Genomic DNA, 114,951 nt, shown 5'->3' with positions numbered 1-114,951 from the left:
AATGTACATAATTTTACAGCAACACTTTCTTCACACTACTACTGAGAACCGTAAGTTAAGAAATAACAAATTAACATTCGCACTAAATACCATTAAAATTTATATTTTATAATAAAATTCGGTGCTATTTACTTATACCATAAATAACTAATTATTTTTAATGTCGTGTTTAGATCATCTCAAAACTCTGTCATTTTATATAATCTTTCTTCAAAAATAGAGTTGCAATCCCTAAAACTTTATTATATGTATTTACCTTACCTACACGCCGATTTTAAAATTGGTAATTTTCAGGATCTAATTTTAAAGACAAAATCCAAAATTTAAAAAATAATAGAAATAAGCACATATACATACATACTACAAGAGCATAAATATTCAAACAAAAATTAGAAACTACAATGCATAAGGAATGAATATCATTATCACGGATCTTTTAGCTGATTCAGCTCGAAATAAGATTCTAAATCATGGCAAAAATTTTCCAGACTCCAAAAAATTTCCATTATTTGTACAATATAGTAATAATTTCCATTTGTTTTATCTTTACAGCTATTTATTGATAAGTCGTTGTAAAAATACAAAACATTTTTTTTTTATTTCGAATACCTAAATTCAACGATTTTACGAGGATACTTTAGAAATCTAACGATAGTGCATACATAAGTTAAAAAAAATGCACTGGTAGTAAATAGAGTAATTAGTAGGTACGGAGCGATTATTCCATTAAAAAGAAGACTGTTTTATCGTATCACCGTGGTCAGTAATAAATTGTTCTGTTGTTAGAATTATGGTTTTCTTAAGTTATAATCTGTCGTTTTACGTATTTATTGATCTTCTAATAAGTCAATAAACTTTTGACATAAACTGAAGCGACTACCTAAGTATTTAGTTGTAAAAGAAAAAAATAACTGTAAAAAGTAAAAACAATGTCCGGAATATGGAAAAGATGTTGAAAGATTCTAACTGAGCATTTCTCTAAGGGCTCAAGTCTAATTCAGTGCTGCAAATCGGTTACGCAGCGGCAAAGTTGCCGCACTTTCAAATGCAAAATAAAATGGAGCATAGAGCGCTAAAGCTCTGTTGAGCGTTGATATTTTTTAAAACATGAGGTAGACAAGTAGTTGATGAAACGACTTGCATTATCTCATTCTTATAGTGCTAACCAAATAAGTAAGATTCAACTCTAAAATTTGGGTAAAATAAAGCCGAATGACAGATGCCGCAGGATCCATGGTAACCATGGTTTGCGTTAACACAAAATCGAATTAGAATTAGGCCCTTAGGGCTACCCTTAGGATAACCATGGATCCTGCGGCATCTGTCACTCGGCCTTATTTTACCCAAATTTTGGAGTTGAATCTTGCTTATTTGATTAGCACTATAAGAATGAGATGATGCAAGTCGTTTCGTCAACTACTTGTCTACCCCATGTGTCAAAAAATAGCGGCGCTTGACAATACTTCATTTTATTTTGCATTTGACAGTCCGCCACCTTTGCCCCTAAGATGATAAAAAAATTGCACTTTCTGTTTTCAGTTAGTCCTGACGCGTCGACGGCGACCAATGGTGAGAAATAAAATCAGACCAAAAGTCTTTGGTCGTCATTTCTGTCAGTTTAAAAAAATTGTAGCTCTAAATCAAGCATTAGTGTCAATGTCAAAAATGACAGTTTGACATTAGATTTTTTACGACCCCATATGAAAGTGGCATTTTCCATACGGTTAAATGACTCCGAAAGTTGATGATTTCGTACATCCATTAACGAAAGTAAAAGTCACTAGTGTGATATGAATATATCCGCACAGACCTGTCAAAATTGACAGTTATTTTGAAATACAAATGTATCTCTTGAATGGGCCCGTTTAGCATATTTCAAATTAATAGAAAAAACTGTATGTTTCGATAGCAAAAGGTGATCTAAAGACCTCCTGAAATTTTGAAAATCATTCATCAATTAGATCCGGAGTTATACGGCTGGGAATTTTGAAAGTTCTGAATATGTCGTGTGACGTCACACCACGGTTAATTCAGCGCGGGCAGTGGGCAATTCGCATGGTTCTGGGTGAATGAAAATCATAGCACATAAACGGCTTAAGATAATTGGTTGAAATTTTTAGAGATAATGTTTTATAACTTGCTTTATTTAATTATGCAAAAAAAATAATTTTATCTTAAAGTATAAGAACAAAAATAAATAAAAATACAAATACAATTTTTGAAGTTTCTCAATTTATTATCAAAAATTTTAAAAAAACATTAAAAAATTGTTAATTTGTATACGGAATGGTTCAACGTGATTTTTTCAAAAACAACAAATGATCGAAATTTGAAATTTTGGGTATAAAAATAAGCCTACAAAACTAATCGAGTGAGAGTATGCATATTTTAGGGATACACGCACAGTAAGGCGGCGGCGGAGCGGAAAAATCTCTTTTTCCGAAAGTGACATTTTTGATAGGATGTTCTATGTATTTAACACTTTATGAGTTATAAAACTGCGGTATAATAAATAATAATTTTTAGATTTTCTATGTCTAAAATTGAGAAACTGTAAATCTGTCACTCAATTTTGTCACTCAAGAATTTGTTTTTAAGATTATTCACCAAAATCTATTTTTGGTATATGCCATTTAGTATCCAATACATGTATACTTTGATTTATAAAATATTTTTACTTATTTCACCATAAACCCTCATTCTTTCATGATCGTCGTACTTTTTTTGACCTACAAAGAAGCTCCGGTTTTCTTCGTTTTTGCACTAATCAATTCCTGTTCTAAATAATACTGTGTACAAATCGTCGAATTTAGAATGAAGATTATGGGAAAAACAGTATCAAAGGAGCAAAGTTTGGAGCCTGCAAGTCCATTTCCTCAACTTTCATAAATTCGGCTGCGTGCTGATAATGACATTATCAGTTATGACTTTTTATACAAGCTCGTCTGATCAAATACCGGTATGAAGCCATCCGAAACGGTGCTAAAAATATTGGATGCCCGATATTTCCGAGCTACAAGAAAATTATATTGCCGAAAAAAAAGTGCTATTTTTGTAATGCACTATCACAGATACTTGGGCAAGTTTGAAACAAAAATGATAGGAGTATTATGTAATGTATGTATTTATTTACGACTTCACCTGTGCCGTTAAGAATGACTAAAGTTTTTTCAATTGTGTTGTATATCTGCATTTTTGACAGTCAAATATTATGTGGTAAAACGCCGGGTTTCATTATGATTTTACCACTTTTCGTTTTTAAGAACATATAATTTTCAATATCTTCTTCTGACTGTATTAAAAAAATGTGACAATAGTCTACTGCCTTTATTTAAAACAAAATCACTTTGCCGCATAACTCGTTAACAAGTTATTCTTGTTTTTTCATTTTGAAGAAGACTGATAAATTGTGTAGCAGGTGCTATTACCGATGTGTTTCTAGTTTCATTGGGAAACTACATATCTTTTGTATGGCATTTTTTAAATTCACATTATAATGCAAAATACGCTAGGCTCTCGAATATTTAAAAAACAACAGTAATTTGAATCAGTATTGCTGAAATGTCTCAAATCTGACATCAGTATGGAGTGCGCCGAGTACCGTGGTGTGACGTCACGGCTAGCCACGCCCCGTTTCCCAAATCTACACTTTTGGGATTTTTTTTAAGGGTGAAAGAATTGCTGAAAAAATTTTATTTTTTGGGAATCGGTTATTTACGCAAAGTACTTTCAAATTATGAAATAAAAAAAAAACGCTGAACGGGCCCATTCTTGTCTCAAATATCTAGACGATTTACTGCAAAACAACATACATAATGGAAAAAATAAATTGGTTATGTTGTTTCTGACAAGACAATTTCGACAGGTCTGTGCAGATATATTCATATCACACTAGTGGCTTTTATTTTCGTAAATGGATATATGAGGTCGTAAAAAATTACATTTAGAATAGATAAGAAATAAACTATTCTCAAGACTTATGTTTTCTTCCTGATGATGGAAGATCGTAGAAAAAATAGTGTACATAACTCGTCGAAAAGTGTCTTTCTTGCACTCGGCTAGCGCATCGTGCATCCACATTTACACTCGTGCGAAATTGGTTACTTTTCGCACTTGTTATGTATTATGTAATAGTACTAGGTGGCCCTCGGAATTCTGTAGATCTCTTTTTTCGTGAACCTCGCTTTTCCGTGGCGTTGGATTTTAATTTGAGATTGTTTATTTGATATACTATGAAACAAAGATGGCCTCGGAAAAATTAGGTTTACAAAAAAAACGAGTTCTAAAGAATTCCGATGGCCACCTAGTTAATTGCATTTTGTCATTTAACATTTAACAAAGAAAGTGTTAAGATAATTTCATATTTTGTGGTTTTCGTTTTTTGAAACTCTGTTAGAAATAATTACGCATGGCAAAATGTAGATTTTCCTGAAAATTTTAGAATCAAAAAAAGAATAAAAGGTTTTAAGGTTCTAAAACCAACGCGCTTCGCTATTAAAAATTTAACAGTACTACGCAGAAAATTCATAAATCAGACAGGCTTCGTCTTTCGTGGTTTCTGAGTCTATTGCAAATTCTATTACTCATACAATAAAAGAAGAAAAAATATAAGACACACGGTGTAGTCTCCCATTTGGGCACCACGTCATAGCAAGAAAAAAATATACAACAGAATCTCGCAAATTTATATAAATTGGTGAGTTTCTATGAATACAGGCGATTTCTGAGTTGGTGTCCTCTAAGCCATAAAATGAGGCTGTTGTAAATCAGTAATAATCATTTCCTAATTACCCAATTTACGATTTTCTTTTGTGAATGTGATGCGGTACGACTCTCGATCTTTGTTCAAAACATCTGATGACAGGGGTGGAAAAGGAAAACAACAAACCATCGACAATAGAGCAGCAGTTACAAAACTGGTCCAAAAAAGATTATACCTAAAGAATAACAGAGTTCGCTCTCTTACTAAATTTCTATTTAATCAAAGAAATAAAAAAAATTATAAATAAATAGAATATTGACGTAGCCATGATGTTAACGGAGATGATTGAAGTTGTTGACAAAGTTGACAAAATTTGTCCAATCTTTTACGGTCGCTCTTGCGTTTGAGAAGCTTTGGTACCTGTCATGGGTCCCAACCATTTTATGACTTAACAGAAATCGCCTGTAAATTCGTTAAATCGCAAATAAACATCGCATTTCAATATTCTCAATAATAAAAATTATTATACACTTTCGAGATTTTCGCTGTCATATTTAAAATGGACATACAGAAAAATGGTCGACTCAAAAAACTTTAGAACATTTTGAGATGTGAGCAATAATTATAAATGGGTTACAGTAATTTATATTTTGGGATCCATTGTTTGGAAACGACCTGTTTGTTTAAGTTTATTCATTTATAAATTGGTATTGACCAGGGGCTGAGTTCACCTGATTTTGTCGCTGATTGTCTTGTGATTTTGTCTAACTTCCCCTGATTTCCGTGTGATTTCGTCTAACTTTCCCTGATTTTTTTTTGATGTCGCGTCTAACTCCTCAGATCCTTTTCTGAATCGGTGAGAGATCTTTATGACACTCTCGACGTAATGGTTATGGTTTTGTCCCCGCGACAACCGGCGTACGGCGATATTTAAAAATCGATTTTGCGAAAATCAAACGGCCGAAGAGGACGAAAACCCGCCACTTTGTTAGTTTGGAAACTCGTCGGCAAAAGGGCAAAAGGAGCGAAAATAGTACGGTTCCGTCGTGAAAACTGGCAAATTTTTGACTTTTGAAAAAAATAGTAGATTTTATCAGACGGCAAAAAAGTGGTACTTTTTGTCGAGCAATTAAAATGTAGTAGCAAGGCGAAGCGTAGCGTATGCAAAATTGCGAACAGCAAAGCCACTTTTCGGAGAAATAACAAATACTACTTTTTGGCCTGTTATTTGATATTGAAAGTGAATCAATGCAATTAAAAAAATAAGCCATTAACTTATTTATTCAATTCTCATATACCTCCTTCTTATCTCCGCTTGAACAGTTGTCGGCATGACTAAAACTCACTACACAATAGTACCAATTTACCGAATAGCAGATTTTGTTATTGATGAAAAACATCGGTAAAATGTGCCACCCGAGTATCCCTGTCTGATGGTCGTTTTTTTTTCTGGTAACAAAGGGTGTGGAGTGGATGTCGGTACTTATAAATACTCATAAATAACAAAACTAACTCAGATGGTGTACTCCTTTTGTGTAAAAAGTATCTTGTTAAGTCATACACGCTTGCACTTTTAGTCTCGTCTAATATCTATTTACTGCTTTAGAACGATTATAAGTTGGCCGAGTCGTAAATGGTACTTGAGTTTTTGGGGTATTTATGATGAACGGTTCCCTTTTCTTTTTTTGTCAAACTACAATAAAACGACTATCAGGACTTCTTAATCCCTTGTTAATTTATTGTTTTCGTCCAGTTTATATTTGTTGATCGCGACTATCGCTGTGTGATGGTCGTTGTTTTAGTTGTGTGAAGAGGAATGCAGTGATGTCGATTTAGAATTAAGAATTAAATTATAAAGAATATTTTATTTATATCGTCAGAACAGAATAAGTTAGGACTAATAAAATTTCCATGGGTAACTGTTTCGAGAAATATCCCAATATGCGAAAAATTAATGAAAAATGATACGCTACGGTTTCGAGAGATAATAAAGTACGACTTTGTTGTAGTAGGTCGGGAATGGATTAAAATTTAAAAAAAACGAAATTGATTACACGTTCGTTTCTTTGATTATGCTTGAAGTAATTAAGTCTTCGTCACCCGAAAGCGGCGGTCCAGTTTGTTTACCACTTCAGATCCCAAGAGAGGAGGTAAAAAATACAGTAGTATTTGAAGCTTCGCTGTCAAGTTACAGCAGGTACCAAATAGTGATTTTATGGCTTAATTGCAGTACTCACTATACAAAAGTATTAAACCAGTAAATTAGCAGATTCTGAAATTTTCTTATTTTTTACTCCTTTTGTGTAAAGATTTCCCGCATTTTTAATAATAATAGTCGTAATAAAATTCGATAATCGTCACGTTCATTTCATTTATCTGTTGTACTTTCGCATAAGTATCCTTAAAAATAGCCTGTTAGATACTTGGTATTTATGCAAATTTTTTATACAGAGTATCAAGAAATGTTTGTCCATCAAATGATAATAATCTGTGATTAAACAATGAATTCGCGCTTGTAAATTGAAGTTTTGAAATATGCTTAAAGATTTTGAAGTGTAAGTTACGCATACATACCCAAAACACACCTTGATGGTCAAAGAGATCCTGTATTAAAAATAAGTCGAATTCGATTAATAAATCAATCTCCGCTAATGTTTCCTTCGTTGCTCGAACCGATTTAAATAAGTGCCGAGAAAAAAAGCCGCTACCGTACATGTTGTGTGTACAAAAAATCAGACCCTTTTCTGAAATGTTTACTGCATCTTTATGACTTCTCACGACTCAATGGTTATGGTTTTGTCCCCACGAACATTATAGCATTTTGAAACATCTACCACGTCAGCAAAGGCGGACGAACGAAAACGACTTTCAAAAGTCTCTCACGCGAAAAGCAAAAATCGGAAAAGGACCAAACCACAACCACCGGAATCTCGGGAAAGTGTACGTTTGGGAAAGCTCGGCGGAAGTGTCGAGAAAAAATCGGTGAAAGAAGGTACTCGCGCAAAACTACGTAACTCGTTCGCCGGTATTCTCGTTTTATTAGAGGCGCTCCGCCTGTACACGTTTTATATATATAGTAATATTGTATAACAAGTGTCATCGCCGACTCCATCTTATACCAAGCCTGTTCAATTTTGATTTCTCCCCTTTGCAAAAAGTTCCCTCAAGGTCATCGCCGTACATACGCCAGCGACCCCAACGACGAGAAAACGTATCAAATTCTGGTGATAATTCTTTCATTTTGGTGACATTTCCGTCACTTTGAAGGTTGAAGTGATGATAGGTTAGGTATGTCGGGTAAATTCATCAAAAATTACGGCGTCTGGAATGCAAGGAAAGCGATTTCTCTGAACTTCCATAAAGAAAACAGATAATTCTCTTCGCGGAAACGGCTACTAATCAGAAATATATAATTAAAAATCAAAAAATGCGAGAACTGTGTTTCAAGAAATTGTCGAGAGTGGCGCTAGTGTACGCACGCCTCACGTACTCATGGCCTACTTCGCGGGAACAGATCTCGGAAGCTATTGAACAGGCTTGGTATAAGATGGAGTCGGCGATGCAAGTGTTGAGAATGAAAGATTTCACACGAGTTTTGCAGAATTAAGCAATCGAGTGTGAAATCGAATTTTCAACACGTGTTGCACACGATATTTTTCCGACGATCACAAAAATCGCAAGGTTAATATTTATTTTTTTAATTAAAGTTTATGGTTTACGCTCTTCCACTTGCTTATAATGGTGCAAAAACACGTCAAGTTATCTCTGGTCAAGTTAAAACTTAAAATGTCATACGGCAGAGCACCTAGCCGCGGACAAAATAATTATGCAGTTGCGCCGAAAGTTAGATACCGATAATGCCAACCTGTGTCAACCTGTGTGCAATATAAAAACACACAGCTGTCGGTCAATCAGAGATCTCAAATTTTTCATTGCACACGGGTATGCGCTTTGTTCGTCTTGGCGCTGAAATTGTTGTTCCAATTTTACATTTTCTCTACGAGAAAACTGTATGAAATATGGCATATTTTATAGTGGTCGTCGAAAAATAAATATATTTACTCTTCAAAAAACAAAGGATTGGATTAGATGCAGTGTGTGCCAAAAATGGGCTCATGATCAATCTGCAAGAGTATACGAAGAGAAAAATATATTCATTTGCAATTTCTGTTTGGCGGAATTAAAAACTTTTAAAATCAGAAAAATTTTTCGTTTTTACAAAAAAAATATAATTCTTTTAATGTTTATTTATGTCTTCAATAAAAGATTCTGTTTTGTTGTTACTTCTTGTTATTTAAGTTTATTTTGCTTTAATGCTTTAATGCTTTTAATGCATAAAAATATTCACTGTTTCCACAAACTTTTGCTTAACTTATAAAACTTTTTGAACATAACACATCCTTACGATGGAAAGGAGGGATCATTTTACCTCTAGTCCATGGGTAAAATAATCCCTTCCGGAGTCTTGCACATAATTCTCATTTTAATGAAAATGGTGCAAAATTTCGGATACATTTTCAGTCGGACTTGTAGTACATTAGTTGTCAATGCTCCTACATAAGTGGTAGATTTATCAATATAAAAGTTTTGTATCTATGGGGCTAAAGACCTTAGGGGGGTCATTATACCCCGGTCTCCCCTACATAATAGTCATTATAATTATTCTTAATAAATCTTTTTTTTTTATTTGTTATATTATACATTGATTTTTTAATTTAAACATGTATTAAAATCACTATCTTGTGCTTTTAGTTTATGCTAAATATATAAAATAAACAATATATTTAGATATTAACATATTTAAAAAACTCATTTATCCTATCTCAAAATTTATCATTGTCAAACATTAATTTTATTTTTTATGTTTTTTTAAGTGCATAAATTTTAAATTTATATCTTTCCTGTGATTGATAGGTATGAAAAAAATTTTAGACGCTAAATAAATTGTAACAACTGCAGAGTATATTATACATAATTAATTATAATTATTATACATGATTAAATAATTATATTAGTCGTCATAATAAGGAGCAGATGAAGTAGTTTTGAGATAATAGTCTCCAGTTGCTTCAGTTTCGATATCCCCTAAATAAACAAAATTGTTCGGACACTGATTTGGCATAAATGAGTAGGTAAGCCATTGGGAACATTTTCTTGCCTTGAAGTGCTTTTTATTTTTTAAAGCAAAAGCCAACAACTCTGTGCTTCTCGTATGATGACAGGTCACTGTTAACAATTAGTAGTTGGCAACAATTTAAGAAAAAAATTACCTGCACTGGAAAGCTGAGTTATGTCTGTTAAGAATTTTGTAGCACATCCAGGCTGGATACTGCCACCATTAGGAAAGAAATCAATGCTACCACAAGAACCTAAATATCCAAACACGCCGCCGTTGGTATGAATTACTTCTACAATGTCAGCATCATCTTTATTTAGTTTTCCGCTCTTTGGTCTATCCTGATAGCTGGGACCAGCCGGATCTAAAGCTATGATTCGGTGTAATTTTTTTCCAATTTTTTCTTTAACTTCACGACTGATCAAACCACTTATTTGTCCACCCAAAGACAAACCCACCGGTAGTACGTTTTCGATAGGAATGGAGTACTTTTCGATTAGCGTTGCCACAAATTTTCCGACAATGACACCTAAAATATGTTATGGGTTTTATGTCATATTTTAGACTTACTTACCTATTTCTGAGGCGGCGAGAACTGATGCAGGATAAACAATCTTTGAATACGGCGAGTAGTCTATTTGAATTACGTTGGTTTGTGGATTTAGTTCAAAAAATGATTCTGTAACGCTGCGATACCAAGCAGTAGTTCTATCCTCGAGCCAGCCATGTAACAAAAGAACTGTAAGAGCATTTTTGTTCAGGGTAGTGGCATTGGAGGAATCAATTATAGTGAAATTTTCCGCGTTATTGTTTGAGAATAAATAGTATTTAATTTTTTTAGGATCTACTATCAGATTTAGATCTCTTTCTCGTAGAGGTTTTTTTGCGTAGATATTATATAAATCTTCCAAGACATCTTTACCAAGTTCAGCTAAATAGGTTCCTGAAACAATAATTATATTAAACACAAGCATAAATTTTGCTGTCCAATTTATCGTAATTATCACATACTTAAAAATATTACAAAAAATTACAATTGAAGACAACTTTTTTTGTAATTTTTAAAATCTTACCGCTGCCTGCACAAGTATGGATCAGTACCAGCAAAATTGCAAACTTCAACATTATTATAAAACCAGCAGCAACCGTCTTACAATTGAAGTAACTCCGATTTTGTGTTAAGGTATTTATAGAAACAATATTTGACACAAATTAAAAGCTTTTAAAAATAATTAGGTACCTTCTTACGAACAACAGATAAAAATTTGTAAACATTTTGCCCAAGTACTAATACTTACTCGTATTACCTACTTGTACAGATTAGATTTGCGATATTAACATATGTCCATTGGGCGTATTGTAAATAGGTTTTAACTATTTCAAAGTTACCATGTGCACACGTATGCTAGTTATACAAAATGTATCGAAAAATAACGCACCAGTAACGGTGCACACTAGATGAGAGATGACGCAAACTATGGAAAAATTATTTTAAAAATTCTAAAATTTGGTTTTCAGCTTAAGAAACTTTTAACGACAGTTGGTAAGTTTAATCAATAAAAAAATTCTTTAAAGCTAAAACAATGACGTACATAATTTGTACAATAAAGTACAGTTTTTGAATTAATCGACTTCTTAAATGCAATAAATCAAAAAATAAACACTACAGAATCTAAGTAAATACGTGTTTTTTAGATATTTGCGTTTGTTTGTACTTTGCGCCGCAAAATTAAAAAAAAAAATTCTCAAATAAATATCTAAGAATAAAATGTTTAAATTAAAATGTTTAAATTACTTGTGAAACCATGTAAATCTATGAAAAAAAGTTATACTTCAATTACTTTTTTTTAATATATTTTTATTATCATGTTCTCAGTATTAAATTAGAGCAGCGATAGCAGCCTTAACTAGTCGTCATAATATGGTACAGTTGAAGTAGTCTTTAGATAATAATTTCCAGTTTTCTTAGTTTTGATATCTCCCAAATTAACAAACTTGTGAGGACAAATATGTGGAGTAACCGAGTAAGTAAACCAGTTAAAACATTTTCTTGCCTTAAAATGATTTCGGTTGCGTACAGCTGAAGCGAACAAAGCTGTGCTTCTCCTATGATGACAGAAAACTACAAACAATTTATAGTATGCTCCAAAAAAAAGTTACCTGCATCATTAAGATGAGTAATATCAGTTATAAGTTTTGTTAAACATCCAGGCTGAATACTCCCACCATTAGGAAAAAAATCGATGGTACCACAAGAACCTAGATACCCAAATCCTCCACCATTAGTATGAAGTACCTCTACTATATGTGCATCATGTTTATTCAGTTTTTCACTCTGTGGTCTGTGCTGGAAAAGGAGACCGGACGGGTCTAATGCTACGATTCGGGGTAATTTTTTCCTTAGAATTTCTTGAACTTTGCGACCGACAAAACCAAGAATTTGTCCTCCCAAAGATAGAGCTACAGGTAGTATATTGTCGATGGGAATTGAGTAATTTTGGATTAACGCAGCAACAAATTCCCCGATAATATTACCTAAAGTTACTTTTAAGTGAGATACTATCATATTTTTCATTTTAAATCTTCCTTACCTACGTCTGCAGCAGCTAAAGATGCTGCAACATAATTAATCCTTGAGTAAGGAGAGTAATCTACTTGAATTATGTTGTATAATGGATTTAGTTCAAAAAAAGCTTCAGTGACGAGTTGATACCAAGCAGTACTTACATTTTGGGTCCATCCATGAATCAGAATGATTGTAGGGGCATTTTTATTTACCAGACTAGCATTAGAAGAATTAATTATAGTGAAATTTTTGGTGTTATTATTTGAGAATAAATAATATTTTATATTATCAGGCTCTACTGTCAGAGTTAGAGGTTCTCTTTTCCGTAGAGGTTTCTTTGCATAAATACTATAACAATCCTCCAAGACATCTTTACTAAGCCCGGACAATTCGTTACCTGAATTTTCGTTTATTAAAAAATTTTATTTTTACAATTTAACTCTTTAAATTTAATTCTCACCAGTGCATCCACAAACATAAGCCAGGATCAACAAAATTAAGAACTTCAACATTGAAAGCAGGCTTTGAAATTCATAAAAAATGTATGTAGTCGCTGTTGTGCTGAAGTTTTTATAGACTGCAGTTATACCTTTGCAGTACTTGTTATTGCCATTTTACTACTCGTATTTATATGCTTTTAATTTCTGATAAAAGATATCAGCGGTTAGCTACGTTTGTGGTATTGGTTACGATAAAATATGTAGTATATAATAATAACTAATGACATTGTTGACATACCAATCTTTAGATCTAATACAATGACTCAAATACAAAAAAATATCTTTTGCTTTTAAAGAATGTTGTTAAATCTATTTGCACCTGTGCCTTTTGGATCAAACAGACTTTTGCCCAAAACTTAAATTTTGAAATTTAAGATGGAGTTTGTAGCTCTGAAAATAAATAATTACACTCAAAAGATTCTGGAATATTAAACGTGAAAAATCTGTAGAAAAAAACAATCTGACATTAAAAAAAAATGAAAACTTGTTTTGACTTCGTCATTTTTTGTCATATAATAGCAATATCGGTATTATCACATAATTGATCTAGAAATGTACATGGGGGAGAGGGGGGCATAGTGGGGTACCGGGGCATAGCGGGGCAACACTCCTGCTGCTCAAATCAAACGCCGTGAAAAAAGTCGAATAGCGTGTTTTGATTGGTTGTCAGTTGACAGTTAACTATGTGTGTTTTATAAAACAAAGTGTGAAAACCTATATGTTTTATAAAACAAAATGTGACATTTAGTGTTTTTGTTAAAAAATTCGCGAAGTTAGGGAGCAAGTTTTTTTCAAATCTAATCATACAAATGTAGTGGCTAAATATGATGAACCTGCTCTTTATGTGTAATATGTATTGATGCCTAAGTAATTTTAAAATGCTACTTTTTCTAAGTAGGTGGGTACATAGTTATTCAAAAATTTGATTTCCTCATAGGATACCCCACTTTACCCCTATGTGCGGGGCAAAGCGGGGCAAATCCCATTTTTCAAAATAATGCTCACATGTCGTAAGTTTTTTATTGTAATCAAAAAAAGTACAACAAAAATCATCCGCAATACATTAGTCGATGATATTTAGTAAAAAAAAATTGTTAATTTCTATTATTTTAAGAAGTGTGGCTAATTGTTTGTTAAGTTCCCCACTATGCCCCCCTCTCCCCTACATTTATACTTACCCATTTTTATTAAAAGCTATTTTTACATACTATAAAAGCGATAAGAGCAACAAAAGTTGCTATTTGTATAAAGGAGCATCCACACCAAAGCAACGTAGAGAAACTTTTATGTATCTGTTGTATCTTTCTGAAAGTTCTAGTGAACTGCTAGAGTAAATAATACAAAATAGAAAATTATCAGCAATAAAATGCGCAAAAATCAATTCTTGTCAAGTAAGTTGCAATAAAAGCAATTTTCGTTTGATCTCGGCATTGGCGTAGAAGGGTATTCTGAGGTGATTCCCCAGGTGAGTCTTTCTTTAACCGCACGTGACTGGTGTAAACATTCGCGCAGCTGAAGCTTCTCTCCTGTCATCTTCCATTTTGCATTTGCTCTGCTTCTATTAGTAAAAGAATATACATACAGGGTGTCCCAGAACTCGCGCCCCAGAGAGAAAGGGCTTATGGAGGCAACAATTCTGAACCAAAATTTTGAAACCATAATTTTTTAACTCAAAAAATAACCGAGATAAGACAAGAAAACTGTAGCCAATCCCGAAGCTGAACAGAATTTGAAAATTGGTAACTATGGACACATACTATCATCCATTGGTCAGTTAAGCATTAGACTCTCGTTGCCTAGGAAATTGGGATGGCCATTTACTCCACTTCTCGAATAAGCTTTCGGGATTGGTTGTTAACTTTTTATCAGTTCTCGAATACTATTAAACTTAGTCAATTTTTGTTTTGAAATTTACCATCTGTATTGCTGTCGGCACCCTCCCTTGCTCTCTGGGGCGCGAGTTCTGGAACACCCTGTATAGAATATACAGTAAAAGAATTGTAATGCAGTAACCAACAAAATTGCTCTAGGTATGTTGCTTTGGTGTGGACGCTTCATTAAGTGCATGAAAGTTCAAACAATAATGTAAACAAAGTTATTAAGTAAAGTAATGATAATAGTAGCAGTAAATGTTAAGTTTAAATAATAAAATTTAAATGTACCTACTTATTTTCTTCATGAACAATAAATGGGGAGTTATTTTTTAAAACTCAGTAAATTCAATTTCGGCTGACAGTGGATTTGATGTAATTTTGAGATTATTTTGAGTAAATCTAACAATGTGTTTATTTTATTCAGTAAAAAACCTCTTGCTAAAACATTGTGTTACCTTCCTATCCCAAAATATGTAGTTGAAGTCAATGTAAAAAAAATTAACAAATTATCGTTTTTCCTAAACCCTTGTGAAAATTTATGAAATAGATTTATTTAGTTTTGAAAAATAACTCCTCATTGTTCATTGGATAATAGGTACTGACAATTTTCCCTGTAGCGAATTTACCGATTTACAAATTACAAAGGAGCAATTTCAGAAATCAGCAGAATTTGAAAAGGATAAGTTAAATGTAATGAACACATGTTAATTTTGATTAATAGATGGCTTCACGTGCAACTGACAAAGTTTTTAGCAATCGTAAAATATAATAATTAAAAACATAATATCTCCTTGCTAATCTGCATTGAAAATAACAATAAATTAAGAACGTATATTGCTAAAGCTTCTTCATACATACAAGTGTCTCAAAACTCGCGCCTAGTCGAAAAAAGGCGGATGCCGACATCAATAAGGACGCCAAAAATGCAATTTGTTTTGTCTTGATGTGCATTAAAATTGAGAAATTGCTTAACGAAAATGACCAATCCCAGAACCTCAAACACAAACAGTATTAATGTTGCTAGGTTTCATAATTAAATCCTAAAAATTTGACACATGAAAACCACACAATGGCGGTTATAAAAAGAACCCATTTATTATAACAAGAAACAGAACACGGCACATGGTGTAATATTTAAATCAAATGCTTGAACAAACCACCATTATTTTGGACACACAGATGACACTCTTTTAACCAAACTTTAACATGCATTTTCAATCATGTCATGCGTGACGTCATCCATAGCTCTCTGAATGCGTTGTCTGAGCTCTGCTTCAGTATTTAGCGGTACAAAGTAAATAACCTTTTTGACGTGACCCCAGAGAAAGAAGTCTAGCGGCTTTCGGTGATAAGCCAGTCGCAAAAATCTCTTCTGACCGGATAATCCTCAGGAAGTAAATGTTCAACCCTGGTATAGTGTGGTACGGGTGCCTGTGATCAGTCGCGAGGATTCTTTGTACAGAAGATCACCCGATGTCTAACTGGCGTACCACAATTCGGATACTTTGCGTGGGGTCTTCCCGGCTTCCAAAACGTTCTCGAAACGTTCCTGTTGCTAACGCCGAATTTCGATCGCACTCTCCAAAAATAAAACTCATTTTGAGGCATTCTGCCGCTGAGTACATTCTGAGCCGTATTAAAATATTTGTTAACACCAGACACCAAGTAGGAAACCAGCAAGCGAGGGAAATCAAAAGAAACGCCGTTGACACACTTGATTTTCCACTGTGTCAATTGTTTTTCCGCCGTGTCACTTGTCATTCAACTCTCGTCAACCAGCAATTTTGCAAGCAAAATTATAGGATTTGACGCCTTTCCTTCCTAGCTTCATGCTACAATCAAAACCTTTCTGCTTGATGAAATCAAAACAGAATTTTAAGTTTTAATGCTAGGTGTACAAAATGCTGGAAACTCGCGAACTTCTTGACGAGATTTTACAATAAATAGTTATTTGTTTCACTAGGCTAGAAAATGGTCATTTGGAAATGCAAGGAAAGTATTGAAATCCGAGCCCGGAGGGCGAGGATTTCAATTTCCGAGCATTTCCAAAACATTTTCTAGCCGTGTCAAACACGAAATTTTGTGCGCCGACAATTATTAATAGTTATTTATTTAGACTTTTGGTTTGAATTTGAAACGTCATTCCCTCATTTAGGGGAATTTCATCAGCTGGGAAATAGGTTGGTAGCACCCCATTCAAATCAAACGATTGCAGATTAATGTAAATTCAAATTGTTTCAGCAAATTTTTGTGGAATCTCTACTTAATTAATTTACCTTTATTATTTTCGAAGGTCATTGGCCTCCAAATCTGCACACAAATTGACACAATTGACATTTATGCAGCGATGCCAACTTGTAAAATAAAACCAATTATTCGAAATGTCACGTTTGATTGCCTAGACATTCAAAAGGTGGTTTTCTTGCCGCAAATGAGTATCACAAATGCCATGAAAAATGACGGAGGCACACAAAAGTAATTTATACATCATTTGCGGACACCACTTTAATTTTTCAGAAACAATTTTTGGAGTGCAGGGATTTGGAAGAAAGGATAAATTTAGGACTCAAACTTCTTTTTCCAGAGATCACAGAAAGCGTAGGTTTTGGTATTACATATATTATTATTATTTACACAATACAAGCGATTAACAGACATAATTAACTACAAATATAACAAGCAAAAAAATCAGATCTCTAGTTCATCTACTAATACCAAAAACTTCGATGATTCAAGAGAAAAATGAATTATCAACTCTCGAAAATTTTCGAAAGAGATGTTAAAGTGACAATCTTGGAAATAACTCACGTGATAATTTTAGCGCATCTTGAACTCACCAAAAGAATCCAAAAGATCTGATATCAGCTCCAACGTAATGTTAATTTATTCATACTTGTAATTTTCAACTAACGAGAGAAGACGACTTTGGCATCAAATTATGAATTAAAAAAAACATGCGTCATTACCTGACGCTGTTAACTAGAAAAAAAAAACATTAAAAAATGTATGTACCTACTTACTTATAAAAGTCATGAACCAAACCAGTTTGAAAGTCGCCTTCTCTCGTGATTTAGGGTTTATATTAGTACCTACCTAGTAATTATTTGTACACAGGTTTAATAATAAATAAATAATAATAATAATGATAATGATAATAATGAATAAATTTATAAAATAACTAATGAGGTGATTAATTATTGATAATGATTAAACTTAACCTGCAGGCAGTTGTATTCAAGTTCAATCGACAAAATACTCATGAATCACACATTCTTTCAAACAATTTGAATGTAACTTTGCAAAATAAAATTCCTTGAATAGTTTGTACAGTGTAAATTAATGAATTTATGCTAAGATACAGGAAATCTTTACAAATGAACTGAAATGATTGGACAAAATGACAAAGTTACTCACGAAACTTTAGTAAGTGTTATCCGAATTAATTACCAGGGCTTACTTAACTACAAACTAAATTGAAAAAATTATAATACCCGATGTAAATGCAAATAATATTCAACTTTTAAAGGACAACAGGTCATTTGATTTCGCAAAGTGCGATTAGGTTTGCACGTGTTTGACTTGTGAACTTCTTTTTAATAAATCGATTTGAATTTACATTTGATTATTCAATTCTTAACGTTGCTCCCTACATACAAATCACGGTAATACAAATCAAGCAACAACTGGACAATACAGCCCAGTTGGATTACTATTTATAGTTTACACAATAATTTCCTTGAAATTAAGTTAATTTCATAATTGGTCAATTGCTGACATTTGATTGGGAGAAAAACGGTCCCTGTCACTTTACCATGATGCTAAATTTTTAGATTTAATTTAGTCTCTGTAAACAAGTGATAATTTAACCAATATTCAACAACTTGGTTGGTATTGTATTTTAATAATGTCCCTTCTTTAACAATTGCTACATAATATGTACATACGCAACGAATCATTCGAACTTATAAATAAGCAACGAAACAATATGATTTACATCATTATCGATAAATCTGTGTCGAATTTAACCACAACAGTTAATCAAAATAGTTTAAATACATTGGTAAGACATACCTCTTTTTTAGATTAAAAAATAAATACATATTTTACAATTTTAGAAATTGTAGCAGCTTGCATTGAAATGATCAATAATGAAATGAATAAAAATAATAATCCTAATTATAAATATGGCCGTTGGTTATCTTCTCCTTCTCCTGGAAATGAAGTAGTAATCTCAGGAATGTCTGGGCATCTCCCCGACTCCGAAACCATTGACGACTTTCGCGAAAATCTCATGAACAAAGTAGACATGATTAACGGAGATGCTAGACGTTGGAATTTAGAACATCCTGAAATACCTCAAAGAACTGCCAAAATATACAACATTGATCGATTTGATCCTGGATATTTTTCTATTCATTACCGCGAAGCTAACAGTTTAGATCCATTGATACGGATATTCTTAGAAACGGCAGTTGAAGCTGTAATGGATGCTGGAGTCAACCCTTCAGAATTGAGGGGGACATACACTGGAGTGTTTGTAGGAACGTTCTGGTCAGATACCGAACATGTTAATGTAATGGAGGAGAAGAGTGTAGCCGTTACAAGGCAAGTTTGTAATTTTACAATGTTATGCCATTTTCATTAAATTTTGTTACTTTTTCATTTGTTTCTAGCTATTTAAGATCTTTTATTTCGCACCGAGTCAGTTATCATTTGAAACTTAATGGACCAACCTGTTTAGTGGATACAGCTTGCAGCAGCTCCTTCAACGCTCTTGACATGGCCCATAAGGCAATCAGAAGCGGACAATGCGACAGTGCTCTTGTTGGAGGTGCCAATCTTCTTTTGCATCCTGGTAACTGCTACCAGTTTTTTCGGTAAATTTTTTTATTAAAATGCGTTTTATAAAATTTGTTTTCCTGACCAGGTTGGGTGTCCTAAGTGCTGATGGCTTCTCCAAAGTTTTTGATCAAAATGCTAATGGTTATGTAAGGGGTGAAACCATTGCTTGTCTTTTTCTCCAAAAATCTAAAAATGCTCGCAGAATCTATGCAAACGTTATCAATACCAAAGCCAGTTTCGATGGATTTAAAGAACATGGAATTACATTTCCGTCATATCACGCCCAAATGCAACTTATGGAAGAAATTTATGAAGAAAGTAACCTCAAAGCAGATGATCTTAGTTTTCTCGAAGCCCATGGAACTGGAACTGCTGTTGGAGATCCGGAGGAAGCCGAGGCAATAGATCTAGCTTTGGGAAAAAAAAGAAAAAATCAACTTCTTGTCGGCTCAGTTAAATCTAGTATTGGGCATACCGAACCGTCATCTGGAATAGCATCAATCATCAAAGTTATTATTGCAATGGAAAGTGGAACTATATCTCCAAATATTAATTTAAATCAAATTAAAAATGGGATGAAAGGATTTGAACAAGGAAGGTTAAAGTTAGTGACCGAAAAAACAACACTTAATACAGATGATGCTATTATTGGAATTAACAATTTTGGATTTGGAGGAACAAACTGCCATGGTATCTTAAGGAGACATAAATACAAGAAAATAAGTCAATTAGAAGATGATCTTCCACGGCTCGTGTGTATTAGTGGACGTTCTAAAGAGGCTGTAATAACATTATTAGAAAGTACCTCAAAAAACTTTGATGCTGAGTATGTCGGTTTATTGCACCAAATCTATAAAACGAAGATTGAAAACCACTTATATCGTGGTTTCACTATTATCACCAAAGCAGGGCCAGACTTTGTATCATGTGAATTTGAGAAGTACTTTCCTCTTGTTGTTGTTTTTGGTACCTTTCATAAAAACTTTCGTACTTTGGGAACGTATTTATTTCAATTTCCCGTCTTTAAGGAAACGATGTTAAGGTAAGACATGTAAGTCGTTTGCTTTTGTATCTCTCTAATCATTTTACAGGGTTAACAATATTTTTGAAAAACATAACATACCAACACTTGGCCACATTCTGAAAAATTCCATTAGTGGATACGACATTTTGGGATCTCTTTGTGTGCAAATTGGTGTCATCGATATCCTAAAACAGTTAAAAATAACTCCAGCAGCTATTTATGACGAAACTTACCATCATGTATTGAAATCGTATTATTACGAGGATGTGAACTTCGAAACTCTTGTTGCAAACAGTCTTAACAACAGTAGCCTTAAAGATGACCAAATACATCGGAAAAATTCAAGAATTGATTATGCCAATTCTTGTACTTTAAATATTTGCGATATCCGTTTAGACGACAGCGAACTGGTTCTAGTGGACGATGGGAAAGTTACCTTTTTAAACACTTTAGGACAGTGAGGAAAATTATTTATAACTGCAATGCATTTTCACGATTTTCTAGATTATACGTCAATGGCCACAATCCTCAGATACACAAACTTTATCCTTCAATTAAATTTCCAGTCAGCCGTGGTACTCCCATGATTTCACCCATGGTTCGATGGGACCACAGGAAAACTTGGAACGTTTACAAATTTGCAACAAGCAATGAACATACAACTGAACAAAAGGACTTCGTCATTTCGTTAACAGATGATGACTTTAAATTTATTGGTGGACATGTTATTGATGGTAGTGACTTTAAAAACGTAAATTTTTTATTCTAGGCGATGTTAATTTTAGGTCGTGTTCTGTTACCAGCTACTGAATACTTAAATTTAGTGTGGGAGACTTTATTTCAAAAAGATCGATTTTTAAAGCAAATAGTGCCAGTCACATTTTTAAACTGTAGATTCGTTCGAGCTGTCAGCATACAACCAGACGATGTCATCAAGTTATCTGTGCAAATCGAAAAAAGTGGAAAATTTGAAATTTTTGAAAAGAGTTCTTTAGTCGCTAATGGAACAGTTCTGATTAGTGCATCTCAAGAATTGGAACTCGAACCATTACTTTTCAACGATAAAAATGCACTAGATATTCTAGAACACGACGACATTTATACAGAATTACGCTTGCGAGGATATCACTACAGGTAATGTTTTTCAATAATATTATTACCTTTCAACAATACCTCTTTTTAGTGGTTTGTTTAAAGGTGTTGAAAAATGTAACATAGCAGCATCTGCCGGTTTCATAAAATGGGAAGAGAATTGGAGCGCTTTTATGGACAAAATGCTTCAAATAAAAATACTTCAAACCGATTCTAGGCTACTCTTTATTCCTGTCGGTTTTAAACAACTTACAATTAGTCCAATGAAACATCAACAACTGGTTGCTAAACATGAAAAATCTCTTTTACCAGTCAGTTCTTACAAAGAATGCAACATTATTAAGTAACTATTTTAATTAAGAAATTTTATTTTGGTAAAGTGTTGTAATATAGATCTGGTGGAATCGAAATCCGTGGATTACAAACAAAGTCAATATCTCGAAAGAAAACACAGTCTGCACCTATCTTGGAAAAGTGCACATTTGTGCCAAATTGCTCGTCATTGTGTTTACCAGATGCCGTAAAATCAAACACACAGATTATTCTAGAAAACTCTTTAAAGACTCAGTTTAAAGCAGTTGAAATTATTGATGAATACACTAAGTCTAATGTACTTCTGTTGAATGAGATTGATCAAATTCTAAATGATATTCCAATGGTTATTTCTGATCTTATAATTTCTTCCAAAAAACCTCTAGATGAGTCACATTTCAAGGTTGCAGATGTTCCTTTATCAAACATTAGTGACATACTTTTGATTATTGGAACGAAAATTTTACAACGTTCGGATATTCTGGAGCAAGCTTTACAATGTGTTGGTCAAGAAGGCTACGTTTTAACCCGAGAAGAAGTCACTGTCACTGAAACAAGAAACGACATTCAGATCCTAACTCAGTTTACAACTCCTGAGGAACAGTTAATTCTATTTCGACGTACCACATTCAATATTAACGAATTAAAATGTTTAGAAATCTCGCGAAATCATTTCACATGGTTGCCTCAACTCCAGGACTGGATAAGCCACAATCAAACGATTGTTGTATATTCAAAGAATGACGATCTGGAGGGTGTTCTAGGATTGGTAAACTGTATCAGACGCGAGAACAACGGTCAAAACGTCAAATGCTTCTTTCTAATGGATAAGAATGTACAATTTGAGAAAGAAAGTGCATTTTTCAAAAAACAAATTCAAAAAGATCTTGCGTTCAATGTCTTCAAGAACAACACATGGGGAACTTATCGTCATTTACTTTTAGAAGAGTTAGTGGAACATCAAAGTGAACATTGTTATGTTAATATGATTGATAGAAGCGGATTTGGAAGTTTACGGTGGATGGAAGGACCATTAGATGCCAATTCACGAGAAAATTTTTATTCTGTATGTAAGATAATCTTTTGCAATAGTATAAAACAAATTTTTTTTAGATTTATTATGCACCGTTAAATTTCAAAGATGTGGTTATTGCTTCTGGGAGGGCAAATGTTGAAGCTTTTTCTCTTAATCGTCTACATTACGAAAAACTTTTAGGCTTTGAATTTTCAGGAAGAGATTCCAGGTGATTCATTAATTTTTTCTGACATTATCCAACATCAATTTTGTTAGTGGAACTCGAGTTTGCGGAATGGTTCTTCGACGTGGTCTTTCATCAAAGATCCTAGACGAAGAGGCTTTCGTGTGGAAAGTTCCAGACCAATGGACTCTTCAAGAAGCAGCCACCATACCAGTAGTCTACCTCACTGTTGCCTGCGCTTTTTTCATTGTACTACATTTTGTTATCACTTTAAAATGTTTTATTTAATTTATTTTTTTAAGGAAACTGATTTGAAACCGGGTACTTCTGTGCTTATCCACTCCGGTACAGGCGGCATCGGACTTGCAGCCTTAAATATCTGCACGTTCTTTAAATGCAACATTTACGTGACTGTGGGAACACAAGAAAAACGAGAGTTTCTTAAAAAACATTTTCCTCAAATCCCTGAAAGTCATATTGGAAATTCGCATGAGTTAAGTTTCGAACAGATGATTAAAACTGAGACTAAAGGTCGAGGAGTTGATGTCGTACTAAACTCTCTGAGCGAAGACAAACTTCAAGCTTCTGTGCGGTGTTTGGCTAAGGGAGGAAAATTTATGGAAATTGGAGTAGTAGATATAGCAAATGATACGTTTCTAAAACTTTCGCTTTTACAAAAAGAAGCAAGTTTTCATGCGATTATGTTAAATAAAGTTAAGTGTCCAGACACTAGAGCTAAACTTAAGAAGATTATTGCTGATGGAATGGCGATAGGTTTTGTGAAACCCATTCCTTTTGTTGTTTTTCAAAAAGAAGAACTAGAAAATTCGTTTAAGTATATGACTACTGGAAAACATATTGGGAAAGTGTTATTGGAGATTCGAGAAGAAGAGAATGAAAAAATTGCTGTTCCAAAGAAAATGTTATTTAATGTACGACCGAGGTATGTTGTCTATGCATTGTTCCAAGAATAAAGACCTTTAATTCCAATTTAGATTCAACTGTTACTCGCACTGTTCCTACGTCATCATCGGTGGACTTGGAGGAATTGGTCTTGAGCTGGCAGATTGGTTAGTTTTAAGAGAAGCTAAGAATTTAGTTTTAGTTTCCAGAACAGGTGTTCAAAAAGGATACCAAAAGCAGAGAATAAGGTAAATCTAACACGAGAAAAACTTTTTAAACAAAACTTTTAAGAATTTGGGAATCACATGGAGTAAATGTTCATATTTACACAAATGACGTTACAACCGAAAAAGGAAGCAAAAATTTACTACAAAGTGCAAACAAAATTGGTCCGATTGATGTAATCTTTAATTTAGCCGCAGTTCTAAAGGACGCTTTGTTCGAGAATCAATCTGAAGATAACTTTATGACATCATTGCAACCAAAAGCTAATGTTGCAATATTTTTGGATAAGCTTACTAGAGAGCTTTGTCCGACCTTACGGTATGTCTGCATTTGATTTGGAAATGTTTTTATTTTTTTCTTGTAGGCACTTTGTCATGTTCTCTTCAGTCTCTTGTGGTCGAGGCAACGCAGGTCAAACAAACTACGGTATGGCAAATTCTATCATGGAAAGAGTTTGTGAAAAAAGAGCTCTAGACGGATTTCCAGCACTAGCTATCCAGTGGGGAGCCATCGGCGAAGTGAGTTCCTCTCAATTTCAACACACTTTTAGTCTTTGATTTCAGGTTGGAATGATTGCAAAAATGCAAAAGCAGGGTAGAGAACTTGTTATTGGGGGAACTATTCCACAGACAATTTCGAGTTGCGTGGAAGTTCTGGACAGATTCCTGAAACAAAAAAACGTAATCGTTTCTAGTATGGTTATTGCAGAAAAACACGACAGGAACGTTAGCATCGATAGTCCTGTGGATGCAATTGCTAATGTTTTGGGAATAAAAAATGTGAAATCTGTAAGTCTGCACGCCACTATGGCTGAACTAGGAGCAGATTCCATGATGGGGACGGAAATTATTCAGCTATTAGAAAATAAATTTGATATTTATCTAACGTCGCAAGAAATACGAGATCTAACATTTGCAAAGTAAGTACACGTTTTTAAATTTTTTTATAAACGCTTCTCTTTAGGCTTTATGAGATTGAATCTGGTAAGAAAACGACCAGTGAAGAGAAAGTTATTAAGACAGAATATGAACTTGCAAATGCACTCATTCTACCTCTTTTCAATATCAAAGACCCACATTCATCGTTGGTGAAATTGTCCAGTGCCTCGAAAGACATAAATAAAACAGTGGTTCTGCTGCCTGGAACCGATGGTTCTTTAACACCATTTGACAAACTTACAAAAGAAATAAACGCAAATATTTTTGGATTCCAATATAACTTCAAAAATGCTGAGGATACTATTGAAGGCACTGCACGGAATGTCCTTATGGTATGTATGCATTTCTTATTAAGTAGCAAACCAACTAATTTTTGCAGCACATTAAAAAAGAGCTACCAATCAATTCCACATTTGTTTTGATCGGATATTCATTCGGAGGTATCGTCGCCTTGGAGCTTGCCGCCATGCTGAATTCAAATCTTTATCTAAGCAAAATTATAATTATTGACTCTTCTCCTTCCTATCTTCGTGCTGCAATCAAAAGCTCTCTGCCTGAAGAAACCGAAGCAGAGTTTCAAATATCATTAATGTACAAAGCGCTGGAAACACGCGGACTACATCGTATGATATCGCAATATAAAGTAATGTGTACGTCATTTGGTAACAGCATTTTAGTTTATTTTTCAGGAACAACTGTTGAAGTGCAAGAACTTCGAGGAAAAAATTAAACTAGGACAAAAAGTTCTTCCTCCGGAATTCATAGAAAGTGTAGGTTTTAATAAAGAAACTCTATTTACACAATATAAGCGATTAACGGCCATGATTAACTACAAATTTGAAAAACAAAAAATCAAAACTTCAGTTCATCTGCTAAGAGCAAAAACTTCGATGATTCAAGACGAAACTGATTATCAACTCTCGAAGATTTGCGAAAGTGATGTCACAGTTACAATTTTGGAAGGCACACATATGACAATTTTAGCTAACCCCCACCTTACTAAACAAATTAATAATCTTATATCAACTTCAGTACAGTAATGATGAGGTTCATGTTGTAATGATGATAACTTGTATTTTATTAAGTTATACTAATATACACTAACATAGAGTGTTTTTTTTAATCAAAACCAACAATGTTTTTTCAACCTTTTTTTATATTACTAAGATGATATATTGTAATTCTCTGATTTAACTTGATCAAAAGGTTTAAAAAACTTTCTAAGGTCTTTTATAAATATTATCATAAATTTGTTATCATAAAATCATTGTTATCATTGTTATCATAGACTTCAAGTATCAATTCCACTTAAATTTATATAAACTAACTTTTTGATTCCGCTCATCCATTTAGTTAAAAGATTTCATAAATTTATGACATACGTACTACAAAACGATGATTAAACTTATACTCCTCTGTGTTACTGCATTTTCTGTCCGCCAAGTCTTGACCGCTTCAGGTGTGTGCTTAACACTGTTATCTCAATAATTATTCACGATACTCTTCTTTTTAATTTAGACAAGGTAATTTGTTATTACGCAAGCTGGGGTGCCCAAAGACCTGGAAATGGAAAATTCGTTCCTGAAGACATCGATCCCACAATCTGTACCCACATAAACTATGCCTTCCTAGGTCTAAACAGTGACGGAACATTACAAATCCTAGACGAAGAAAACGACGTGACCCAAGGTAATCATTCTGTAACGTATAAAAACTGCGTTTAAAATTACTATTTCCAGGAGGTTTTAATAAAGTTAGCGCTTTAAAACAGCAAAATCCAAACTTAAAAGTGCTTTTTAGCGTCGGAGGTGCTTCTGCAGACACAGGCGCATTTAGCACTGTTTCTGGAGATGACGCCAAATTAGCAACATTGGCTAAAAGTGCACTTGAACTTTGCGAAACTTACAACTTTGATGGTTTGGACATTGACTGGGAGTATCCGTATGGTGGTTACGAAGACAAGTATGTTGGTCTCTTCACCACTCTAAAATCAGCTTTTGAATCTAAAGGCTACCTTGTAACAGCCGCTGTCAATTCAATTCCGAATGAAGTGGGAGGATATGATATCCCAAAAATGTCAGCGTAATAAGTATCAAATTACAAATATTTCTTGTTTTAACAAAACCAATTCAGTGCCTTAGACATTATCAATGTGATGACTTACGACTTCCATGGATACTTAGGTGGAGTAACAGCAGAAAACTCTCCTCTTTACGGTGGAGACAACGAGAGCGACTGGCAGAAAGAAAACAGAAATGTTGATGCGGCTATTCGTTACTGGATAGATGGTGGCGCCGACCCACAAAAAATCGCAGTCGGAATTGCTTTCTATGGGCACACATTTATACTAGCTGACCCTTCTAACCATGGGCTTGATGCTACTACGAGTGGGCCTGGGGATAAAGGACCATACACTGATAATCTTGGAAGTTTGGGTTACAACGAGGTAAATCCGCTTAATTACCCATAGATTTTTCCAAAAATTTGTTGTAGATTTGCGAGTTTCATTCTAATGGAAACGTAGTTTTTCTGGACGATATGAAAGTGCCGTATTTGTATGAAAATAACTTGTGGATTGGATATGACAATGAAGAATCTGTTGCTGCTAAAGTAAAAAAATCAAGTTTTTTTGGCTGTTTTACAAATCTGTGATGTTTTAGGTTGAATACGCCAAAAAAATGAACTTGGCTGGCGTGTTTATTTGGTCCGTTGAAACTGATGACTTGCATGAGTTTTGTGGCAAAAAAAATGGCTTGTTGAAGTCAATAGGTGAAGCCATGAAAACAGAAATTTAAGCTCTGTAAAAATTGTCTGTTTTGTACGGTTTACATCTGAATAAAAGCTTCTTACTTCTGCATTTCTTCTGTTTATATAATATTTTAAGCTTTTTTCTTCTATTTAAAAGTCTTTAAAGCTTTTTTATAGTAAGATCACTCTTGATATCGATAAAATAAATGGGTAAAAACAATCTTATCTAAAATTCATCTACTTCGAATTTTAAGTGAGATTCTGTTGAAAGGTACTCAAACCCAAAAATTTTGAACCTTAGATACTGCTAAAATAGTCAGTTTTTAGCCAGTGCCAAACCAACAGCAACAATGACAAAAAAGTTACTCTTCTTTTGTACTGTCGCTCTTTTTCTTAACTTAGCCTTAACAGCCTCTGGTGAGTACTTTCTAAAACCTAAGAACCACCTATTTATATTATCGCTTTCAGACAAAGTAATTTGTTACTACGCAAGCTGGGGCGCCCAAAGACCCGGAAATGGTAAATTTGTTCCTGAAGACATTGATCCTACCATTTGCACCCACATCAACTACGCTTTTCTTGGATTAAACAATGATGGAACATTGCAAATTCTAGATGAAGAAAATGACGTCAACCAAGGTGAAAATCAGTTGATAATTTTTTTTCTTAGTGGGACTGTTTTCTAGGTGGTTTCAGTCGAGTCAGCGCTCTCAAAGAAAAAAATTCGAATTTGAAAGTACTCTTCAGTGTTGGTGGAGCTGCGGCAGATACTGGAGTTTTTAGTACAGTCTCAAGTGATGCCTCTAAAAGCCAGGCGATGGCTCAAAGTGCTATTGAGTTATGCGAAAAGTATAACTTTGATGGTTTAGATGTGGACTGGGAGTATCCGAGAGGTGGTGATCAAGAGAAATATATTAGTCTTCTCAGTACTTTAAAGTCAGCTTTTGCTTCAAAGGGGTACTTAGTAACAGTAGCTGTAAACTCCATTCCTGATGAAGTTGGAGGTTACAACATCCCCAAAATGTCGGAGTGAGTATCACTTTTAACCAAAACTTGTGACGAAGCTGGTTGGTTCTTCCAGAGTCTTGGATATTATTAACGTGATGACTTACGATTTCCACGCCATTTGGGCAGGAGTTACGTCAGAAAACTCACCCTTATATGGTGGAGATAACGAAAGTCAGTGGCAGAAAGATAATCGTAACGCTGATGCTGCCATCCGCTACTGGTTAGACGGAGGCGCAGATCCTCAAAAAATAGCCATCGGAATTGCATTTTATGGACATTCGTTTATTCTGGCTGATCCTTTAAACAATGGGCTTGATGCCGCAACAAGTGGCCCTACTGAGCCAGGACCGTACACTGCTAATTTGGGAAGTTTGGGTTACAATGAAGTTTGTGAATTCCATCCAAACGGTAAAGTGGTCTTTCTCGAAGATATGAAAGTCCCGTATTTGTATGACGACAATTTTTGGATAGGATATGACAATGAACAGTCTGTAGCTGCAAAAGTAAATAGTGTTCAAAATTAGCACACGGAAGGTAAAATTGAATTGTTTTAGGTACAATATGCCAAAGAAAAAAATCTAGCTGGAGTGTTTATTTGGTCGATCGAAACTGATGATTTACATGAGTTTTGCGGTGAAAAGAATGGTTTGCTAAAAGCGATTGGAAAAGCTATGAAATATTGAAAGCTTCTTAGCTTGTAGAATTTACTACTTTTTAAAATACTTGGCAAAAATTTGAATAAATAAAAATGCAGAACAAACTCAAATTTTTATTTTCATATCCAAATAAAAAAGGGTACCCTTAGACGTACATTTCCATGATTATGCTGATATTTCTAGGCGTGCAAATTATTTATTCATTCAATCAACATAATTTCCTTGTTCTCAATCAGCATATTCTTATCTTTTACCTGTCATTAAGTGAATCTATTGTGCAGTTGGATAAGTACTTATTTTTTTAACAAACTTTTATGTTAAATTCTCTTTGTTATTAAATGTACTTGTACTTTGGCGTATTGTTTGTTAAACCTTACAAGTGTTTATAACTTTTTTCACTTTATCAAAACTCCAAACACTTCAATCCTAAAGTTAATCTTTGATATTAACTTATTGTTAGTTTTAATTCAACAATGACATCTCTTAAAACTACATTCGTTCTTATTTTTGCTGCAACAACTGTAAACTGCGTTGCCGGAGCTGCAGGTAAAGTTCTATTTTTTTTTTTTTTTGTTTAAGAACATTTTTTGAAGATAAAGTCTTGTGCTATTATGCCAGTTGGGGAGCTAACAGACCCGGAGATGGAAAGTTCACTCCTGAAGACATCAACGCCAACCTTTGCACCCATGTCAATTACGCTTTTCTTGGATTGAACGACGATGGAAGTTTGTTAATTTTGGATGAGGCTACTGATATTCAAAATGGTTCTTTTATTTATGTAAATAGTATCATCTTCTAACACTTTAACTTTTAGGGGGTTTAGAGAAAGTTGCAGCGTTGAAACAAATTAATCCAAATCTGAAAGCTTTGTTTAGTTTAGGAGGATACGCTGCAGGAACTCAGTTATTTACTTCTGTTTCTTCGGACCCAGCTAAGAGAGCTCGAATGGCAGAAAGTTCCATCGAGTTCTTTAAAAAGTACAATTTTGATGGATTGGACGTTGATTGGGAGTATCCTTTGGAAGGAGATAGAGTAAGAATCTTTCAGTTTTCATAACCACCACCTTAATTTATTTTTAAGGAAAACTACATTACCCTTTTAAGAGAACTTAAAGAAGCTTTCAAACCCGATGGTTATGTTTTAACAGTGGCAGTAGCTGCAATTCCCACTGATGCTGCTTACGATGTACCTGCAATGTCTGAGTAAGTAAAATTAATACAAATTAGAAACATTTGATAGGCGTGTTAGAATTCTAGATGTTATAAACGTAATGACGTACGATTTCCACGGATCTTGGTCCGGAGTTACAGCTCAAAACTCTCCTCTTTACGCCTCATCTCTCGACGGCGAATGGCAAAAAGACAATTTGAATTGTAACTCTTCAATAACTCACTGGATTTTGAGTGGTGCAGCTCCAGAAAAATTAGCTATTGGGGTGGCTTTCTACGGCCATGCTTTCACTCTTGCCGATCCAAGCAAACATGATCCTGGATCACCGGCAAACGGACCTGCTCCTGCTGGTGACTTTACTAACAATATGGGAACACTGGGATATAATGAAGTAAATTAAATTATTACTGTAGTTGATAAAAATACAAATAATAATTATTATTTCTGTAGCTTTGCGAATTTCATAAAGATGCAACTATTGAATGGGATGACGAACAAAAGGTGCCTTACTTGTACGATGGTTCCATATGGGTAGGATTTGATAACCCCGAGTCTGCTGGCCTGAAAGTAAAAATACTATTTTTTTATTACCTGTTTACAGTTCCTTGTTTTAGGCAAAGTATGCGAAAGATAACAATCTTGCTGGTGTGATGATTTGGTCTATTGAAACCGATGACTTGCATGGTTTGTGTGGAGAGAAATACGCATTATTGCAGGCGCTTAACGAAAACTTGAAATAAATAAATGTATTAGATTGTGCTATTAAAATAAAGTTATGACAAATTGAAAATGTTTTTATAACTATGTATGTAGCTTGAGAACACGTCATTTTGCCGTCTACTTCCAAACTGTAATATTAATTCTCTCCTGCAAGTAGATAAAGTCAAACGTATTTTTTATATAAAAAAGAAAATCGGCGTTCTATGTTTTATAGCTTTATTTCAAAAAATAAATACAGCAAAAAAAGTAAATGTAAGAAGTATAAAAAATGATGTCAAAAGTGCTACATTGAATCAAACAAACTAGTTTTTATTGCCTTCAACAATGCGTACTGAGTACCACAAGCCCCACGAAAATCATCTGAATCAATAGACCAAACCATGATACCAGCCAAACCTTGTCCTTTAGCATATTTTACCTAAAAACTTTCTTTTATACTTCGTAACTAAATTTTATACATACTTTTAAATCAGTAGAGTTTTCGTCCTCATAGCTTATCCAGTTACTACCATTATAACTATAAGAAACTTGAGTTTGTTTATTCCACACTTTAGTCCAACTGTTGAAAAACTGACAGATCTACGAGAATAAGGTCCAAAATTAGTACTAATAGTACTCTTCGTTTTTAGATCAATTACTTCATTAAATCCCAGTACACCTGAAGTATTCGTGTACGGACCTTTTATGCCGACAGTTGCTGCAGCCCCCAGTCCATTACGCGTTTCTTCTATTAAAGTGTAAGAGTTGGCATAAAATGAAATTCCTAATGTAAGCTTAGAAGGATCAGCCCCTGCATTCAACCAAGCAACGACGGAATTATTGACGCTCTTTGGGCCGTAAAGTGGTGAATTTAGACCAGTTACCCCTTGATAAGAATTGTAGAAGCCGTAGCTCATCACGTTGATTAAATCAGCAACCCTTTCAAAATTTCAATTAATTGTTTTAGCATGTTGCCATCTTCTCTTACCTTGAGATTTCTGGTACATCATATGAAGTTCGCGGAATATTCGCTAAAGTTACAGATAGAAGGTACCCTTTGTTGTCAAAAGCAGACTTCATTTCCTTGAGTAGATATACAAAATTATCCTATAAAAAAAGTCAACAATAACATTTTTACCGCGACAATTACCTTATCATCATCCACAGGATACTGCCAATGAATATCAATTCCATCGTACCCCCATTCATCAAAAAATGAGACACAACTAGAAACAAAATTTGCCGTAAGTGAAGGAGTCGCTGCAATATCAGTTAAAATAATGTTGCCAGCATCGTAACCACCGACACTTATTAATAGTTTTAAGTCTTGATTTTCGCTATTTTTTAATAATTTTGTTTTCGTTAAACTTCCCAAGTTGGTTATTTCCCAGTCATCTGATACTTTTAAAGTTCCATTGGAGTTTACTCCGAGAAAGGCATAATAAATGTGGGTACAGAGATTGATGTCCACATGTTCTGGTTTAAAACATCCATCATCAGACCTGTACACTGCCGAGCCCACGTAAAAACAAATTATTTTGTCTGAAACTCAAGAATCGTATTGAGTAAAATAAAATTGTAGAGAAGTTACCCGATGCGGCGTAGGACTGATTGAAAATTGAAAATAATGCAAAGAAGAGAAAGAAAATTGTTTGGAATACCATCTTGAATGGAGCTTAAAGAGATACTATTAATTTAAAAAAAATCCTTTGGTTTTTATACGAGAATAGAAAAATTTCATCACTAAATAAATCTTATTAGAATATGTTTATTTGGGTTATCTCTAAAATTTAAATTTCATAGAAATCAATTTTTATTAGTAACGAAAAGTATGTTTGTTATTGTACCGAAAAGATTTATGTTATCGTGGTTTTAGATATTTTTACCAATAGTTTTAATCTCATCAACAACAAATATTTGTCAATAATTTTTAATGATTCTTTGAAGCAGAATGATTTATAAACTGTCATCAAAAATATGTATCACTTTAAGTTTCGAAACTTGTTAGAGAATTTTGATAAAATGTTTTTAAGAGTCTCATCGTGGTTCTTATAACAAACAGTTCTGTTAAGTACAGGAAAATAGGTGTAGGTACATGATTTTAACAAGAGAAGAAACATTTGCAACAGAAAAAGATTAAAATTTATACCAACAATAATAATACATATAAAATAATACATAAATCCTATAATGAATTGTTCTTCTCTATTAAAATGGCAAAAAAAAGTTAAACCATAGATAAATATAAAAAATAAATTGGAAACAAATTTTGTTTTTTTTTTCTCAAAAACAAAAAACTGTTTTTCCTTCAATCACTAGGCATAATATGTATCATAAAGTTGAAATTTCGATTGACATTTTAATTTCGAAATGACGCTATCTAAGATCTTCGTGCGTAAATTGATTATACAAGTGCGTAAAAGTATTAAAAAAGTACAGGAATTGAAATTGAAAGTAACCAATAAATGATTTAACGGCTTTTGTTAGATTTCATGCATATTCGCGCCGTTTTCTAAAATTCCAACCTTTGAATATGCATAAAAACTAAGGATTTTTGTGATTCAATTCGCACCCCAAAACAGTTTCGCTGCTTGTTGCAAAAATAGCTATCAAAGCATTGAAAGTGAACAAACAGTATAAGATAAGAATAAAATTACAAAAATAAGCAATATGGAAATGTATTCGAAACATATTGTTATCGTTCTACCCGCCACCCATCACAATAAATTTTATCATCAGCAGTTGACAATTTGAAGCACATTATTTTTGAAGATAATTAATCTTTGTTGTAAACATATCTTTTAGAAACACATTTGAATCATTTTAATAAGGACCAGCACTCAAGCCTTATCGGCTTATCACAATGATCTCAAGATTATCATATACTTATCACTTTTATTAATCTGTGTATCATTATTCATTGTCTCAATACAGTAAGTGAATGCACTAAATACAGATATTTCAATCTAGTTATACAGGGTGGGCCAACGAAAACGAAACAGAGGCGTTTTGAGGCACTTACTGGTGGAATTTCAAAAAACGCTGAGACCGGTCAATTTTAGTTGTGAGGGGGACACACAACACACGTATTTTCAACTTTTTGTAGTCAGCTCCCTATGAGGGGTGAAATTAATCCCTTTCATTTTTAAAGATAGACATGGCACTTTTTTTGAAAGGTCCGTTGAAGACCTTTACATTGATATAATATTTTTTTTATTTCTAAGCCCTATAAAAAATTTTTTGAAAACGAAACTGAGGCGTTTTGAGGCACTTATTGGTGGAATTTCCAAAAACGCTGAGACAGGTCAATTTTAGTTGTAAAGGGGACATACAACACACGTAATTACAACTTTTTGCAGTCAACTCCCTATGAGAGGTGAAATTGACCCCTTTAATTTTTAAAGATAGATATTATTATTTACTGCTTATTATACTGCTTCATGGAATAACAATAATTATTTTGTATTAAAAAAAAAGTATAATGAAAAATTCTTGGTAGGTATTTTTTGTGTGTTTTAAAAACCTACAGTTCCAATTTTATTTCTGAATTTGCAAAACTGATTGTCAAAAAATTACTAGTAAGGAAAAACCATAGGTATGTAAAATCATAAAATCCACATCTATTAAATCCACGATTTAAAGCATCGTAGAAATCTTGTTTAGCTCCATAAATACAGGGTGTCCCAGAACTCATGCCTAGCCGAAAACCGGGGATATCGGGAAAAGGTGTGAATGTGTAAATTGCTGAAAAAAAAGTTCCAGCTCCAACAGAAACTGAGAAAAGACATGACAAAGTTGACCAATCACAAGGCCGCGTGGAGATGGTCTGGAGGATACACTGGCGTGTTGGTAAGAAACCAGTTTAAATTTTCTCCTTTGAATTTTGTATGAACAATCTGGTCCACTATAAATTTCACTGACGTTAGAATGACAGGCTTCAATAAATCTAACTCATATTGAACTTAGTGTGCAGAAACGGCTCAGCGGTCTTTAGAAATTGACTAGAGGGTTGAAGACTACTGGTTGACGAGCGTTGAATGACAAGAGACACACCGGGAAGACAACTGACACAGTAAAAATCCAAGTGGGGTGTGAAACGGCGTTTCTTTTGGTTTCCCTTGCTTGCTGGTTTCCTAGTTGGTGTTTGGTGGTAACAAATATCCTAAAACGGTTCAGGAGTACTCGGCGGCAGAATGTCTCGAAATGCGTCTTATTTTTGAAGAGTGCGATCGAAATTAGTATTAGCAGCAAGAACGTACCGAGGACGTTTTCCAGGTCGTGATTATTATCCGGACAACAAAACGATTCTTAGTGTTGTTTCTCGGGCTGGACACACTGATCAGTTATTAACAGAACGGCGCGAAGTTGGTGGAGCACCAAGACAGGCCAGAACTGTTGAAAATGAAGAAGCCGTTTTGGAGGCGGTTGATGAACACTCCACGCAAAGTATCTGAACTGTGGCAGGCCAGTAAGAAATCGGAAAATCTTCTGTACAAAAAATTCTCGCGATAGATCACCGGCACCCGTACCATGTCAAAGTTTGGTTAGAAGAGCTCATCTGTGTGTCCAAAATAATGGTGGTTTGTTCAAGCATTTGATTTAAGCATTACATCATGTGCCTTGTTCTGTTTCTTGTTGTAATAAAAGGGTTCTTTTTAGAACCGTCATTGTGTGGTTTTTATCTGTAAAATTGACATTAGATGTCAGTTATAAAAATGTAGTGGACCAAATCAATTTTCCTTTTTAGGATTTAATTATGAAACCTAGCAACGTTAATATTATTTGTGCTTGAGCGTCTGGGATTGGTCAGTTTTGTTAAGCAATTTCTCAATTTTAATGCACATCAGGACAAAACAAATTGCATTTTTGGCGTCCTGATTGCTGTCGGCATCCGCCCTTTTTCGGCTAGGCGTGAGTTCTGGGACACCCTGTATAAGATTTTTTGACTTTTCAGAGATTTTCCCGAATTGTATTGAAACACTGATTATAATTATCGATTTTTCAAAAACTGATCGCTAAAGCTAAAAATAAAATGCTGAGATACAATATATGTACAAGCGATAAGGTTGAGTTTTTTTTATGATTCATGACTAATGTTTCATCAAACAATTGTTTTTTTTAAGTGTATCTCATTGTTAACCAAAATCTTATATTGAGATTGAGATTACTTATCTAAATATATGAAATTCTAATCAAAATGCACTCCGAAATATTAATTAATTTTTTATTTTAAAGTTAAAATAAACATTTATTCCGCAAATATTATATTTAGGTATCTAGTTAGTTAAAAAACTGCCACGATATAAAAACATTTTCAAAATTCTATTTTCTTCTAATTCTATGTTTTTGTTAGCTTAAATATTTTCTTCTTTATTGAACGGAAACACTCAAGATAAAGTCTAATAATAGAATTACATACGATTTCCGATACTTTAGATACGAATATTGCTTCATTGCCGTTTTCCCTTTAAATTTAGCAAACCTTAATTATCATAATATTATTCTTCCTATCAATTTACTGGAGATAAGCCCACCCAAGCCCTATATAAAGCACAATTTCTGCTTGAGCAGTCAGAGTTCCCTTCCACACATCAATTTCAAGATGTCCCTCAAGCTCTTTCTACTATTTTCTGCGGTACTACTTGGAATACACTACGCCAGCGCCGCTACAGGTAATTAGCCAACACTACCCCCTTGATTCTATTTTTTCTTACAATTAGATAAAGTGGTCTGCTTCTATGCCAGTTGGGCGGTTTACCGGAATGGGGCTGGTGCCTTCAAACCTACAGATATCAATGCTAAACTCTGTACCCATGTTTTCTACGCTTTCTTGGGTGTAGAAGCTGATGGAACCTTAAAAATACTAGACCCATGGAATGAGGTCGATTTACATGGCCTAGAAAATGTAAACAGCCTAAAGAGTATCAACCCGGATCTTAAAGCACTGATCAGTATCGGTGGTTGGAACGCAGGGCATGAGCTCTTGGGTGGAATTATCGGGTCCAGCACTCTTAGGGCTGCTTTTGTCAAAAGTTGTATAGAATTTTTCAAAAAATGGAAGTATGATGGTATTGATATCGATTGGGAATACCCACTTGACGCCGACAAGGTAACAAGATCGTACCATTTAAATTCTTGTCATCTTTTATTTTTAGGCCAATTTCAACAAACTCTTGGACGAGCTACAGACTGCCTTTAAAGACGATGGATACATTCTGTCGGTTACTGTTTCTGGTGCTCCTCAATCGTTTTATGACGCAGCTGGAATCAACAAGTGAGAGATTTTCAAAAAAAATATAAAAGTTACTAATTTTATCAAATTTAGAGCTGCAGATATGGTAAATCTCATGTCTTATGATTACCACGTACCTGGAGATGGTGTTACTGGTTACAATGCTCCTTTATACGGTTCACCCAGCATAAATGAATCCGTGCACGCTTGGATAGCTGAAGGAATTGAACCATCCAAACTCACTCTTAGTGTACCTTTCTATGGACACACTTACAATGTGGTTAACCCAGACAAACATGACACGGGTGAACCAGCTACCACAGGAATTGGAGGTCCCCTTACACAGAGCCCTGGTACTTTGGGATACAACGAAGTACGTTCTCAGTTTACGTAAAATCAGAGTTAATCAGCGCTGTTTCAGGTCTGCGCTTTTTACAGTGATTGGACTTTTGATTGGGATGATGACTCCCAAGTACCATTCATGTACGATGATGGAACCGATTGGGTGAGCTTTGATGATGTAAAATCTATAGGACTGAAGGTATTTCATAAAATAATTCTTCGATGGTATTAATGACAGTCATAATTTAGGCAAAGTTCGCAAAAGATACTGGTCTTGGTGGTGTCGCTGTCTGGTCTGTTGATACTGATGACTTTACTGCTGCTTGCGGAACAAAAGATCCCCTTCTTCAAGCCATTAAAGACAACATTGATTAGAAAATTTTGTGCATATTATAAGATATTCAAAATAAATTTTTTTATATTAAATTGTGTTTTATATCGAATATACTATTTCTGCGCAAAAAATGCATGCTTTTCGCCCTAGTATCATATATTTACAATGTTAATTTTAGTTAACAAAAGATATTTATCGTATGCAGTTTTCTATCAAACGGTATAAAATCTCATTATCTAAATCTGATTTATTTTTAACATAAAAGGACGCGAAAAACAAAACATACTTCAGTTTTGACAAGTTAATCTTATTATTTATCACAATATACTCGTAGATTCTGTAAAATTAGGATATCTAGAGTATGAAGGACCAGTATTTAAGATTTGTACACTTATGTTCTGTCCAAAAGACAATATAATTGTTGCAATAAAAATGTAGTTAACATGTATCCATTTATGCTCAACGATTCTAACTTAAACAACTTAGAATAATACAAGGTTTCCCAAATTAGTTACAGTAACAGCGATAATAGCTTTGTTACCATAGCAACGTCGGAAAATTTAGTAAAAAAACAAATTGATTTAATAGGAAAATTAGGAATAATAGCATAAAATACTCGTTTTATAAAACTTTTTAGGATATTGCTGCAGTAACTAACGATTACGTAGGTATAAAACAAGCCCGATAGCTAAAATTTACCGTCCTAGGTTAGCAGTAGTTGACAACGGCCATTACCTTAGCAACAAACCAATTTACTACATAACGTGAGTTAAAAAAAATGGTCAACTTTGACGTTCAGTTCAAATATCAACGACAGCTATGAAAATGTATTTTGGGTTGCATTTTGAATTCGTTCAGGCTCATTATCACTTGCGAACCACGGTGTATAAAAAAACATCTGTCAGTCCAGAACAGATAATTATATTTGTTATGACATAACAATTTATTCATTTTAATGTTTATTTTACGAGAGGTAACCTTAAACGGTTTCTTGTTGAGTTAAAAGAACCAATTTTTAAATTTATATACCGATAAAACTATGCGGCTGTAGTAAAATTATTATTACAATTTTGTGTTCCACTTATGGCAGCTGAACAACATTTCGTTGGAAGCGTTCTGATTATTAGAACAACTAGAAATAGCAGAAATTTTTCAATGCACTGAATATTAATCCAGTCATGTTTTATAAAACTTGTTTTTTTTATTCTGTTTCGACTTTTGACACCAATTTTGTTTGTCCGAAACATAATCCATAATACAGCTGATACCTGTGTTTGATAAGTGTTTAACTAAATTTTATTTGTTAGTAGATAAGAGTTGGATGACACTTAATCTTCGACACCATTCAGTACATTAATTAATGCACCTTTAATCTCATCTTTATTAGTCAATACATTTGCCAAAAAAACATTTTGATTGGAGGAAAACAAATAAGAATAACAAAAGTACCAGAAAATAAATAATGTAACCTTAAAAATTAATCAACAAAAACGTTACCACTGAACTTGGCTGACCTAATTTTTCGCTAAAGAAATCTACTTAAAGTGTTTTTTTCTTTAGGTACTCTACTGAATGACATTATCACTGCGCTATCAATTTTCTTTTGAATTCTACACTACTTAATACACTTCCTACACATGTTCTACACAACCTTACTTGATCTCTATAAGTCTACATCGTTAAGCTTTTCGCAACATGTTAACCAATTTATTTTTTATTCTGTGCATTTTCTGCATTTATGTTCGAAGCAGCTTTGGTGCAACTAGTTAGTATTCTTCTCACTTTATTTAATTTTTTTAAAACTTTGTTTTGCAGATACTGTTGTTTGCTACTACGCCAGTTGGGCAATTTACCGTCCGGACAAAGGAGAGTACCATCCAACAAATATCGATCCTTCAATATGCACCCACATAAACTACGCCTTTTTGGGAATTTTTCCTAATGGAACTCTTCAGATGCTAGATGAATGGGGTGATATCGAAAAAGGTAAAACTTCCGCAAACTTAAACACCAACTGACCAGGGTAAATTGTTAAAGGTAACTTCGACCAAGTTGAAGCTTTAAAACAAGTTAATCCTGACTTAAAAACTATCATCAGCGTCGGAGGATGGAACGCAGGAAATGCGATTTTGGCACCAATTGCGGCTTCTGCTGAACTCCGAGCTAATTTAATTGCTAGTTCTTTGGAGTACTTTGATAAATATGGCTTCAATGGTTTAGACATCGACTGGGAGTACCCAACAGCCGTCGACCGGGTATGCCAAAACTTCAAAAATGCGAATTACTTATATTTTTTCTTAGGACAATTTTGTTACTCTTCTTAAAGAATTAAAAGAAGCGTTCGCACCAAAAGGGTACCTTCTAACCATCGCAGTCTCTGCCATTCCCATCGACGACGCTTACGACATTCCCGGAATGTCCGACAATGTAGATCTCATAAACTTGATGACCTATGACTTCCACATTGCAGGAACTGGGGTAACCGGTGAAAATTCTCCTCTTTACTGGGGCGGAGCCGATAGTCCATGGCAAAAAGAGTACGAGAATGTGAACTCTACCGTCGTCAATTGGGTAAACGAAGGTGCCGATCCAACAAAACTTACCATTGGCTTAGCCTTTTATGGACACACTTTCCAATTGGCCAATCCAGAAGATCATGGCCTTGGTGCTGCTGTTTTAGATGCTGGTATGTCAGGACCATACACTAAAGGTTACGGAATTTTAGGTTACAACGAGGTAAACATTTTTACCATTGTACGAACAAAATTGTTGATAAGTTGATTTTAGATTTGTGAACTAACTGGAGATTGGACGCGTGTCTTTGATGACCAACAGAAGGTACCCTACAAGTATAAAGACGATCAGTGGGTCGGTTACGATGATGAAGAATCTGTTGCGTTGAAGGTACAATACGCTAAAGATAATAATATGGCAGGACTCATGATATGGACTGTGGATATGGACGATTTTCTTGGACTATGTGGAACGAAAAATAGTTTACTTCAAACCATCAAAAACAATCTCTAAATTAAACTAATATAAATAAAAACAAAGATTGTTTCCAGTATTTCTATTTTTTATTCTTTAAAACTATGCAGATTTGCATTGAACATGAAATTTAAAAATAGATAATAATATAGGTAACCACCGCTACTCGTGTGCATTAATGGTTTTCACAATATTTTTTTTTTGTTATTTGTGAACTATCAGAAGTGTACAGCCTAGATAAAGAAGCAAAAGTGTACAGGGTGATAAATAAAAGGCGCCCATGAAAGGAAGTACTATGACCATTTATAGTAAACCATCGCAGAAATCAAAGAAAAAGTAATCTAAGTCATTTTTACAATACCGAATTTCTAATAAAATTTTACGTTCGGCAGTCTCCATAACCAAGCAACTCATACTAAGAGCTTTGCAATGTTGGAACATTGACATTTTCTACAAAGCCAAGAAGTAAAACTTGTTTAAGTTTAAGAAACTTGGTTAAAAACAGTTCTTTTCCTTTTTTGATACAGATTATTATTAACTGTAAAAAAAACGATCTTTAACAATGAAATTGTTATAAAATTTTAAAACAAATAGAGTTTGATCGATTAAAAAAGAAAGCTTTTATCTTAGTTAAAAAACACATATTTCATTTTGATTTTCAATGCAACATAGTAGAGAACTTTTTTAGACGATTACTCTTATAGTACAACTAATCAACCAATTTTTTTAACCGAGCTCCAGGAACCATGAGCGGAACAAGCTAACTCGGGTTAAACTTGTTGAAAATACAGGCTGTCCCAGAACTCGTGACCCAGAAAAAAAGGCTTATGAAGGCAACAATTCTGAACCAAAATTTCGAAACAAAAATTTTCTAGCTCAAAAAATAATTGAGTTAAGATAAAAAAAAACGGTAGCCAATCCGGAAGCTGAACAGAATTTGAAAATCGGTAACTATGGACACACACTCTTATTCATTGGTCAAGTGAACATTACACTCTCGTTGCCTAGGAAATTTTACTTCATCTCTAGAATAAGCTTCCGGGATTGGTTATTAATTTTTTATCTTTTCTTGAATACTATTTAACTTAAGTAATTTTTGTTTTGAAACTTATCATCTAGTATTGCTGTCGGCACCCTCCCTCTCTAGGTCATGAGTTCTGGGACACCTGTATACCTAATACTCCTAATAAATTATTATTAGAAAGCATAGCTACAGAGCAATTGAAATCATGTCACTATCAGAACATCAGACGACAAGATAAAAACATCTAATAATAAGTAGATACTGGAAATTTTATATCAAGTTTTTTTTACTACATTAGACAAACGTTGATTGTTAAAAAAAAATCATATTGTCTCATTTTTTATGACATTTTTAACTTCACAAAAAATGGTACAATGAAGAAATGCCGCCTTATGAAAAAAATTATCACAGATATTAAAACTTATTTCTTGGAAAATGACGACTTTTACATGATAATAACGCCCTACAAATACTACGGCCATACCCAAAGTTTGTCAGAAGTTTTTGACTACGAAACATGAATTTCCAAACGCTTCTAGTTCTGTATCTCTTAAATTTATCCCTTGAGGAAACCATCGCGGTAACCACAGGTAAGTACTGTTTTTTCAATATTTTTTTTCTATAATTTGTCTGTTAAGAAAAAGTCGTGTGTTACTACAAAAGCTGGACCAGGCAAGACGTTTTTTCAGTCGACGACATCGATGTCGATATCTGCACACACGTGAATTTTGCGTTCATGAGGCTAAATGATGATGGTAGTTTCCGTTTCGATGAAGCAGGCGGTGATGGTACAAAGAAACACGTCTTTGATAATTGTTACAGTATCATTTTTAGAAAGCGTTCTTCAAAAATTCGGAGCTTTGAAATCCAAAAATCCTGCCATAAAACTTTTAATAACTGTTGGGGGGTGGTTTGAAGACGCGGTAACGTTCTCACGTGTGGCGGCTGATGACCACAAAAAATCAACTTTGGCTACTAGTCTTCTGCGTTATATGAATACTTATAATATAGATGGTATTGATATTGATTGGTTGTACCCCACAAAAAATGGAGGAAGTTCTGATGATAAAGTAAGTCTACTGAATGAAGAAATTGAAATGAAGTTTGGTACATTTTAGAAAAATCTTATCGATCTTGTTACTGTTATACGTAGCGCTCTTAACGACACTGGTGGTGGTGTTATAACAGTAGCAATACCAGCATATCCGGATCCTGACGCCTACGATGTAAACACACTTTCTAAGTATTTTTATTTTTAATATGTTACGCACTGAAATGACTTGTTCTTCAACAGGCTTGTAGATGGTTTAAACGTTTTAACTTATGACTTTCACGGATTTGCTACTGATACGAAAACCGGTGAAAACTCTCCTCTTTATCCTGCTGCGAACGACACTGACGGTGACAAATCCAGATCAAATTGCGACGCTGCAATCAACAATTGGTTGAACGCTGGAGCAGATCCTACCAAACTTATTCTAGGTATGGCTTTCTATGGACACATTTTTAATTTAGTGGATCCTGAGCAACATGGAGTTGGTGCTCCAGCAGATGGTGGTGACGAAGACTATACGGCGTATCATAAGGTGAGAGATTATAAAAAACTAAAGCAAAAAACTTACTTATAACAAATTATAAAGTTGTGTTCATGGAGTGATGGTTGGATTGAAGATTGGGACGATGAAGGAAAAGTACCGTTTAAGTACTCAAAGACGGAAAAGCAATGGATTAGTTATGATAATGCGAAATCAATTGGATTAAAGGTAAAATAGACGATTTTTGTTTGGATTCCAGACAATTGTTTTAGGTGGAGTATGCAAAAAGTAGAAATCTGGGTGGAGTAATGATGTGGTCAGTCAATGACGATGACTACGCTGCAGAATGTGGAAACAAGAACGTTTTACTGAAAGCAATCAAAGACAACTTGTAAATTGCTTGTGTAATAATTATTGCAATGTGAATACTGAATAAAAGTGTCGCTTCTACAACGTTTTTTCTTTTTTTATATACTTTTTCAAAAATCTTGATCACCCTGAAAGATGGGATAGTCTAAACTCCTCCATCTGTCTTTTATTATCTTTTCTACTATTTTTCTACAACTAAACAAAAGAATAGCACATATGGAAATTTCTTTTTGTAAACAATTCCAACATTCGCTAAAAATAATGTATGTTTACCTTTATTTAGACCGGTCAATACCTTCAAAATTTAGTGGAGATTACCGTCACCCACGTCATCAGACATCCAACATTTAATGCCACCTTTCGTGCTTATCAAAACATGATAAGCAACTTTGTCTTTTTCATAGACCGATGTAAATACCTCTTATGCACAAGTACTGATTTTTTTTTCAATTTGAAGATAACAACCTGCATTATAACGCACAATATTAATCAGGACTTCGTTGAAGATGCTTAAACTAGTTGTTCTTCTTGTGCCTCTATGGCTTTCAGCCCACTACATTGCTGCTGCTACAAGTAAGATAAAATATTTTTTTCTTAACTTATCCAGTAATGTTGTATAAATAGACACAGTAGCCTGTTACTACGAAAGTTGGACTGAAGGTTCATTCGCTCCTGAAGACATCGATGTAAGTATTTGTACACATATTAACTACGCGTTCTTGGGAATTACTGAAGAAGGAACTTTTCGTCTTGATGGAAGTGATGGTAAAATAAGACTTTTGTCATTTATCTTGTTCTAATTTCTTGAATTTAGACATCCTGAAGAGACTGAGTGCCTTAAAAACCCAAAATCCCGACCTTAAACTGCTTGTAAGTGTTGGAGGATGGTCCGAAGGCTCCACAACTTTCTCTCACGTGGCTGCTAATGCTAATGCCAAAAACAGTATGGCACACAGCGTATTGTACTACATGCAAACGTATAACTTCGATGGGGTTGATATCGACTGGGAATATCCAGGACAACGTGGAGGATCTCCAGACGATAAAGAAAACTTCATTGATATGCTTTGGGTTATTAGAAACGTACTCAATGACAACGGTGGCGGTCTTATTACCATTGCAGTATCTTCAATTCCTGAAGAAGGAAGCTACAACGTCCAGGCTATTTCCAAGTAGAAACTATTCACACTTTACCCTATACCTCTTACACGTGTTTGCAGAGTTGTTGATGCTATTAATGTCATGACGTACGACTTCCACGGATCTTACGACGGTAAAACTGGTCAGAACTCCCCTCTTTATGCCTCATCGACGGATAGTGACTGGGAAAGAGAAAACTCAAACTGCGACGCTTCTATCAATAATTGGTTAAATCATGGTGCCGATCCCCAAAAACTAGTTCTAGGTCTTGGGTTTTATGGACACACCTTCCAGTTAGCTGATCCTTCACAACATGGGGTTGGAGCTCCATGCACTGGAGATGGAATGGAGAGTGGTTACATGGGATATAGTGAAGTAGAAATCTAATTTGTGGTAAAGTCAATCAACCATCTTGTATCTTTCTAGATTTGTAAACTTAGTGGATGGACGGAAGAATGGGATGATGAGCAACAAGTTCCATACAAATACTCAGGGGATCAATGGATCGGTTATGATAATCCTCAGTCGATTGGTCTTAAGGTTTGTTGAATTCAAGATAGGTCGATTTAAAGTAACTGTAAATTTAGGTCCAATACGCCAAGGATAGAAACTTGGGTGGAGTTATGATGTGGGCTATTGACAACGATGACAAAAATGGAGTCTGTGGATCAAAAAATCCTCTTTTACAAGCAATTAAAGACAACTTGTGACGATGTCGACAATAATCGGTACATTTCGAAAATGTAAACAAAATAAAAAATTCCACCTAAAAATGACTTGCTAATTAATTAACCTCTAACTACTCTAGCAATCATTAATATTACTCCAATTTTTAATAAAGTACTGACAAACAACTTATTGTATTTATTTATAGCATCCAAGTATTTATTGTGTTTGAAGATGTAGTGAAGTGGTCACTCAATTTGTAACTGATGAACTTCGGGTGTCCAAATAAAAGTTTCTAAATACCTATTCTGTTGTCATTGGTGATAATACGAATGTTCAAAGATAAAAATTGAAATAGGTATACGCTAGGCAGTGTAAGTTTCATTTGTAAACAGAACACACCAAAAGACCATAATGCATCTCAAACTCATTTGCTGTGCCCTTTTCTTTGTAATATCTCTGTTCATAAAACCCTCATCTGCTGCCACAGGTAATTATAAACAAATCGGCAGAAAATTTAACAAACTGTTTTTATAGACACAGTCCTGTGTTACTACGAATCGTTGGTCGAAGGATCCTTTCCAATAAACGAAATAGACACTGACATATGCACCCATGTCACTTATTCTTTCTTGGGAATCAACGAAGACGGAACTCTCAGACTGGATAGCAGTGCCGGTGCGCATCATCAAACTTACTGGAATTGCTTTAATATGATTTATTTCAGATCAATTTGGAAAATTCGTTGAGCTAAAAAACCAAAATCCTGAATTAAAGCTACTTTTCAGCGTTGGAGGTTGGGCTGAAGGCGGCACCGGTGTCGAAAAACATGAGAACATGAGAACATGTTGCTGAGAACAGCGGCAAAAAAGCTACAATGGCTGACAGCACATTGTGGTATTTGCAAACTTATAACTTTGATGGCATTGACATAGACTGGGAATATCCTGGAGTTCGAGGCGGAACTGAGGCTGACCAAGTAAGACTGGTTACTGACACATTATGTCTCATCGTACGATTTTGGGAGAATTTCATAGATATGCTCAAAGTTCTTCGAAGCAAACTAGACGAAAACGGTGATTATGTTTTGTCGGTAGCGGTTTGTTCAGACCCTGACTGTGGCACTTACAACGTCCCTGCAATTTCGAGGTACTTTTTTAAGAAATTTTGGTGTTAAATTGATCATAATTTTCAGTATTGTCGACTACATCAATGTAATGTCTTACGCTATGCATTCGGCTTCTGAATGCCAAACAGGACAACACTCTCCTTTGTACGCATCTTCAACAGACGATGACTGGCATAGAAATCATGCCAATTGCGATGCTGCCATAAATAATTGGTTAAACAGAGGAGCAGTCCCTAATAAAGTACTGCTAGGATTAGGATTCTATAGACGTGGTTACAAACTAGCTGATCCAAAAGATCATGGCGTTGGAGCACCGATTACAGAACCGGGACAAGAAGGCGCATTACCCTCGTGTAAATAAACATGATTTTTATATTATTTTGTCGACATTTCTTTGTAGATTTGTACATTAACCGATGGTTGGACTGAAAAGTGAGATGATGAGCAACAAAATCCCTATAAATACTCCAACGAGGAATGGATTGGGTATGACAATCCTCGTTCAATTGGTCTCAAGGTACAATACGCAAAAAGCCGCAATTTGGCAGGCGTGATGATGTGGGCGATCAACGACAACGATAGAGACGGTTCCTATGGTACCAAACATGGATTCATGCGTGCTATTAAGGATAATTTGTAACTGATAACACTTAAATAAAACACTACTAACAGAAAAATAAACACAATAATTTTTTACTAAAACTTTTCTAAACAAAAATTAATTGCTAAAGTCTGTTAATAAAAATTTAACAACTGAACACTTAAAATAATGTAAATTCTATTCAAAATACACAAATAACTAAATAAATCTTAGACTCAATAAATAAAATTGTGACTATTTAGTCACAACTTTAGTGTAAAACTCAACTACATAATAAAAATTTTAAATAAAACCCACTCTTTAGTTATAAATGCAATCGCGCGATCACAACACTTACAAGCATTTAACATTACCATATCTAAATTTAAGATAAAAATTGACAGATCATCAAAATTTCATGAGTTGCGATAAAAATAAAAAGATTTAAATAATTATTGTAATTCTGGTTCTTTTATTGCTACAGAAACAAAACTTGGCAAGATTACTACTTTTGACATGTTGCCCAATTGCCAACTTCTAAACCAAAAAAAAAAAAATGTTTAGGATTTTTTATTTAAAAAAAACTTTCTTCACAACAAAATAAAGAACGTCACTGAAATTGGAAAAAAATAATTGGCTCACATTGTCTTTATCTAAGCAAAAACACTCAAACAACCAACTCGTTCGTAACTGTTCATTGTCCAAATGTCATTAATGTCCAAACTTGCTGTTAATTAGATAAATTTCAATCCCCTAAAACGATTTTGTCCGATTTTGACCAATCACTAATACTGATAACGGTGCTAAGTTATTTGATTGTTACCAAATCTTGGTTGATTTTTCATCGTATAGTGACGACTTTTTGCATCTACAATTTTTTAATGTAACAAATAAGATATAGCAAAAGTGCAATTAAAAAAAGTACAAATTTCGCAATAATTTTCAAAAAGTAAATGTTGAAGGGCTAAATATTGATGTGCTATTGTTTTTTGAATTGCAGAATTGAATTTAATAGCACCCTTTGTTTGCAAAAACAAATCAAAAATTTGAAATTAAACTAATGTTTGTCATTTTTAATAAATACTGACAAACAACTAATTGTATTATAGCATCCAAGTATTTATTGTTTTTAAAGATGTACTGAAGTGACCACTCAATTTTGAACAAATACTTCGGGTGTCAGAAATAAGTTTTCTAAAAACTTTGATCCCATTGATGATAACAAGAAACTTCAAAGATAAAAGCAGAGGTAGATATGTACAGGTATAAGCTAGGCAGTGTTAATTTCGTACAGTATACACCAAAATGGACCTTAAACTCATTGGTATTTCCTTCTTCTTTCTATTTTCATTTTTTATAAAACCTTCATCTGCTGCCACAGGTAAATATACTAAAAAAATGTTTAAATAAAATTTAATAGTGTGCTTTCATAGACGCAGTCCTTTGTTATTATGAATCAGGGCTCGAAGAATTATTTCCCATAGACGAAATTGACATCGATGTCTGTACCCACATCAACTATGCTTTCTTAGGAATCAACGAAAATGGAACTCTTAGGCTTGACGGCAATGCCGGTACGCATCAACAAACTTACTAAAAATGCTTTAATATGATTTGTTTCAGATCAATTTGGAAGATTTGTTGATTTAAAAAAGAAAAATCCCGAATTAAAACTGATTTTCAGTGTTGGCGGTTGGGGTGAAGACCCCACTGGCTTTTCCAATGTTTCTGCAGACAGCGCCAAGTTAGATACGATGGCTGAGAGCGCATTGTGGTACTTGCAAACTTATGAGTTTGATGGTATTGATATCGACTGGGAATATCCCGGAGAACGAGGAGGAACTGAAGTTGACAGAGTAAGGCTTGTCTACGACGACATTGCGTCTCATGGTACGATTTTAGGAAAACTTCATTAATATGCTCAAAGTTCTTCGCAGCAAACTGGACGAAAACGGTGATTATGTCTTATCTGCAGCTGTTTGTAATGACCCTGATTGTGGCGCTTACAACGTCCCTGCCATTTCGAGGTACGACAACAATTTTCTTTTCTATAAAATCCACCGTAATTTTCAGTATTGTCGATTACATCAACGTAATGACATACGACATGCATTCGCCTTCCGATGGTAAGACAGGGCAACACTCTCCTTTATACGCATCTTCAGCTGACGACGACTGGGAAAGAGATCATGCCAATTGCGATGCTTCTGTCAATAACTGGTTAAATAGAGGAGCAGCTCCCAACAAAATGGTGCTTGGTCTAGGATTCTATGGACATGGTTACACACTGGCTGACCCTGAAAATCATAGCGTTGGAGCACCGATTTTAGGAGAAGCAGAAGCAGGCTCCTATCTTCGTGTATGCAGACATAAGTTTTATTTTCATTTCTTCATATTTCTTTGTAGGTTTGTTCGTTAAATGATGGTTGGACTGAAGAGTGGGACGATGAGCAAAAAAATCCGTATAAATACTCTAAAGAAGTTTGGATTGGCTATGACAATCCTCGTTCTATTGGACTTAAGGTACAATATGCAAAAAGTCGCAATTTAGCAGGTGTAATGATGTGGGCGGTCAATGAAGACGATAAAGATGGTGTCTGTGGCACCAAGCATGGATTAATGCGCGCTATTAAAGATAACTTGTAATTACAAAATAAATATTTTTTACCGTTTGACATGTTCATTTATCGTCCCCAACTTCTAGAGCACAAAAGACGAGTTTTAGAAAATTATATTTAAAATCTGCTCTTTCTTCGTAATCAAATGGAGAATGGGATTGAAATCGGATTAAGATACTATACAATCAATAATGGCTTGCATTGTCGTTACAAAGAGGTTTTTATAATAAAAAAAACTGAAGCAAACAAAAAAATCGATCGAAACTTTTCATTCCTTGGTTAATTAATTCATAAAATTATTCCTAGATAGATCCGATCTTTGTATTTACAATATATCACATTGACATATTTTCATGAAAGTTTTATCTTACGAGGTAAAAATCTTAATCATTTGTCATGTTGACTGTCATTCTCACACCAAACTTTCTCAAAGATGGTAATGCTTGTTTCGGAACAGATAAAGTACCATCATCAGGCCGAAACACACAAAAACAAAGAAAGAGCTTAGGATTATTTTGAGTTTGTTTACCGTTCGAGAACAATCCCCTAAGCTTTTTTAAATAAAAATTAAATCTTGGTAAAAGATTATCATGGTGATTACTAGTTACCAATTTTAGTATTCAAATTTTTAAATCTGAACAATGACATACAAGTAGATATAAAGAAAAATTTGAAGAACTAAATGTTACAGTCTTATTGCCATATCTTAAAATCTTGACGTGTAAATTTTTTTAGACTGCTGATCTGAATTCAGGAGCTCATAACTATTTAACTGTTAGTAAACTAATGTTGTTAGTTGAATTTTTTATGACGTTTGTTTCAAGAAATATTAAACAAACAAAGCGGTTAAAAAATTATACCTATTAGCCCTATTACCACTAATTTTTAATAAATATTGACAAACACCAAACAAACAACTTACTTATTGTATTTATAGGATCCAAGTATTTATTGTTTTTGAAGATGTACTGAAGTGGTCACTCAATTTTAAACTGACGTACTTCGGGTGTCTCAAATAAGTATTTTAAATACTCTGATCTCATTGCCGATAACATGAAAGTTCAAAGATAAAAGAAGAGGTAGGTACATGTACTCTCGGTAGTGTTAGTTTCGTCTGTAAACAGTACACACCAAAATGCACCTCAAACTCTTTGGTATTTCCTTCTTCTTGCTAATTTCTCTTTCTATAAAACCCTCATCTGGCGCCACAGGTAAATGAACAAAAAAAATAGAAATAAAATCTAACATACTGGTTATAGATGTAGTTCTATGTTACTACGAATCGTGGGTCGAAGAAGCATTTCCAATAGACGAAATCGACACTGATGTCTGTACCCACATCAACTATTCTTTCTTAGGAATCAACGAAGACGGAACTCTCAGGCTTGATGGCAGTGACGGTACCCACTATCAAATTTACTGGAAATGTTTTAATATGATTTGTCTTAGATCAATTTGGAAAACTAGCTGAACTGAAAAAGAAAAATCCCGAACTGAAACTAATTTTCAGTGTTGGTGGTTGGGGTGAAGACCCCACCGGCTTTTCCAATGTTGCTGCAGACAGCGACAAGTTAGATACGATGGCTGAAAGCGCATTGTGGTACTTGCAGACTTATAACTTTGATGGTATTGATATAGATTGGGAATATCCCGGAGAACGAGGAGGAACAGAAGCTGACAGAGTAAGACTTGTTACTGACGCATCACGTCTCATCGTACGATTTTAGGACAATTTCATAGATATGCTCCAAGTTCTGCGTAACAAACTCGACGAAAACGGTGATTATGTTCTTTCTACAGCTGTTTGTAATGATCCTGACTGTGGCGCATACAACGTCGCTGCCATTTCAAGGTACTTCAACGAGAGATTTTACTGTTAAATCGATCATAATTTTCAGTATCGTCGATTACATCAATGTAATGACTTACGATATGCATTCGGCTTCTGATGGTAAAACAGGACAACACTCTCCTTTGTACGCCTCTTCCACTGACGACGACTGGGAAAGAGACCATGCCAATTGCGATGCTGCCATAAATAACTGGTTAAACCGAGGAGCAGCTCCGAACAAAGTAGTGCTGGGACTAGGATTCTATGGACATGGTTACGCACTTGCTGATCCTGAAAATCATGGGGTTGGAGCACCGATTTTAGGAGAAGCAGAAGGAGGCTCATATCTTCGTGTAGACAAAAACATGTCATTTATTTATTTTTTTTAATATTTCTTTGTAGATTTGTTCGTTATCTGATGGTTGGACTGAAGAATGGGACGATGAGCAAAAAAATCCGTATAAGTACTCTGAAGAGGAATGGATTGGATATGACAATCCTCGTTCTATTGGTCTTAAGGTACAATACGCAAAGAGCCGCAATTTGGCAGGTGTGATGATGTGGGCGGTCAATGAAGACGATAGAGATGGTGTGTGTGGCACCAAGCATGGATTAATGCGTGCTATCAAAGATAATTTGTAATTGTTCTTCTATTAGAAGTTAAATAAAATTGCACCAATAGAAAAGAAACACAAAATAAAGTCTTTATTAAGAAAGAAAGAAACTGAATAAACAGTATAAAATGTATTACAAAACAAAAAAAACGTAACAGTCCTAGCTAACATCTCTTACTAACTACTGTTAAAACTTTGAATAAAAATTAAAGATATCGAACTTAAACGAAAAGGCAAAAAACTCCAAACAAAATACCGAAAAAAATCAGAGTTAAAAACAAACAAATAGATCTGCGGTTCAAGCAAACGCGTATTGGTTTATACTCAAAAAACATGTAGTCCTGCAAAATCCACATTTCAATCATGTTAATTACAAAATATCAATACGTACAAGTAAGAAGCAAACGCTCATCAACATAACTTTTGTTTTAACATCCAAATCTCTCGGAAACGTGACCCGAAAATTGTTCGCGTCACTTGTGTATTCCCGAAAGCAATTTGACCATTCCCTAGTAATTTTTCCAATGGGTACAGCAGAATGCGATGCCATAATTTGAAAGTTAACAGCACCAAACCAACTTCTACAACAGGGTCCTGCTATTATCAAAATTGTCTCACCATTCTGGTTCTTCACAGCAAAATTTGCTGAACAACAGTCCTCCTCTTCGATGACTCCAATCAAAGTTCTCGGAAGCATAAAAATTTCGATTTTCTAAAATTTTGTGTGTGATTTTAAAACAGTGGGAATAAATAAGTACCTGTGGGTAGAAGAAAAAGCAACAATATTTGCAAGCGATAGGGCGATGCACTTTGATGATTCCATTACCGAAAGTATCTACAATTGTAGTGGTAAAAGAGTGAAGCGGGCCGCAACAGACACGACAGGAGTAGTCGGAATCTTCAACAGCGTAAAAGAGGATGTCGCCCATGTTGTTCTTTATTTGGTACTGCCTCTTTATTTGCAACTTTGTACAATCTTAAAAACAATTTAATTTTGTTTTACAATACTTGGATGGATGTTATTTCAAGTGGTGTAAAAATTAATCTTGAGAAACAAAAATGTTTTTTGAAAATTACCTTCTTCCTCAAACTGACGAATCCGCACTTGGTCAAGCCCACTTAGGTAATCAAGTGCTGCAGGAAAATCACCATTAGAAGAGGGTAAGAGAATGTTTGTCCATCCTCATAAAAAAATAAATAAATATTACTTTTGCTACAAAACAAAAGGTGGAATAAATATAACTTAAATAGAGGTCAAATACAGGAGCGGTTTGAAAAGAAGAAATAAGAAGATCCGACAAATGTCGAATCATTTAAAGAACTTGGGGCCCAAAAACCTAATAAAACAAAATTTGTACACGAACACAAAAACTGGGAACTGCTATAATTTTGGTAACTACAAAATCAACAATTTTCAGAGGAAATAGAAATTTCTAAGAAATAAGAAGCTAAAAATTATAAATAAATTATCACGCTTGGTGACTTATAGAATATAACGTAGTAGCTTGGATCTTGGATGATAATTGTCTAGAAAATTTACAATAATCTCACCTTGTGAAGGTGGTGGAACAAGAACTTCAGTTGAGGGTTGTCTAGTTATTACGGGGTCAGGTGGAGCACTGGGATAGCCTTGAGATGGTAACTTGGCCACTTTTTGATGTTCTTTTTTAAAATCACCTAAAAGGACATTTGAAAAATATGTAATAACTTGCAAGAATTTAACAGTACCGGCGGTAATATCACTGTTGGAACTTGTTGAATCCCGAATAATTGGCATTGTCACAAGAACAAAATACAAACTTGGATGCAGGATGAAATGAAAACAGTCTGCAGAGGAATTTCGGAACAAAGAGAACCAAACATTTACTTTTTCTGAAGATGAACTACCAACCGAATTTTTAGTCTCGATATCAATGTTGCCAACCTCTGGCCAACCTTCGTTTTGCATATTTCCCTAGGCCGGACACAATTTTTCCAAAGTCCGAATCCTAGATATATCTATTTCGTCTCGCGAGGTAAAAGTTTGAGTAAAATGAACAAATTTCATGCTTTCCACGATGCAATTTAGTCGTTTCACTGAGATTTTTCTCCGTAAGGACCAAAATTGCATGAAAATGTAGTTAAACTGGTTGCATATATGTATACCATATTTTTTTATGAAATATTTTCACTTCAAATATTTGAATAAAAAAAAACTTCAAATTGGATTTTGGTTTGCTTAAAATTGTACATAACAATTTTGATACAAAATACAAATTACATAAAATTATGGCCTTCCTTATTAAATTTATCGATTTAATATCAGCTGCCTTGTACTTAAAATATAAATATTTTAGCGTATCAACATCATTTCGCAGACACAATATTTTCAACTGATACTAAATTTTGAATTCATAATAACTTCAATAAAACAATATCCGCCAAACAATATGTGCATGTTTTCAATTAAATTCGTTTTTGTAAATCCTAAATTTATTATAAAACACAATTTTTAGTAAACATAAGTTGAAATTAAATAATATATTTATAAATAGTCACAAATATCTGGTTCAACATTGTTAATATTACCTGAATTTCCGCAACCTCTTTAAAAACACAAATAGCATTCACCTATGCATCATAATACTTGTATAAGGATTATTAGACATTAATTTTTATATTGACGCAAGATTATTATTTTTTCATTATTTAGTTACCTACTTTTCCTTGCTAATACCCCAATAAAAATATGTGGACACATGCATGTACAGGGGCAATTAAAACTACTAACAAAATCGCACTCCTGTGAAATTCTATGGGTTTGGGTTTTTCTCTGTACCATTTCCCATTTTAGCACGAGATTTACTCAGAACGGAAGACAGAAGACTCATTTTAGCGGAAAATCATTATGGGGAATAACTACAAAACCTTGATCAGAAACACGAATTATATTTTAAAACAATAATAAAAAGAAATGCCTGGAAAGTCCGAACTAATTTTAGCACGTTAGTCCAATTTATTTAATTCAAATGACGTTTATTTATAATAGTAGCGATATATCATGCGTAAATGTTATTTCCGTTATAAATAACTGTTAGACAAAGTAGATGAAGATCGCCGTAACAAAGACGACTTCTTCGGAGAACAAAACTTTAATTCTTCTCTTCTGTTTTGTTATATTTCATTATTTAAACTTTTTAATGAAAAATATAAGTATAAATTTATATACAATTGGACGTGCGTTCTGCATACATTTCTGCTTATTTTCACTGTAATTTGGCATAATATTCTGATCCTTCATAGTAGACAGCCTTTTTGTCTTATTTTTAGTAGTATTTTTAGCATCGTTATTATAATTACAGTAATCATCGTTATCCCGTGTGACGGTATCTGGTGGTGTTTACCCATTATTGCGAGAATTGGCTCATGATGACGATAAAAATTGCGATAAATAGCCGCAGTCGGCAGAAAGAACTCATTTCTAATTGAGCATCAACTTAACTGGTGCAATGTTGAAATTACTAGTGGCAAGTGTTCTTGTGAGCTTGAGCAATGTTCACTACACTTTAGCAGCAACCGGTATGAAAAAATGATTATAATTGATTGTAATTGTAATTAAATTTCGAAAATTATAGACAAAGTTATTTGTTACTACCAAAGCTGGTCTTCATCCACGTTCTCACCCAAAGACATCGATATCAAAATTTGCACACACATCAATTATGCTTTCTTAGGAATAAACTCCGATGGTAGCTTAAAGCTCGACGGTGGAGACAGTAAGTAAAATTTAATTTTTTTCGTTTGTAAAAAAAGTAACCTTTTTCCTAGCCATCATCAAAGAACTGAGAGATCTTAAAAAGAGCAACAGCAAACTTAAATTATTGTTTAGTGTGGGTGGGTGGTCAGAAGGATCCAAGACGTTTTCTTCGGTCGCTGCAAGCTCAAGCAAGCTTTCTAAAATGGCCTCAAGTGCCCTCAAATTCTTAAACACGTACAATTTCGACGGAATTGATATCGACTGGGAATATCCCGCCCAAAGAGGAGGAAAATCGGCTGATAAAGTAAGTCACAATGCCAATAAAAACTGCTTGTATTTATTTGTGTTCTTCTGCAGCAAAATTTCATTAAGATGTTAAAAACGCTTCGCAAGAAGCTTAAAGACAGCGGTAATTACTTGTTAACAGTTGCTGTGGCATCATCTCCTTATGCCGATTCTTACGATGTTTCAAAAATCTCAGAGTAAGTAGTAGTAGATTACCTTTTGGTTGGTTTTACTGATTTTCGTATACAGTCAAGTTGACTTCATCAACGTGATGACTTACGACTTCCACGGAGCTTCCGACGGAAAAACCGGCGAAAACGCTCCACTCTACGCGTCGTCGAAGGACAGTAAATGGGAAAAAGAGAATGCCAATTGTGATGCGGCGATTAAAAACTGGAAAGAGAAGGGTGCAACTACCCGGAAGCTCATTCTGGGGTTGGCTTTTTATGGGCACTCTTATAAATTGAAAAATTCGAAAGTCCATGGAATGGGGGCCCCCATCAGTGGGGACAATGGGCAGCTTCCTTACAACGAGGTTCGGTTCAAAATTTGAGTGTTATTTTGTACCGAAATGTTTTAGATTTGTAAACTGAAAAGTGGATGGAAAGAGGCTTGGGACGATGAACAAAAAGTTCCTTACAAATACAAAGGAATGACGTGGATTGGATATGATAATCCCAATTCTATTAAACAGAAGGTCAAATACGCTGTGAAGAAGAAGTTAGGGGGCGTGATGATGTGGGCAGTGGACCAAGACGACAAGAAAGGGTCGTGTGGAACCAAGTTCGCGCTATTGAAGGAAATTAAGAAAAACTTGTAATTTAAATTTGAAGAATTTTTGTATCAACGAATAAACTGAATAGTTTTTAAGGGAATCGGTTAGAAGTAAGTTCATAATTTGTTACCACAGTTGGAATATTTTGTACAAATAAATAAAAACCTTTTGTATTACAGAATCTTTTTATTATAATTCAAAACTATTTCACATAATATTGTTTGAATTCAAATTATTATGACAAATACAAATAAAAAAGACGGTGCACATTGAGCCTGAACATTTAACTGTATAAATCGTCTTCAGGATCATCTTGGAAATTCCCTTGGTCACCACCTGTTCCACCTGGGGCCGCAGGACCTCCAGCTCCGGCCGGAAAACGGAAGTTAGTACCGAACCCGCGTGACTGTTGTAACGTCTGTGCGAACATTTCGTATTTTCTAATGTCATTGTCTGACACAGATCTTCTGGCGAATCGCATCGCTTCTTCGAAATGCGCTCGAGTAATCTCTGGAACTGGATCATCCTCATCCAACTAAAAATGTCAAGAAATTACGTAGTTTCCTAACCGACTCTTTGTTAACTTACATCCATAGCACTGTTGGGGTTCAAGGCTCTTTCGCGCTCCCTTCTGATTTCAGTTTCGATGCTTTGACGGATAGCTAATTTACATGCACGTTGACAGATTTCTGTCAAGTCAGCACCTGAGAATCCGTGAGTGACTTTAGCTATGTAACAAAGGTCGACGTCTTTCGCCACTGGAGATTTGCGAAGATTCGCTTTGAAAATCGCTTCTCGGGATTTGTCGTCCGGCAACGGAATATAAATCAATTGATCTAAACGCCCGGGACGCAGAATAGCCGGATCGATGATATCTGTAAATCAGAATCGTAAAGTCATATCATAAAATTGAAATTTGTGTAACTAACCCGGTCTGTTTGTGGCTCCAATGATAAATACATTCTTTTTCGCGCCCATGCCGTCCATTTCTGTAAGAATTTGATTAATAACTCTGTCAGCAGCACCGCCGGCATCGCCGACATTGCCACCACGAGATTTGGCGATGGAATCCAACTCATCGAAAAACAACACACAAGGAGCCGCTGATCTAGCCTGAAAAAAACAGAATAATTAAAAATGAAATTCGCCATTTTTATAGTTACCTACCTTATCGAAAATATCTCTGACGTTAGCTTCGGATTCACCGAACCACATCGTAAGCAGTTCGGGTCCTTTCACAGAAATAAAATTAGCCTGACATTCGTTAGCAATTGCCTTCGCCAAAAGAGTTTTACCGCAACCTGGGGGTCCATAGAACAAGACACCACGCGATGGTTGCATACCGAACTTGAGGAACTTATCCGGATGTTCCACAGGATACTGAACCAACTCCTGCAATTCTTTCTTGACATTTTGTAAACCGCCAATGTCGTCCCATGTGATGTTGGGAACCTCCACAACGGTTTCCCTGAGGGCACTTGGACTGCTCTTTGTCATGGCGTAACGGAAATTCTCCATGCTAACAGCTAATGAATTCAGAACTTCCGCATCGACTTGATCGTCATCTAAATCGATCAAATCCATTTTCTCTCTGATTTGTTGTAGAGCTGCTTCCGAACACAACGATGCTAAATCAGCACCGACGTGACCGTGAGTCTCGGCAGCGATTTGTTCCAAGTCGACATCATCGGCTAATTTCATGTTTTTAGTATGAATGCGCAGAACTTCCAAGCGTCCTGTGGCATCAGGGATGCCGATGTCGATTTCTCTATCAAAACGACCGAAGCGACGCAAAGCAGGATCGATCGAATTTGGTCGATTAGTAGCAGCCATAACAATAACATGCGAGCTCTTCTTCATGCCATCCATCAGAGTCAACAGCTGAGAGACAATACGGCGTTCAACTTCACCGTGTGTCTTTTCACGCTTAGGTGCAATCGCGTCCAATTCGTCGATGAAGATGATAGCCGGCGAGTTTTTATCGGCTTCTTCGAAAGCTTTGCGAAGATTGCTCTCGGATTCACCGGCCAACTTACTCATAATTTCGGGACCGTTGATCAAAAAGAAGAAGGCCCCAGTTTCGTTGGCCACGGCACGAGCGATCAGAGTTTTTCCAGTACCTACACAAATCGTTAAAGATCTCAGAGTTTCCACGTATTGAAGTAAACTGACCTGGAGGACCGTACAGCAAGATCCCACGAGGTGGTTTTACCCCTATCGCTTTGAAAAGAGATGGATGTCTCAATGGCAACTCCACCATTTCTTTGATTTGGGCCAGTTGTTTTCTGCAACCTCCGATGTCGTCGTATCCCACGGCATTTAAAGCCTCTTCTTCTTCCTGTTAGAAGGTAAATGTCAACGGTCTTATATTACATTACTTTGAGACAAACCTCTCTTTTAATTGGATCGCCGTCACAATGGATGACCGTATCAGGTGCGACGATGCAGTAAGGGGAAGGTTCTGTTTCCACCACTTTGAATTCGACGGCCCTCATACCCCCACGAACGATGAAAACATCCCCTTTATGAATGGGCCGATAAGCCTCGAGGAAGTATGGTTTTAAGTACACCTCGAACAGGTTTCTGGAGGTGAAAAACATAGTTGAAACATTTCCAGCAATGGCTATCTTATGCAGAATTTAAAACGCATATTAATAGTAAAAAACTCAACTCAAAATTTCTGATAAACTCAGAAGATGTTCTTTTTAACTTGTCCTATCCCGAGAGCAAAAAATACTCATTTCAAAGAACACCGTGGGAAAAATGTAAAGACTTATCCCTGCAAGACATTTAAGAGACCTTAAAGGTAAACTCACACGTCTAGTTCAACATTAGACAAATCAATGAGCTCTTGTACAGTGTTAAAATTAAAACCATTGAACAATTAATACGTGTGTATATTTTATAAATGTCAACATGCACCATCTACAGGTACATGTTTTAATCGCCTATGATTAATTAACTTTCAGTTAAATGACGTGTATTAATTAAATTTAACTAGAAGTAGCAGTTTAAAGAACTCCAACATTTGACTATCCAATTTGATTTGGTGGTCATCACTGTGCTTTACTGTTAATTACTTTTAGTTAAAAAATATGGCATTCATTCTTTGTGAACGTCTGATCTAATCTTGAGATGAATGAAAAAGGTTCTAATCTTATCTCCATATTATTTTTAATTGACTAAAAACTAGTGAGTGTAGAAATAATTCTTGTCTCATTTGTTTCTTTCTTCAACAACGAACAGTCAACAATTTGTATAAAATGTTGCCTACTTCTGAAACTTTTCCACTCCAAGAGCTCTTGATTATGCAACATGTCTTTCAGCAACTTGGACACGTGGATAAAAATTTTCTTTCACGTGTACCAATAGTAAATTCATATCTATCGTATTACTTATTTATTCAATTTTTCATTCCGAGAAAAAAACAGGACATATTTTAATATCGCCAGACATCTGAATCATAGCTCGTACCGATAACAAAAAAATAAACTATACACATTCCAAAAGTGGTGTGAGTGCCGAGATCGAAGGTAGGGGAATTACCAATAGATTGCAGTCATGTCACTGCAGCATCTTTTCGCAGGTCCGATTAAATTGTATGTATATTTTACAGTTATTCGTTAAAAAAATGACTTAGCGGAATACCGAAAGGCATGAGTTTTTGAAAATGCCGCGAAAATCCTGCGTTGCTATTGGTCGGCGTGGTTGTATTGCCGCACTGCTATTGGTGATTTCTAAATTAAGCAAGTCATTTGTTTTACTAACCCAAACATTTGTTTAATTGCAACTTGGAACTAATTATAACACCTCCTCGTAGATCCGATCAAAAGATAATCACGTGAAAAACTCTTTTTTTAATACTCTGAAATAATCCTATGAATGTGTTAATGTAACCAAATATAAAAACAAATTCAGTTTTTGTGAATAAAAAATTCATAATTATGGTTTAGACGTTTGACCTGCAAACTTACCCAACAAGACCTTCAACTGTGTCATCAATTGGAAGTACATGAATTCTTTTTCCGTATTTAACATCAGGACAGGGTTGAATCCAAACCACGTCAGAAAGACGAACTCTCAAATTGTTCCTGACAATTCTGTTCATTCTTATCTTTTCATCAGGGCAGTTTTCGTCAGCTAGAACTATGCAGACAGTTTCTTTGCGTCTTTTTCCCTTCAGCAAGACTGTATCTCCCCGGAACAACATAAGTTCATCCATTTTCGCCTGTGATAGAGCGACCACCGAGTTGTCGTCATTCGTGGCTTCCTCGACAAGAAGTCTATTGGGGCGATCCTTGCGGCGAAGAATGGCAGTGGCCAAATCATCAGGACTGTGAAAATTATCAAAATGTAATTGAAATAGATGGAAAACTTGGCAAGAATCGAATGAGAGTGAATGTTGCGTAAAGATGTTGAAAAATTTTGCCATTTCCTCCATGATGACAAGTACAAAATATTTATGTTGAAATAAAGAAGATGCCGGCTGAGTGAATCTGTTAAGACAGGTGCACTTACCTTTTTCCTTCAGCCATTGTGTTCGAGATTTACAATAAAGGTTCAAAGGCTTACACTAAACAAAATTACAATGAACTTGAGTGCTACTTTTACAAAAATCCAAACCACCACAGGCTCAACCTAACGATCGTTAGTGAATGACGTAGCTTTTCACTATTTGCTTATTCAACAATTTGACAGAAGACAGTAGAGGTGGAAGCCATTAAAAAAGAAGATCTCTGCATTAGTGGCGCCACCTATTGTTTCTTAATATTAAAACTCTCTTATTTCTAATAAATAACGAAAATCTTGTTATTCTCACAATTCTTATTAGATTCCAATTAAATTAACAATCTCATAAACATCAGTAGAAAATAAACTATTCGGTAATAACAAAGACAATGATAAAGACAAATGTCACGTGACGCATGACATCCTGATATCAATTAAATGTCAAACCCTAAAACACAATATTAAATGTTTAAATTCTCCATAATCATTCGCCCAAGGTGATTAAACATTATTTGACAACAAAAAGTTCAATAATATTAGTTCTGATATTTTTCCGAACAAAGAAAATATGTTTTTTACAAGCGCTCTCTCTTGTTCAAAATCTGAACATGTTTGACAATCTATGAAAACATCATTTTGTGTTTTATTGACAGCGATTTTGTGAACTTTTAAAGACTTTTAAATCAAAATATAATGCTAGTTTTTTGGCAATATACGGTCGGATAATTGAAAAACTGTGTTGAAATTACATTCTCGTCTAATTTTACATAATTATACAATGGCTGGGATCAAAAGTAAGTAAGAATCGTAAACGCAAGAAATCAATGTTCTTACTCATCAAAAACCTAATAATAATCATGATTCAATGTAAAAATGTTGAATTTAGTGTTAAGACCAAATAAAGACCTTTTAGTATTTTGTTAATATGTTAACTAATCTTTACTAGTTTGATAATGTACTTATTCAAACAATTTGTTTCATGTTACCTTCTGTTCTACCACCAACAGCGTAAGTATTTAAGTCTTTAGGTTACGCCAATTTTCACTTTATTTTTGTCCATTTTAGACTTGTCACGTTGGCCTTTACTGGTTCTATTGGTATGACAATGGTTATATTGGCATGTGGCCTTCCACAGTACAAGTAAGCCTTTAAATTCTTACGTTTTGTTCCAAAGAAATTGCCTTTACATTGCAGGTTATGGTGGCCTTTTTTCGTTGTGTTATTTTACGTCCTAGCCCCAATCCCAACCCTCTTAGCCAGGAGATACACAGAACATCAAGGCTCAAGTAACGCGTGCTTAGAAACCGCAATTTTTGTCACTATGGGATTACTTGTAAGTGCTTTTGCATTGCCTATTGTTCTAGCTAGAGTGGCTGTTATACAATGGGGAGCTTGTTACTTGACTTTGGCTGGCAATTTTGTCATTTTTGCCACACTTCTTGGATTCTTTCTTACTTTTGATCAAGATGACTCAGATTATAATATGTGGTAGTGTGTGTCTGTATAATAAACTTGAAAAAATAATGTACTCATAATTATTTTACTTATTTAAAATGAATGTAAGCTTAATATTTTGTAAAGGTAATAAATTAGTTTGCCCAAGTATGCGCTGGTGCTTTTATTGAAATTGTTTACACAAATTTTATTACCTGGCTTAACAATGAGTGACCTCAAATTAGACAATGCTATAAACAACACCAAATTACGCTTTTTGTGGACTATTTGGTAACGTTTTTTTACTACTTAATGAATTGTTGTGGCCAATGAATGGCAAAAGTATTATTAGTGAAAATTTAATTAAAATTGTCAATTTATTATTATTATTGAGAATGCAATCAACAGTTAAAAAAAGCAAGTCTGTATTTGAAGAATGGGCCTAGACGATCAATCAAATTGTCAATTTTTTAAAGATTGACAGTGTGACTGATTGTGTTACGACAGTTATTGCGATATTAGGTTTGTCATTTTGATTGTTTTAAGTAAATTAACAATCCGAATGACCGAAAAGCATCCCGTTGAGTCCAAATAATGAATTTGTTGTCAACCATATTGGCCCGGTGCACCGTACTTTTTTTCCGACGTTACCCTAGCTGCACTTTGGGTTGCATAACCGACCAATACTCTTTTAAATACGCATTTAATAGAAACCTAAAATTGAAATTCAAATATATTTAACATTCTAACGATCAATTTAATGTGAACTTCCGCAATTAAGTTCAATCAAGCCGAATTAACGATCTTCGGTTCAGCGCCATCTATTGACGGTAGCACTCCTCGTTTCTGCCCACCTCTCTGTCTGTATGACAGATGGCAACATGTCAAATCACGTGAAACCCCACTAAAGATCAGCTGTCTTCTGGGGAGTGGTTGTGTTTAGCAAGGGTAGTTTTCCCTTATCGTGAGGTGTAAACAATGTAAGTAAATAGAATTAATCGCCTTCCATAAATAGAACTTCATTCCATTAATTTTTCCACATTATCAATACCCCGAAGGACGCTACACCCTTACAACACTGATGAATATTTCAAAGTATTGATACCACCATTACAACCCTCGTATTTTGTGACCTTCTAACATTCATTTGACGAAATTAGCCACTCGTCTCGGTGGAATTCGTGGGTTTTTTAACTAGGCTGGCCTCATCCAACCTATAAAACACCACCCCTTCAGTGCGACAGTAGCGTAAGGGTTAGTTGTGCGAAACGATCAGAGAACATATTGTCCTTTCTTGTAAAAATATCTAAAAACGGTCATTTTGCTCGTTATGGAATTAACGTTAGGTTAAATTAAAGTCACATGACTGTGATGTGTGTACCACATTTCTGTTTTTGATGAAATAAAGTGTGGAAAACAGTTAATCGGGATGAGGTTCTTCTCGAAAAGGTCGGTCACGTAGGTTTCATGGACATTTTTTTAATTAGAACGCCATCAATAACAGCACTTGTGATTATTTTCAGTGGCAAAGACTTGACCAAAACTTCTGAATTGAACTCAACACACAGACAAATGAGTGAATATTGGCTTATATCCGCCCCCGGCGACAAGACCTGCCAGCAGACATGGGAGACCATGAACAACCTAACCAGCAAACAGAATTCCCTGTCTGTGAATTACAAGTTCCACATTCCAGATCTGAAGGTGAATTTTATTAAAAACTCATTTTGGTATTAAAGGAGTGTTTATAGGTTGGCACTTTGGATCAGCTAGTGGGACTTTCCGACGATTTGGGAAAGCTGGACGCGTTTGTGGAACAAGTCACCCGAAAAGTTGCCGGTTATTTGGGCGAAGTTCTGGAGGACCAGCGCGATAAATTGCATGAAAATCTTATGGCAAATAACAGTAGGTCTTGTTTTTATCCTAGAGAGATCGGAATGGTGGTGAAATGTTTCTTGTTAACAAAAGCGCATGTTTTTGTTACAGTAATTTTTACCAAATTATCGATTCTTCAAGTCCACTTGTATATAATTTACAATTGGATGATCTGCTGTTTGCATGTAGGTTATATGTTGAATTGAGCAGACACGTGACAACATATAGCTTACTGGTTTTGACAGTCACTGCACTTAACGCTGCATAAATGCATGGATTTGTAATCGGGTTTAAGTGCATTGATTTTGATGAACTTTATGGGACCATGCACAGCATAATACTTTTTATACTTGGTTTGAGTAAGAATAATGTATTATGCATACATTGGCATGCTTAAACTAACAACAAAATAACCACAGACACACGAGCATGTCTCTTAATTTTTTCAATTTTACACTGACAAATCCATATCCATAGTCTTGGGTACAGTAAACACCGCTTTAACAAGTTTTAACCTTTGCTTGGACGTTGGCTAAACATTTTTCTAGATCTTTTGCTAGTTTAGACCCTTCTTTAAATTACCATAAGTTTAGCCCTAACTGTGTAGCTCCTAACTAATGCTTTTCATACCTAGTAATAGCTGAAAATAGTTCATTCGTCTAATTTTCAGTGTCTTAAAATAGTTACTTCTTCAGGAAATAATATTTGGCGAAGCGTTGCTAAATTATTATTTATGGCAGTTGCAGCACCCGAAATGTTTTTATATTTGAGTGTTTTAAGGAAACCGTACGTCAGTGAAGTCAAAGTAGACTGGTCCATTGATTTCATTGACAAGGCTACACCAAAGTTAAACGTGGCTAATTTAGTTTCTTATTTGTTACGTATACACAATTCTATCGATTTCTCTTTTATTTAACACTTTTTTGACTTTGACATGTATTAAGAAGATAATACCTGGTTAAAAATCGTGCTTTCTCCTTTTCTGAAATCATATTTTTGCTGCGCATCTAGTTAAGAAGTAATTTTGATGATAAACAAAGACTATCGATTGATCTTAGGGCGTGGCGCGTAATTTAAATTATGATGTCGATTTTTCTGACTTTGCGTCATTTTAAAATATGTACCTTGAATTGTCACATGTTTAGGCTCACCCGGTACATATTTTTAACTCATCTAATTAAATATTTGTCCCTAAAAGTTCCTAAAATGTTAGAGTATTCACTATAATTTTATTTTACGTGACTATGTTAATAATCTATGAAGATCGTCTAAATCTGGAACTTGACATTTGTTTTCAATAGTGTTGTTTGGAAATTAAAACAAAATTATTAATTAGTAGCAGTTCAGAAAAGGAATTATGGTGTTGTACGTTCTTAACTTTGATTATATTCGGATATTGCTTTAAAAAAAGAATTTTTTTGTTTTGAAATTCGATAATAAGTTAAGGCTACTTTAACTTGGCGTTATAGATGAACTCTATTGTATATATCACTCCCATTTTCTTCATGTTCTTCCAGTAATGATAGCTCATGCGCAGATGCTTTTTATGTTTGAGGTCAACTATTCAGAAGAGGTCAAAAGGATCATTTCTGAGATTGTTTATAGTGGCTTCAAGATTTTCGTTATTTTTCCGCTTTTTAAACACAGAATATCACAAGTAAATAGAAACATAATAAATTAGATTTAATTTTATTTCTATAAAGTGTTGTCGACAATGATATAACACTATTCTGTGAGATTGTGTTATACCAAGAATGAAGGGTCGTTTGATGCCAAAGGACAACGATTAACGAGTTTGTTGATGAGGTTGTTGTTTTTCAATTACGGTCTAGATGTGCAATTACACCACCTTAACGGCGTCGTTGTAAGAATATTCTAGGAAGGTCGATCACACTGAAATTTAATCGCACAGACGAGCGTAATATAGATTGGTAATATTCTTATGGTAATAGGTAATGAACCCTGTCATCTGATTGGTCTAGAACTGAACCCGGAGTTCTTCATCATCCCACCACATCCGATTTTTTTTTTTTAGATTTTCTTTGCACTTTCAATTTTACAAAAAGTTGGCAATTTTGTGTTTAGAAAACAATTTCAAACGAGGTTTACTGTAACCCTTGGATGCGTTTCATGAAATTAACGTATGCTTTCGGTGAAGGGAAGAGTGTTGGAGCGTCAGTTTACTGTACCAATCAAGAAGAAAAGCTAGTGTCGGGTAGTAGAAAGAAAAGGGGGTATAAGGCTTTGTGCTTGTTTGGCTGTGCTTGTGACGGTTGTTTGGTGGTGGGGGCAGGTGGGCGACCGCCCGAGGATGAAGGCGGTGGTGGGTCTGAAGACAGGGACTCGGAAAGCTCCTCCGGCGTATACGTGACGCCCTTGCAGTCGCCTGCGGACAGTGCGAGCTCCACTCCTGACCAAACCCCAACCGACATGTTCCTACTACCCTTAGGGCCAGGTCAGTGGCCGGACCAGCGCGCTTGATGCACACCAGCTTCTCACGCCAGTTTTATCTTCCATTATATTATATTATTTTCGTTGTTGTTATTGTTGTTATTTCAATGGCAATGCCGCGCTGTGCGTTATTCATGCTCTTCTTGTTTGATACACGATTTGTACACAAATCACTTCTTGACGCTTCCATTCGTAGAAGTGTGGCGTATTGTTTTATCATGTTAGCTTTTGGCACCATTCTGATAGAGGAACTCTTACAATTTTTTTCCAGTTCGAATTTTGGAGGATTTTTTATTTTGTTGCTTCTCTCATTGTTTCTATAAAAAGGAAAATAATTGTTATTCATTAATCGATCTAATCAAAGAAAAAATTAAACTCTAAACAATGCGATTACGTAACATTTTATTAATAGTCAAGTAGCGACTGTATAAAGGCTATTTATACGATTTTAGAAACTGTAGGAGATCGCTTCTTTTTGCTTCTTAGTGGGCATAAGTAATAAAACTTCATGTTACAAAAATGGTACAATGACAGGGTTATAATACAAAGAAAAAATTTAGCCCGGAATCTTTGATGTGAAAATCGTTGCTTATTCATTGCTTTCCATTCATAGGCGATCCACGAGTCACAAAGTAGCATTTTGCATGATCAAATGTCATAAAATGTATCCAATAAAGAGCACAAAAATGATTATGTTAAGTGTGTAAAGTACCACAATTCTGCACGAACATGTGTAATTTTATTTAACTTGAATTTGGTTGAGTTATTGCGTATCGATTATTTCATTTATCTTCCGTGTCAACTAACACTAATAGACCTATAAAATTACTTGACAACATGATAACCACTCAAATATAAAACATGTTTAATGAAGTCAATAATGGAAGCTGCTTTCAATATTTTCGCTGTGTATTGTTTGCTGTGACGTTTTTAATTTGCATAATTTTGTCTTATGAAGCGATGTAAGAGTTTTCTCTGACGAAGTTTTTATGTCGTATCGTTAGCTGTTGTTCTGTAAACGACTAAAAACGTTTATTGTGTATTCTCTTGTCTTATTTTAGCCGATTTGCCAAGTTACATTACGCGTTTCCAATGGGACATCGCCAAATATCCCATCAAACAGTCCCTCCGCAACATTGCTGATATTATCAGCAAACAAGTCGGCCAAATCGATGCCGATTTAAAAACCAAATCGACAGCGTACAATAATCTGAAGGGAAACCTCCAAAGCTTGGAGAAAAAACAAACGTAAGATAAATAAATGAGAATGAATTTTTTTATTTAATTTTCGTCGCCGGCAGCGGGAGTTTGTTAACACGCAATTTGGCCGATCTGGTGAAGAAGGAACATTTCATTTTGGATTCAGAGTATTTAACGACACTGCTGGTGATAGTTCCCAAGTATAATAATCGATTCTTTGGGGTTCCGTGTTAACTCGGCCCGATACTAAAATTTCAATTCTCTTAACAGTAACAGCCGTTTTTCGGAGGTGATAAATGAAATCTGTGGCCGAGCTAGCATGGAATGCCCATAAAGCTCATGCTCTAATGTTGTAATTCTAGGGCGTCGTTCCAAGATTGGCAGACGAATTACGAGAAGATAACCGACATGATAGTGCCTCGTTCCACTCAACTCATTACCCAAGACCACGAGTACGGTCTTTTCACTGTTTCTTTGTTTAAGAAGGTAGTGGAGGAGTTCAAGCTCCACGCTCGCGAAAGGAAGTTTATCGTTCGTGATTTCACGTACAATGAGGAAGAATTAGCAGCGGGGAAAAACGAGATCACCAAACTCGTTACCGACAAGAAGAAGCAGTTTGTTAGTCCACAAAAACGACTATAATTTCTGAAATGTTACCAGCTTTGTTTTAGGGTCCGTTGGTAAGATGGTTGAAAGTCAATTTTAGCGAGTGCTTCTGTGCCTGGATTCACGTCAAAGCCTTAAGAGTGTTCGTCGAATCTGTCTTAAGATACGGTTTACCTGTCAATTTCCAAGCTATTCTTCTACACCCTAATAAGAAGACAGCTAAGCGTCTGAGGGACGTTCTTAACCAGTTGTATGGACATTTGGACAGCAGTGCTGCCATGTCTGGGGGAAACACGGATGTAAGTTTAGCGATATCGCACTGAGAACCGCTTCAATTTGAGTTTTTTTCAGAGCGTCGACATTCCCGGCCTGGGTTTTGGCCAATCAGAGTATTACCCGTATGTATATTATAAAATAAATGTGGACATGATTGAACAATCAAAGGTTTAAATTCCATTATTCCACATTTATTAGTTTTATTGTTTTGTTAGAATTATAACATTCTATTTTTTGTTGTCCGCAATAGCATAAATTGTACAGATTTTTGTTCGAAATTCTTGTCCAAGCGCATCTATATTAAAGTAGGGCTGTTGAAATAATGTATGTACATGTAAAAAGAAATTTAAAGTTTTATATACAATTTGTGCAATATTGGACCACTGCTTGTTTAGACCTTGACAATATTAGATTTTAAATTTGTTAGCCAGGATATTCGTTTGAAACACAGTATTGAGTTCATTGTAAATACTTTGTAAATAATTATTCTCAAGAGTGTTTTTTTGGTTTTAAGCTCATTTTTATTATAAACTATTCCAACGTGTATTATAGGTACCAATTTTAATTTAATATCTGTTAATATAGATGTTAGAGGTGTTAAGAGGTTCATTGTTCAGCTGTAAATTTGTTAGACGATTAAACTATTTCATTACATCGCCGTTTGTTTGAAACAAGTGTAACACAACATGTCCTTTATTTATTAACAGAGTTTAATATACAATACGATAATTTAGTAGTCTAAAGGCAAAGTAACAAAAATATACATAGCAGTTTACTTTTATTCAAAATATTCTTCTTATGTTTACTTTTTCACAGTTATGTTGGCCTCGAATTATCTCTTGTGGCATTAATTTGGTTGTTTGCACTTCATTTCTTCCAAGTCTTTTTGCAGATAGTGCAGGACGTAATGGAGTACCACATCATAACAGTATTTGTATTCAGTCTGTGAAATCAAATTACAGCTTTTGATCAAAGTTACAAGACGACACTTACGATATTTTCAATCAGCTGCGGCCTGTGTCTTCTAACAGTTCGCACAGCTTGGAAAATATCCACTTCTCCGTGTTGAATGACTTGTTCAATACAAGCGTTCGCGGCACAGTAGATCCCACAACGACTCCGACCATCTCTACAAAAGCTCAAAGTTAATAACTTTCCATTTTATTTGAATTTTCGTACGGGGAAACCACGCAAACGGGTCCGTAGTCTGATCTTTGTCTCCACCGCTCTACCATATTCATCAGCTCCACCAAAGAGTTGGTGGAAGTGGGCACTTTGTGTCCCATAGGCCAGCAAGTCAGTTGGAACAACTGCACTGTTTTTGGAGGGGCTTTCACTCCCGCCATCAGTTCAGTCAGCGACACGATCTGGAAAAATGGAGTTGTAGGATCGTTTAATAAAGTTTTGGTTGTTGGACAAACCTTTTTGTTGATGCGGAAGACCCAGGTTTTGATGTTCGTGTAGTGGTTGTGCGAGATGTGGTCAATGGTGAAGACAGGACCGTATTTTTTGGGCGTGCGTCCTTCCGGCCAAAATGATGGAAATTGTTGCTGTAATAAAATTTATTTTAGTAGGAAGCTAATAAAAATTTGAAACCTGCATTTGATTGCAAATTTCCGCGCGTAATACTTTAGGTTTCCTGGATTGACAGGTGCCACACATACAAAAACTCTAAATTACGTTCCAGTCTGTAGGACTCCCAAGAGCGCTTAATTCGTCGATAATCCAATTAAGCAAGCATAAACATATCAGAGGACTATACAAAGCGGTCCACGTGAAACACTTCATGTTTCAGCTGCATAATTGAAAGTTAAATCACGTAGGATAATTCATGCGGACAAGCGGAAATTTGGACGTACATTTTCGTCTATTAAGGTGTCATGAACAAAGTTCTATTATTGTGTTGTGGTTTTGGCGTGTACTAAAGTCAGTTTAGATTAGCATTTAATAGCCTGTTGGCTTCGCTTTACTCCACCTGCAGTCTCGGGAAAGTTATTTTCCGGAATTTAGGGCGCCAATGCATACCAAGCGGCTATTTATTCCTGCGGATTATTTGTTTGCTGAAAATGATGTGTTAAGAGAGACGTGCAAAATTTATTGGAGTGTTAGTTGCAAAAGGTCTAAGAACTTTCAAATTACGTGTGGGTTTGCAGGATCAACAGGTGACTTTATCGCAATGTTAAATTTTCAACCACATTATAAAACTTTTTTCAAATATCTACTTTTACACATTAGTGAGAGGAAAACAGCGACAGAAGAATGTTGTTGACAATGATTGATAGCGTTAAATATTTCACAGCTTATGAACCCTGGCAGGAATGTAATCGAGATTTTATTTTTATCAACGACGACTCTTTGTCTTGCCAGTGCTAGTTCAAATTTTCCTTTGTAAATCTTGCATTAAAGCGCTGAATCGCCAGTTTGTACTTTCCATGTTTCGTCATAAATAACTAGCAAGCCAACTGTATCTTCTAGATATAAAACTTTCTGTTGCAAGTATGAGTTTACTGCAAAGTTGATTTATCTTTTCACAAGGGAGCGAGTTCAACGTATTAAAATCGCAGTATAGACATTTGCTAATCCGACTAAAGTTCGTCTTTATAAAGTGCCAGAGAAAGATAATTATTATAATCCCACTAGAAAAGCACTCACCGCTAACGATCGGATTTAGCGTGCAAATTTCCCTCGCGCGTGAACATCGAGCGCCTCTTTGAGAAATATTTGTTTGGCTCGTGTAATGAGTTCGGAACAATTTAGAAAATTTGCTTTATAAATATGGATGTTATAGTTTGCAGAAACTATCGTAATATTCCGACCCAATTTATTGCATAAACAGAATGAAGTTTGGCAGAGTTTCTTGGTGGATTTGAGGGTATAAATTTTCAGTGAGTGGGATAGTAATTGATAAATTTATTAGTAATAAGGCTTGAGTGCATTAATCTTAATTTGCATACTTTGTGAGCTCTAATCTACTTTGGGTGCTACTTACTGAATTATGCGGAGGGACACAAAGGATGACTACAGCAGAGCATTCGTAGTCGTATACAAGCGACCAAAATTCTCCGCATGTTGATTTTAAAGGCCATTCCGTGACTATGTATTCTCTAGGCTTTGTGTAACCCTGAAATAACAAGTATTTACATAAGAAGAGGACTCTCGTGAGACCAAAGTTGAAGTGGTTTGATTTCAACAGGGCTTCAGACGTATTCAAATTACGTTTTGAGGGTAAAACACACTAATTAATTACAGCATGAAATTTTGTCTGACACCCTGTATACTTTTGGTCCACACTTCTCTCATGGCGCAGAAAATTTAAATTCCTGAAACGAGTCGACATTCTTGCCTTCCTCCGAAGTTTACATGGCATTTGTTACATTTGACACTGCTATAAAAACATCTCCATTCCACGCATTTCACAGAGAACAAAATCTCTGATTTCAATTTCTGTATTCACCGGAGCAAGCAACAATTGTCCCTTGAACCCTTCTTTGGAAATCATCCCCTTTAACATCATACTCACATCCACAAACACAGCGTTAATGTAATCCGTGTAATTATTCCCTTGGAATGAAGTCAAATATGGTCGGAAATTGTCGGCTGTTTACACACAAAACAAGCAATTAGTCCAGAACCACCTTCAGGTAATATAAACTTACGTGGAACTATAAGCACGTCTCTGTTTTTCTTGCGGTTATCACCTCTGTGCCCTCCAGCGCAATCCCCTATTGTAAATCTCGGAGTTTGTTTGCATATCAGCGTGTATTCTCTCTGATATTCGTTCAGTTTCGACATTGGATTCTTGGCTGATTTTTGCTTGAGTCGTTGAGACAGCTCACTTACTGGGAACCAGGAGTTTCCGCAAGTCACATATTCCTCGAGCGTGTCGTAGATGAATTTATATTGTTCCTGGAAAGATGTGATGTTGTAATGGCCAAGGATGAGAATAAAGTGGAAATGTTGCACGTAAAGCTAGAGATTTCATGGATTTAAAAGAATTGACTCGGTTATAAAAAGTAACCCCAATTTGAGAGGAAGATTCGTGTCAAGGTGAATTGCATCCACTGCATTCTATGCTCCAAAAACTTGACTTTTGCTACAATGCCCCAGTTACAGTATTTTTAATTTTTAATCGATATTTAGGTCGCTTGAAGTAAACTCTAACAGTTGCTACTTCAAAAGTTAGATGTGCAAAGAATTAATCCTTTTGACAACTTCTTACGAGTAAAAACTTGTTGCTTTTTTGCAATAATAGGATGAAAATCTGACCACATTTTCGTAAATTTTGTTACATAATATATTCGGCTTTTTGCTCATGATTACGATGTTTATGTGGGTGTTGTACATCAAAACAGAAAAATAAAGTCTAGGAATATTAAAATTATACGACATGAATTCAGTATAACGTTTATGGCATAAAAAGTTGCCTATCGTAAACTAGACTCATGTCGCCAACAAAACTCCTAGAAAATCGATTTTATAAGCATACTAAACTCTCATTTGACGTTACCCTTGCCCCAGAAACATCCACAAGTAATGAAAAAGTTTGCAACAATTTTATGCCTTTTTTAAATCTGCACTTTGGCGGTAAATTCTACTAACCGCATCGAGTTTTAGCATGTCGTAGGCAATTTCCCAAAGGGATACTCTGAGTGCTATTTCTAATATAACTTGAGAAAGTAAGCGAGAAAAAAAGCGCCGATTCCATTCTCGCTTAAGTGTTTCTGTGTAAATGCGACCTAGGATTTTTTTGTATAGAATTTATTACGAGCTTTTCTGATGATTTTGTTCGACTTACCAGGTTTTCTACTAAGCCTTTTCTAGATTGGCGGAGCTTTTTCAGATATCCGAAAACGTCGAACTTATCCTCTTCTTCTTGCAATTCCATGTTGGCGTCTATTGCTAAATAAACTCCGGATCGACCGCCGCCGTCGCTGCCAAAGAAAAATGTTGTTAATGTTTTTTTCACGTTTTTGTGTCAATGTTTTAGATCTTCTTGACTGAATACACGAATCAACAAATTTTAGTGTGCTGGAATGGATCCCTGATTACGAATCTGAAGTTCTATTGCAGAAATACGGCTCCAGTACAAATTTTGTCCAAAATTTACTATCTTTTACTAGACCGGCGCATCCACCACTTTTGTGTTTTTTTTTGTTTTTTAAATGATTGTCTTACTTGCAATGCACTACCATCGGCCCCGCTTCATTTGACTTGATCCTGTGTCCCACCACGGCACGCACTCTCCTCCTAAACTCCAGCACAGCGTTGCTAAAAGGACAAGTGTGACTATGCCATTCGGTGAAATGGAATTGTAGTATAAATCTTTCTTCAACTACTTGCTGCAAAAGCAACATTTAAACAAATCTAAAATGAGTTTGTGTTGAAAGACTTACATCCATGTCTTTCTTGCACAGTCGAAAAGTGCGTATATGAAAGTTGGCCAATTCCTCCTCCTGAAGTATACTTATAGTAATTCCTCCGTATGTCTCTTCTAATTCTTTGGACGCGGGCCAATACTGGACGCACATAACCTGAAGTAATAAGGATGTTATTTTTAACAGTTGCATTTATGTGTCCTTCAACCGAACCTTGATGAAATCGAACGTTTTTGTCAACATCACTATACAACACGCTTTCTCTTGCCAAACCATGCGCCAGAAGTCGGTGACGGTTTCTTCAGTTGGTCCTTGAGTCACTATGTACGCGTTAGGCTTTAATAAACTCTGAAAATGGTTACAATTGGTTTTATGGATTTTTTTACTTTGTGTACTTACATCTACATAGGATGCGTTAACATAATCCGAATCGTGTTCTCCTTCTATGGTATCTAGAACTACCCTATTATAATCATCTGCAACAAAAGAGCCACGACATGAGAAACAAGTCCGAAATTGTGGGGGCAGACTAAAATTTAATAATCGCTTAGAATCAAAATAAATGACTTCGCTTGTGTTGAAACAATGCCAACTCGTGTGTGCGAATCCTTCGTCGAAACTGTTTTCCGGAAACAGACAGTCTAAAAGGATCAAAACGATTTCCCCGAAAAGAAGTAATATTTCAGTTGTTTATCGTGTCGACGCTGTCTCTTTTTCGAATTATTAATCGCCACAATAAAGAGACGTTCCCTATTACCAAAAGGACGATTTATTGTAGTTTGTTTCTTTCACAATTTTGTTTACGTGGGATAGGTTCGCATTTCTTTATTTTTTAAAAAAGAAAGACCATTGCATGTCAGAGTTACAAATGTAAATAACAGAAATGTTCTGGAGAAATGGAAAGTCATTCCGAATCTGAAGTGCGTTTTTTCCATCAGGTCCGGATTCAGAGATATTCTTGTAAAATGATTTTTTTAGGTTCTATTGTACAAAAATTTCACAAAAAAATTATTTGTTTCAGTTTTTCTTGAAAGTTTGCAAAGTTATAGAATTGCTTAATAATATTTTGGAAAGCCAATTTAATACGTTTTTCAAAGACCTATAAAACTTATCGCTAGGGTTAGAACTTCCCAAGATATTTTAAAAACGCAAAATCTCAAAAAAAAACAATGTTTTAAGTGATTTTCATATACAATTTTGCATATAACTCAAGAATTATTACATCAATTTTTCGTTTTAATAGATCAATAAAAACACTGATATTTTCCTCTTTTAACGCGCTCAGAAATGCAATGGTATTTTTATCGTTTCGAAATTACGGGACAAAAAACATTGAAAACTTTTTCAAAAAATTAAAACTTTTTGTTATTTTTTAGGGGGTTTCATTAACAAATCAATGCGATTGTTTACAAAATAGTTATTTCTAGACACATTTTAAGTTTTAAAATAATAGTATATTGTATGACAAGTGTTGAAAATGGAAGATTTCACACGAGTTTTGCAGAATTGAGCCACGAGCCGTAGGCGAGTGGCTAAAGCAAACGAGGGTGAAATCTAATTTTCAACACGTGTTGTACACGATATTTTTCCGACGACCAAAAAAATCGCAGAGTTAATATTTATTTTTTTAATTAAAGTTTATGGTTTACGCTCTTCCACTTGCTAATAACGGTGCAAAAACACGTCAAGTTATCTCTGGTCAAGTTAAAACTTAAAATGTCATTCGGCAGAGCACCTAGCCGCGGACAAAATAATTATGCCGTTGCGCCGAAAGTTAGATACCGATAATGCCCGATCTGCGTCAACCTGTGTGCAATATAAAAACACACAGTTGTCGGCCAATCAGAGATCTCAAATTTTTCATTGCACACGGGTATGCGCTTCGTTCGTTTTTGCACTGAAATTGTGTGCAATTTTAAATTTTCACTACGAGAAAAGTGTATGAAATGTGGCATATTTTATAGTGGTCGTCGGAAAAGTGATTTTAATCCTAACGCAACCCAGAATATCACATTTTAAACAACTTGGTTACTTAATTTTTTTTTGTCTTCAATTGAACCTTTTTCCGGACAATGTGGTGGCAGTAACGGATGAAGATAACATCAGTTTTGCGAACATATTAAAAAAAGTATCAAAAAAAATCTAAATTGATACGGAAAGGTCTCAAAATTTTTTCAAGTTCTAAAATTATTGACCAACAGTTAACAGTTGCTACGTAATTTTTATTTATGGTTTTCCGTCCATTCCGACCAGTGAAATTATTATATTTATGTAGAAACGGGAGATTTATCTGGGTGGGCATTCAAATTAATTTTTTTACAAAATTTTCTAAAATTAATGAAACGTGAATTTTTTCTAAAACTTACACCTTATTCTTTTACATCTAACTTCTAAATGACGAGAGATAATAACGTATTTAATACCGCATTTGGAAGCATAGATCTCAACTATTTTGCCAATTTAGGAGTTCCATGCAAAAATGTATCAAAAAGTTTTTAAAAACCGTTTGTATTTTGAAATTTTCACCAATTTTTTTTTCTCAAATATCTTGGCAAAAATTACCTCTCCCAGCAAATTCTATAGTTCGTTGAAAAACCTATTTAAAGATATATTATAAAGTTTTATGATTTTGTAAGTTGTTAGGTACGCAAAACTAAAAAAAAAAGAAAAGTGAAGTACTCAAAAAACCTTAATTTACAATCATCTCTGAGTCCTGACCTGATAGAGCAAAACGACTTCGGATTCAAAAACAAGAGGTAATTCTACTTAAGAAATGACTTTCAACTGCTCTATTACAAATTTCGTCCGATGGTGTAATTGACCACGAAATGTAAGATCGCGTGTTGGCACCAGCCACCGAGAATATTCGTGGCTGCAGGATTGGTTCTGAAGTTCCATCTTCCCCAATTACAAGAGAAAATATAGGAGCGTTTGCCTTGTTATAAACTACTCGCTCTTCCATTAAATTACCGAACGGGCATCCAACTTTGCTCACATTTACTTTACTTTGACAGGTTCCTCTGAGATTCTCACACTAATTAGATTCTAGATCCAGCACGAATTGCTCAGGTCTTTGATGGCCAACAATCCGTTAAATAATCGTTCGAGTTTTCAAGTTCTGTGCTTTTTATTCCGGCCCAAAAGTGTGTTAAGGTTAAGCGAAAGCTGCAGCGGGAGTTTATGATACAGAGTGGAAGCTAAAAAGCATAAACGGTCTATTTTTAGAAGAGGCGCTTCTTTAAAAGGTCATATCTATAATAGAAGATCATTAGATATCATTACTGATTTGTTAACTCTCGAGATTTCCGTCATCTAAAACCAGAAGGAACAAGACATCGTGATGAAAGCTAAATTAACGCAGAAATCAAATTAATTATTAGAATAGTTGAAAGTTGATTGCTTGTTCCTAAATGTGCTCCTCCATTAGCTACTGATTGATTAATGAAAGCGAATGTAATTTACGATGTTTGTTCGTTGTATAATTATTGCATTTGCTTTTGTAATTATATTGTGTATACACATTTGGAAATTAGGAATATGTTTCAACAAGCTATAAGTATATATACATTTTCTGCTCAAATTGAATTTTCGTGTTGCTATTTTAACATTAAAATATTTGTTTACACTGCGGGAATTCGCTGAAAAAACAGGCGAAATTAACACAGACTTTGTAGTTCTCATAATATGTTCTGATGAACTCCGAAAAGCATTCTCTGGTAATCACTTTATTCAGCATCCGTGAAATGAATCAGCGAAAAATGATGATGAATCGAACGGCATATTTAAAATTTCCAAACTCAACTAAAGTGGAATTTATTTGCAACTTCTGGCGAAAGAATTTTGATGCAAACATTCAAACTCAGAAATCTAATTTGCGCCGTTTTATTAAGGAAGTCAGACGATTTTTTACCGGAACAAATTTCATTTGTGACGAACTCTCTTTACACGTCCTTGTGGTGATTTCAGTGCCTCATTGTGACATACAAAACGTCAAGTTCTTTCTTTTGCTTACGAGGAGACAATTATCCGAGGATATTCTGAAGAAATTTGTTCGTATTAACAGAGATTTTAGTGGCAGACCTTGGAACGAGCGTTGTCATGGAAGCAAGGTAGAGGGATACCTGAATAAGCTCAACATTTCAATTTTTGATCTTCATTTGTTCGAAAGCACCGGCTTGAAATGTCGTTTCAATTCGACCGGAAATATTATGAACTTGCCCGGACTTCATTAGCCGCCATCGCCGTTCGTAAAATCAATAGTAAATAGCGGCTCTAATTACAAAATTGCATTCAGTTAGAGCATACTATTCGCTTTATGCATTTACTAACTGAAATCCTCTTATTGCTTCGGCAACAAGGGCTACTTGTGCGTTAATTTAAAATGCACGGTTGCCGGGGAATCCAACCAGCACCGGCAGATCGCTTTGTAACTCAATAACAATTCGTTGATGGATATTTTAGTGAAAAAAGAAACATTTTTCATAACTCAAAACTTTATTTTTAATTGCCAGAGCGTGGTTTTGGTTGCGTTGGAAAGTTTTTAACGGACGAGAAAAGTTTGCTTTCGTTAATAACGTAACTGGATTAAAATGTTTTTTCTCGAAGCAGATGTGCTTCGTAGTCTTGTTGTAGTGAGATTACTTAGATAGTTTCCTGTTTTCTGTCATGTGGGTAATAATTTATGGAGGAATAAGCTGGTTTTCAGTGATGCGCTCTTACATAAGTGGGCATATTTGCTTAGTTTTTCTACTTAAAAATATATGTAAAAATTACTCATTTAAAATTAAGGAAAATATATTCATCCCATCAATACAAGTAACTTTCAAATTTTTGTGCAGGATATTGGAAATTTTTGCATCCTTTAAAAACAAAAATTTCTTAAATTTGGGTTTTTCGCTCTAAATTTTTGCAATTTGATAAAATTAATACACGGCTTAAAAATACTAACCTCTCCAAATTTAATAGGTAGCACTAAAATTTCTACAATTTTTGTCTTTTGCTCTAAAGGTTTATAATTTGGTTAATATAATACACGACTTAAAAATAATAATCTCCCCAAATTTTTTTAATGTAGCACTAAAATTAACAAAATTACGAATTTTAATAAAGGATGTCAGAAACTTTTGGTTCGCCTTTAAAATGAAAATTTCTAAAATTTGTGTCTTCGCTTTTCAATTTGATAATTTGGTAGAATTAATACTCGACTTATAAGAAGAAACCTCTACAAATTATTTCATTGCTGCACCAATAAAATTACCAAAATTTTGGTAAGGGTTTCGGAAACTTTTGATTCGTCCTTAAAAATGAAAATTCGAAAAATTTTCAGATACTTTTTTTAATTGTTTTATAAAAATATTTGTTTTAGCCGACTTAACAAACTGAAAGATTTTGTACGATAAATTCGAAAGCGAAATTTGATCCACAATCAATATTACAAACTCCGCCAAGCTCCAAAGCCCTGAAAAGTGTTCTAATGAATAATAAATAAGTTTGAAACTTGTTGACGCTTGTCAAGAATCAAGTCGCAGCGTGCATTTTATACGTATTTTATCGGATTATTATAGTTTTTTTATAAAATAATATTATCTCGGCTTTTGCTAACTTTGTTGGAAGAAAACTGAGTGAAGAAAGTGAGAAAACTTGTTTTTCGTGAGGAAACTAAACCGAACTTCCTAATTGTTAAGTTTAAGTTAATAAAAATGTAATAAACTAATAAAAATTCAAGTTTTAGTCCCGATTTATGCCACGCTTAATATGTTCAGTGAAAATACGGGCTCAGGTAAACCGTTTCTATGGTGATGTAAGACCCAGATTATCAGACATCAGCTCGGATCCGTTGTCAAAATGTTGAAAGTACGAATTTAGCAACAATTTCTAATTAAAGAATTAAAGTGTGTGCCAAGTTTTAAAAGCTTTTCTCTTTTAAAATAATAAAAAAGCAGTACAAAAGTTTCCAATTAAGTTTGTAATTTATTCCGTGAATGTAAATTAAAAAATGAATCTGAGTTTGTTATTTTTTCATAATGTGAGGTAAATATTCGTAATTAATTAAATTAAAATATTTGCTTTTAGCGTAGAACCATATCTTATGAATTTAACAATGAATTTTCTTTCTATTAGCAAGTACAGGGTCGGGAAATGAATTAATTAGACAAAGGGCAGTACATAAACAACATCCAATTATCTCCATCACATGGATTCTGTTCTTTTTTTATAAACAAGTTTACCGTTAATGTTTTTGTTCCCTGAAATAAAATAATTGTCTTTCTTTCGTCTCTGCCCCATTCTTTCTTTCAAAGAAACACGTAATTAAGGAGTTACCGGTAACAGATTTATCCTTGAAACACGCAAATATAAACTTTCGTCAATTCCACAACTTTGTTCGTTTCCAACAGGAAACTTATACGCGCCATTTTTCTACCCTTGTTGTAGTTAAGTTTCTGTTGTATTCTCATTCTAGATAAAGTTTGTGTCCGAGTGTCTGTTACTATTTTATCAACGACTACAAAAACTTTCGTTTATGCAAGCTTGAATTGACATTCTAACCGCGGCTTTTGGTCACAAGCAGGAAACTTTGAAGAAAAGCTCTACGATCTGGCGACATTTCTGCTCCAAATGGCATCGGTACATGTTATTTATTGGAGTTTTCTTGTTATGAATGAAAGTTGGCAGTAGTTGCGCAATTTCTGATTCATATATTTTCGCACATGGTGGAATATGGATATTATTCAAAATGTTATACATATGCAAATTGAAAAATCGAAATGTCGATGGATTTATTGGACTTGGATGAAAAATTATGTTTACTAAATCAAAGCTTTAGGTGTGAAAATACCAATATTTATACACCTAGGGAAAGAAGACACTTTATTAGACAGAGCGTTTTCTAGTTTCCGAGATTCGATGAATAGTTTTATATAGGCTACCAAAAATATGCATTTCTTATAGAAAAAAAAAAAATTCACAGTTTGAAAGTAGCAAATTAGCAAATAAACCTGTGCAAAAGAAATTTCAAGAATTTCAGCATTTTTTCTAATTGTCAATAGAAGCGAGTAAAAAATTTCTCAGCGAACATAAATTTTAGACAATAAACTGATGCTTAATGTTTTGAAATAATAATAGGCATAAACAGCAGTCTATAAAGCAATTCGTAGAAATACCGAATGGCTTTGGCTGTTCACCAGACTCTGACATAACAAACCATGAAAGGGAAAACTTTGTTCTCTTTTGGGATTTTAAAAATATTTCCCATTAATAAATTGATGAAAATGTTGAATTGACGTCTGGGCAGACTAAAACTTTTATTATATCTCCACTGTAATGTAATCAAAAATTAATAGATGTCCGAGCGTAAACAAAAAATTGTTGTTTCGGAGACTGATTGACGTTTTAACTTTATTGTTGCAAGTTATACTGAACGCCATAAACACACAAGTCACGCAGAATTGAAGAAGGTTGTCAGTTTTGTTAGAAACTGACGTTGACAAGGGCCATTTACCACTCTTGTTAATATAAAATCGATAACTTATTTTTACCAAATATGAATCAGACTAAAAACTTATTTATGAATGGTCTAAATTTGAAAAATTGTGAAACACATCAACATAAAAATATTTCCACTATTAGCGGGCAGTTTACTGTGCAGATCGAAAAGATATGATGGAATGTCTAAGTGGTCATAAAATACTTATTGCTACTATAAAAAAATAGTAATATACTTACAAGGAATGCATCTTTGGTTCTGGTTCTTTTCGAGATTTGCCCTTTTCGTGCCGTGACGACAAGAGTGAGTTTCCACTTTTATCGCAATCTGAAAAGAAAAGTTACTACTTTTACCAAAATGGTGGATGCGCCGGGATAATATCAATATTTTTTACAATAAAATTATTGCTCTGCTGCTATAAATCTTCAAGGCAAGTGGCTTTGCTAAAATTATTATTTTACAATAAAGAAACGTTCAGAAAAGTTGCCTAAATGCTTTATCTTAGTTACGTTGTTGTTGCAACTTTTCCAATAAATTGTAGTTGCGTGAAGAAGGCAAACTTTACCACCTACAACGTGTAACTTTTGCCGTTCTCGTGACTACACGACATATAGAGGATAATTTATATTAATTTTTCGACGGTATCTGATTCCGTACTACTTTAGTGTTCTAGAAAAGCAGGAAATGCATGTTCTGAAACGAAGACGCGATAAACTAAATGTGGAGGTCAATTGGGGTTTTGACTCGAACAGTTTAAACTTAACTTGATTCCTGAAATTAAATCGTTTGTTAGTAGATAAGATTTCTTTTCCCGAAATACATCGAAAGCAATTTTATTAAGCTGAGACAAGCCACAACGTCAAAAAAGGTTCATTTTTCAATTTTCCGGTTGAGTCGACAGGCTGTTTTAAAGTTCAAACATAACAAGCGAGGATTTGTGGAGTTTTCACTTTTGATGTATAACTTTTAATTAGCTTCCTTATCAGCAAAATAGTGGAGCTGAGTAAACATTAATCCTTCGGAGACTTACGAGGAGGTGGCTGGAATGAAATTCTAAGCGAATCGTGCGGGAACTGTCAAAAGGAATAAGCGGAAAGTTTTCTTTTTTTGAACGTACAAAAGAATGTAAGAAAAGTTAACTCACAATAACTTTTTTATTATCCTTGTTTCTCTAGACAAATACTCTGTTAAAATAAAATAGACACGCGATTCCATTTTCGTAATTAATTAATACATTAGAATGTTTGCGCAGACAAACTAATCATGTGAAATATTCCGGACGTTTTACATAACGGCGACAATGTTTGTATCACCTACAAACCTCCACGAACTATTTCTACAAATTTTAACAATATGGAAGTTCTTGGGTTTACCGCGTTTCAAAATTGACAAACAGAAGAAAATAACTCCAATCAATTCCAAACACTATTATTTTTTTGTTGCGTTCGTAATTCTAAACACTTTGTGCTACAACATAATATACAGAGGATTTAATAAGAACATGGATGATTATACAAGGCTGTGGAAACTGGTTTCATGTATGGTTAATAATATCGGAACTATTTTAATATGCCAGAGAAAAAAGCAAGTTTTTGCTCAAAATATTTACAATTCTAACAACATACATTTGCGGCTGAATAAGAACAAAAGCAAGCGAAGGGTCCAAGAAATGTCGAAGACTTTATTAAAAATATACGGAATGAAGTTAGGGGGAATGGCAATACTAGGAATTAAAGAATTTATAGATTCTGGAATTAACTCATCTAGAATTGCTTTTGAATTAGAGTGGTTTACTGGGGCACTAGGAGAATTATTTTTATTTTATTTTTTGGTGGTTTTGAATGGTTTATATTCAGATTTCAAACAGTATATTATGAAAAATAACAGTAACTTGGATCAGCTGCTACAAATTTACTGGGATTTACACAAGTTGTCGCGCAATGTTAATAAATCATTTAGTGAACTTTTTGTGATAAAATCCTGTGCCGATTTCGCATTCGCAACAGTGGATTTGAGTGAAATTGCTCTTTATAGAAGTGATGATGTCTTACATTTGATTCTTACAATTTTTATGTCAACTTTGTGGATAGTCTTACTGTTTGTTTCCGATTTTTTTACAGCTTCTTGTTTCGAAAATATTCTAGAAAAAGTAAGTATGGTAATACTAATAAATTAGCATTGTAATTACAAAACTTTCAAGGATGCTGACATAATAAGGAAAATTAACAGTTTGATTGAGCAGATGAATGTGACAGCTTTGCACAAAAAAGTAAGAAAAGTGTAGAAATAATCAACAATGATACTGTTTTAGTTACAGAGATTCAACTTGGATGTTCACTTGAATCGGCTGAAATTTACGGTTTTAGGGACGATCGAGCTAAACCTAAAATTATTTTATGTCGTAAGTATCTTTAATTAATAAATTACCGTAGTCAACAAATTTTGGACGGAATTCATGGAAATTCATGGAAATTCATTTTTAAATGGTAGAATCGTTCATATCGTCAGGTGTAACGTCATAATAAAGGTTTATTAAATTGGCTTTCCGAAACACTGTCGAGCAATTCTATAACTTTGCAAGTTTTCAAGAAAAACTGAAGAAAATCCATTTTTTTACAAAAGAATCTCGAAAAATCATTTTTCAAAAATATCTTTGATTCCGGACTTGATAGAGCCAAACGGACTTCATATTTAAAATCAGCATTCCACATTAGAAATGACTTTCCACTTTTCCAGTACAATTTGTTTCAAAATTTGTTTATTTTTATTTGTTTCAGACAGTTGCAACAATTACGACGTATTGCATTTATATAATTCAGTTTAGATCTGGAGAAACTGTACAGATGTAATTTGTTAACTTTCAAAAATTTCTGTCTGTATTGTGTTTTAAGTATTCTACTAAAAAGATTAAAAATCTAACTTCGTAAAATAATGTGCTTACAATTTGTATCGAAAACGAAATGTTTTATTAATAATTCATTTCTCAATTCCCGCTTCTAAATTCAATACAATTCTAGTGCTCCACACGTTGTCTTCCAATTTTCCATCCGCTTCCATTTAATGAATAAAAGATACAAAACTGCACTTCTTTTCCACATAATCGCGAACTAAATTTAACGTCAACCATGAAGCTACTTTGATCGATTCACCGGAATATAAGTCTCGTTTCATCGAAATCACGGTCGGAATTATGGATTAGTGAAACGAAGCGATTATTTGCGAAAAACGAGAGAAATAACGAATCCAACGATTTATTTTATTCACTATCTCAAAGACGTGCGAATAATAATTCTGAGAAATCTTCGCCCGGTCTCGACACGTGCATTTTATTTGCATTTAACGACAAAGGAGCTTTGAAGTCGGAGAAAATCAAAGTGTATCGATTTTAACTTCAACAATGAACACTTTCAATAATAGAGAGAAATCAGAGTGTGGGATTATTAAAGTGGAGGAGCCACACATATTCTTAGTGAATATTGTGAAATAAATAATGGCAAGCAGGAAATCACCCCTGTGCGGCTCCTTTCAAATTATTAATTTTATTAGGTTGGTACTCAAAACGCCCAACATTTAAGGGAAAATAAGACCACTTGTTGAGTCAAACAAAAAACAACCACAAAATTTGCCTCTAAATCGAAATATCTGCGAATTATTTTTGTAATTAATTCGGAATTTCCACGGATTTGCCGACTTTCTCGCCTAAACCCCAGCTTTTTGAACTTGAAAATCCTTCGCATTCAACTTTATTGCTTAGCATTGCAAATGAAGCGCTAAAAATGAAAATAAAAAATTACGCGGAAATCCGATTAAACAAACCTAAAACATGCAACAGCTTTTGGGCAGTTTAATACGAGTTTCCTTGTTCGTGGACTAATTTATGTGGAATTACTTACTTGAAATTCTAATTTATACAGCACTGCGAATTTCCTCCGTTCTTCGCATATTTTTATGTAGTTTTTGAGTTCGATGGGACTGTCTGTAATTGTGGCCACAAGCGAACCGTTTTCATCTGTAATAAAACCAGTAATCAGTAATAAATAAAACAATGGAGGTTGTAGAACAATGGCTTTTATGTAACGTATCGGAGTCTAATTTATTTTATTTAAACGGAATAAAGGGTTTATTTTATACAATGGTTTTCTGGGTAGTTGGAAATACGCCGGATCAGTGCGGAATAATTTTCTATTCATCGCTAGTTAAGATAGTTAACAACCTTATTGTCATAGTTTGGCTAAACGCATAAGCGCTTAACACTATTTAACTAAATTAACTCAATTAATCAGTCTTTTTGTACTTTCATATTTTAAAAATGGTGAATGCGCCGGGAGAGATTTTTTATAAATACTGTGCGATTAGATACAATAATAAAAATATCTCTCTTAAAATGCAACAAGTTATTTCCGCACAATGACAATGAATGGACAGCGAGCTGCCAGATAATGCTATCATTTTCACTTGTAATATTTCACAATTAACGCAATTACTGAGAAAATATTGCGCGCAGTGTGAGAGCAAACTTCTTGAGGTTGCCGGGGCTCTTTTACAATTATCATTAAAATTTAGAGATTTGAGTAACTCGATTTTTTTTAATAAAAATCTGGAAATGTGATGTTAAATTTGTAACACATTAAATTTCAAACCTATCAAACAGTGATCACATTTTGCATGCGGTTTTAATTGTTTTGCATAAACTGTAATCAAACTCACGTATTTTTTCAAATCAATAATGAAAAAATAAGAACAAAATTTTGAATTGAATGGATTCAAGTTTCTCAAAGCAAAAACGAAAACCACTGCGCTTAAATTGTATTGCACTTGCAACTACAAAACAACGGTTGAACTCGTACATTAAATTATTACAGTTGTGTACAAGAAATTGCGCTGTAAATTATTGCTTTTAAACCGCTGATGGTTTAGCTAGATTCTATTTTATTTCCGTAGGATTAGCTGATATTATAACAGGTTTTAACAGTCTTAAGTTTTAACTGAATCTTTCTTATCCTTTTTTTACAGTCCGCATTGTAGATCCATTAAGATTGATAAAAGATTTTTTTACTTCATTTTACGTTTAATAAATAATATAATAACATAAAGCTATGTAAACATCTAGATGAAATAAAAGATAAATTAATTATTTATACCAATTTAGTAATAATTCAATTGAATCAAATCATTTATTTATAAAAGGTATAAAACAATTATTTTAATTTAATATTAATCCCACTGCGACTAACTGAAGACTTCATGCATCATGTTTTGTATTTCCTAAATTAAAAATGCTTTTCAGTTGAATCATGCTCGAATTTTGCATAAAACTCGGAGTTAGAAGGAATTTTAATCATAAATATGGTGTGTGCTTTAAAAGAAAAATTGCTGACCTAGGAGCGGTGTAAGTTTAGGCGCAAAACAAATTCAAATAAATGTCTCAGATGTCTGAACGTAATTGTGGCTGCATGTTCTTTCATTTTAAACTTTAAAATTGTATAGCGCTCAAATTTTATAATTAAAACTTTCCGCAATGCAGTATTGTTTTCACCAACGTATTTTTAATAATCTTATTGTGAGAATTAATAATTCCAAGTACAGGGTCTAGATATACAGAATAGCATGTATTCCAACGTCTTATCTGTTTTCGTGACCAAACTTAATGGTCTTCATTTGGTGAAATGAAATTAAGATTGTATTGTACGTCATGTCATAAAGCTTTCCCTTGACGCCTTATTCTGATAAAATCAGCAAGGCAAAGGAAGCATTGTTCTAGCATGATGTTGATATAATCAGAAGTGATTAAAGTTCTAAGAGCGATTAACTTCTAGATAAAGAATAGCTGTTAAAAGCATTTTCCATCCGACAAAAGCGTCTTTTATGGTTGCAATTTTACCTTACATCTTTATTAAAAGCTCTTTTATTTGGTCTTCCAGTTTATGAAAGCCACATCATTACGACAATTTGCAAGAAGTTGGAATTGGACTCGAGTATGTTTTAAATTATTCTTTGAATTAAATTAGGGTAACATAAGAGTGGTTTAATTCAATTATCGTAGGTATCGTCGTTTTTTAGCCGAAATTATCTATACCCAGTCGGTAATATAATTTAATTTCATTTTAGAATCTTAAGAGTTTTCAAAAAAGTAATAAAAGCTTTGCAAATATTGTACGAGCTAAAGAAGTTTAAAATTTCCAACTTTCAACATCCGTCCCCGCGAGTGTTCTCTCCCACATTGGCAACCATTAGTAAACCCATTACAAAAATTGGAGGTTACGTAAACGCTTGTTCGAACTTACAATAATTCTGAAACTTCCAGTACTGTCATTTTAACTTTTATGTTAATTGGTCAATTTTTGCAGCATTGCAATTCCGGCCAGATGATTAGAGCAGAGTTCAAAGATAACTGTTGTGACGAATTAGCAGGAATGCCTGTGTAGCTGGTTCGATATCAATCATGAGATGAGTCTAGTATGTCAGTAAGCTTGATTAGAATCTAATGAAGTTGTAATCACAGCGTAATCAAACTTGGATGTCATATTGCTGCTGTATGCACCTTGTCGGTTGGTAATACTGTTGGGAATTAAGAACGACAAAAAGATTAAGTTTATTCTAAAATTCTGGTTTATTGGTAATCTTCTCTGTAATTTTTTTTTAAATCCATTCGCAATCAATAAATAAATTGTCCAGAAAGTTTTAGGTGAGCCATCTTGTATCTTAAAACTTCAGAATCTTAACTGAAAACTAGAACTAGAATTAGAAAAGTGTATAGAAAACTACAAGAAAAGGAATATTTCTGATTCGAAAATCTAAGAATACTAGAGAAAATTCAATATAATACGCAGTTTAAGAATACGAATTAAATCTCAAAATGGGAAAATCTAATACTAAAAATAAACTAACGTTCAAAAGTCTTGCATCTTCCTCATATATATTTGTATTGTCATTTTAAACAAAACTACTTTTTGGTTTTAAATTACACAAAAATGACGTCATTATGCTATACACCAAATGCCAAATATTTTCTAGTTTTTTTATTAAAATTCGATTTTTAGTTAGTTTTTAAGTTAGGGCAATAAAATTTGGAGGGGTTACTATTTCTGAAGTATTTATTAACAGTGCGAAAGTGCAAAATTGCGAAATTGAAATTTTACAAAATTTCATTTTACGACGAACCAAATATTTTTAACTTTTTTTTATTAAAATTTGTATTTTCGAAAAAGCTATACATATTTATGAATTTTCGTCTTGTTGAATGTTGTTTAAAGTACCATTATGCCCATATTCAAATTTTAATATTTATCATGGTTTTATTAAGGGGTGCAAAATTTTTGAAGGCGAGTGTATCTATTAAAGAACTATCTTAAACGCTTAATTTATCAAACTACTTATCAGAATTTGATTTTTTGTTTTATTTTTATAATTTATATTGCAGTCATTTTTAGATTGTTTTGAAAAACAAAGCAAAAAGATCTGAAAAATCAGGAAAATCTAGAGAAATGGACGTTTGTATAGAATCCTAAAAATCATCAAACGCCAAAGAAACCCAAAGGTTCTAGATAAATAGAAAGAATTTTAAATAATTCTAGAAATCATAATGAACATAATGAAAACAAAATAAAATTAAGCTAGACAATTCCAAGAAAAGCAAGGCTCTTAAACTATTCAGCAGAGTGACTCAGGGAAACCTAAAAATTGAATGACTAGATGTGTAATTTATCCGAAAAAGCGAGATAAATCCAAAGAATCGATGGAACTCGGGAAAACAATCAAAAATATATGAAAGTACCAAATAATTAATAAAGGTCTAAAAATCCTGAGAAGAAATTAAAGATTTTACTGCACACTGTATAATTAATAAAAACTAAGATTAATACCATAAAACCATTATAGCGTAAGAAAAAGTAAATAAAGGCCATAACAAACAGCAAATAAATCGCGTGGCGCCCAAATGCCCATAAACTTAGCAAGTTGTAAAATAAAACGAGATTATAACTAGAAGTGACCCCATAATGGTGGTGTTATTATTCCATTTCGTATAAAGCTCTGAATTGTACAGAATGTAGGTCTGCCTTGAATTGTTATGAGAAGTCTGACCTGTGTAGTCATCCATTTATATTTACCATAAAGGGTTGAGTTTTTAATCATTTTGAAATTTATTGATTTTTTTCAAGCTTTAGACACTTTAGTTTAGTTCTGGTAGACGAAGGTGTTTTGTCCCAAAGGCAGTGACCTCAGTCTTTTTATAATACACGTAACAGACGTGAAATAAATCTTGCTTCAGTCTCACACATTCAGCCAATTTGTTCGACCTGCCATATTTTGTTGCATTAGTTTTATTTCAGAATTTTGAGGTAGCTTTATTGATGAGATCACGTGAAGAAATATCTCATACACGCACGCTCAGGATTCTGTTAACACTTTCCTGCAACATTTAGAAGAGCAAACAAACAACAAAAGAAATACTTTCAAGTCGCCGTTATTTTTTATGAGATCGAGCTTTAAGCGGAGTCGAGATTTACGAATGACAATTATTATCGCGAAAATGCTGGCACTTTTACAGAGTTTTTCGTGCCGTTTATAAATTACACAGCTAGAAAATATCGTCTTTCGATGACACTTTTTCGTGTTGGAATGTGTTGTATTTACAGACAATATCTATGTAAATTACAAAAGGTCTTTCATCCCCGAGTTTGAAATTTAAATTTACATACTTTATTTTGTTATCCAACCTGTCTGAGAGAAAATTTCGCAATCATTCCGTATAAGAAACGAAATAGAACGATACCACCAAGAAAAACAAAAAGAACAGAAGCTGTTACAAAATAATTCAAATATTTTCCTGAGTTTGCACGGGTTAACTCAGCGCTTTTTGTTGGAGTAAAATATTGTTCTTCTGGGAGAACAGGTAGGTATAATTTTTTTTTATAAATATTTCACTGTCTCGCGTTCTAGTTTTATTTTAAGTTTCAACCAATGACTTTAAAAACGTTGTTGTGAGGTGACTAGAGACATTATCCATCACTTTTGTTTCTTTTCTACCTCAACTATTCGAGAAAATCAATACTGGTGCTCTCTTGATAATACATCCACTAACATGCACCAGAAATACATCCTGCATTCGTTGAATATAAAGATCTTACGAAGTACATTTTTGAGCTTAGACTCGCAACACTGAATAAAAATCCAGTTCTCGACAGAAAATTTGAATTTTTCTTTGAAAGGGCTTAAATTTTAGAGGAAAGTGAATCATAAAATTCAATGTCAACTTCAATTAAAATGAATTTTAGTGGGTTTATGAGAAATTATTATTATTTTGAATTATTCATACTCGTAAAACCCTCAAGTGTAATCAGAAAGGTTACAGAAAAAATCCTTTGATGTTAAATACATAACATAGGAAAGATTAATGAGGACTCCTTAAAAGTCGCTCTTAAAAAGCACAGGAAGAAAATTCATAGAAAGCAGAGATGCGTTAATTCGGTCCTCGGAATGGACTAAATAAATATGCATAAATATTCCGTGTGTTTGTACCGTCAAAGAGCAAAAAATGTTTTCGAAAAAATAAATGCGTACAAATATAATTATAAAAAATTCCAATGAGTTATGTACATTTGCTTTGCTTATACTCTTTGAAGCGTATTTTTAAATTACCATCAAGTCAATCTCAGCCTTTAATTAATGGAACATCTTTTGCAATTTCCTAGCGGTAATATCAACATCAAACGCATTTAGAATCTCCCTTCTGTTCCAATCTAATTTAACTCTCCTTGATGGTTTTGTTTTACACGAAAATGAATAATAAACCGAAATGAAATTTCACTAGATCCTTATATCATAATTAGCTACAATTTATGGCTGAACTCCAATTTCTTGATAACATCATGTTGATTTGCCAGCTCACCACTTGTATAAAAGATTCATCGAATTGAAGTTAATACATAATTCACGAAGACGGAAAAAGTCCAGAAATTTTTCACTTTACTCGCATACCAAAATTTATGGCCGATATTTGGGCCATTTTATCATGAAAAGTTAGTTTGACAATGAAGGCTGAAGCGACGGAAAGATTCCAATGATTACAGTAATGAAAGAATAATATTCCGTTTTTTGGATTAAATGAAACTGTTCCTGCCTGTAAAAATCTTGGCGGCAGGAGGCAGTAATACATTTTTTGATATTCTTGTGCAAAGTCTCCACCTTGGCCAATTAAGTTAATTTCACTCTTTTCATTCCCTGATGAAACCGTGATTAGAGCAATTTCTTTGAGACAAAGAAGTGGATTCATTACTGAAAATTAATTGAAATTTTGCCATCGGTCTTTCCGTTCCAGTGATGATTGGATTGTTACTTTTCCCCGTTTGAGCCTTTTAAGCCTATCGGATTCCGAACGATAAATCATACAGAAATCACGCAAAAGATTCTTGGAAAATTCGAAATAACCGCGATGATCCCACTAATGCAATGAGTTCTAGTTCTAGATCATTATCAAAGTGTAGGCAATTCGCATGCAAAGTCATTATTGGACACGTTTCCCGACAAGGTCACCACTTGGAATGTTCCACCTTAATCGCCATGTTTAATTAGACACGCTAAATTTAGCCAGGTGCAGATTATCCAAGTTCAGGATTAGATGTACGGAGCTTTCGAAATCGGTTAGCTCTGTTCGATCTTACTAAATGCTTTTAAGATGTGAGCGGCTGGCTATTGAAAAAGAAAACCCCCAAAGGAAATATCCGCAAGGATTTTAATACCTAGCGACCTTCACACAGATGCACAAAACGAAATGTAATTGATTTTCTTTCGTCGGGGAGCTTGGCAAAATGCACTTTTAGAAGCTTTCGAGATAATTAAGGAGCTGTCGTGCAATTTAAATAAGTGGTTATTAAAGCCAAGTTTGCGAGTACTTTAACAAATCCCAATCTAATCTAATGAATGCGTTAGAAAAGCTTGATTTAAATTGAATTTCTTGGTCTAGTCTTTCAAGGAACAGTCTGTAATTTGTATGTGTTGGTAGCTCTGTCTGCCTCTTTGACAGCTTGGGGTTAAACATGCGTAAATTGATATGGAGAGATGTCGACAAAATCCGCTACTTATTATAATACGAGTAATAAAAAAAATTGTCAATTTCTGAAGTAAAACAAAAATTACTTGAATTTTGAATGTCATTAATCACAACACCAGAGAATCAGAAACATGTGCTAAAACACTTTTTTTTTCGATTTTTTTCCTCTTTTAAGAGTTACAGTTGATTTAGGTTGCAAATTTTAAAATTTTCTTCGTGTAATTCGTTCCTGTTGCAAATGTTGCAATGCTGGTGTTATGTAAATTGAGTTATGGGTACAAAAGACGATCGTGAAAGTTTTGTTAATGTAATGAGTCGAAATTGAATTTGTTTGTTACCGTATTTAAACAGCAGTCGCGTTTGAGGGAAATTTCATTTCACTTAGAACATTTTAAAGGGGCTCACTTTCAATTTTTATGTCAAGGTTGACAAATGTCATTGTCTGGGGGGACAATCTTGTCATCATAACGTTTCCAAAGGTTATTCATCACGATTCCCATCTTATTGTCAAATTGGAGATTTGCAACCTAGACCGACTGTAGGGGAGAGGGGGGCATAGTGGGGTACCGGGGCATAGCGGGGCAACACTGCTACTGCTCAAATCAAACGCCGTGAAAAAAGTCGAATACCATGTTTTGGTTGGTTGTCAGTTGACAGTTGACCATATGTGTTTTATAAATCAAAGTGTGAAAACCTATATGTTTAATAAAACAAAATGTGAAATTCAGTGTTTTCGTTAAAAAATTCGCGAAGTTAAGGAGCAAGTTTTTTTAAAATTTAATCATACAAATGTAGTGGCTAAATATGATGAAGTTGTTTCCGATCTTCAAAAGACTTCTTAAAGCACTGTTTTGTGAGTTGGCACTCTTGCCAATTGTTGAGAGTTAACACTTGAATGACGTTGTACCAACTTAACCGTTCTAGAAAAATGTCCCTAAAAAATGAAAATAATGCCTCAACAGAAAAATTGTATAAAACACACGTTTCATAAGAGACTCACACTTGCCCCTAAGGGCTCGTTTTGTAATTTTGGTATGCGTGTCGTGTAATTTCAGTATGAAACTTATATTTTAATACACATACTATTTTAACTTGTTACGAATAAGTAAAACAAAATTTGAATCATAAAAACCACCTCCATTTAATAATATAAATATTATTACTCCTTAAATCATTTTATTTTTAGTTTCCGTTTATATAATCCAACATTTTTACAGCATTCTGAGTACACTTAACAAAGTATTTCAACGGCAGAAATAGATATGCGAGCTTCCCTAGTGTTTGTAATAGACTGTATCATTGTGCGTTATTCTTAACTTGCTATTTTTAAGTTTTTTAACCTGACTATTCCGCTTTAAACTGAAAAAACATTATTTTATTTGTTTATCAAAAGAAAAAAGAATCATTTCCGTAACTCGACTTTAAATCAAATTGTGAACTTTAGCTACAGAAGCAATTTTTCAAATTTTTGTTTTCGCTTTTATAGTGCATTTATTTTAATAAATTTTAAGTTTTCGCTGAGACTGGGTCAATATCAAAAGTTCATCGTGTAAAAGACTTTAAAATTTGACATATTAACAATTTGACGTAACCGGCAGAATTACCAACAGATAAACGAAAAAACAAAATTTAAAAAGTATTTAATAAGCAAAATTGCACTAAATGAAAGTAAAATTGGGAGTAATTTAAATAATAATGAGAATAATAAATTAATCAATATTGTATAAAAAACTTGGAAAAAGTGTATTGAAAAATGTGAACAATTTATCGCCTCTTTTATAATGTCGTTCATAAATAATAGCTTATTTCGTGCCAATTTATTTAGTTTACTTGATATTTTGTTTTTCAACTTCTTCATTTGACCTTTGCAGCCACAAACTATAAAAAATTTCATTGCATGAGCATTGAGAACGTAAAGTACAGTTGAGCCAGTTGGTCCATTTAATTGCACAATGCGAACTTGTTAGATTTTTAATTGTTTAAAATGGGACAAAATAGATAAATAACTACTGTTTATTTACATAAAATAATGGAAACAATCAAATTTACATAACATGTCACTTCTTGGAGCGCTTGTCCGAGCTGCATGCCACTATAACAGAACTGTCGAACCAATCGATAAATTGCAATTAAAATTCGTTTAAACCTGTAAAAAATAGCCTGCAATCCTGTTAGTTTTGTCCCAGTTTGTGGTTTATTCTGCAGCGTACTCTGTTGTCATTTAGTATCACATCCAGATTAAAATTTATTATTTATTCGCACAGAGGTGCATTAGAATTTCCACACATTAAACCCGGGAGCTGATAAATTGTTATTAGTGGCCAAGTAAAAAATCCCAGGAGCTGAAAGGAGTCTCTAGAGAAATAAAGATAAATAAACCCGTGTCCTGAACCATTTTAACGTTTAATTAAAGTATCAAAATATTTTCCTAAGACTATCGTTAAGCGTGAATCGATGATTTTCCATTAGCGATTTTTTCTGGGATGTTGATGTTTGCATGGGTAATTTCGAGCACTCTCCTGCTTTGACAAGCTACATTTATGGTTTTCTACTGCGTGATGAAATAGGCTGAATAAAAAATTACTCTGTTGGGAATACGAAATTCTCTTCATTTCCAATTTTAAATCTGCCTGGAGGGGAGTATAATTCATATCGCGATACACAAGGATATGAAGGACGAATTCGCAGTCTTTGAATAAAATTACAATACCAAAATTCAGAGGATTTGAATATTTTACAAGGGCGTTTACATTGGGTTTGTTACCCTAAACATGTTTTCGTGCAAAGTGAAGAATTTGGCATTCAAAATCAATTTGAGGAACAATGCCGATGATTTACGTGCTTTACACAAGAGTTTTCCAATTTTTCCAATTAAGGCGGCGGACTTATTTTACATGGGGATCAGGAAAAGTTATAAATCAGCAATGCGGAGCTACAATTTTTTTGGTCCACTGACCTCCCACTATGATATATGGGTTTGAAAAAGAAAAAATATAACAGAGACAGCGGTTTTTAATTATAAGTCCATCATTAGAAAACTGCTAATTAATTAACTTTGTTAAACAGATTAAAAAAAACTTTCAACTTTAGGTACATTACAAAATAATGCAATAACGGAAATTGTGTTAATTCTTCTTCATTTTTCTATCAAAACCACATAAATTTGGATCGAATGGTGCTAGTTCATGAAAAATTAAATCTCAGCATGCCGTGAGTCTCTCAAATTTTCATTTTTGCTCTTTGGCTTTTATCCGGCACGAAAAAATCGCCATAAAATACCGCCATGTCAATAAATATAGCGCAGCAAAGTGGCCATATCACATTTCCACTTGTCTTAGCAGGATGTCGAAGATAAGAGCTTTGCATTCTGAAGTCCTGTCGATAAATTTAAATCCTGCTCTCACAAGTAAGTTTTAAAATTACCATATTTTTGTCGCATGGAATTGACTTTTCGTTTCATATCCTTTAATTCGAATTTAACGTTTCTTTCAGGAACTAATCGCTATAAAACCTCCATTTCATACAAGGACACGCAACAAAGTGGTCGTATCATATTTCTAGAACGATTCGAAGGATAAGAGCTTCGCATCTTGAAGCACTTATGGTTCACTGAAATTTTATAGATGGTTTAAAGCGACGTCGTGCAAAATTATAAGTTCGTATAGGTAGATCAATAAGTACACTTCGTTTGCACGGTAATGGCAGACTGTAACTCAATAAAAAATTCGACAAATGATGTGTCACATTTTGTATACGTTGCTCCTCTCGATATTTACGGAACCATAAACTCCCAATAATTCACACCATTGAACGATGTTTTTCTCAACACAGTTAGAGACGTTTCCAGGATGTGAAAATGCTGAAAAGACACGTCCTCCATCAGATAATAAAAAAATCGCTGCAAAACTTTGATAAAGTGTTTTAAACATCTAATTCTTCTTGCTGTCCACGGAAATTTCCAAACTCCGTCACGTTTCAGGAACTCTACTTTCAGTTTTCAGTTTATTAGTCAACCGTGAATAAAAGTCGTTAGTATGTAAACAGTTTATTCTATTTTCGTACCAAATGACTAGGTGCTATAAATTCCGTAAATTCAATTTCAAGTTTGCATCCACTTTATTGTGTAAGAGACGCAAACAATCACGGGTTTAACCTACATTTGGATGTAAACAAACCAAAAGTTCTAAAGTGTTAAGGAAGCTCCTGTGGAAAATTTTTCTTGTTTAGTACCAGGAAGAGTAATCGTACCACACTTTTTGAGCGAACTTATTTCTCGTTTTTGACTGGTTTGCCATTGACCCATTTTGTAAATTTAATTGGTGACGGCTTATTTCTCTTCTCTGCTGCGAGTCTAAATTCATGTTTCAGCGCTTGTCGAAGCAAACTTGCAGCAATATTTGAGAATTTGATATAGTTAAGTCCAGCGGCTCTCCAGTATGGCGACATTTTCTAACACTTTCACGAAATGTCAACGTTGTCAAAGGTTACTACTAGCAAAAAAATGGCTCAATTTAAAAAAATGTACTGGAGAAGTGGAAAGTCATTTAAAATGGCCTACTGATTATAAATCTAAAGTCTGTCTTGCTCCATCAGGTCCAGATTCAGAGATATTCTTGAAAATGTTTTTTTTTAGTTTATGTTGTACAAATTTTTTTTTTTAGTTCTTCTTGAAAATCTGAAAAATTATGTAATTGCTAAGCAGTGTTTTGAAATGGCACTTTAATAAGCTTTCCAACGACCATAAACCTCATTGCTGAAGTTAGTAATTTTCCATGAAATTTTTGAAAACTGATCTTACGTTCAAAAAAAATGTCTGTTTTCTTTTGTTATGCATTTTTGCATATTTATTCGTAAAAATTTGAGAATTTTTCTTAAAAATTGACGTTCAAAATCTATCCCAAAATTAAGGCAGAAAAATGTTTTCTGTTCGCTAATCAAAACCAGCGGTTTGGTGGTTTATTCTCTTCACTTTGTTACTGCGCAGAATTGTGAAATTATTTGTGAATTTTTAGAACGTTTTAAAAAAAAAATTCAAAAATATTTTTTCAATTTCGCAGTTTGCCGCGAGAATATTTGTTTGAGAATTCAACTCACCATAGATTCGACCAATCAAAGACATTCATTTTTTCAAATCAACCAATCACAACAAACTTTTTCTAGAAATTTTACTCGCCGACAATTTCGAGCTCTCTTGTTATATTAGGTACTTATATTATATTTTATGTTATATTAGGTACTCTATTCTGACCAGCAAAATTAAACGATTTATAAATAATATACCTAAACGCGAGCTTTATCGAAAAACGACAATTTTGTGGACATTGACAAATTAACCAAACGTGAAATTTTTATAATCGCTTTTTTCTTTATATTCTATTTCATGTAATAACAAGAGATAATAAAGTGTTTAACACCGCGTTAAAAATCAGAGATCTTAATTAGCCTTTATAATAACGAATTACATTAAAAAATTGTGTGTAGGTACTCAAGAAGAAATACAAATATCTCAGAGTCCTGACCTAAAGGAGCAAAACGACCTCGGATTCAGAATGAGGAGACAATTCTACTTTAGTAAAGACTTTGACTGCTTCAGTACAAATTTCGTCTAAAATTGGTGTAATTAACGCGCCTTCCGCTTTAATTTTTTCGATAACGAGCACTTGAAAGTCCTCAGGGTACGCAAAGGCATAAAACTGTTTGCATTTTAGATAATGGTAATATCTCGGAGTCGTTGCACATCTGAAAGCCTCATTACGCGAGTGCACATTCAGACTTACGTATAATGTCTAGTTCTAGCTCTCATAACACGCCAATTCCTATCTTTTAGCGCTCTTTATAGAAACGATAAGCGCTCAGAATGATCCTTTTGCGTATACTTGTCAATATAAAGATAAGACTTACTGTTATATCTGCTAGTTGGTAAAAGTCCACTATTAAGCATAGACAATTTGATTGTATTAGGGATGGTTACCAGCGACGTCGCCGCACTGATATGTCTCTTTTTCCTTGGCTTTTCCACATCGTTGTATCTTGGGGTAGATCGCGATCGGTGTTTTCTTCTAACCGTTCCAGATGAATGTTCCTTCAATTTCGCATCCGGTTCACTGGACATAGTTGAAAGATTGACACTGACCGATTTAACCCGTTATTATTTCGTATCGACTGAAAATTGATTTGAAATTCAATACTTTGGAACTGGACGAAATGAATTTATATTATTAAACTCTTCTCGATTGGAAAACTTCCCGGGAATGTCATAAATTAAACCGACGTCGTGTAGTTTCCACCATTTTGTAAATAAACCTGAAAAGAAGAAAAGAAACATGATTTAGTGAGTTTGCAAGAAAAAATGTTTTTTACGTTGCTCAACCAGCCAAGAATTAATACGGATAAAAGGGAGATTTCTTGTAACAAACAATACTGGAACAATGGGGTGGGTGGCTGTTTTCAATTTAATTTAAGAGTACAAAGAGGGAAAACTATCAAAACAATAAAAAAATCTAAAATCAAAGCTCTAAAAGAGGACGATGATAGAAGAATTTTTTAATAAAAAAAATTCGCCAAATAATTTAGTACAATCATTATTGTGATAAAATGTAATTTTAATTACTTACTGAATATTGCAAACTGCAATTAATTTAGTAGAAAACTGACGAATGTTATTTGACCGCAGCTTTTAAAAGCAGTTGTAATTACATCACGCGATAAAATTAAATGGAAACCATAACTAAAATTGTGTAAATTGCACCACAAGAAGATCGAAACTGCTATTTCATTCAATTGACAACTTTGTATGAAATTAGCACCCATTTCTGATTGTGGTAATTTAAGAAAATATTGAATTGTTTCCCATTACTCTCCTTAAACTTTCCTAAACTAATGCAAATTGCCCTAACTCCAAATAATTTCCACACACCTCTGGATAACCGCATTTCTAAATCCATTACAAGTCAAGCGACGTGTGGGAAATAACTCACGAATTTATATCTTGCGACAGCGAAACTCCGGTTAAAATGTCACTTCGTCGCATTTTATTAATTTATACTTACGGTCTCCGGAAGTTCAACTTCTGCGAAATATCAACGAAGAAATGAGTTAAATTGGATGGCGAAAGCGGAAGCCACCGGATTAACGCCGTAAATTTAAGCAATGTTTTCGTCGAAGACGAGCCCATTTATATCAACACAACTCCTTTTTTACGAGGGAGATTACGGAGGCTAATGAGGTCTCATTTTTAATCTTGAGGTTAAAGAACTGAAATTAATTTAAGGATATCGGCGGGTGGCCGCTGAAGCTATTACAAAATTAAACATTTTATTTATATTCTGGCGGAAGAGCAGTAAAACCCAATCAAATTAATTATGGATTAGATGCGATTGGAGTTCTAAAAGAATAAGATGAAAGGATGAGTGTGGTGTTTTTCTACCACGACCGCCAGGAACGTTTCTAATTCTGCCGTCTTTCCTGTCGGTAAAAATAATGAAAAATGTGTTGTGCGATTCTATTAAGAAACTTCTTAGAAAGTACGTTTTGTTCAGAAACAACAATCAGTATCATTGGGGTTGGTAACAAGTTCATTAACTGAGGTTAGTCATTAGCTCAACCACACCATTTGACGGATGTATGCAATAAATCATATAAATTACATCATGGATTTTCTTGCAAGGTCACTGTTAATCTTTCGAAGTTCTGGTTACACGAAAATCAATTTTTAACCAGAACTATGACTCCTTTGACGTTTCATTGAAAAATGATTTTTACGTGTTTACGTAGCTGCTCTCCACGCCAAAAATTTGAAATATGAATTCCTCTCGTCTTTTGCCAGGATGCTTCGTGTTCGGTCACTGTCGTTGCTATTGAGTAAGCACGAGTTAAAAATATTTTAAGTTCTAAAGATGATAAGAGGATTAAAAACGAGCCACTGAAAAGAGATCTAATAATAATAGGATTATGGTATTATTTTTAGTTCTCATTTTAGAAATAATGTCGCTCTCAATAAACAGACTGGGACATCTTAAACCGAAGAAAAATAGTCATCACTTTAAGAAAACAAAGCTGCAAGATCTCTTCTGGGATAAATACAATAAGTTTTTCCACCTGTTACAAAAACACACCTCACTATTGTTATTGCTTTCTAAAAATAATTTGGAATGGTAAATTATTGCCAGCTCCTCTGCGACCTGCGAAACCATCCGTTAATTATTTTGGTTTCATATTAAATTTGCTCCAACCGAAGACAGTGTCAGATTTGGTATTCAGCATATAAATGAGAAGCTCACGTTGTAACGTTGCAAATAAGGATCCCGTGAAGTTAATTGGAAACGCTCTAATTTTGAAATTCCTAAACAGATATGCAGTGACAGGTTGACGAAAATTCAAAGAAAAGCTTGATGAAAAATTAAACGGAGCCTGGATCGATGTTATTAGGATTCATAACAACCCTCCATGACGCCAAAATGTGGGAAAGCAGACTGAGATAACTAATTTATTGTGTTGTTTTAAATATAGAAAAAAAATGAGGGAGTAAGTTGAGCTTTTTGCTGTTATGAAAGAGTTATTTTTGTATGTAAAAAGATAGATTTCATAATCTGGAGCGATATTTTTACATAATTATATTATACTCTAACTACTGTGCGTTTATCTAGTTGCGCAAATTTTGCATTAAACCTGTCATAAAAATGTTCGAATTAATTTATTAAATGATACCCAATAGCCTTGTTTAAAATTAGAAAAATAATAGAGGACAACAACAAGTTGTAAAAGTTGGGTGTTTCAACATCCCACGTTCATAAAAAATTGATAAAAAATTGTTCTAATAGAAAGATTTAAATAAGGTTTTAACTAGTTTTGGTAAAGTTACGCAGGACGATTAGCTTCTGCGCATGTCACAGTTGCCTCAAGGTCAAATACTTTTGCTGCCAACTGTTACCGTTAAAAATTGCTAGAGGTTGCTGCCAACTACTTTTTAATAAGTAGACCGTTAGTAATGAGCTTGCAAATTGGACTTTTATTAAAGATTTTTAGAGCTTAGATATCCTTATGAGTTGTCACAATATAAAATTTTAGATTATAGTCAAATAAGAATTGCAAAATGGTATAAAAGAATAACAACCGTAAATAAGTAGTAGCAATAATTTTATCCAGGATCTACGGAGAGACAGAACAAATAGATATAATGCAATAATGATAAGAGACGTTAATCACAGAGTTGGAGACAAAAGCAAAGGAATGGAATGACGAAAGATTCATTATAGACTACTTTATCTTGAATAGAGGATTAATGCCCGTTTGCACCGCTAACACTTAAATCTAAGCTTTAGTTAAATTTGAAGACAATGGACAAACAATGTAAAAAAATAGCCAAGAAAAATATGCAAAATTGCCTTTTCCGTCCAATATTTTTGTAATTTATGAACGGGTTTTAATGAAATTTATAACCAAGATAACTTAAGAGATAACGATTGATTTGGAATGACAGACAACAAATTGTACAAATTCCTCAATTCAAAATTTTCAAAAACTATGATAAATCATAATGACACCTGTGACCTTGTTTAGCAATAAATAAACACATCTAACATTTTTTCAAAGCTAAAAAAGATTTTTAGAAGAAATGACGATCTTTATGATGAATATTCCGAGATTGGGTGTTATCCAATATCCAGTGACAAATTTTCCAGCAGGATTAACTTTAAGATGAAATATAGTTTACGTAGAGCAAAATAGGTCAATCTGGTTTTATCGTACATTGAAAGCGTGTCAAACAAAAACTGATTAACAAAACAATCGAATACTTATAATTTAGGTTGAAACAAACAAGAAAACTGACCTATTTTGGTCTTCTCTTCTTGGATAAGATAAGTACTGACTGTTAAATCCTTTGAACTCGTCAAAGAAATATTGAACCACTCTAACTTTTCCACGAGCAATTCTCACTTTTATCCTGAGACAGTTAAGTACACTACAAATTCTAAATTCGTCAAGTGTTATGCCGAAGCACAAATGCTTTTAAAATATTTCCCCAGTAACCTTAATCGTAGGTCAAACACATAACACTTGTTAGTGGGATTTCGATATTTAAATTGTATCCAAAATAGTTAAAAGACACTTGGTCAGTGTCTCATTAACTGCGTAGCTATTCGCTTCACGCTCGTCTTTGTTTTTGTCCTCGATTAACTTTCTCCGTTCTTTTCTTTCCCAATACCATCAATACTATCATTAACATGATTCTCCCCGTGACAGTGATCGATGTGCAAAGACGTTACGCTTCCCCGTCTGTCAGTCCCATTTCCTCATCCCCATTTTACAGAGATTCACTCAACGTACACATCATAGTACCCTCAAAAAACTAAAGCTATTTTAATTTAAGCTTTATTTACAAATCACCGAATTATGCAGAACAAACGAGAACATTAAGGGTTGTAACGAGATCTCGTAGCAATGTCGATTAGCTGCAGTCGTACAAAATGGTTTTTCACTGATGGCCCAGGAATTAAACGAGAGAAAGAACACTGTCAGATTTTCCGTTTCGAGATGAAAAAAAAAGTTAATTAGAGTGAACTAAAGGACGTAAAAGCTTCTTTTAGCTCAACAAAAGCGGTTGAAGACTTCGTTAGTTTTTCGTATAGAAAGTCATTACAAACTCTTGAAAATTTGATGAAGGGTCTCGTATTGACCACAGTTTACGCCTGTGCTCTAATTTTAATTCGATTAAAATTTCGGTTTGGGTCAACGATTCTTCTGGTGTGTCGACAAGAAAATGATCCGGAAAATGTTGTGATTCAAGTACGTTGGGCCTAAGCTTACATAATCTGGGGAAAGTTTAGACCGTGGCTTTTCATGGTGATTACACCGCAGAGCTGTCGTTTATATTCTCTCAACTGCAATTTATTAAAATCTGAGTTATTTTGTTTTGGCGGGAGTTAAAGGCAGAAGTTTGGATCTTAAGACCTTTGAAAGTGTAATAAGGTCAATAATTCATGATTATTCATTTTATGGAAATGGGGTAGCTTACGAATTCAAACGATGCATATTTTATTGATTGTCGGTATCAACTTATTTGACTGGAGATAAATTGGTCGTAAATGCAGCTATACAGCTACCATAAAAGTTTCACTATCTTGGAAACAGTTTTCATTTTCCGAACGCATCCTCATCGTTAAGTATTCTTTTAACTTCTTTTCAAGCAATTCAGTGGTCTGATAGCTGCCGTTTATTGTTTGAATGGAAGTCATTTTCTAAACACTCACCACAGGTCGTAAATAGAGAAGGTAAATCCAGGGGAAATAGACTATTCAAATTTTTTTGGCCAATTTCAACGAAATTTTGGTATCTTTAAGAAGTACTAAATTTTGGGAAGAACTCTTTAATTTCCAATATTACGGAATGTTAAAATTTTTCATTTCCGGCATGCATAGACTAGAAAAATAACTTCTAAAAATTTAGACAATTAAAAAAAATGATTGATCAGATACAATAGTCAAAAAAATATTGTTTTAAGAAAAAAAAACTTTATTGATCACTTGATCCTACATATTTCAAAATGGCAACCGAATTTTTCTAAAACCATGACACTTTGTTTTTTTAAGTTTTGTTTTAAACTAAAGCTCAATAATTTCGGCTATAGAAAAGAAAAAAAGAAAGAATCATACTTCTAGAAAACTTGAAATTTATTATTGGACATTTTGAAGTACGTAGTGTTAAGTAATGTCAATAAACTATTTTTCCTTTAAAATGTGTTACTGTCTATAATAATCTTGTAAAAATTTCTAGAATTTTTTTACTCTATTCAAACTAATGCTTTCTAGCTAAAATTATTCACAGAAAATTTATAAACCATTACATTTTCAAGTACTAAAGCTTCGTAGAAATTGGATGAAAAAACTTTCCGGTGGCCAACTTCACTTGGAATTACACAATTATTTTAACAGAATCCTGCAAAAATTCAAACGCATCGATCCCAACATCTCCGCAATTAAACGTCAATTTATTTAGACACAGTTAAAATCTAGTTTGCGTTCAACAGAATTGAATTAGCAAGACCCTGACATTTGGTTCCCAGACTTTACCTGATTTCCGAAACGTGCTTGGCAGAAATGCTAATTCTGACACAGTTATTCGAATTTAGTTATCTTATAGTTTATTGAAAAATAATTTGCATAGCAAGGAGGAACGTTATAAGTTTGTGAAGTTTACCGCCTCCACTGTTTATGATAAAATTAATGCAAATAAACTTTAACTGAATCCGGTTCGGCACAAAAAAACCGCTTCTTTGGCAAATATATTTTCTTCGTCTTTTCGTCGGAAGCGGAAGTTAGGTTTGGTCGTAAAATCAACATTATGTGAAGAACAGCTTAATTAACTTGTCTTACATAACAGTGGATGGGATTGTCAAGGTTAGGTAAAGCTCCTAAAGCTCGATATTTATGTTCTCTCGGGGGAAAATATACTCGCAGTTATGTGTTTGTAAAATGCAATAAAACTGACGCTTTGGAATGTCGATTATAAACCCAACCCTAAAAATTGTATTAAAGTTTCGAAAATTTGATTTTAGCTTAAATTAAGCTCACCTTCAGACGACACAGTTGCTGTGCCATGTTTGGGACAGCAGCTATAAACAAGAGAAGGTCACATTCCCAAGTTTTCGCCATCACGAAATATAAATTTATACATAAATCAAAAGTTGAATTAAATCAATTAAAGTATGCTTTTCATATCAATCTCAGAGGAGCTGGCCATACGATGCCAATGATCTCAAAGCTCTAAAAATAATGCAAAAAAGTTTAAATACATTGAGCCTCTGATAAATCGCTCGCTTTAGAGTCTTATTTATACCGTCTACATGAATATTTTTATGTATTGCGTTTTCTGGAAATGCATTTCTCGCAAGCAGTAAAATGATTACCACTATAAGATTGTTTCGAGCGCCAAATTCTTTTTGAAGGTTGAATCGAAAACGGGATTTCATTCCGATCCCTTAAAAAATTCTATAAAAGTAATTTATTTAAATCGAATTTCTTCATAATGGAAATGTTCCAGGAAAATATTTTAAACATTCAGGTCAAGTCTGTTATTTTGTGGTCAAGTGCATGCTGTGCCCCATATAATTCTATTTATAATGAGTTCATCAACGCACTATATATAAAAGATTTAGAATTACTCACAATTAACATCCTGTTTACTAAGTTTACAAAAAAAATGTTACGAGAATTACGCAAACAGAACTGGATTTCAAAGAGCCAAGTTGTAACTGTAAAGTTGCCATTTTGATCTATATCTGAAGTTGTAATGTGTCTATTAAACAATCTTTAAATAGTTTTGTGTATGATAATATACATAAAATTGCAATAAAAGTTATACAAAGTTTTGACTATACAAAAGCGGATGCTGGAAACTATTTAACTTGGTTTCTATTTTTGTATACAAAACGGATTCAATTCACGCAAAAAATTAGCTTATCGACGGTTTTGCAAAATCTACAAAAATAAATGAGGAAATTTAGACGAAACGCAGATCCTCTCTTCTATTTTGGCTGATTTATTCCCGCAAATCAATATTTAAAATAATGAGTGTAGAAATGCACCGTTTTAATCTGATTTATATATATGTACAATTTAATAGAATTTTCATTAGTTTATAAGGCAGTTATGATGACTATAAAAATCACGTCAAACAGTAAACTTGGACTATGTTTGAATTAAAAAAGAGTTTAGTCTAAAATATCAAAAAATCAACAAAAATTTCATTACCACGTAAATTAGTGCACTTCACTGTTATAATTAAAATTTAATTATCTTATTCAGTTTCAAAGAAAATGTGTCGTACAAGAAACCCACGTTCCATTTTAAAAACTTAAAATTAGCTCAATGTTAAAACGACCATATCGCTTTGTTGAGTGCGGCAAATGTAAATTTAATTTTCTTTAACAAATATTGCTGAATTTTAAGTACCATGACATCCCGTTTGAAAACTTTCAGAATATATTATGTAACATTTCCAGGTAAGTTCATGTTAACTAATTATAATTCGTTAACTTTGAACTACATTGATGAAAAATTAATTAAAAAGTCGAAGCACAAACTTCAAATGTAGTCTTTAAATTCATTTAAAAATTCGCCTTACAAATGAAAATTTCTAAAATTTGTGTCTTTGGTTCGACAAGTTTGCAATTAGTTAGAGTTAATACACGACTTAAATCTAGTAACTTCTCCTTTCATAGCTGTAGCAATATAATTACCAAAATTACGAATTTGGGTGAAGAATGTCGCAAACTATTGCTTCGTCTAAAAAATATTTTATATATTTTTTTTGCTGTAGCATTAAGATTACCAAAATTACGATCGAAAATTTTGATTTCCCTCAAAAATAAAATTTTTTAAAACTTGTATCTTTTGCACGAGACTTTTGCAATAAGGTAGAGTTAATACACAAGTCAAAAATAATCACTTTCTAAAATTTATTACTGTAGCACTAAAACTACTAAAATACGATGAAAGTGAAGAAAATGTACAGTTCACTGTCAAAATTCAGTTTAATAGAATTTTCATTAGTTTATAGGGCTGTTTTTTACGTTTTATGATGACTATAAAGATCAAGTCCAACAATAAACTTGAACTACTTATGTTTGAATTAAAGATTTTAATCTAAAATATAGAAAACAAACAAAAATTGTATTACCACGTAATATGTATTTCGCGCTTCACTGTTATAATTAAAATTTAATTGCTTTGTCCAGTTTCAAAGAAAATGTGTAGCAAAAGAAACCCACGTTCCATTTTAAAAACTTAAAATTAGCCCAATGTTAAAACAACTATATCGTCAAGAGCGACAAATGTAAATTAAATTTTCTTTAACAGATATTGCTGAATTTTAAGTACCGTAGTATCCCGTTTGAACACTTTCAAGATATATAGGTAATGTAACATTGCCAGGTAGATTTTCTGAACTAATTATAAATCATTGCCTTTGAACTACATTGATGAAAAGTTAATTAAAAAGTCTGAGCACCAGCTTTGAATGTGGTTTTTAAATTCATTTAAAAAGTGAGCACAGCACGTCACTGGCTCAAAATTAGGAAATTATTCATTCGTCAAACGTTCCTTATTTTTATTCATTATTTGACAGATTCCAAATTAGATTTTCTGCTGAATTTAACCATATAAAGACGCGGTGAAATGTGACAAAATTGATTTACTTGTTGTGGGTTTTATTACAAAGTTGCTGTGTGAGCACCTGACATGCTTTACTACTTTAATAAATGGAGTTTTGTTCTTGCATGAGATGGAGTTCGTTGCTTAAATCTATTATTTTGACGAGATTTTATTAGATTAGCGATGAGACGACGATTAAGCAGGAGTTATGTTGGTAGCTCTGGCTGTCACTAACAAAAACAGCGCTATCAACAGAAGGCAAAGCGGACTATTTTATCTTTTAATATTTGTACTTATTATCGTGTTATCTTATCTTTCACAAAGAACGCTACAAACGCAACTCATAAAAGTGATCAATACGACTGCAATATTTTCTATATTGTTTAAGTATTGACAAAATTTTCGCAAACATGTTTAACTTTTCTTCGTATTTTCTGAAAACGACTTTCTCCGACCTTATCATAAAAGTGAACGGGGAAAAGCTGTACACTCATAAGGTACTCTTTCTTATTTCTTCCAAAAAATGATAATTTATTGTGGCCACAATATTTTAGATTATTCTTGCCGTTAGGAGTCCATACTTCCAATTACTTTTCGCTAATAAAACAGAAAAGGTACGCAATTATAAATTATAAAGAATCTAAAATTTACTCAAAATCTTTTCAGTTTTCTGAATTGTCTGTAGAAAACATCTCTTCTCAAGCAGTTAAATGTATTCTGAGATACATGTACACTGGTAAGTCATCCGAAAAATAAGCTAACTTCTGACTTTATTAAAAATTTTGTAGGGGAAAATTTAATACCAAAGGATAAGATACTTGATGGAATAATATTAGCAAACCAATACTTACTAAACGATCTAAAGTTAATTCTAACGGAAAGAATCAAATCTACAATAAGTTTGAAGAACATTGTCGTAGTTTTAAATGCTGCAAACACATACAACATTTCGCAGCTTAAAGAAATTTCTTACAGTTTTATACAGAAACACATATCAGAAATGGTAGAAAGCGATGTTTTGAATTATTTTTCAAAAGTACTGGTAAAAAATTCTCGTGTTTATTGCTTCAAATAATTGTTTTAGGAGTCGCTGTTAGATATCTTTGACAACTGTTTTAACTCGAATACGAAAAAGAAAGAAGAAGTTCTCTTCAGGAAAGATGTTATAGCTTGTCTCGAATCACTTAAGGCTGCTGAAAAATTTGACAAACCAAATGATACAAGTGAGTAGTTTAGTATGACCTCTATGAAAAAATTCTATTATCTACAAAATTGGAATTAGCTGACGAGCCAGATTATGGTCCATCTAAATTTATTACTACTAAAAGAAGAGTGAGTTCTGAATCCGAAGGACCAGCGACAAGATCTAGGACAAGAACTCATAAACTAAAGAAGCGTTCAAAAACTGCAGATCCCAAACCAACTAAAAGGAAAAGCTCAAAAATCAGGAAAAATAGTAAAGAAAAACAGAAAACAACAAAAGATGATGATACGACCATCGCGAAAAAACCTTTCAAAATCTCGGACTCAACAAGAGAGAAAAAAGTTGGAATTGCAGCCTCAAGTTTCAACGACTTGCTGTACAAAGTTCGACAAAAATTTGACCTTGGTAAAGACTTAACTATCGCACTAGAAGAAGATGGTACTGAAATTGACGATGAAGAATACTTTGCCACGCTTGAAGCAGAAACAAATCTTATGGTGTTGGAAAGAGGCCAAAAGTGGATGCCTTTAAATCGTCGGCCACAGCTCGATGTTGATGTTGTTGATCATCCAGGAAGTTCAGAAAAATCGGAATTAAGAGAACTAATTGAGAAACTACAAAATAATGTTTGTCATGTATCACTGTTGGAAAGTGCCAAGTTGGAGTTATTAGCAGACATGGATTTAGTGGATTTTCAATTTTTTGATAGAGCTTTTCTGGAGAATCTGAAAGAGGCATCTGGGCGATATTTAAGCGAGAAGAGGCAGGCGCAAGATGCGTTGGACTTTTTGAAGCTTTGTCAGAAAAATACAGAGGTCATATTTGAGTAGTAAGTATTTGACTAAGTAAGTCACTATGGCTATTATTTTAATTTAAATTACAAATAAAGTATTACATTTTTTGACTATGTACTTTTATTTAACTAAAAGAAGCCTCGTACAAAATCCATGAACTTTGACTCTTCTAATTCCATTCTAAAACTCTTGTTCATTAAGTCCTGAGTTTTCTAGTTATGTGCGCTATAACGCACAATTCAATCATTGCTTTTACGTCTGTTATCAAACAAGAAATATTGTGACCTTGTCTCACTAGAATTACAAGTTAAGATTATCAATGATAAGATAAAAAGTCAATAATCTCAATTAATTTAAAATTGATTACCTTTGACCAGTAAACGCACAACCTACAAAAATGGCAAACGAAGAACTGGTAGATGAACCAGTAACTTTCATTGACACTTCTCCGTTTTGCGAAGACATGTCTTTATTCTACGCCAATGAAACGTTTGCCGATGTTGGTCTCATCGTAAAAGAAAAGCGGTTCTATGCGCATAGAGTAAGTCACTTCTTTTCGTTTTTTAATTTTTTATTGTGTTTTTAGGTCGTTTTAGTAACAAGATGTAAATTCTTTAAAACCGCGCTAATGAACGATCCGAACAAGGTAAGATCATTCTTTGTAACTAATACAGTGACGGGAAACTTTTAGACTGAGCTTATAATTGACGACGTCTCCATTGAAGTCTTTCGAAATATTTTGAAATACATTTACACAGGTTGAACTATAATAATTTAAACAAAGGCAATAATCGAATTTGTAGGAATGTTTTCTTGTTCGAAACAATTCATCTTTGATACCTTAATGGTTGCCCACAGGTACTCACTCACAGATTTAGAAGAAGTGATAAGTGAGAAAATGATATCAATTGTAAACAAATCCAACATTTGCGACATTTTAAACAACGCAAATGAGTACGATATAACGAAACTACGAGACGTTTGTCATGATTTCATCGATGACAATTTACCGAAGTTTTTAAAAAGTGACGCTCTTAATGGTCTTACTCAGGTATGTAATTATCTTGAGAATTTTACCAAAAACTCAACAGAAATTCTAGAAATCAATGGTTAAACTTTTGGAAAGACATGCCTTTAATATTCCCGAAATTGAAATTTTTAATATCGCTTCCAAGTGGTGTTCTGTGAATACCGACGTGGACAAACAAGTCATAAGTTGTGTCCGTTTGTCTCTTATAAGTAAAGACGATATTTTGAATGTCGTTTGGTCTTCCAAACTGATCGATAGTGATACTCTATTTAGTACTTTTGCCATCGTTACTGAACAAACTTCAACAGAACCAGAAGTACCAGTTAAAGCACGCTTAAGTAAGTACCCACACTTGTCCGCGGGGACTCACATAAGAATTCTAGTAAGAGAAGAGAATCTTGCAACACTAAAGTACGGTGTTCGTGCTATCACCGGAAAAAATGCAGGAACTTTCTTTAATGAGACTAAAGACGTAATAAATTGGATTTCGCACTCTGTTGATGGCATGAGTGATATTACCATCAGTCTAAGCATGCCGTCAAGATTTAATCATATCAAGATGAAACTTGGAAATGATGACAAATCGTACGAAGATAATTTTGGATTCTTTTTGGTATTGATGCCTGTTTTAGGTTTTACCGATATTATGTTGAAATTTCGTTAAATCAGAAGAATTGGAAGAGAATCATTGACTACAGCAACTATGATTGTCGATCGTATCAACACTTATATTTTGAAGAACAAACGGCGCGGTACATTCGAATTGTCGGAACTTACAGTTCCAATGAAAAGGTCAAAAGAAAATGCTTTTAGTACCATTTTCTAAATTATCAAAATTCTTTCAGGATTTTTGTTTTTCCAACTTTAAAGTGTACTTCGAAAATAGCATTCCGAAAATACAGAACCAAATTGTCTGTTCGCTCTCGAACGTGATCAAAGCCAACATGGGCGCTTATTTGATTGAAGGGTAAGTGTTGTTTTAAGCAACCTTTTTTCTCATGTTAAATTTATAGGACGAGCAAAACATATGTCCGAGACAGTAACGTATTGTATTCTCATAAACTTGGTGATGAAGCTATTGTCTTTCATTTAGGTAAAAACAAATTGAATTAATTCGAAAAATTGTATTTTTTCTAGGTCAGCCATATATTGTTTCCAGCATTATTTTTAAGTTGTTCGTTTCCGGAGAGTACAAATATTTTATAGAGACATCAATTAACAAAAAAGATTGGCAACTTGCAGTGGATCGTAGAGATGTGTTTTGTTCAAACTGGCAAATTTTATCTTTTGAAGAGAGACCAGCAGTTTATATAAAAATAGTTGGAACCTCCTCTAGCGTTGGCCCTGTTAGTAAAATCATGCAAAAGTAGTAAGTGGTGTTTCTTATAATTATTTTTTGTCGTCAGATGTTGAGCCTTTCGGATTTAGTCTGTCTCAAATCCGAGAAGCGAACTGGATTAGAACGACTGAAATCGCTAATAGACGGAAAAAAGTGAAAACTTGTCTAGACATTGTAATTTTTTTTTTCAAAATAAAGCAAATTTGTTTGTTATTTTAGCGTCCCAACACGAGCACTTTTCTCCCATTGTTATAAATGGGCGCATCTTTTGGCTTAATTATCGCAATTAAGAAAAATGCCACCATTTTGCCAAGATCCGTTTATTAATAGTAGAACAGATTTACATTTTTAACAACAGTTCAACACTTATTTACTTACAATTTCGAGCTGAGCTAGTAAAAATACTCTTGCTGCCACTACCGCGGCTACAATAGAATATATAGCTTAAATCTGGAAAATGTCGAACCTGTTGTCCATGAGGCTAAGACACGTGCTTTTTTGGTGCGCTTCTGGAAGTACGAACGCGTGTAGAAACGCTTGCACGTCGACTAACCGCTGTGAACGCGTTTGGTCCTGACCGTCGCGACGCACACACTAGCGTCGCTTGCGTCGTCTGGCAGGCGTCAGGAAGATCAGCTGTTCAAGTACTCCCGGTTATATTGGGAAATTCTGGGTGCCTCTGTTGTTGCTTCGTACAACACTTGTCGGATGATCAGCGCCGCGTTAATTAACTGTCATGAGCTCTTCGATGATACTTTCCGGATTTACAGGAGCGACGGTAGAGCACTGAAAGCTTCCGTTTTATTAGAGCTTCTAGCGGAAATGATGCAATTTCAATTGATTTGTCGTTTGGATTCAGAATATTCAAAGGTGATTTGTTTTTATTAAAGATAAGGTGTCGTACGAATTCGTTTTCGTGTTTTTGCAAATTCTGAAAAATTTTCTTATCCATTTTTTTTTGTTTTGCATCAAATTGAACTGTGCAATTTTTGCTCTCATAGTTACATTGAAGAGACAGTGTTTGCAAATACCACAATTCAGCTCCTTTAAATAAACCTGATTCTGTGGAAGCTTTACTCTGAACATGTCCGAGATAAAATTTCAAGAACTGAAAGATCAAAACAAATACTTTTTTTTTTCGCTAGAGTCGTTCAAGCGGTGACGAATCGTTAGTTGGCAAACTAGTTTCTGTAAAATGTTTTGGTAGAAAAATTTTTCGAATCTACGTAAAACAGACTGATGAGACTGAGAATTCTCTAGGAGGCCAAGGTCAATCGAAAACTCTTTCGGATTTTTTTTTTTGTTTTTTTTTTAATTCTTTTTCACTTGTGTTTTTCTCATCCCCTGCTTTTACTTCTAATTTTACACTTCACCTTCATGTTTTTGTTTGTCTTTCTATGCTTT

The 114,951-nt window shown here is 34.1% G+C and overlaps 20 protein-coding genes and 1 pseudogene across 25 annotated transcripts; 15 read left to right on the top strand and 6 right to left on the bottom strand.

Annotated features, from left to right (window-relative positions):
• Positions 1–9,642: 9,642 nt before the first annotated feature.
• LOC148181209 (lipoprotein lipase-like) lies at positions 9,643–10,990 on the bottom strand. Its single transcript, XM_088042231.1, has 4 exons — positions 10,892–10,990; positions 10,393–10,761; positions 9,973–10,347; positions 9,643–9,928 (listed from the first exon to the last, which is right to left on the bottom strand). Exons 1-4 carry the CDS (start codon positions 10,941–10,943, stop codon positions 9,714–9,716), a joined length of 1,011 nt encoding a protein of 336 aa, XP_087898357.1. The 5' UTR covers positions 10,944–10,990; the 3' UTR covers positions 9,643–9,713.
• A 638-nt stretch (positions 10,991–11,628) lies between these two features.
• Positions 11,629–12,989, bottom strand: LOC148181208 (phospholipase A1-like). Of its 2 annotated transcripts, none has more exons than XM_088044675.1 (4): positions 12,845–12,989; positions 12,410–12,781; positions 11,979–12,353; positions 11,629–11,940 (listed from the first exon to the last, which is right to left on the bottom strand). In XM_088044675.1, the coding sequence occupies exons 1-4, from the start codon at positions 12,894–12,896 to the stop codon at positions 11,726–11,728; spliced, it is 1,014 nt and encodes a 337-aa protein (XP_087900801.1). In that variant the 5' UTR covers positions 12,897–12,989; the 3' UTR covers positions 11,629–11,725. The 2 variants fall into 2 exon arrangements, with proteins under 2 accessions (XP_087900801.1, XP_087900810.1); XM_088044684.1 differs by lacking the exon at positions 12,845–12,989 and having other exon boundaries at positions 12,410–12,433; positions 12,546–12,657.
• Positions 12,990–19,887: 6,898 nt separating this feature from the next.
• Positions 19,888–26,333, top strand: LOC148181207 (fatty acid synthase-like). The gene is made up of 16 exons (XM_088047885.1): positions 19,888–20,642; positions 20,692–21,081; positions 21,129–21,358; positions 21,410–21,758; positions 21,808–22,059; positions 22,110–23,094; positions 23,142–23,272; positions 23,320–23,476; positions 23,530–24,170; positions 24,223–24,378; positions 24,422–24,673; positions 24,720–24,873; positions 24,919–25,274; positions 25,319–25,625; positions 25,673–25,936; positions 25,983–26,333. The coding sequence occupies exons 1-16, from the start codon at positions 19,888–19,890 to the stop codon at positions 26,331–26,333; spliced, it is 5,730 nt and encodes a 1,909-aa protein (XP_087904011.1).
• A 313-nt stretch (positions 26,334–26,646) lies between these two features.
• Positions 26,647–28,150, top strand: LOC148181206 (acidic mammalian chitinase-like). The gene is made up of 6 exons (XM_088038890.1): positions 26,647–26,752; positions 26,812–26,982; positions 27,033–27,375; positions 27,427–27,739; positions 27,787–27,903; positions 27,954–28,150. The coding sequence occupies exons 1-6, from the start codon at positions 26,689–26,691 to the stop codon at positions 28,086–28,088; spliced, it is 1,143 nt and encodes a 380-aa protein (XP_087895016.1). The 5' UTR covers positions 26,647–26,688; the 3' UTR covers positions 28,089–28,150.
• Positions 28,151–28,300: 150 nt separating this feature from the next.
• Positions 28,301–29,809, top strand: LOC148181205 (acidic mammalian chitinase-like). Its single transcript, XM_088032998.1, has 5 exons — positions 28,301–28,458; positions 28,510–28,680; positions 28,728–29,070; positions 29,123–29,552; positions 29,604–29,809. The coding sequence occupies exons 1-5, from the start codon at positions 28,392–28,394 to the stop codon at positions 29,730–29,732; spliced, it is 1,140 nt and encodes a 379-aa protein (XP_087889124.1). The 5' UTR covers positions 28,301–28,391; the 3' UTR covers positions 29,733–29,809.
• A 331-nt stretch (positions 29,810–30,140) lies between these two features.
• On the top strand, positions 30,141–31,665 carry LOC148181204 (acidic mammalian chitinase-like). 2 transcript variants are annotated; one of them, XM_088032983.1, is made up of 7 exons: positions 30,141–30,251; positions 30,299–30,469; positions 30,520–30,737; positions 30,786–30,907; positions 30,954–31,266; positions 31,326–31,442; positions 31,490–31,665. In XM_088032983.1, exons 1-7 carry the CDS (start codon positions 30,179–30,181, stop codon positions 31,613–31,615), a joined length of 1,140 nt encoding a protein of 379 aa, XP_087889109.1. In that variant the 5' UTR covers positions 30,141–30,178; the 3' UTR covers positions 31,616–31,665. The 2 variants fall into 2 exon arrangements, with proteins under 2 accessions (XP_087889109.1, XP_087889114.1); XM_088032988.1 differs by having other exon boundaries at positions 30,152–30,251; positions 30,305–30,469.
• A 213-nt stretch (positions 31,666–31,878) lies between these two features.
• Positions 31,879–33,238, bottom strand: LOC148181203 (acidic mammalian chitinase-like). Its single transcript, XM_088047762.1, has 6 exons — positions 33,166–33,238; positions 32,725–33,116; positions 32,563–32,681; positions 32,234–32,513; positions 32,058–32,174; positions 31,879–32,013 (listed from the first exon to the last, which is right to left on the bottom strand). Exons 1-6 carry the CDS (start codon positions 33,236–33,238, stop codon positions 31,879–31,881), a joined length of 1,116 nt encoding a protein of 371 aa, XP_087903888.1.
• A 3,898-nt stretch (positions 33,239–37,136) lies between these two features.
• Positions 37,137–38,574, top strand: LOC148181202 (chitotriosidase-1-like). Its single transcript, XM_088042105.1, has 6 exons — positions 37,137–37,246; positions 37,295–37,683; positions 37,730–37,848; positions 37,900–38,179; positions 38,228–38,347; positions 38,398–38,574. The coding sequence occupies exons 1-6, from the start codon at positions 37,177–37,179 to the stop codon at positions 38,521–38,523; spliced, it is 1,104 nt and encodes a 367-aa protein (XP_087898231.1). The 5' UTR covers positions 37,137–37,176; the 3' UTR covers positions 38,524–38,574.
• Positions 38,575–40,123: 1,549 nt separating this feature from the next.
• Positions 40,124–41,549, top strand: LOC148181201 (acidic mammalian chitinase-like). The gene is made up of 5 exons (XM_088049791.1): positions 40,124–40,247; positions 40,298–40,468; positions 40,520–40,737; positions 40,784–41,218; positions 41,270–41,549. Exons 1-5 carry the CDS (start codon positions 40,178–40,180, stop codon positions 41,507–41,509), a joined length of 1,134 nt encoding a protein of 377 aa, XP_087905917.1. The 5' UTR covers positions 40,124–40,177; the 3' UTR covers positions 41,510–41,549.
• Positions 41,550–43,008: 1,459 nt separating this feature from the next.
• Positions 43,009–44,447, top strand: LOC148181200 (acidic mammalian chitinase-like). 2 transcript variants are annotated; one of them, XM_088049792.1, is made up of 7 exons: positions 43,009–43,084; positions 43,133–43,276; positions 43,317–43,564; positions 43,613–43,737; positions 43,789–44,080; positions 44,135–44,257; positions 44,302–44,447. In XM_088049792.1, exons 1-7 carry the CDS (start codon positions 43,012–43,014, stop codon positions 44,422–44,424), a joined length of 1,128 nt encoding a protein of 375 aa, XP_087905918.1. In that variant the 5' UTR covers positions 43,009–43,011; the 3' UTR covers positions 44,425–44,447. The 2 variants fall into 2 exon arrangements, with proteins under 2 accessions (XP_087905918.1, XP_087905919.1); XM_088049793.1 differs by having other exon boundaries at positions 43,133–43,282; positions 43,329–43,564.
• Positions 44,448–44,826: 379 nt separating this feature from the next.
• Positions 44,827–46,392, top strand: LOC148181199 (acidic mammalian chitinase-like). The gene is made up of 6 exons (XM_088049796.1): positions 44,827–44,971; positions 45,023–45,163; positions 45,213–45,570; positions 45,619–45,913; positions 45,965–46,078; positions 46,126–46,392. The coding sequence occupies exons 1-6, from the start codon at positions 44,905–44,907 to the stop codon at positions 46,246–46,248; spliced, it is 1,098 nt and encodes a 365-aa protein (XP_087905922.1). The 5' UTR covers positions 44,827–44,904; the 3' UTR covers positions 46,249–46,392.
• A 207-nt stretch (positions 46,393–46,599) lies between these two features.
• On the top strand, positions 46,600–47,967 carry LOC148181198 (chitotriosidase-1-like). 2 transcript variants are annotated; one of them, XM_088049798.1, is made up of 5 exons: positions 46,600–46,694; positions 46,742–46,882; positions 46,932–47,353; positions 47,400–47,686; positions 47,734–47,967. In XM_088049798.1, the coding sequence occupies exons 3-5, from the start codon at positions 47,082–47,084 to the stop codon at positions 47,760–47,762; spliced, it is 588 nt and encodes a 195-aa protein (XP_087905924.1). In that variant the 5' UTR covers positions 46,600–46,694; positions 46,742–46,882; positions 46,932–47,081; the 3' UTR covers positions 47,763–47,967. The 2 variants fall into 2 exon arrangements, with proteins under 2 accessions (XP_087905924.1, XP_087905925.1); XM_088049799.1 differs by having other exon boundaries at positions 46,600–46,882.
• A 1,201-nt stretch (positions 47,968–49,168) lies between these two features.
• LOC148181197 (chitinase-like protein 3) lies at positions 49,169–50,585 on the top strand. Its single transcript, XM_088049794.1, has 6 exons — positions 49,169–49,294; positions 49,347–49,487; positions 49,537–49,769; positions 49,816–49,940; positions 49,987–50,272; positions 50,320–50,585. The coding sequence occupies exons 1-6, from the start codon at positions 49,219–49,221 to the stop codon at positions 50,557–50,559; spliced, it is 1,101 nt and encodes a 366-aa protein (XP_087905920.1). The 5' UTR covers positions 49,169–49,218; the 3' UTR covers positions 50,560–50,585.
• Positions 50,586–51,631: 1,046 nt separating this feature from the next.
• LOC148181196 (acidic mammalian chitinase-like) lies at positions 51,632–53,004 on the top strand. The gene is made up of 6 exons (XM_088049795.1): positions 51,632–51,742; positions 51,791–51,931; positions 51,981–52,213; positions 52,259–52,383; positions 52,430–52,715; positions 52,765–53,004. Exons 1-6 carry the CDS (start codon positions 51,667–51,669, stop codon positions 53,002–53,004), a joined length of 1,101 nt encoding a protein of 366 aa, XP_087905921.1. The 5' UTR covers positions 51,632–51,666.
• Positions 53,005–56,414: 3,410 nt separating this feature from the next.
• On the top strand, positions 56,415–57,942 carry LOC148181195 (acidic mammalian chitinase-like). Its single transcript, XM_088049797.1, has 6 exons — positions 56,415–56,534; positions 56,591–56,731; positions 56,784–57,016; positions 57,070–57,194; positions 57,247–57,532; positions 57,578–57,942. Exons 1-6 carry the CDS (start codon positions 56,465–56,467, stop codon positions 57,815–57,817), a joined length of 1,095 nt encoding a protein of 364 aa, XP_087905923.1. The 5' UTR covers positions 56,415–56,464; the 3' UTR covers positions 57,818–57,942.
• LOC148181194 (transitional endoplasmic reticulum ATPase TER94) lies at positions 57,939–62,495 on the bottom strand. Its single transcript, XM_088049790.1, has 8 exons — positions 62,291–62,495; positions 61,747–62,106; positions 60,163–60,355; positions 59,945–60,110; positions 58,940–59,892; positions 58,702–58,885; positions 58,361–58,647; positions 57,939–58,307 (listed from the first exon to the last, which is right to left on the bottom strand). Exons 1-8 carry the CDS (start codon positions 62,305–62,307, stop codon positions 58,056–58,058), a joined length of 2,412 nt encoding a protein of 803 aa, XP_087905916.1. The 5' UTR covers positions 62,308–62,495; the 3' UTR covers positions 57,939–58,055.
• A 340-nt stretch (positions 62,496–62,835) lies between these two features.
• On the top strand, positions 62,836–63,886 carry LOC148181193 (leptin receptor gene-related protein). Its single transcript, XM_088049800.1, has 3 exons — positions 62,836–63,289; positions 63,347–63,421; positions 63,476–63,886. Exons 1-3 carry the CDS (start codon positions 63,261–63,263, stop codon positions 63,771–63,773), a joined length of 402 nt encoding a protein of 133 aa, XP_087905926.1. The 5' UTR covers positions 62,836–63,260; the 3' UTR covers positions 63,774–63,886.
• Positions 63,887–64,569: 683 nt separating this feature from the next.
• Positions 64,570–70,779, top strand: Vha44 (V-type proton ATPase subunit Vha44). Of its 2 annotated transcripts, none has more exons than XM_088031524.1 (8): positions 64,570–64,695; positions 65,239–65,419; positions 65,467–65,620; positions 69,103–69,289; positions 69,343–69,441; positions 69,604–69,859; positions 69,913–70,146; positions 70,199–70,779. In XM_088031524.1, exons 2-8 carry the CDS (start codon positions 65,288–65,290, stop codon positions 70,295–70,297), a joined length of 1,161 nt encoding a protein of 386 aa, XP_087887650.1. In that variant the 5' UTR covers positions 64,570–64,695; positions 65,239–65,287; the 3' UTR covers positions 70,298–70,779. The 2 variants fall into 2 exon arrangements, with proteins under 2 accessions (XP_087887650.1, XP_087887658.1); XM_088031532.1 differs by lacking the exon at positions 64,570–64,695 and adding an exon at positions 67,884–68,045.
• A 21-nt stretch (positions 70,780–70,800) lies between these two features.
• Ptp36E (protein tyrosine phosphatase 36E) lies at positions 70,801–114,177 on the bottom strand. Its single transcript, XM_088031516.1, has 16 exons — positions 113,926–114,177; positions 99,933–100,334; positions 86,875–86,990; positions 83,221–83,308; positions 75,898–75,974; positions 75,712–75,846; positions 75,517–75,654; positions 75,299–75,462; positions 74,919–75,054; positions 73,780–74,029; positions 73,644–73,720; positions 73,113–73,244; positions 71,545–71,673; positions 71,303–71,490; positions 71,117–71,252; positions 70,801–71,066 (listed from the first exon to the last, which is right to left on the bottom strand). Exons 2-16 carry the CDS (start codon positions 100,141–100,143, stop codon positions 70,971–70,973), a joined length of 2,073 nt encoding a protein of 690 aa, XP_087887642.1. The 5' UTR covers positions 100,144–100,334; positions 113,926–114,177; the 3' UTR covers positions 70,801–70,970.
• Positions 98,298–98,477, bottom strand: LOC148181191 (protein stunted pseudogene; annotated as a pseudogene).
• Positions 109,497–113,770, top strand: LOC148181190 (uncharacterized). Its single transcript, XM_088047642.1, has 17 exons — positions 109,497–109,677; positions 109,735–109,794; positions 109,847–109,916; positions 109,969–110,216; positions 110,265–110,403; positions 110,463–111,213; positions 111,395–111,438; positions 111,556–111,719; positions 111,765–111,824; positions 111,870–111,936; positions 111,982–112,229; positions 112,279–112,793; positions 112,841–113,000; positions 113,054–113,175; positions 113,222–113,301; positions 113,346–113,554; positions 113,615–113,770. Exons 1-17 carry the CDS (start codon positions 109,591–109,593, stop codon positions 113,702–113,704), a joined length of 3,114 nt encoding a protein of 1,037 aa, XP_087903768.1. The 5' UTR covers positions 109,497–109,590; the 3' UTR covers positions 113,705–113,770.
• Positions 114,178–114,951: the final 774 nt, after the last annotated feature.

This window comes from Gnatocerus cornutus, chromosome 1 (genome assembly GCF_029298725.1).
Source record: "Gnatocerus cornutus isolate USDA-ARS CGAHR chromosome 1, icGnaCorn1.1, whole genome shotgun sequence".
In the NCBI taxonomy this organism is placed as follows: Eukaryota; Metazoa; Arthropoda; class Insecta; order Coleoptera; family Tenebrionidae; genus Gnatocerus; species Gnatocerus cornutus.
Note: the sequence above shows the minus strand (reverse complement) of the source record. Positions and strands in the feature narration are given on the sequence as shown.

What these genes read in the sequence shown, in the direction of transcription:
- LOC148181209 (XM_088042231.1), bottom strand. Translation starts at nt 10,943, where the DNA reads ATGTTGAAGTTTGCAATTTTGCTGGTACTGATCCATACTTGTGCAGGC. An exon ending in CCATACTTGTGCAGGCAGCG is followed by an intron (nt 10,762 to 10,891) that starts GTAAGATTTTAA and finishes TTATTGTTTCAG; the next exon opens with GAACCTATTTAGCTGAACTT. An exon ending in AACTCAGCTTTCCAGTGCAG is followed by an intron (nt 9,929 to 9,972) that starts GTAATTTTTTTC and finishes AATTGTTAACAG; the next exon opens with TGACCTGTCATCATACGAGA.
- LOC148181208 (XM_088044675.1), bottom strand. Translation starts at nt 12,896, where the DNA reads ATGTTGAAGTTCTTAATTTTGTTGATCCTGGCTTATGTTTGTGGATGC. An exon ending in TTATGTTTGTGGATGCACTG is followed by an intron (nt 12,782 to 12,844) that starts GTGAGAATTAAA and finishes ACGAAAATTCAG; the next exon opens with GTAACGAATTGTCCGGGCTT. An exon ending in TTTAGCTGCTGCAGACGTAG is followed by an intron (nt 12,354 to 12,409) that starts GTAAGGAAGATT and finishes AAGTAACTTTAG; the next exon opens with GTAATATTATCGGGGAATTT.
- LOC148181207 (XM_088047885.1), top strand. Translation starts at nt 19,888, where the DNA reads ATGCAACTTATGGAAGAAATTTATGAAGAAAGTAACCTCAAAGCAGAT. An exon ending in TACCAAAAGCAGAGAATAAG is followed by an intron (nt 24,379 to 24,421) that starts GTAAATCTAACA and finishes AAAACTTTTAAG; the next exon opens with AATTTGGGAATCACATGGAG. An exon ending in CGAGATCTAACATTTGCAAA is followed by an intron (nt 25,275 to 25,318) that starts GTAAGTACACGT and finishes GCTTCTCTTTAG; the next exon opens with GCTTTATGAGATTGAATCTG.
- LOC148181206 (XM_088038890.1), top strand. Translation starts at nt 26,689, where the DNA reads ATGATTAAACTTATACTCCTCTGTGTTACTGCATTTTCTGTCCGCCAA. An exon ending in CCAAGTCTTGACCGCTTCAG is followed by an intron (nt 26,753 to 26,811) that starts GTGTGTGCTTAA and finishes TTTTTAATTTAG; the next exon opens with ACAAGGTAATTTGTTATTAC. An exon ending in GAAGTTTGGGTTACAACGAG is followed by an intron (nt 27,740 to 27,786) that starts GTAAATCCGCTT and finishes AATTTGTTGTAG; the next exon opens with ATTTGCGAGTTTCATTCTAA.
- LOC148181205 (XM_088032998.1), top strand. Translation starts at nt 28,392, where the DNA reads ATGACAAAAAAGTTACTCTTCTTTTGTACTGTCGCTCTTTTTCTTAAC. An exon ending in CTTAGCCTTAACAGCCTCTG is followed by an intron (nt 28,459 to 28,509) that starts GTGAGTACTTTC and finishes TATCGCTTTCAG; the next exon opens with ACAAAGTAATTTGTTACTAC. An exon ending in AACATCCCCAAAATGTCGGA is followed by an intron (nt 29,071 to 29,122) that starts GTGAGTATCACT and finishes TGGTTCTTCCAG; the next exon opens with AGTCTTGGATATTATTAACG.
- LOC148181204 (XM_088032983.1), top strand. Translation starts at nt 30,179, where the DNA reads ATGACATCTCTTAAAACTACATTCGTTCTTATTTTTGCTGCAACAACT. An exon ending in ATCCTTTGGAAGGAGATAGA is followed by an intron (nt 30,738 to 30,785) that starts GTAAGAATCTTT and finishes TTTATTTTTAAG; the next exon opens with GAAAACTACATTACCCTTTT. An exon ending in CCGAGTCTGCTGGCCTGAAA is followed by an intron (nt 31,443 to 31,489) that starts GTAAAAATACTA and finishes TCCTTGTTTTAG; the next exon opens with GCAAAGTATGCGAAAGATAA.
- LOC148181203 (XM_088047762.1), bottom strand. Translation starts at nt 33,238, where the DNA reads ATGGTATTCCAAACAATTTTCTTTCTCTTCTTTGCATTATTTTCAATT. An exon ending in GTGTACTGGGATTTAATGAA is followed by an intron (nt 32,175 to 32,233) that starts GTAATTGATCTA and finishes TTATTCTCGTAG; the next exon opens with ATCTGTCAGTTTTTCAACAG. An exon ending in AAAACTCTACTGATTTAAAA is followed by an intron (nt 32,014 to 32,057) that starts GTATGTATAAAA and finishes GAAAGTTTTTAG; the next exon opens with GTAAAATATGCTAAAGGACA.
- LOC148181202 (XM_088042105.1), top strand. Translation starts at nt 37,177, where the DNA reads ATGTCCCTCAAGCTCTTTCTACTATTTTCTGCGGTACTACTTGGAATA. An exon ending in ACCCACTTGACGCCGACAAG is followed by an intron (nt 37,684 to 37,729) that starts GTAACAAGATCG and finishes TTTTATTTTTAG; the next exon opens with GCCAATTTCAACAAACTCTT. An exon ending in GACGCAGCTGGAATCAACAA is followed by an intron (nt 37,849 to 37,899) that starts GTGAGAGATTTT and finishes TATCAAATTTAG; the next exon opens with AGCTGCAGATATGGTAAATC.
- LOC148181201 (XM_088049791.1), top strand. Translation starts at nt 40,178, where the DNA reads ATGTTAACCAATTTATTTTTTATTCTGTGCATTTTCTGCATTTATGTT. An exon ending in AAGCAGCTTTGGTGCAACTA is followed by an intron (nt 40,248 to 40,297) that starts GTTAGTATTCTT and finishes TTTGTTTTGCAG; the next exon opens with ATACTGTTGTTTGCTACTAC. An exon ending in ATGGGGTGATATCGAAAAAG is followed by an intron (nt 40,469 to 40,519) that starts GTAAAACTTCCG and finishes AAATTGTTAAAG; the next exon opens with GTAACTTCGACCAAGTTGAA.
- LOC148181200 (XM_088049792.1), top strand. Translation starts at nt 43,012, where the DNA reads ATGAATTTCCAAACGCTTCTAGTTCTGTATCTCTTAAATTTATCCCTT. An exon ending in CCGTTTCGATGAAGCAGGCG is followed by an intron (nt 43,277 to 43,316) that starts GTGATGGTACAA and finishes TAATTGTTACAG; the next exon opens with TATCATTTTTAGAAAGCGTT. An exon ending in ACTATACGGCGTATCATAAG is followed by an intron (nt 44,081 to 44,134) that starts GTGAGAGATTAT and finishes CAAATTATAAAG; the next exon opens with TTGTGTTCATGGAGTGATGG.
- LOC148181199 (XM_088049796.1), top strand. Translation starts at nt 44,905, where the DNA reads ATGCTTAAACTAGTTGTTCTTCTTGTGCCTCTATGGCTTTCAGCCCAC. An exon ending in CTACATTGCTGCTGCTACAA is followed by an intron (nt 44,972 to 45,022) that starts GTAAGATAAAAT and finishes TTGTATAAATAG; the next exon opens with ACACAGTAGCCTGTTACTAC. An exon ending in TCGTCTTGATGGAAGTGATG is followed by an intron (nt 45,164 to 45,212) that starts GTAAAATAAGAC and finishes TCTTGAATTTAG; the next exon opens with ACATCCTGAAGAGACTGAGT.
- LOC148181198 (XM_088049798.1), top strand. Translation starts at nt 47,082, where the DNA reads ATGGCTGACAGCACATTGTGGTATTTGCAAACTTATAACTTTGATGGC. An exon ending in AACGTCCCTGCAATTTCGAG is followed by an intron (nt 47,354 to 47,399) that starts GTACTTTTTTAA and finishes CATAATTTTCAG; the next exon opens with TATTGTCGACTACATCAATG. An exon ending in AGAAGGCGCATTACCCTCGT is followed by an intron (nt 47,687 to 47,733) that starts GTAAATAAACAT and finishes ATTTCTTTGTAG; the next exon opens with ATTTGTACATTAACCGATGG.
- LOC148181197 (XM_088049794.1), top strand. Translation starts at nt 49,219, where the DNA reads ATGGACCTTAAACTCATTGGTATTTCCTTCTTCTTTCTATTTTCATTT. An exon ending in ACCTTCATCTGCTGCCACAG is followed by an intron (nt 49,295 to 49,346) that starts GTAAATATACTA and finishes GTGCTTTCATAG; the next exon opens with ACGCAGTCCTTTGTTATTAT. An exon ending in TAGGCTTGACGGCAATGCCG is followed by an intron (nt 49,488 to 49,536) that starts GTACGCATCAAC and finishes GATTTGTTTCAG; the next exon opens with ATCAATTTGGAAGATTTGTT.
- LOC148181196 (XM_088049795.1), top strand. Translation starts at nt 51,667, where the DNA reads ATGCACCTCAAACTCTTTGGTATTTCCTTCTTCTTGCTAATTTCTCTT. An exon ending in CAGGCTTGATGGCAGTGACG is followed by an intron (nt 51,932 to 51,980) that starts GTACCCACTATC and finishes GATTTGTCTTAG; the next exon opens with ATCAATTTGGAAAACTAGCT. An exon ending in AAGGAGGCTCATATCTTCGT is followed by an intron (nt 52,716 to 52,764) that starts GTAGACAAAAAC and finishes ATTTCTTTGTAG; the next exon opens with ATTTGTTCGTTATCTGATGG.
- LOC148181195 (XM_088049797.1), top strand. Translation starts at nt 56,465, where the DNA reads ATGTTGAAATTACTAGTGGCAAGTGTTCTTGTGAGCTTGAGCAATGTT. An exon ending in CTACACTTTAGCAGCAACCG is followed by an intron (nt 56,535 to 56,590) that starts GTATGAAAAAAT and finishes CGAAAATTATAG; the next exon opens with ACAAAGTTATTTGTTACTAC. An exon ending in GGCAGCTTCCTTACAACGAG is followed by an intron (nt 57,533 to 57,577) that starts GTTCGGTTCAAA and finishes GAAATGTTTTAG; the next exon opens with ATTTGTAAACTGAAAAGTGG.
- LOC148181194 (XM_088049790.1), bottom strand. An exon ending in GCGATCCAATTAAAAGAGAG is followed by an intron (nt 60,111 to 60,162) that starts GTTTGTCTCAAA and finishes ACCTTCTAACAG; the next exon opens with GAAGAAGAAGAGGCTTTAAA. An exon ending in TCAGAGATATTTTCGATAAG is followed by an intron (nt 58,886 to 58,939) that starts GTAGGTAACTAT and finishes TGTTTTTTTCAG; the next exon opens with GCTAGATCAGCGGCTCCTTG.
- LOC148181193 (XM_088049800.1), top strand. Translation starts at nt 63,261, where the DNA reads ATGTTACCTTCTGTTCTACCACCAACAGC. An exon ending in TCTGTTCTACCACCAACAGC is followed by an intron (nt 63,290 to 63,346) that starts GTAAGTATTTAA and finishes TGTCCATTTTAG; the next exon opens with ACTTGTCACGTTGGCCTTTA. An exon ending in TGTGGCCTTCCACAGTACAA is followed by an intron (nt 63,422 to 63,475) that starts GTAAGCCTTTAA and finishes TTTACATTGCAG; the next exon opens with GTTATGGTGGCCTTTTTTCG.
- Vha44 (XM_088031532.1), top strand. Translation starts at nt 65,288, where the DNA reads ATGAGTGAATATTGGCTTATATCCGCCCCCGGCGACAAGACCTGCCAG. An exon ending in TCCACATTCCAGATCTGAAG is followed by an intron (nt 65,420 to 65,466) that starts GTGAATTTTATT and finishes GAGTGTTTATAG; the next exon opens with GTTGGCACTTTGGATCAGCT. An exon ending in TGTCTGGGGGAAACACGGAT is followed by an intron (nt 70,147 to 70,198) that starts GTAAGTTTAGCG and finishes AGTTTTTTTCAG; the next exon opens with AGCGTCGACATTCCCGGCCT.
- Ptp36E (XM_088031516.1), bottom strand. Translation starts at nt 100,143, where the DNA reads ATGTCCAGTGAACCGGATGCGAAATTGAAGGAACATTCATCTGGAACG. An exon ending in TGTATAAATTAGAATTTCAA is followed by an intron (nt 83,309 to 86,874) that starts GTAAGTAATTCC and finishes TTTTCTTTTCAG; the next exon opens with ATTGCGATAAAAGTGGAAAC. An exon ending in TTAACGCATCCTATGTAGAT is followed by an intron (nt 75,847 to 75,897) that starts GTAAGTACACAA and finishes AACCATTTTCAG; the next exon opens with AGTTTATTAAAGCCTAACGC.
- LOC148181190 (XM_088047642.1), top strand. Translation starts at nt 109,591, where the DNA reads ATGTTTAACTTTTCTTCGTATTTTCTGAAAACGACTTTCTCCGACCTT. An exon ending in AAAAGCTGTACACTCATAAG is followed by an intron (nt 109,678 to 109,734) that starts GTACTCTTTCTT and finishes ACAATATTTTAG; the next exon opens with ATTATTCTTGCCGTTAGGAG. An exon ending in CCTCCTCTAGCGTTGGCCCT is followed by an intron (nt 113,555 to 113,614) that starts GTTAGTAAAATC and finishes TTTTGTCGTCAG; the next exon opens with ATGTTGAGCCTTTCGGATTT.